This window comes from Zootermopsis nevadensis, unplaced genomic scaffold (genome assembly GCF_977971745.1).
Source record: "Zootermopsis nevadensis isolate Lab colony 2312 unplaced genomic scaffold, Znev_1.0 Znev_ptg000027l, whole genome shotgun sequence".
Classification (NCBI taxonomy): Eukaryota; Metazoa; Arthropoda; class Insecta; order Blattodea; family Termopsidae; genus Zootermopsis; species Zootermopsis nevadensis.
Window position 1 is genome coordinate 7,840,001 of NW_028259159.1, and position 102,500 is coordinate 7,942,500.

General features: G+C 40.0%; 6 protein-coding genes across 37 annotated transcripts; 4 read left to right on the plus strand and 2 right to left on the minus strand.

The window, feature by feature from the left end:
• Positions 1 to 13,644: 13,644 nt before the first annotated feature.
• LOC147872502 (transformation/transcription domain-associated protein-like) lies at positions 13,645 to 50,806 on the plus strand. 21 transcript variants are annotated; one of them, XM_087356657.1, is made up of 15 exons: positions 13,652 to 13,881; positions 13,977 to 14,695; positions 15,739 to 15,983; positions 16,407 to 17,317; positions 18,316 to 18,442; positions 18,635 to 19,339; positions 20,652 to 20,803; positions 21,276 to 21,373; positions 21,888 to 21,973; positions 25,600 to 25,694; positions 27,481 to 27,567; positions 28,064 to 28,178; positions 29,016 to 29,167; positions 29,640 to 30,322; positions 31,123 to 32,281. In XM_087356657.1, the coding sequence occupies exons 8-11, from the start codon at positions 21,361 to 21,363 to the stop codon at positions 27,539 to 27,541; spliced, it is 255 nt and encodes an 84-aa protein (XP_087212783.1). In that variant the 5' UTR covers positions 13,652 to 13,881; positions 13,977 to 14,695; positions 15,739 to 15,983; positions 16,407 to 17,317; positions 18,316 to 18,442; positions 18,635 to 19,339; positions 20,652 to 20,803; positions 21,276 to 21,360; the 3' UTR covers positions 27,542 to 27,567; positions 28,064 to 28,178; positions 29,016 to 29,167; positions 29,640 to 30,322; positions 31,123 to 32,281. The 21 variants fall into 21 exon arrangements, 19 of the variants coding, with proteins under 19 accessions (XP_087212772.1, XP_087212771.1, XP_087212783.1 ...); XM_087356648.1 differs by lacking the exons at positions 25,600 to 25,694; positions 27,481 to 27,567; positions 28,064 to 28,178; ... (1 more) ...; positions 29,640 to 30,322; positions 31,123 to 32,281 and adding exons at positions 22,244 to 22,792; positions 22,974 to 23,206; XM_087356652.1 differs by lacking the exons at positions 21,888 to 21,973; positions 28,064 to 28,178; positions 29,016 to 29,167; positions 29,640 to 30,322; positions 31,123 to 32,281 and adding an exon at positions 22,974 to 23,561 and having other exon boundaries at positions 13,653 to 13,881; positions 27,481 to 27,499.
• Positions 50,807 to 54,053: 3,247 nt separating this feature from the next.
• LOC147872503 (uncharacterized) lies at positions 54,054 to 59,819 on the minus strand. Its single transcript, XM_087356465.1, has 2 exons — positions 57,940 to 59,819; positions 54,054 to 54,753 (listed from the first exon to the last, which is right to left on the minus strand). Exon 2 carries the CDS (start codon positions 54,683 to 54,685, stop codon positions 54,257 to 54,259), a length of 429 nt encoding a protein of 142 aa, XP_087212591.1. The 5' UTR covers positions 54,686 to 54,753; positions 57,940 to 59,819; the 3' UTR covers positions 54,054 to 54,256.
• A 478-nt stretch (positions 59,820 to 60,297) lies between these two features.
• Positions 60,298 to 74,635, plus strand: LOC147872504 (peroxisomal multifunctional enzyme type 2-like). The gene is made up of 16 exons (XM_087356454.1): positions 60,298 to 60,375; positions 60,899 to 61,036; positions 61,887 to 62,031; positions 62,483 to 62,610; positions 62,839 to 62,955; positions 63,350 to 63,549; positions 63,983 to 64,043; positions 64,117 to 64,280; positions 65,594 to 65,717; positions 65,896 to 66,068; positions 66,467 to 66,643; positions 67,391 to 67,552; positions 69,999 to 70,140; positions 70,494 to 70,589; positions 71,017 to 71,179; positions 72,516 to 74,635. The coding sequence occupies exons 1-14, from the start codon at positions 60,321 to 60,323 to the stop codon at positions 70,553 to 70,555; spliced, it is 1,848 nt and encodes a 615-aa protein (XP_087212580.1). The 5' UTR covers positions 60,298 to 60,320; the 3' UTR covers positions 70,556 to 70,589; positions 71,017 to 71,179; positions 72,516 to 74,635.
• LOC147872505 (translocon-associated protein subunit beta-like) lies at positions 69,401 to 72,516 on the minus strand. Its single transcript, XM_087356455.1, has 2 exons — positions 70,907 to 72,516; positions 69,401 to 70,372 (listed from the first exon to the last, which is right to left on the minus strand). Exons 1-2 carry the CDS (start codon positions 71,477 to 71,479, stop codon positions 70,286 to 70,288), a joined length of 660 nt encoding a protein of 219 aa, XP_087212581.1. The 5' UTR covers positions 71,480 to 72,516; the 3' UTR covers positions 69,401 to 70,285.
• Positions 72,520 to 84,346, plus strand: LOC147872506 (uncharacterized). 7 transcript variants are annotated; one of them, XM_087356458.1, is made up of 8 exons: positions 72,520 to 72,623; positions 78,813 to 78,897; positions 78,999 to 79,137; positions 79,546 to 79,643; positions 80,157 to 80,244; positions 80,489 to 80,637; positions 81,078 to 81,289; positions 81,824 to 81,976. In XM_087356458.1, exons 4-7 carry the CDS (start codon positions 79,631 to 79,633, stop codon positions 81,260 to 81,262), a joined length of 435 nt encoding a protein of 144 aa, XP_087212584.1. In that variant the 5' UTR covers positions 72,520 to 72,623; positions 78,813 to 78,897; positions 78,999 to 79,137; positions 79,546 to 79,630; the 3' UTR covers positions 81,263 to 81,289; positions 81,824 to 81,976. The 7 variants fall into 7 exon arrangements, with proteins under 7 accessions (XP_087212584.1, XP_087212582.1, XP_087212586.1 ...); XM_087356457.1 differs by lacking the exon at positions 72,520 to 72,623 and adding an exon at positions 78,485 to 78,611; XM_087356456.1 differs by lacking the exons at positions 72,520 to 72,623; positions 78,813 to 78,897 and adding an exon at positions 77,411 to 77,617.
• A 6-nt stretch (positions 84,347 to 84,352) lies between these two features.
• LOC147872507 (transcription-associated protein 1-like) lies at positions 84,353 to 99,587 on the plus strand. Of its 6 annotated transcripts, none has more exons than XM_087356466.1 (9): positions 84,353 to 88,721; positions 89,527 to 89,956; positions 90,558 to 90,707; positions 91,192 to 91,307; positions 91,789 to 91,869; positions 92,121 to 92,341; positions 92,709 to 92,920; positions 93,455 to 93,666; positions 95,846 to 99,587. In XM_087356466.1, exons 4-7 carry the CDS (start codon positions 91,277 to 91,279, stop codon positions 92,769 to 92,771), a joined length of 396 nt encoding a protein of 131 aa, XP_087212592.1. In that variant the 5' UTR covers positions 84,353 to 88,721; positions 89,527 to 89,956; positions 90,558 to 90,707; positions 91,192 to 91,276; the 3' UTR covers positions 92,772 to 92,920; positions 93,455 to 93,666; positions 95,846 to 99,587. The 6 variants fall into 6 exon arrangements, with proteins under 6 accessions (XP_087212592.1, XP_087212595.1, XP_087212596.1 ...); XM_087356469.1 differs by having other exon boundaries at positions 92,712 to 92,920; XM_087356470.1 differs by having other exon boundaries at positions 91,192 to 91,289.
• Positions 99,588 to 102,500: the final 2,913 nt, after the last annotated feature.

The following is a 102,500-nucleotide window of genomic DNA, read 5'->3' on the forward strand; positions in this document are numbered from 1 at the left end:
CAATTTTTTCGAAAATTTTCTGAAATTTCGAAAAAAGGGAAATCGTCGAAAATGCTAGGTTAGGTTAGGTTAGGTTAGGTTAGGTAAGGTTAGGTAAGGTTAGGTTAGGATAGGTTAGGTTAGGTTAGGTTAGGTTAGGTTAGGTTAGGTTAGGTTAGGTTAGGTTAGGTTAGGTTAGGTTAGGTTAGGTTAGGTTAGGTTAGGTTAGGTTAGGTTAGGTTAGGTTAGGTTAGGTTAGGTTAGGTTAGGTTAGGTTAGGTTAGGTTAGGTTAGGTTAGGTATGGTTAGGTTAGGTTAGGTTAGGTTAGGTTAGGTTAGGTTAGGTTAGGTTAGGTTAGGTTAGGTTAGGTTATTTTTTTAAATTTTCAATTTTTCGAAAATTTTCGAAAAATCGAAAAACGTGGGAAATCGTCCAAAAAGCGCACAAAACCAAAAATTTTTGAAAAATTCTGAATTCAAAATTTTTTTCGAAAATTTCGAAAATATTTAGTTTTCATCGCGTTTCATGCCATTTACAGCCACTTTTAATTTTTTGAAAATTTCGAAAATTTTTGAAAATTTTAATTTTTTCGAAAATTTTCGAAAAATCGAAAAACTTGGGAAATCGTCCATAAAGCGCAGAAAACCAAAAAAATTTCAAAAATTCTGAATTCAAATTTCTTTTCGAAAATTTCGAAAATCTTTAGTTTTCTTCGCGTTTCATGCAATTTACAGCAACTTTTAATTTTTTGAAACTTTTTGAAAATTTTCGGAAATTTCGAAAAAGGGAAATCGTCGAAAATGGTAGGTTAGGTTAGGTTAGGTTAGGTTAGGTTAGGTTAGGTTAGGTTAGGTTAGGTTAGGTTAGGTTAGGTTACGTTAGGTTAGGTTAGGTTAGGTTAGGTTAGGTTAGGTTAGGTTAGGTTAGGTTAGGTTAGGTTAGGTTAGGTTAGGTTAGGTTAGGTTAGGTTAGGTTAGGTTATTTTTTTAAATTTTCAATTTTTCGAAAATTTTCGAAAAATCGAAAAACGTGGGAAATCGTCCAAAAAGCGCACAAAACCAAAAATTTTTGAAAATTTCTGAATTCAAAATTTTTTTCGAAAATTTCGAAAATATTTAGTTTTCTTCGCGTTTCATGCCATTTACAGCCACTTTTAATTTTTTGAAAATTTCGAAAAATTTTGAAAATTTTAATTTTTTCGAAAATTTTCGAAAAATCGAAAAACTTGGGAAATCGTCCATAAAGCGCAGAAAACCAAAAAATTTTCAAAAATTCTGAATTCAAATTTTTTTTCGAAAATTTCGAAAATCTTTAGTTTTCTTCGCGTTTCATGCAATTTACAGCAACTTTTAATTTTTTGAAACTTTTTGAAAATTTTCGGAAATTTCGAAAAATGGGAAATCGTCGAAAATGGTAGGTTAGGTTAGGTTAGGATAGGTTAGGTTAGGTTAGGTTAGGTTAGGTTAGGTTAGATTAGGTTAGGTTAGGTTAGGTTAGGTTAGGTTAGGTTAGGTTAGGTTAGGTTAGGTTAGGTTAGGTTAGGTTAGGTTAGGTTAGGTTAGGTTAGGTTATGTTAGGTTAGGTTAGGTTAGGTTAGGTTAGGTTAGGTTAGGTTAGGTTAGGTTAGGTTAGGTTAGGTTAGGTTAGGTTAGGTTAGGTTAGGTTAGGATAGGTTAGGTTAGGTTAGGTTAGGTTAGGTTAAGTTAGGTTAGGTTAGGTTAGGTTATTTTTTTAAATTTTCAATTTTTCGAAAATTTCTAAAAATCGAAAAACGTGGGAAATCGTCCAAAAAGCGCACAAAACCAAAAATTTTTGAAAAATTCTGAATTCAAAATTTTTTTCGAAAATTTCGAAAATATTTAGTTTTCTTCGCGTTTCATGCCATTTACAGCCACTTTTAATTTTTTGAAAATTTCGAAAATTTTTGAAAATTTTAATTTTTTCGAAAATTTTCGAAAAATCGAAAAACGTGGGAAATCGTCCATAAAGCGCAGAAAACCAAAAAATTTTCAAAAATTCTGAATTCATAATTTTTTTCGAAAATTTCGAAAATCTTTAGTTTTCTTCGTGTTTCATGCCATTTACAGCAACTTTTAATTTTTTGAAAATTTTTGAAAATTTTTGAAAATTTCAATTTTTTCGAAAATTTTCTGAAATTTCGAAAAAAGGGAAATCGTCGAAAATGCTAGGTTAGGTTAGGTTAGGTTAAGTAAGGTTAGGTTAGGTTAGGTTAGGATAGGTTAGGTTAGGTTAGGTTAGGTTAGGTTAGGTTAGGTTAGGTTAGGTTAGGTTAGGTTAGGTTAGGTTAGGTTAGGTTAGGTTAGGTTAGGTTAGGTTAGGTTAGGTTAGGTTAGGTTAGGTTAGGTTAGGTTAGGTTAGGTTAGGTTAGGTTAGGTTAGGTTAGGTTAGGTTAGGTATGGTTAGGTTAGGTTAGGTTAGGTTAGGTTAGGTTAGGTTAGGTTAGGTTAGGTTAGGTTAGGTTAGGTTAGGTTAGGTTATTTTTTTAAATTTTCAATTTTTCGAAAATTTTCGAAAAATCGAAAAACGTGGGAAATCGTCCAAAAAGCGCACAAAACCAAAAATTTTTGAAAAATTCTGAATTCAAAATTTTTTTCGAAAATTTCGAAAATATTTAGTTTTCTTCGCGTTTCATGCCATTTACAGCCACTTTTAATTTTTTGAAAATTTCGAAAATTTTTGAAAATTTTAATTTTTTCGAAAATTTTCGAAAAATCGAAAAACTTGGGAAATCGTCCATAAAGCGCAGAAAACCAAAAAAATTTCAAAAATTCTGAATTCAAATTTTTTTTCGAAAATTTCGAAAATCTTTAGTTTTCTTCGCGTTTCATGCAATTTACAGCAACTTTTAATTTTTTGAAACTTTTTGAAAATTTTCGGAAATTTCGAAAAAAGGGAAATCGTCGAAAATGGTAGGTTAGGTTAGGTTAGGTTAGGTTAGGTTAGGTTAGGTTAGGTTAGGTTAGGTTAGGTTAGGTTAGGTTAGGTTAGGTTAGGTTAGGTTAGGTTAGGTTAGGTTAGGTATGGTTAGGTTAGGTTAGGTTAGGTTAGGTTAGGTTAGGTTAGGTTAGGTTAGGTTAGGTTAGGTTAGGTTATTTTTTTAAATTTTCAATTTTTCGAAAATTTTCGAAAAATCGAAAAACGTGGGAAATCGTCCAAAAAGCGCACAAAACCAAAAATTTTTGAAAAATTCTGAATTCAAAATTTTTTTCGAAAATTTCGAAAATATTTAGTTTTCTTCGCGTTTCATGCCATTTACAGCCACTTTTAATTTTTTGAAAATTTCGAAAATTTTTGAAAATTTTAATTTTTTCGAAAATTTTCGAAAAATCGAAAAACTTGGGAAATCGTCCATAAAGCGCAGAAAACCAAAAAATTTTCAAAAATTCTGAATTCAAATTTTTTTTCGAAAATTTCGAAAATCTTTAGTTTTCTTCGCGTTTCATGCAATTTACAGCAACTTTTAATTTTTTGAAACTTTTTGAAAATTTTCGGAAATTTCGAAAAATGGGAAATCGTCGAAAATGGTAGGTTAGGTTAGGTTAGGATAGGTTAGGTTAGGTTAGGTTAGGTTAGGTTAGGTTAGGTTAGGTTAGGTTAGGTTAGGTTAGGTTAGGTTAGGTTAGGTTAGGTTAGGTTAGGTTAGGTTAGGTTAGGTTAGGTTAGGTTAGGTTAGGTTAGGTTAGGTTAGGTTAGGTTAGGTTAGGTTATTTTTTTAAATTTTCAATTTTTCGAAAATTTTCGAAAAATCGAAAAACGTGGGAAATCGTCCAAAAAGCGCACAAAACCAAAAATTTTTGAAAAATTCTGAATTCAAAATTTTTTTCGAAAATTTCGAAAATATTTAGTTTTCTTCGCGTTTCATGCCATTTACAGCCACTTTTAATTTTTTGAAAATTTCGAAAATTTTTGAAAATTTTAATTTTTTCGAAAATTTTCGAAAAATCGAAAAACTTGGGAAATCGTCCATAAAGCGCAGAAAACCAAAAAATTTTCAAAAATTCTGAATTCAAATTTTTTTTCGAAAATTTCGAAAATCTTTAGTTTTCTTCGCGTTTCATGCAATTTACAGCAACTTTTACTTTTTTGAAACTTTTTGAAAATTTTCGGAAATTTCGAAAAATGGGAAATCGTCGAAAATGGTAGGTTAGGTTAGGTTAGGTTAGGTTAGGTTAGGTTAGGTTAGGTTAGGTTAGGTTAGGTTAGGTTAGGTTAGGTTAGGTTAGGTTAGGTTAGGTTAGGTTAGGTTAGGTTAGGTATGGTTAGGTTAGGTTAGGTTAGGTTAGGTTAGGTTAGGTTAGGTTAGGTTAGGTTAGGTTAGGTTAGGTAAGGTTAGGTTAGGTTATTTTTTTAAATTTTCAATTTTTCGAAAATTTTCGAAAAATCGAAAAACGTGGGAAATCGTCCATAAAGCGCAGAAAACCAAAAAATTTTCAAAAATTCTGAATTCAAAATTTTTTTCGAAAATTTCGAAAATCTTTAGTTTTCTTCGCGTTTCATGCCATTTACAGCAACTTTTAATTTTTTGAAAATTTTTGAAAATTTTTGAAAATTTCAATTTTTTCGAAAATTTTCTGAAATTTCGAAAAAAGGGAAATCGTCGAAAATGCTAGGTTAGGTTAGGTTAGGTTAGGTTAGGTAAGGTTAGGTTAGGTTAGGTTAGGATAGGTTAGGTTAGGTTAGGTTAGGTTAGGTTAGGTTAGGTTAGGTTAGGTTAGGTTAGGTTAGGTTAGGTTAGGTTAGGTTAGGTTAGGTTAGGTTAGGTTAGGTTAGGTTAGGTTAGGTTAGGTTAGGTTAGGTTAGGTTAGGTTAGGTTAGGTTAGGTTAGGTTAGGTTAGGTTAGGTTAGGTATGGTATGGTTAGGTTAGGTTAGGTTAGGTTAGGTTAGGTTAGGTTAGGTTAGGTTAGGTTAGGTTAGGTTAGGTTATTTTTTTAAATTTTCAATTTTTCGAAAATTTTCGAAAAATCGAAAAACGTGGGAAATCGTCCAAAAAGCGCACAAAACCAAAAATTTTTGAAAAATTCTGAATTCAAAATTTTTTTCGAAAATTTCGAAAATATTTAGTTTTCTTCGCGTTTCATGCCATTTACAGCCACTTTTAATTTTTTGAAAATTTCGAAAATTTTTGAAAATTTTAATTTTTTCGAAAATTTTCGAAAAATCGAAAAACTTGGTAAATCGTCCATAAAGCGCAGAAAACCAAAAAAATTTCAAAAATTCTGAATTCAAATTTTTTTTCGAAAATTTCGAAAATCTTTAGTTTTCTTCGCGTTTCATGCAATTTACAGCAACTTTTAATTTTTTGAAACTTTTTGAAAATTTTCGGAAATTTCGAAAAAAGGGAAATCGTCGAAAATGGTAGGTTAGGTTAGGTTAGGTTAGGTTAGGTTAGGTTAGGTTAGGTTAGGTTAGGTTAGGTTAGGTTAGGTTAGGTTAGGTTAGGTTAGGTTAGGTTAGGTTAGGTTAGGTTAGGTTAGGTTAGGTTAGGTTAGGTTAGGTATGGTTAGGTTAGGTTAGGTTAGGTTAGGTTAGGTTAGGTTAGGTTAGGTTAGGTTAGGTTAGGTTAGGTTATTTTTTTAAATTTTCAATTTTTCGAAAATTTTCGAAAAATCGAAAAACGTGGGAAATCGTCCAAAAAGCGCACAAAACCAAAAATTTTTGAAAAATTCTGAATTCAAATTTTTTTTCGAAAATTTCGAAAATATTTAGTTTTCTTCGCGTTTCATGCCATTTACAGCCACTTTTAATTTTTTGAAAATTTCGAAAATTTTTGAAAATTTTAATTTTTTCGAAAATTTTCGAAAAATCGAAAAACTTGGGAAATCGTCCATAAAGCGCAGAAAACCAAAAAATTTTCAAAAATTCTGAATTCAAATTTTTTTCGAAAATTTCGAAAATCTTTAGTTTTCTTCGCGTTTCATGCAATTTACAGCAACTTTTAATTTTTTGAAACTTTTTGAAAATTTTCGGAAATTTCGAAAAATGGGAAATCGTCGAAAATGGTAGGTTAGGTTAGGTTAGGATAGGTTAGGTTAGGTTAGGTTAGGTTAGGTTAGGTTAGGTTAGGTTAGGTTAGGTTAGGTTAGGTTAGGTTAGGTTAGGTTAGGTTAGGTTAGGTTAGGTTAGGTTAGGTTAGGTTAGGTTAGGTTAGGTTAGGTTAGGTTAGGTTAGGTTAGGTTAGGTTAGGTTAGGTTAGGTTAGGTTAGGTTAGGTTATTTTTTTAAATTTTCAATTTTTCGAAAATTTTCGAAAAATCGAAAAACGTGGGAAATCGTCCAAAAAGCGCACAAAACCAAAAATTTTTGAAAAATTCTGAATTCAAAATTTTTTTCGAAAATTTCGAAAATATTTAGTTTTCTTCGCGTTTCATGCCATTTACAGCCACTTTTAATTTTTTGAAAATTTCGAAAATTTTTGAAAATTTTAATTTTTTCGAAAATTTTCGAAAAATCGAAAAACTTGGGAAATCGTCCATAAAGCGCAGAAAACCAAAAAATTTTCAAAAATTCTGAATTCAAATTTTTTTTCGAAAATTTCGAAAATCTTTAGTTTTCTTCGCGTTTCATGCAATTTACAGCAACTTTTAATTTTTTGAAACTTTTTGAAAATTTTCGGAAATTTCGAAAAATGGGAAATCGTCGAAAATGGTAGGTTAGGTTAGGTTAGGTTAGGTTAGGTTAGGTTAGGTTAGGTTAGGTTAGGTTAGGTTAGGTTAGGTTAGGTTAGGTTAGGTTAGGTTAGGTTAGGTTAGGTTAGGTTAGGTATGGTTAGGTTAGGTTAGGTTAGGTTAGGTTAGGTTAGGTTAGGTTAGGTTAGGTTAGGTAAGGTTAGGTTAGGTTATTTTTTTAAATTTTCAATTTTTCGAAAATTTTCGAAAAATCGAAAAACGTGGGAAATCGTCCAAAAAGCGCACAAAACCAAAAATTTTTGAAAAATTCTGAATTCAAAATTTTTTTCGAAAATTTCGAAAATATTTAGTTTTCTTCGCGTTTCATGCCATTTACAGCCACTTTTAATTTTTTGAAAATTTCGAAAATTTTTGAAAATTTTAATTTTTTCGAAAATTTTCGAAAAATCGAAAAACGTGGGAAATCGTCCATAAAGCGCAGAAAACCAAAAAATTTTCAAAAATTCTGAATTCAAAATTTTTTTCGAAAATTTCGAAAATCTTTAGTTTTCTTCGCGTTTCATGCCATTTACAGCAACTTTTAATTTTTTGAAAATTTTTGAAAATTTCAATTTTTTCGAAAATTTTCTGAAATTTCGAAAAAAGGGAAATCGTCGAAAATGCTAGGTTAGGTTAGGTTAGGTTAGGTAAGGTTAGGTTAGGTTAGGTTAGGATAGGTTAGGTTAGGTTAGGTTAGGTTAGGTTAGGTTAGGTTAGGTTAGGTTAGGTTAGGTTAGGTTAGGTTAGGTTAGGTTAGGTTAGGTTAGGTTAGGTTAGGTTAGGTTAGGTTAGGTTAGGTTAGGTTAGGTATGGTTAGGTAAGGTTAGGTTAGGTTAGGTTAGGTTAGGTTAGGTTAGGTTAGGTTAGGTTAGGTTAGGTTAGGTTATTTTTTTAAATTTTCAATTTTTCGAAAATTTTCGAAAAATCGAAAAACGTGGGAAATCGTCCAAAAAGCGCACAAAACCAAAAATTTTTGAAAAATTCTGAATTCAAAATTTTTTTCGAAAATTTCGAAAATATTTAGTTTTCTTCGCGTTTCATGCCATTTACAGCCACTTTTAATTTTTTGAAAATTTCGAAAATTTTTGAAAATTTTAATTTTTTCGAAAATTTTCGAAAAATCGAAAAACGTGGGAAATCGTCCATAAAGCGCAGAAAACCAAAAAATTTTCAAAAATTCTGAATTCAAATTTTTTTTCGAAAATTTCGAAAATCTTTAGTTTTCTTCGCGTTTCATGCCATTTAGAGCAACTTTTAATTTTTTGAAAATTTTTGAAAATTTTTGAAAATTTCAATTTTTTCGAAAATTTTCTGAAATTTCGAAAAAAGGGAAATCGTCGAAAATGCTAGGTTAGGTTAGGTTAGGTTAGGTTAGGTAAGGTTAGGTTAGGTTAGGTTAGGATAGGTTAGGTTAGGTTAGGTTAGGTTAGGTTAGGTTAGGTTAGGTTAGGTTAGGTTAGGTTAGGTTAGGTTAGGTTAGGTTAGGTTAGGTTAGGTTAGGTTAGGTTAGGTTAGGTTAGGTTAGGTTAGGTTAGGTTAGGTTAGGTTAGGTTAGGTTAGGTTAGGTTAGGTTAGGTTAGGTTAGGTTAGGTTAGGTTAGGTTAGGTATGGTTAGGTTAGGTTAGGTTAGGTTAGGTTAGGTTAGGTTAGGTTAGGTTAGGTTAGGTTAGGTTAGGTTAGGTTAGGTTAGGTTAGGTTATTTTTTTAAATTTTCAATTTTTCGAAAATTTTCGAAAAATCGAAAAACGTGGGAAATCGTCCAAAAAGCGCACAAAACCAAAAATTTTTGAAAAATTCTGAATTCAAATTTTTTTTCGAAAATTTCGAAAATATTTAGTTTTCTTCGCGTTTCATGCCATTTACAGCCACTTTTAATTTTTTGAAAATTTCGAAAATTTTTGAAAATTTTAATTTTTTCGAAAATTTTCGAAAAATCGAAAAACTTGGGAAATCGTCCATAAAGCGCAGAAAACCAAAAAATTTTCAAAAATTCTGAATTCAAATTTTTTTTCGAAAATTTCGAAAATCTTTAGTTTTCTTCGCGTTTCATGCAATTTACAGCAACTTTTAATTTTTTGAAAATTTTTGAAAATTTTCGGAAATTTCGAAAAATGGGAAATCGTCGAAAATGGTAGGTTAGGTTAGGTTAGGATAGGTTAGGTTAGGTTAGGTTAGGTTAGGTTAGGTTAGGTTAGGTTAGGTTAGGTTAGGTTAGGTTAGGTTAGGTTAGGTTAGGTTAGGTTAGGTTAGGTTAGGTTAGGTTAGGTTAGGTTAGGTTAGGTTAGGTTAGGTATGGTTAGGTTAGGTTATTTTAGGTTAGGTTAGGTTAGGTTAGGTTAGGTTAGGTTATTTTTTTAAATTTTCAATTTTTCGAAAATTTTCGAAAAATCGAAAAACGTGGGAAATCGTCCAAAAAGCGCACAAAACCAAAAATTTTTGAAAAATTCTGAATTCAAAATTTTTTTCGAAAATTTCGAAAATATTTAGTTTTCTTCGCGTTTCATGCCATTTACAGCCACTTTTAATTTTTTGAAAATTTCGAAAATTTTTGAAAATTTTAATTTTTTCGAAAATTTTCGAAAAATCGAAAAACTTGGGAAATCGTCCATAGAGCGCAGAAAACCAAAAAAATTTCAAAAATTCTGAATTCAAATTTTTTTTCGAAAATTTCGAAAATCTTTAGTTTTCTTCGCGTTTCATGCAATTTACAGCAACTTTTAATTTTTTGAAACTTTTTGAAAATTTTCGGAAATTTCGAAAAAAGGGAAATCGTCGAAAATGGTAGGTTAGGTTAGGTTAGGTTAGGTTAGGTTAGGTTAGGTTAGGTTAGGTTAGGTTAGGTTAGGTTAGGTTAGGTTAGGTTAGGTTAGGTTAGGTTAGGTTAGGTTAGGTTAGGTTAGGTTAGGTTAGGTTAGGTTAGGTATGGTTAGGTTAGGTTAGGTTAGGTTAGGTTAGGTTAGGTTAGGTTAGGTTAGGTTAGGTTAGGTTAGGTTAGGTTATTTTTTTAAATTTTCAATTTTTCGAAAATTTTCGAAAAATCGAAAAACGTGGGAAATCGTCCAAAAAGCGCACAAAACCAAAAATTTTTGAAAAATTCTGAATTCAAATTTTTTTTCGAAAATTTCGAAAATATTTAGTTTTCTTCGCGTTTCATGCCATTTACAGCCACTTTTAATTTTTTGAAAATTTCGAAAATTTTTGAAAATTTTAATTTTTTCGAAAATTTTCGAAAAATCGAAAAACTTGGGAAATCGTCCATAAAGCGCAGAAAACCAAAAATTTTTCAAAAATTCTGAATTCAAATTTTTTTTCGAAAATTTCGAAAATCTTTAGTTTTCTTCGCGTTTCATGCAATTTACAGCAACTTTTAATTTTTTGAAACTTTTTGAAAATTTTCGGAAATTTCGAAAAATGGGAAATCGTCGAAAATGGTAGGTTAGGTTAGGTTAGGATAGGTTAGGTTAGGTTAGGTTAGGTTAGGTTAGGTTAGGTTAGGTTAGGTTAGGTTAGGTTAGGTTAGGTTAGGTTAGGTTAGGTTAGGTTAGGTTAGGTTAGGTTAGGTTAGGTTAGGTTAGGTTAGGTTAGGTTAGGTTAGGTTAGGTTAGGTTAGGTTAGGTTAGGTTAGGTTAGGTATGGTTAGGTTAGGTTAGGTTAGGTTAGGTTAGGTTAGGTTAGGTTAGGTTAGGTTAGGTTAGGTTAGGTGTGGTTAGGTTATTTTTTTAAATTTTCAATTTTTCGAAAATTGTCGAAAAATCGAAAAACGTGGGAAATCGTCCAAAAAGCGCACAAAACCAAAAATTTTTGAAAAATTCTGAATTCAAAATTTTTTTCGAAAATTTCGAAAATATTTAGTTTTCTTCGCGTTTCATGCCATTTACAGCCACTTTTAATTTTTTGAAAATTTCGAAAATTTTTGAAAATTTTAATTTTTTCGAAAATTTTCGAAAAATCGAAAAACTTGGGAAATCGTCCATAAAGCGCAGAAAACCAAAAAATTTTCAAAAATTCTGAATTCAAATTTTTTTTCGAAAATTTCGAAAATCTTTAGTTTTCTTCGCGTTTCATGCAATTTACAGCAACTTTTAATTTTTTGAAACTTTTTGAAAATTTTCGGAAATTTCGAAAAAAGGGAAATCGTCGAAAATGGTAGGTTAGGTTAGGTTAGGTTAGGTTAGGTTAGGTTAGGTTAGGTTAGGTTAGGTTAGGTTAGGTTAGGTTAGGTTAGGTTAGGTTAGGTTAGGTTAGGTTAGGTTAAATTAGGTTAGGTTAGGTTAGGTTAGGTTAGGTATGGTTAGGTTAGGTTAGGTTAGGTTAGGTTAGGTTAGGTTAGGTTAGGTTAGGTTAGGTTAGGTTAGGTTAGGTTAGGTTAGGTTAGGTTATTTTTTTAAATTTACAATTTTTCGAAAATTTTCGAAAAATCGAAAAACGTGGGAAATTGTCCAAAAAGCGCACAAAACCAAAAATTTTTGAAAAATTCTGAATTCAAAATTTTTTTCGAAAATTTCGAAAATATTTAGTTTTCTTCGCGTTTCATGCCATTTACAGAAACTTTTAATTTTTTGAAAATTTCGAAAATTTTTGAAAATTTTAATTTTTTCGAAAATTTTCGAAAAATCGAAAAACTTGGGAAATCGTCCATAAAGCGCAGAAAACCAAAAAATTTTCAAAAATTCTGAATTCAAATTTTTTTTCGAAAATCTTTAGTTTTCTTCGCGTTTCATGCAATTTACAGCAACTTTTAATTTTTTGAAACTTTTTGAAAATTTTCGGAAATTTTGAAAAAAGGGAAATCGTCGAAAATGGTAGGTTAGGTTAGGTTAGGTTAGGTTAGGTTAGGTTAGGTTAGGTTAGGTTAGGTTAGGTTAGGTTAGGTTAGGTTAGGTTAGGTTAGGTTAGGTTAGGTTATGTTAGGTTAGGTTAGGTTAGGTTAGGTTAGGTTAGGTTAGGTTAGGTTTGGTTAGGTTAGGTTACGTTAGGTTAGGTTAGGTTAGGTTAGGTTACGTTAGGTTAGGTTAGGTTAGGTTAGGTTAGGTTATTTTTTTAAATTTTCAATTTTTCGAAAATTTTCGAAAAATCGAAAAACGTGGGAAATCGTCCAAAAAGCGCACAAAACCAAAAATTTTTGAAAAATTCTGAATTCAAAATTTTTTTCGAAAATTTCGAAAATATTTAGTTTTCTTCGCGTTTCATGCCATTTACAGCCACTTTTAATTTTTTGAAAATTTCGAAAAATTTTGAAAATTTTAATTTTTTCGAAAATTTTCGAAAAATCGAAAAACGTGGGAAATCGTCCATAAAGCGCAGAAAACCAAAAAATTTTCATAAAGTCTGAATTCAATTTTTTTTTCGAAAATTTCGAAAATCTTTAGTTTTCTTCGCGTTTCATGCCATATACAGCAACTTTTAATTTTTTGAAAATTTTTGAAAATTTCAATTTTTTCGGAAATTTTCGGAAATTTCGAAAAACGGGAAATCGTCGAATAAGCTAGGTTAGGTTAGGTTAATTTAGGTTAGGTAAGGTTAGGTTAGGTTAGGTTAGGTTAGGTTACGTTAGGTTAGGTTAGGTTAGGTTAGGTTAGGTTACGTTACGTTAGGTTAGGTTAGGTTAGTTTAGGTTAGGTTAGGTTAGGTTAGGTTACGTTAGGTTAGGTTAGGTTAGGTTAGGTTACGTTAGGTTAGGTTAGGTTAGGTTAGGTTAGGTTATTTTTTTAAATTTTCAATTTTTAGAAAATTTTCGAAAAATCGAAAAACGTGCGAAATCGTCCAAAAAGCGCACAAAGCAAAAAAATTTTGAAAAATTCTGAATTCAAATTTTTTTCGAAAATTTCGAAAATATTTAGTTTTCTTCGCGTTTCATGCCATTTGCAGCCACTTTTTTAAATTTTTTGAAAATTTCGAAAAAATTTTAAAATTTCAATTTTTTCGAAAATTTTCAAAAAATCGAAAATGTGGGAAATCGTCCAAAAAGCGCACAAAACCAAAAAAATTTCAAAAATTCTGAATTCAAATTTTTTTTCGAAAATTTCGAAAATCTTTAGTTGGGTGTCTTATAGATGCTCGTGAAGTACAACCTGGTGGCATAGGGGCTGTGTAGTGGCGACATATGCAATAATCGTTTATAGTGCTTCTTTCATTGAGCTGTAGTTTACGAAATCCCACCTGTTTTCATAAATGATGGAAGATATTTAGATTATGGAAATGTTTATTAGTTGGTGTCTTATAGGTGATGTTGGTCGGACTTTTCAAATGACTCAGGTCGCGAGACGTTTTCGCCCTTCTGCAAAATTACTTGTGAGAAATTATCGCGCAGGGAGAATGTCGGTGCTGAATTTGCGTGATGTCTTGAGTGCCAACATGAAATGTGAGGAGGATAAGTTCGTGTTGGAAACGACATGGACGATTTCACTGGGTGATTTATAGGTAGACGTGCAGGTATTCAAGAGTTGTGTCTGGTATCAATCTGAGCAGGGTGTCGAAGGTTGCTCTGTGCAGTAACATAACGGCGACCGACAGGTTATGTGACAAATGTGCCCTAGGATGTAGGCGATGTAGATGCAAATTGTGGGCTACTTGTTTCATAGTGCTTCGTGCGAAGTTGATTGAGCTGTAGTTTATTGGGTGTGGTTGGATTCATAAATTATTTTATGATTTTTGAGGTTATGGAAGTGATTGGTAGTTGGTTTCTTATAGGCGAAGTTGGTAGCTCGTTTCGCCTTAATTTTTTTCTTTACTTCCTCTCGTTTTTAAAGGAGAAGATGTGTCACTAATGGTAGTCACGGAATAAAGTTTGAGGTCTTCATAATTTTACAGTCTTTGGAGTGGTATTTCAGTCAGCATTTGGTTCGGCAGTGCCGTGTAGTGTTCGCGGACGTTCATGTACCTCAGGTGTATTGTCGGTAGATGACAGGACAGTTCGTCAGGGTGCGCACATATTGATCATTGAATATCCCTCATGCTCCGCCGGTGGCGGAATGTGTTCTCTGTTTTTCAGACGTTGCCGTCCCTGCGTGCGAGAAAATGGCGCAGCTCCTCTGCTGTTATTGTTTACTTCGGACGGCGTGATGGTAGGATGCATGCCCAGTCGAGTGCAGCTTTACTCTCTTATATTTCCAATGCTTGCAAGTTTATTTTAACTGATGTTTGTCATCTTTCTCCTGTGTGAAGTACGTAAAGTGGGAAATATTTTGGTTGCACGAAAGGCCGGATTAGTTGCCAGTAGGTTATTAATGTGGTGTAGAGTGCCTTCGTAGTAAGAATTAATACTGGTCTCTCAATGCGGATGTTTATTTCTGTACATGGTTTTGTTTCAGGTAGGCGTGAATGCAAGCATATGGGATACTTCAGCCGTTATGCAGTTTCGAGTCCATCATTACTACGGAGGTAGCAAGACTTTGCTCCGGTAGCTGACATGACCATTGTGCATGATGGACACAATTCATCAGTCGATGCGATTGGGATGACCCACAGACTCGTGGTGGCAGCCTCTGTTTTTGTGACTTGCATGTGGAAATTCAGTAGCTGTTGATTTAAATTTGTGCAAGAGCTTATCGCAGTGAAGAAGCTAGAAGTAAGCAGCTAGGGTTACAGGTTGTAATGTTGGTTATGTGGCCACCACACCACACCACACCACAGTTGCCCACTTTTGATTCCTAGTGACCAAGTATGGGGTGTTCGTAGCATGCCTCACAATGCCACAAGGAAGACCTCAGGCCCTCGTGCGATTATATACCTTGCTTTCCGAGGAGGTGTACTGTTATAGATTTAGTGGGAGTGCCTAGTCTGTCTCAAAGAGGAGTTTGAGATCAGGGCATGTGCTGAGTAGCAACTTTCATGTGAACTGTAGCTGTAGTGTGTGTTTACTGGCATCAACGAAGACATGGAGGACCAATTTGTCTGAATATCAGTGTTTCAGAAGATCAGTTGTGTGCGTGATGGGGAAGCAGCTTTTTTGGAGTTGGAGATGTGAAGAACGAAACAGAAGGAAGCACCTGGAGTGTTTGTTACTTGGATAAGGAATTGCATTATTCAGGTATGTTAGAGAGTAGAGTTTGTTTGCATTCCATAGATCCTTCTTAGGAGTAATCCAAAGGCTGCAGTACAAGTCATTTCATACAATAAACATAAACTTCAGGACTTCATTCAATATACGTAAACCTCGGTACTTTTGACACAATTACAAGAACGTGTTTCACATATGAATGTACATAACCTTCAGATTTTGCAATTCAAGTATGAAAGCTAATTTCAGTGCAGGCTTGAATACATTTATATCACAATTTAGAGTTTTAATTGTTGGTTGGTGATTATTAAATAACTTGACACGTGTAAAGTACACTCCTCTTTGACATTTAGCAGGGTTTACATCTTGTAATTAAATTATGTACATCTGTATTTCTTTTAAAATTATCCAACTTTTCCACCACAAATGATAGCAAGCAGAGTATAAATTCACTTGCAAGTGGAAGTATATTAAATTTACGAAATAATTCTCTACAAGGTAAGCTGCTTTTGACACCTGCCATTGTTGTGATTATTTTCTTTTGCATGTAAAAAGCCTTATTACTGTCTGTTGAATTCCCCCAAAATATTAATCCATAAGACACCACAGAGTGGAAATAAGCAAAGTAAACTAGCTTTATAGTATCTATTGTCATGGGTGGTATGACTGTTCTGATGGCAAGGCACGCAGAGCTTAATTAGGGAATAATATACTCAGTGTGCTTCTTCCAATCTGAGGTGTTGTCAACTTGTAAGCCAAGGAAATTGTTTGTTTCAACTTCCGCGATTAATTTCTCATCACCGTAACCTCTCCTTTTGCCTCTGTACGTAGGTACATGCACATTCACAACATTCCCTAGGGTGGAATGCTCACCTCGGGAGCTTACAGAGTTGTTCACGCCGACATTGTCGGTGCCCCGGCATATTCCTGCAGGCAGTCCACATCCCTTCTGTACTCACGTTTTCGGGCATATGTATTGTGCAGTGTTGATGGATGTCGTTCCGTGCGCCGTGATGTCCGCTCGCTTGCTCTGTGTTGGGGTACTGAAGTATGTATTTTCATTAATGTTCTAGGACACCGGCCATGCCGTCATCATGAAGTTACCTCCTTCAGTTCCCTCTGGGTGTTCTGTTTGACAAGGCTGGGGTGAAGAACCAGAACGATATTGGCCGCAGTTAGATGACCTGTTACTGGCGAGTAAAACCTCTGTGTTGTGCGCCAGACACAAGATAGGGCGTTGGACCAACATTTCTCAAAGAGAGAGCATATTAATTGGCTCACAAAGTGCAGCTTATGTATAGAGCTACAATAACTTGATGTGAGTGAGTGTGTGTGTGTGTGTGTCTGTCTGTCTGTTCATAAGAGGCACCAGTACAAGAAGTAGGACACTGTCTTCTGACTTCATATCACAAAGAATATTAACTGGATGAATATTCGGAATATGTACCAAGTTGGAAGAGGAATACTTTTTCTGCCAAGCAACGGTAATGCTCTGACAGAGGCTGACTGCATGTTGGATGTTTGTTCTTACGTGTCTAATCCCCTGTATGTCTATGAACGGCATTCCCCCCCGCCCCCATTTCAGATTAAGTATTTGAATAAGCAGGAGGCACCCATTAGATAAAATAAGTTGGCATGAGATTGTTCCATTTCGGACGACTTTGCCTCCAATGTCTGTGAAAGTGGCCCCTTGAGATTCTAGATTTCTTGTGTATCTTACACCTTTCCTGGTATATTGCAGGAGGAGTGCACCAACACTAGACAGACTGACATCCGAGAGAAGACCGCTTGTGTCCCCGATGGTTGGCCGTCCTGTTGCTGAGTGCGTACATGGAGAAGAGGACTGAATGCAGCATGTAAATTTTGTGTGCCTCTGGAGAGGTGGTGCAGTTTTCTGTTATTTAACCCATTGACAGGGGCTTGCTCTGTTGTGGTAATTGTGTTGCAAGTGTGATAGCAACTTAGATATGAATCATGTGAACGTGTAAGGTGTGGATGTCTAGTTATGTGTGTGGGGTGTTCTACGGAGTGTAGTAAAATAGTAGAAATGTCGGCCGCAATCACATTGCGTTGATAAGAGTCTGCTTCATAGTGTGGTGGCCAACACATCTCGGAATGAGAGAGAGTTTGTCATGTGTGACAGGCTGTAAGTTGCAGGTGCTCTTGGCTTTGGCCGCAGCTTGTCACCAAAGATGTGATTCCTCTTCCTGGAAAGAATATGTTATTTCGTTTTATCTGCTTCATCCCATTTCACATTCTCAGTTCAAGCTAATGCCACAGGAAGATCTTCAAAACGTCAGTCATTGTGAATCTGTTCGGAAGCAGATGGGGGGGGCTCTGCAGTTTCACTCGTTTAGGAAGTGCGGTGATGAAGATCTCTGGCATAGCTATACCGGACAGTCTTGATAATAGTGGGTGTCCGTTCTCTGACCCAGGAGGGCTTTAAAAGTGTGCTGACCACGCATTACTTAGTTTGTATTTTCTTCATGTAAATCTGTAAAGAGATGTCAAAGCGGGAGGTAACGGGAATACTTAGTGATCATCACCGAGAGGGAGTTTCCAAACAGTCGTTAACGGGAGATGCGCAATAGCAGTTGTCCTATGATCGAAAAGTGTGACTTGCCAGTGATGAGATTGCTTTTTGTAAGTCAGGTAAGTGCAATGAGTTTTATGGATTCTGTGTGATTTTCTGCAAGTGGTTTTCAGCGAATATTGCCGGCATTAATTTTGTTGGTAGTGTATTAAGTGTTGATTGCTGCATGTGCCAAAATGAAGTCTGACGAAGGGAAGTTGGAGTTGTTGAAGTACGGTCACCAGTGGGCTGGGTCGTTGGGTGTGTTATAGATGCTCGTGAAGTACAACCTGGTGGCAGAGGGGCTGTGTAGTGGCGACATATGCAATAATCGTTTATAGTGCTTCGTTCATTGAGCTGTAGTTTACGAAATCCCACAATTACTTGTGAGAAATTATCGCGCAGGGAGAATGTCGGTGCTGAATTTGCGTGATGTCTTGAGTGCCAACATGAAATGTGAGGAGGATAAGTTCGTGTTGGAAAGGACGTGGACGATTTCACTGGGTGATTTATAGGTAGACGTGCATGTATTCAAGATTTGTGTCTGGTATCAATCTGAGCAGGGTGTCGAAGGTTGCTCTGTGCAGTAACATTCCGGCGACCGAGAGGTTATGTGACAAATGTGCCCTAGGATGTAGGCGATGTAGATGCAAATTGTGGGCTACTTGTTTCATAGTGCTTCGTGCTAAGTTGATTGAGCTGTAGTTTATTGGGTGTGGTGGGATACATAAATTATATTATGATTTTTGAGGTTATGGAAGTGATTGGTAGTTGGTTTCTTATAGTTGGTAGCTCGTTTCGCCTTTTTTTTTCTTTACTTCCTGTCGTTTTTAAGGGAGAAGATGTGTCACTAATGGTAGTCACGGAATAAAGTTTGAGGTCTTCATAATTTTACAGTCTTTCGAGTGGTATTTCAGTCAGCATTTGGTTCGGCAGTGCCGTGTAGTGTTCGTGGACGGGCATGTACCTCAGGTGTATTGTCGGTAGATGACAGGACAGTTCGTCAGGGTGCGCACATATTGATCATTGAATATGCCTCATGCACCGCCGGTGACGGGATGTGTTCGCTGTTTTTCAGACGTTGCCGTCCCTGCGTGCGAGAAAATGGCGCAGCTCCTCTGCTGTTATTGTTTACTTCGGACGGCGTGATGGTAGGATGCATGGCCAGTCGAGTGCAGCTTTACTCTCATATATTGCCAGGGCTTGTAAGTTTATTTGAACTGATGTTTGTCATCTTTCTCCTGTGTGAAGTACGTAAAGTGGGAAATATTTTGGTTGCACGAAAGGCCGGATTAGTTGCCAGTAGGTTATTAATGTGGTGTAGAGTGCCTTCGTAGTAAGAATTAATACTGGTCTCTCAATGCGGATGTTTATTTCTGTACATGGTTTTGTTTCAGGTAGGCGTGAATGCAAGCATATGGGATACTTCAGCCGTTATGCAGTTTCGAGTCCATCATTACTACGGAGGTAGCAAGACTTTGCTCCGGTAGCTGACATGACCATTGTGCGTGATGGACACAATTCATCAGTCGATGCGGTTGGGATGACCCACAGACTCGTGGTGGCAGCCTCTGTTTTTGTGACTTGCATGTGGAAATTCAGTAGCTGTTGATTTAAATTTGTGCAAGAGCTTATCGCAGTGAAGAAGCTAGAAGTAAGCAGCTAGGGTTACAGGTTGTAATGTTGGTTACGTGGCCACTGCACCACAGTTGCCCACTTTTGATTCCTAGTGACCAAGTATGGGGTGTTCGTATGATGCCTCACAATGCCACAAGGAAGACCTCAGGCCCTCGTGCGATTACCTTGCTTTCCGAGGAGGTGTACTGTTATAGATTTAGTGGGAGTGCCTAGTCTGTCTCAAAGAGGAGTTTGAGATCAGGGGATGTGCTGAGTAGCAACTTTCATGTGAACTGTAGCTGTAGTGTGTGTGGACTGGTTTCAACGAAGACATGGCAGACCAATTTGTCTGAATATCAGCGTTTGAGAAGATCAGTTGTGTGCGTGATGGGGAAGCAGCTTATTTGGAGTTGGAGTTGTGAAGAACCAGACAGAACGAAGCACCTGGAGTGTTTGTGACTTGGATAAGGAATTGCATTATTCAGGTATGTTAGAGAGTAGAGTTTCTTTGCATTCCATAGATCCTTCTTAGGACTAAACCATGGGATGCAGAGCAAGTCATTTCATACAGTAAACATAAACTTCAGGACTTCATTCAATATACTTTTGACACAATTACAAGAACGTGTTTCACATATGAATGTACATAACCTTCAGATTTTGCAATTCAAGTATGAAAGCTAATTTCAGTGCAGGCTTGAATACATTTATATCACAATTTAGAGTTTTAATTGTTGGTTGGTGATTATTAAATAACTTGACACGTGTAAAGTACACTCCTCTTTGACATTTAGCAGGGTTTACATCTTGTAATTAAATTATGTACATCTGTATTTCTTTTAAAATTATCCAACTTTTCCACCACAAATGATAGCAAGCAGAGTATAAATTCACTTGCAAGTGGAAGTATATTAAATTTACGAAATTATTCTCTATAAGGTAAGCAGCTTTTGACACCTGCCATTGTTGTGATTATTTTCTTTTGCATGTAAAAAGCCTTATTAGTGTGTGTGATAAGGAATTGCATTATTGAGGTATGTTAGAGAGTAGAGTTTCTTTGCATTCCATAGATCCTTCTTAGGAGTAATCCAAAGGATGCAGTACAAGTCATTTCATACAATAAACATAAACTTCAGGACTTCATTCAATATATGTAAACCTCAGTACTTTTGACACAATGCAAGGACGTGTTTCACATGTGAATGTACATAACCTTCAGATTCTGCAATACAGGTATTAAAAAAAATTACAAATTAATATACATAAACCTCAGAATTTTAAATAGAAATGCAAAACCACTTTAAATATAGATTATAGATATACATAAAACTGAAGAAATTTCAGCAGAGGTGAAATAAACTGCAGAATGGAAAGTGTGAGTGATGAGGTGACCTCTCAATGCACGCTTGAACACCTTTAAATCATTTAGAGTTTAAATTGTTGGTGGAAGATTATTAAATAACTTGGTACGCGTATAGTACGTTCCTTTTTGACGTTTATTAGGGTTAGCATAGACTATACAAAAATTATATGCTTGTAGTTAATTTTTATTTCAATGTTGTTGAGATTTGTCAAACTTGTTTCCACTTGCAAAATAAAAGTCTAGGTGTCCATGAAACCCAAAGTTTCTGGAAATAAATATGACATGCGCCCTGATGTGGAGAAAAGGTGTTTAGAGTATTACAGTAAGTGCAGTACGTGAAAGTATTATAACAATGCCGCATGGAAGTTACTGTAACTAAAACATTTGACTTCCCTTACTCGTTATAACTTGAAACTGTTGGTTGTGTTTTCCAGTTCGTGGAGACAGCATCTAGTGCTCAGAAGTCAAGCACGACGGATCCGTTCTACCGTCGTCAGTGCTGGGAAATAATTTGCTGTTTCTTGGTGGCATCCCTGAATTTTAATGATGATGAGAATAGAGCGCAGCAGCTTTTCTCCTGTCCAAGGTATATAAGAGCAGTTGGAGGCAGAAGAATATTGTCAAACTAACCTCATTCTTGATATTAAAATAGTGTACAAAATAAAAGATGTTTTTCCAGCCTGATGGTACTAACATGACATAACAGATTGTTAATCACTGGCTTTTCTTCGCAGAATTGTAAGCGAGTCCCAAGGCAGTCTATGAGGCACTGATATAGATTTTTCTCTGAGCACCCAGAACTCATTATTTACTGGTACAGTGAGCCCGTTAGAGGCTGTATCACAATTAGTTTGGGTTTAGTATCCTGCCAGTACCAGGAGGCTTCTACAAGTAATGTGTTTCTTTGTCATATCATAAACCCAGATTTCCCATTTGCTCTGTGCCTCTTACATCAGTTGCTGATTTAGGAAGCAGCTACTGCATTGGCCACTGTTGTGACCATTGAACATTAGGATGTGAGTGTAATTATCTTTACTCATTGTGATTCGCTGTTGCAGTTTTGATGATCCACATGTGGAGATCTCCGCAGTCCATTGGATTCCGTACAGATTGCAGGACAAGCAAGCCAGAGCCACTCACCAGATGGCAGTCACAGGTAAGTTCATCCATTTGAGTAAATTGTTTAATAAACTTCTTTTCTGAATTATAATGCCATTATTGAAAGAAGAAGAAGAAAGTGTTGAAGACCTTTTTTCCTGAAAAGTAGCAAATGGTTTTAATGAAATGAAGAACTTGTCTATTTCTTCTATTGACACTACAAAGAAACAATGAAGAACGTGATTTTTCTTTGCCAGTTTAAGGAACCACATTTTGAGGCTGACCTCCACATAGTTCTATAATTGAGAATGCATGGAGTGTACCTCCATGCTCCCACTGCCTCATGGCATTGCGCTTAGTCACAAGGATAACTTCAGCTGATATAGCGAACCATTAAATGTTTAAAAATCATAATCGGTGTTGGTTTTCTGTAAGTCCAAGTGGTGTTAGAACCCAAAGACCACTGTGAGAACCTGAAATCTCTCTTAAAACCACATTTAGTATGTGAACTTGTTGAAAGCGTCTGCTTCATATCTGGAAAAGCCAGTAAGGCCTGTTGTGTATGTTGGTAGGAGTGTTTGTTGCTGCAGCCATGAAAGAGTTACGACGGTGTTCCTTGTGTGTCACTACACAATGGTGGCGATATCACAGGAAGCTGGTGAGTTCAGTTTTATAAATTTAGATTGTTCAACATTGAAACAATTTATATTACTGATGGTGAAGTTTCCACCTTTGCTTCCAGAAGGCATTATAAAGTGGCATTACTGATGGTGATATGGAAAATAAATCTAATTGATACGGCTACCTCTTGCCCCTTGTCGGTTGAATTCACCTTAGTAGTAGAAGTGCTACAGATGTTGGCTGTGTTGTAGTGGCTTGCCATTTCTTAATCTTTCATTTACGTCCTTTCTCCATGACATCAAAACAGGCGAACCTGAAGGGCATGGACCGACTGGTGTTTATAGACTCCCTTGCTGTCATAATGGGGCACGAGGAGAGGGAGCCGTGTAAGCCGGGACACCTCGGCTCCAAACAGACGGCAAGCGAACTGTTCGTTAAATATCCACTGAATCAGTGGCAAGGGAAGTTGCGTGGGTCTGACGTGATGTGTGTGAGTTGTAGAGTTTGTAGTTGCAGTATTATGACGTGTGGAAGCAACAAGTACCTCCGAGTCTTAAAGAGTGCTCGGGTGACCGCACGCCCACAAGTTTGTGCAGAGGCTACTCACTTCTTGATATACAGCGAGAACGTAGGCTCCCGGATTAAGTTGTTGTTGGGGGTGGCCCGCGAGGGGCCTTGGGACCCTTCCTGGAAGGACAGACCCAAAATGCCGTCAACTGGTGCTTGGTAAAAACCGTTCGCTGGCACGAACGCGAAGTCAGGGATGCGGATTCCTCCCACCTGTAACGCATGGATTGCGACTTGTATGCGCCCTGTGAGCTGTGTGAAACAGCTGAACAGCGTACATGTTTAAAATGTGGGTTTCTTGTGTATTTTTGTTTCGCTTTACATGTGGTCTTTCTTTCTCTCGAAGGCTTGTGCTTGCAGAAAATGTTTCTAGAATTACGTTTTTCAATAATATTGTCATGTCACATTCTCTTCCATGGTAAATTGAAACATTTTTGTGAACTAAATATGTTGGAAATTTGTCTTTCTAGATTGTGACGCCTTGTAGTCTTGTACCTGGTGACCAAGGTGGAATGCTGAGGCAATGCATTTCTCCGAAACCTGTTGGATTAGACGGCGTCACAACTCAGAAGACCGCAGTCCACATTATGGCCGCAGCGAAAACTTCTCACCTGCGTGAAATAGCTTATGACACTGATTATGCAGAGGAGAGCAATTTATTTATTTTTTTCGCAAAAAATAAATTGTCGTTTTCACCAGTGAACACTTTACTTGCAATGCAAACATGTTAACAACTGGAGCCTGGGTTTTCTGAACTGAGTACGAGGGTTGATGATTCATACTCACTGTCAGCGTATCCTTGGCAACAGGACCGTACACTTTTATCTCGGCGTACGACAGGGAGATGTTTCCGTACTGCTTCTCCAGGTGGTACGTGTCTGACAGGTTCGCCCTGAAGACGTCGTGGTACTCTGCAGCACAAGAGAAACGCACGCGGATTAACGAGAAACTTGGGCCTGTCACCTAGAGAGAGTCCGACTCTGGAGTCCTCGTCAGTTCTACGCACATCCTCACAATTTATTTCCCGAGAAAAATCGTGGTTCGTGTTTACGTTGTTCGTAAGTTTGCTTAGTTATTCCGGTCTAAATCTGGCAAAGAAACTTAAAATAGACCACGACCTCTTTCTTGTCTCTCTCTCTCTAATTCCGAAAAATCTAATAATTCATTTCATTGTTACATGACTCTTGTCGTTGATACAGCGTCTTTGAAACCGAATGAGCATGTACACAATATTATCTGCCAGTGTGTGTATTTACTCTGAATGTCCCCGCCTAAATCTCCCTTCATTTTATCGCAAGTACAAACGTACAATATTCGTTTGGTATGATTATTAATTCAAAATGGACCCTTGTAAGTGCCACAGCGTTCCGGAAGGGTTTCGCTCGAGTTCCTGGGGTTGAGAGAGAGGGTGGAGGTTCCCAGGCATTGCTCACTCGCCCTTCTTCAAAACTCATTGTGTCTGTGTATTCAGTTCCCACCCGGAAGATACACATGTTCATCGCAAAGATCAGTAATATCTTAAGCATTTACTGAGGCAACAGATTTGTCCGTGACAGAATGGGGCGTCACCTGCCGCTGAGCTGCGAAGATTGTGTTCGAAGTTTCATCGATTTTGGCTACGTACTGCAGTAATACGGCGTCGACTTGCACATCTCGACGGACCCGTGTCCATCAGCACCCTGAACCCTTGGGGAGGAGTCCCTAGGTAGATCTGCCCCAGAAGTCCGATCTGAAATAAAAGTCGAAGAGTAAGAACAAATGAATTGCTGCTAAATTCTTGCAATGTGTTCACATTTCGGTGTTTGTTAATTTCTCATTTCTGGATAAATTTTGTAAAGGATAATTGAATTTGGTGATCAGTTTTTACAAATGTTGCTAGGAGGGGGTTCCTTGGACCTCAGTCGAGCGGAAAAATTATTTGTGGCCTGAGGGCAGAGAAAAGTTTGACCACCCCGATTCAGTCTCGCGACAGGATTCCGTGGCGGCCTCTTGAAGACACGGGAACACGCCTTAGGGCTACATGACAGACGAGGCCACTCAAAAGACAGTCGTCTTCTCAGGAAGGGCTCTGCCCCGTGGATGCTACGCGTTTTATCTACTTACTTTGGGAGCCATTATCACTTCCTCGGTGGTGCCATCTGCTGCTATAATCTGGTGTTTTTCGGCGCCCCGAAAAACTACTTGTTGTAAAGGAACCCTGTTTAGACAGAAAACAAGAACACAAGAGTCAGAAGCTGCGCGTTTTTGTATTGCTATGTCCCGGTTTTCTGTGCGTTCTTTTCCACTCCATTAGACTATGGCATACCCGAGAAACACCCCTCGCTTTCTTTCTGAGTAAATTTTTGTAGCGGCCGGATTGCTGTAATCGTAGATTTTAACACTTTGCATTCTGCTTCTGTTAAAAACCTTTTTCTGTTTGTGTGTTTTCATGGTAACATGTACTTTACGCTATTGAAAAGCCCAAATAGTTAACTTTAATGTTGAGAGACGGCGATCACGTTTATTTTTCTGATCTTATTCACCTGACAAACCCAGATCGAAAAAGCCAGTACTTCTAACGATATTTGTCGTGCGTAACATGCAAAGACTTCCCTGCCCTCTCTTTGTGGAAGACCGTACTAAGTACCGACTGTCGAATCGCAGACAAGCAGTCGCCCTGACGATGGAAATAGTCAGAATTGTTGGACGGTTTAAATGATGAGATTTCTAGATCAATTCGTGATGTTTCACAGGATTACCTCTTTATATACATAGATTGATCTAAGCAATAATGCTGTTGAACTTTATGCGGGTAGGGGGGGGACTTGCGCTATTTGAATATCACCTCGTGCTCTGATTTTACCCGCAGGTGTTCATGTAATATCTCACTGTGTTCAGGTAAATATGTGTCGAAGTCCGCTGGGACTACGAACGGCAGCAACTGTCGCTGTGATCGCACATAGCGGATAGGGCGTGCTGGCGGCATAGTCGCCAGATACCCTCACCGTATTTAGTTCGTTCTGCACGTGTGTCTGAATGGCCTAGTGCCTTTCTTAACACGTGTTAATTGCTTAATTTCCCCAGTTTAAATTCTAACAGTATTTTCATTTCTTCTAGAACTCACCTTACTACGTCGTGGCAGGATGTGGCAACCACGAAGAGGACGACGACGAGCAGTTGAACAGCAGACATCTTGGTGGTGTTGCTTCCAGGTGAGAATGAGGCACACAGCTCCTCCGCTAGCTTATATACCAGCCCTCTCACGATTGCCTGACACCATACGTCTCCTTAGAGGCAGGTGATACTTAATGGCGCGCTCGTGCCTTCTCGAAGTTGGCACCAGCTGGTTGGTGTGTCACATAATTTAAATTTGAATTTGTCTGAAACAGGCATAAGTTATTAACCATTTGGTGTAAGCAATGCAAAATGAATAATTGACAGTCTTGTTAGTTTTGTAGCGACATTAAGAGAAGGCAGGCTGGTATAGTAATGAGTCTTACGAAAATTAGTCAGGAAAGTGTGTAGGAATGTAGAGTGAAGTCCTGGTGTGATCTTCCTTGTGCGTGTAGCGATAGTGCCGCAAAATTTAGAAGATTGTTTGCCAGAATTTTGTGTGGGGTATTGGTTTGACTTATTTGGCTGGATTCTTTCTTTTCGACTCCGGTGCTTTGAACATGTGGTTAAAGATTGTTGACCTGGAAATGATATGATGTAGGTTTAGTGTTTGTGGACCACCTTTGCTGCTCCCTCATAAATATATTTTTGCATAACTCCCTCCTTCTCTCATCTTAGGCTCCCATATCCCCTACCACTTAAACCCTCTGTAATTTTTTTTAGAGGGCAGAAATCAGTTAGGTAAAGCATAGAATACCAAACCCGTTTCTGCCCTCCTTTTATTTCTACAACTTAATACTACTGTAAGAATCCGCTGTGTCTCGAACTGCCGACGTCGTCCTCCGCAGTCTCGTACGTTGCCTCTTCGGCTACGAGGCGTGTGGTAGATTGGGATTCTGGTTGGATTACTTATGTCGATGCAGTACGTAGTTTATTCGTTCGCTACTAGATTTCGTTGTGGCCAAGTTCGCAGACAGAGAGAGAAAAAGGAAGATAGCAGTTGGTAAGATTTGTTGCGTGAATCTAGTCTTTGGAGGTGTGGTATGACTGGAGTATGTAGGTTGTGTGTAGCGAGTTGTTAGTGTTTCGCCTTGGGAGATGTTTGCGTGCTACATTTATTTCAGTTCATAATGGCAAATATTCAGTCTCTTAAAATGCCATAATGCAAGAATCATTGCTGTAAGTTTCTGTGTGCGAACAGTGATATTGGTGGGCTGTTATTAGGTTACGGAATAAGAGACAGCAGCTTGATGTAAGTACACGAGCAATATGATGTATTAGATGTGCTTGTCATGTGATAGAGTTAAGTCTGTCCAAGAATATGTGTCACTGTTCATCATTACAGTGCCATATTTAACTTGGTTGTTGTATTTCCTGGTGATCAGATTTTGAATATCACCATATTTGTGGAAAAAAGAAAGGCTTTAATGCTCAGCAAAACTAAAATATGTAGCAGTAACAAATCAGTGACAACCGAAGTTGCATGGGACTGATGTGATGTGTGTGTGGGAAGGAGATGTAGAGTTTTTAGTGACAGTATTATGAAGTGGTGTGGAATAATGTCAGCCCATACGGCTATTTTTTTAGGGGGGTGGTGGGGAAGAAGAGAAAGGTTGTAATATGAATCTGTAAGAGAGGGAGTTTAATTTTTGTCAGGTGGCTGGTTGTGTCACAGTCGTGACCCATATTTAAAGTGATAACTTGTGAATGGGTTTGTAGTGATCATGACAAAATTTGCCTTGTGAAAATGGAAGGTGCTTGTTCATTGGCTAAGATAGAAGTGTTATCTGTGTGGTGAAGTAAAACTGTGTGTTCTTAGAGGAGTGTGATGCATGTATGGAGGTATCTTGTTTTGTTGAATGTGAATGTATTTTCACTTTTTAGGAGTAGCGGAAATAGAGTGATCCTTCAGATTCTACTGAGCTGCATGCTGTGTGTCATCTGACCTGCGTACTGCTTGCCATAGAAGCAGTGAGTACAGATATGAAACTCCATTGTCAATAAATCACTTTACAAGTTACCAACTTGTTGGCGTAGTAAACAAAGAATAAGGACTAACATTTGTACCCTTTGGGGAAAGATTCCCCGTCATTAATGTCCGAAACTAGTGCATTAAGGACACCAACTTCATATAAAAAAAAATAATATCTGGATGAATATTCGGAATATGTACCAAGTTGGAAGAGGAATACTTCTTCTGTCAAGCAACGGTAATGCTCTGACAGAGGCTGACCGCATGTTGGATGTTTGATCTTACGTGTCTAATCCCCGGTAAGTCTATGAACAGCATTCACCCCCCACCCCCATTTCAGATTAAATATTTGAATAAGCAGGAGGCACCCATTAGAAAAATAAGTTGGCATGAGATTGTGCCATTTCAGACGACTTTGCCTCCAATGTCTGTGAAAGTGGCCCCTTGAGATTCTAGATTTCTTGTGTATCTTACACCTTTCCTGGTATATTACAGGAGGAGTGCACCAACACTAGACAGACTGACATCCGAGAGAAGACCGCTTGTGTCCCCGATGGTTGGCCGTCCTGTTGCTGAGTGCATACATGGAGAAGAGGACTGAATGCAGCATGTAAATTTTGTGTGCCTCTGGAGAGGTGGTGCAGTTTTCTGTTATTTAACCCATTGACAGGGGCTTGCTCTGTTGTGGTAATTGTGTTGCAAGTGTGATAGCAACTTAGATATGAATCATGTGAACGTGTAAGGTGTGGATGTCTAGTTATGTGTGTGGGGTGTTCTACGGAGTGTAGTAAAATAGTAGAAATGTCGGCCGCAATCACATTGCGTTGATAAGAGTCTGCTTCATAGTGTGGTGGCCAACACATCTTGGAATGAGAGAGAGTTTGTCCTGTGTGAAAGGCTGTAAGTTGCAGGTGCTCTTGGCTTTGGCCGCAGCTTGTCACCAAAGATGTGATTCCTCTTCCTGGAAAGAATGTGTTATTTCCTTTTATCTGCTTCATCCCATTTCACATTCTCAGTTCAAGCTAATGCCACAGGAATATCTTCAAAACGTCAGTCATTGTGAATCTGTTCGGAAGCAGATGGGGGGGCTCTGCAGTTTCACTCGTTTAGGAAGTGCGGTGATGAAGATCTCTGGCATAGCTATACCGGACAGTCTTGATAATAGTGGGTGTCCGTTCTCTGGCCCAGGAGGGCTTTAAAAGTGTGCTGACCACGCATTACTTAGTTTGTATTTTCTTCATGTAAATCTGTAAAGAGATGTCAAAGCGGGAGGTAACGGGAATACTTAGTGATCATCACCGAGAGGGAGTTTCCAAACAGTCGTTAACGGGAGATGCGCAATAGCAGTTGTCCTATGATCGAAAAGTGTGACTTGCCAGTTACTGTAACTAAAACATTTGACTTCCCTTACTCGTTATAACTTGAAACTGTTGCTTGTGTTTTCCAGGTCGTGGAGACAGCATCTAGTGCTCTGAAGTCGAGCACGGCGGATCCGTTCTACCGTCGTCAGTGCTGGGAAATAATTTGCTGTTTCTTGGTGGCATCCCTGAATTTTAATGATGATGAGAATAGAGTGCAGCAGCTGTTCTCCTGTCCAAGGTATATAAGAGCAGTTGGAGGCAGAAGAATATTGTCAAACTAACCTCATTCTTGATATTAAAAAAGTGTACAAAATAAAAGATGATTTTCCAGCCTGATGGTACTAACATGACATAACAGATTGTTAATCACTGGCTTTTCTTCGCAGAATTGTAAGCGAGTCCCAAGGCAGTCTATGAGGCACTGTTATAGATTTTTCTCTGAGCACCCAGAACTCATTATTTACTGGTACAGTGAGCCCGTTAGAGGCTGTATCACAATTAGTTTGGGTTTAGTATCCTGCCAGTACCAGGAGGCTTCTACAAGTAATGTATTTCTTTGTCATATCATAAACCCAGATTTCCCATTTGCTCTGTGCCTCTTACATCAGTTGCTGATTTAGGAAGCAGCTACTGCATTGGCCACTGTTGTGACCATTGAACATTAGGATGTGAGTGTAATTATCTGTACTCATTGTGATTCGCTGTTGCAGTTCTGATGATCCACATGTGGAGATCTCCGCAGTCCATGGGATTCCGTACAGATTGCAGGACAAGCAAGCCAGAGCCACTCACCAGATGGCAGTCACAGATAAGTTTATCCATTTGAGTAAATTGTTTAATAAACTTCTTTTCTGAATTACAATGCCATTATTGAAAGAAGAAGACCTTTTTTCCTGAAAGGTAGCAAATGGTTTTAATGAAATGAAGAACTTGTCTATTTCTTCTATTGACACTACAAAGAAACAATGAAGAACGTGATTTTTCTTTGCCAGTTTAAGGAACCACATTTTGAGGCTGACCTCCACATAGTTCTATAATTGAGAATGCATGGAGTTTACCTCCATGCTCCCACTGCCTCATGGCATTGCGCTTAGTCACAAGGATAACTTCAGCTGATATAGCGAACCATTAAATGTTTAAAAATCATAATCGGTGTTGGTTTTCTGTAAGTCCAAGTGGTGTTAGAACCCAAAGACCACTGTGAGAACCTGAAATCTCTCTTAAAACCACATTTAGTATGTGAACTTGTTGAAAGCGTCTGCTTCATATCTGGAAAAGCCAGTAAGGCCTGTTGTGTATGTTGGTAGGAGTGTTTGTTGCTGCAGCCATGAAAGAGTTACGACGGTGTTCCTTGTGTGTCACTACACAATGGTGGCGATATCACAGGAAGCTGGTGAGTTCAGTTTTATAAATTTAGATTGTTCAACATTGAAACAATTTATATTACTGATGGTGAAGTTTCCACCTTTGCTTCCAGAAGGCATTATAAAGTGGCATTACTGATGGTGATATGGAAAATAAATCTAATTGATACGGCTACCTCTTGCCCCTTGTCGGTTGAATTCACCTTAGTAGTAGAAGTGCTACAGATGTTGGCTGTGTTGTAGTGGCTTGCCATTTCTTAATCTTTCATTTACGTCCTTTCTTCATGACATCAAAACAGGCGAACCTGAAGAGCATGGACCCTTCTGGTGTTTATAGACTCCCTCGCTGTCATAACGGGGCATGAGGAGAGGGAGCCGTGTAAGCCGGGACACCTCGGCTCCAAACAGACGGCAAGCGAACTGTTCGTAAAATATCCACTGAATCAGTGGCAAGGGAAGTTGCGTGGGTCTGACGTGATGTGTGTGAGTTGTAGAGTTTGTAGTTGCAGTATTATGACGTGTGGAATAATGGCCCACTTGGCGAATGTTTTAAATTTGCTGGGGGGGAGGAAAAAAAGGCTCCAGTATGAATCTGTAAGCGAGGGAGTTCAGAATTTGTCAGGTCGCTGGTTGTGACCCGTATTTAAAGTTAACTTGTGAATGGGTTTGTAATGAACTTGACAGAATTTGTCTTCTGAAAATGGAAGGTGCTTGTTCATTGGCTAAGGTAGGAGTGTTAACTGCTTGGTGAAGTAAAACTGTGTGTTCTTAGAAGAGTGTGATGTCTTGATTTCTTGAATGTGAATGTATTTTCTCTTTCTGGGAGTAGCAGATTACGAGAAACAGAATGATCCTTCAGATTGTACTGAGCACCACGTGACCTGCGTACTGCTAGCCAGAGAAGCGTTGAAGTACGTGCGGCAACAGTTGGCAGACCGACTTGATGTCAGAAGATTAAACCTGCTGGGACAAAGAAGGAACCTCGTATCCGCAAGAAACTGATATCAGTCTGAACCAGGCATTCGTTGTGTGAGTACATGAGCATTAGAATGTATTTGATGCGGTTGTCATGTGAGAGAGATGAGTCTGTCCAATTTTATTAGGTACTTTAGATGTTGTGAACTTAAATGTGAGATTTGATATGTTGAAAGACCTATGTGCGGTGAGAGATTGGCATAATTGCAGTATCTGTGGTATGCTAGAGGCATTCATGATTCTCTAGTGAATATATTGTTCATAGGACATCAAAATTGGAGGTTAGGTGTAGCTTGTAGACGAGGGTGGTGACTATTTGTGATAAGGTTTTGTTACACGTGAGATGTGTGCAGTGCTGAGGAGCCTTTAATGTGGTCTGTTTACTAATTAATAAGTGAGCATTTGCCAGTGTAAGTAATTTAGTTTTGTGCACAGTGAGCGGAGCTGCCGGGATATTTTCTGTGTTTGTGCTTAATTTTAGAGTTTGCTGTGTTGAGCAAGGGGATCGGTTACAAAACTTGTAAGTTTGGGGTGTGGTGTTCGATATGAATTTGGATTTGCTTGCAAAAATGGAGATGACTGTCAGAGGTTCCATTTATTTGACACTTACCATATGTTGAGAGTTGTCAGGTGTCAGTCTCATGGACATGTGATGAGGCTCAGTATTACTTCTGGTATATTCCGTGGTTGTTGGTGGGGTAAGGGGATTTGCATTAGGATCGAGGAGTGGTGTGGTTGGTTGGAACCAAGTATAGAAAGGCAGTGCCACTTATGTGGGTCACAATGTACCAGTGGTGGTGTTCGTCAGGATTGTTATTTTATGTCTGTAAAATGGTTGTGAAGAGTTCTTGGCTTAGGAAAGACTAATTTGTTAGTGTTGTCAGTCAGAGTGTTCCTTAGGAAGAATGTAGAGATTGTGTTTTTGTGTGTGTGAGAGAGAGACAGGCTGAAGTTATTGACCATTTAGTTTGGTTAAAGATTGTTGACCTGGAAATGAAATGATATATGATGTCTGTTTGGTGTTCGTTGACCACCTTGGCTGCTCCCTCATAAATATATTTTTACATAACCCCTCCTTCCTCTTATCTTGGGCTCCCATATCGCACCCACGAAAACCCTCAGTTATTTTTTAGAGGGCAGAAATCAGGAAGGAAATGCATACAATACGAAACCCGTGTCTCCCCTCCATTCATTTCTAGAACTTATTACTACTGTAAGAATCCGTGCTGAAATGGAAGGGAGGGGACTTTAAGTGGTACAGCTCTTTTGCAGGATGTTTGTTAAAATATTAGATGTTCGAGCCGTCTGTGAGTGAAGATTCCTTTGCGTATGATTCTTGGAGGTAAAACGTAGCTTTGTTTGTTGCACGTTTTATTGATCTTGTTATTGGGTAGTCAATCAACATACGATTATGATGTTGAAGGGGTCCCGGGATCTTAATAAACATTGTGACCACAATCAGAAATTCTCGTGTAGACATGCTGGCAATTCCGTAATCAGCGTGCACTAAAACTCATCTCGTAAAACTGTTTATTGACGTAATGTCAGATACAAAATATTGTTTTGTAGAATTGCTTTCTTTATTTTGTTGTGTTTCTACTTGTTACATTGAGAGTGCTGCTGCTGGTGTCATGGAGAGATGTTTCCTCAAAGTAAGAAATTTTTGGTGGCTCCTTTACTTAGTGGGGAATCCCCACGTCCATATTACAGAATGTCTAAGTATTTGCGACCGGGTAGGTGGCCCCAGCACCCTGCCAGTTTCTTTAGCACTTACAGTCATCCTTCCATCATGTTATGTGAATTGGGTGTGGAGCGAGAGAGAGAAGGCAGGCAGTTGTCTTCTGGCAAACTGCTGCTTCTGTAATTGCTGGAAATGTGACCATACGAGTAACCAAGACTTTGAATAAAAATCTGCCCCAAGATGTGGGCGTAGGTGTGCGGATTGTTTTAAAAAGGGTAGCAGAAAAATTGAACGTAGTTTAGCGTAATGAATGGCGCGTTGCTTTGGTTAACAAGGAAATGATCATTTGTTTACCGTAACTGAAACAAATTATTTACGAACACACAGTCACGAAGGTCATATTGAACGGCTTTTCGCGTTTGCTTTACTTCATCGTTTTGTCGTCTGATTTGACTTCGTTTGTCCCCACCATTTTCCTACGTGATACGACCATAATTCGTTGCGTTGGATACGTTACTGGGCGGGGGAAAAGGGTCCCTTTGTAATTTATGAAAGTGACATTTGACAACTTGCCGAAGTGTAGCCTAGAACGTTTGTACATTGGCCGACAGAATTCGTGTATTTCTACATTGATTTGAGGTCTTGTTCGTCCTCGTAATCGTTAAAAAACAACTCGGCTCAATTTGAATACTAAGCAAAGTGTTAAAACTAGCTACTACGTGTTTGTCCAGGAAGGCACAGATGTTTTGTAGTTGGTAGTATAGCCAGTATGATCTGAGTTTTTATCCATTTTTGTTGTCTGGATTTGGAAACAGTTATTATTGAAATATGATATTGTGTAATATTACCAGTTAGGATTTCAGTGAGACAGATTAGATGTTTGGAAGAAGAAGATGACAATAATGATGACAGTAATTGCAGTAAACTTGTCTTCGCGATGTGTGTGTTACTTTTTTTTCAGAATTGTCACCTTTACTCAGAACACCTGATGTGATCTGGATATGCCATTCAGGTCGCTGTGGTGTGACAGCAGATAGGTTGCGGTGTTTAAATATCAGTGTTGTAATGCAGTTTGGAATAAGCAGGGTTCCTAATGACGTAGGATGTGGAAAGAGGCAACTCCATTCTGAATGAATCTGGTTACATGTGGAATGTCACGGCCATAGCACTTTGGAATTTCCTGGAAACTCGGCTATGCTGTCAGAGGAATTTATCTTCATCCAAGATTGTTTCCTTCCACACAAAAGACTGAGCTACGCCGCAGTTTAAAATATAAGGTGACATTTTCATTGATCTGTCTTTTACACGAACATTTGTCATTTCAGAGTTGGTGACCATGAAATAATGACTTTTTGTACAGACTGGATGCAGCGGCTTGTTATCGTTTAGGTTCAGCTGTAACAAGGTAAATGTTAGGTGGAAGGAATATGTTGTTTGTGGCAATTCTTACTAATATAGAATATCACAATTTCTTATCTTAAATAAGAATTATTAAGAAATCTGTCAAACTGCCCTCCACTCTTTCCATTTTAGTTTTGATTAGATCGATCATTGCTGGTGGACGTCGTGGTCTCTTACAATTGAACAAAGTTTGAGGTAAGGGATTCCTATTTATTATTATTGTTCATCACATTTAATGTTTTCATCTGCATTTTTGAACTCGTGTACGAGAATTAGACTTGTCTTCTTTTTAACACAATTTCAATTAACATTAGATTGACTTGTGTGTGTTCACGGCAACATTGATAATAAAAGAATATTCCAGTAGGCAATTAACTTTTTACAATTTTAAAGGAATTAAACGTGTTTCGTGGCCCAGAATCTTAATAAAAATATGTCGATGCTAAGAAGTGGGGTACATATTCTGAATAATAATTCTAACACTTTACAATTCCTGATACATCGACATTATTAAAGCGTTTTAGGGAACTCTGAAGAATTTTTATTTCGGATTTAGAAGCCTAATTATCGACGAATCTCCCTACATCAGCAGATTAAATCCAGGGAATGTTTGCTGTTATTGAGTGCAAAGTATTTATGGGTGCAAAACGTGGTCTTTCACTTTGAGGGAGGAACATAGACTGAGGGGCTCTGAGAACAGAGTGTTGAAGAAGATGTTTGGACCCAAAACGGGAGTGGGACAGATAAGAGAGAAAAATACTTGACGAGCAACTCACCCGATGTTGTTAGGGTGAGTTGAGTGTTTACAAGGCCTGAAGGGAGGAGACCTCGGCGTAGGTGGCAGGATAACATTAAGATGGATCTTAGGGAGACTCGATGTAGCGAATTGGCTTTCCGAACACGATAATGAATCTTCTGGTTCAGTAAAGGAAGTGGGATGTTCTTTGACAAGCCGAGAACCATAGAATATCTTGCTCATTGCAGGTTGAGAGTAGCGTGATGTAGGCCCGATCTGCGCATGCGTTAGAACGACTTTGAGATTTTGTGACTGTTCCCAACTGTAATTCTCGCGTTCATTTGATAAATTTAAATGACGTATTGTGCTCTTGGTTTATATAAACGTGTAACTTAGGCAGGAAAGTCCTTAATCATGTAAGCTCTTACGCACTTTTACTTCTACAGAGAGAGAAGAACTCGAAAATTTTATGCTTATGAAAAGGCGTAACCTTCTTTTTCCAAAATTTGTTTGTTAACTGCCCGGTTCTGCAACAAAGGTCGCATAATTTCTGTGGCATGTTTTTGTAAACCTTGACAAAGATGGCTTACTACATCGGCGAGCGGGAGGTCATTGCCCCGATCAGCTGGTAATGCCGCATGGGTTAGTAAATGACGTCATAGCCTCGCGTCACACCCAGGACAGAACAGGACTCTGAAGCCACGGATAGAGCGAGCGATACAATCCCATGTCAGCAGATGCGAGTCGAGAGACCGACGGAAACAAGGCCATGAGAATAAAGCCTCAGTGGGAGACCCGGAAGGGGCGAGGGAGCCATCTCAAGCGCCGTGGATCATAAAGCATCAAGGATTGGACTGCGAGACGCGGGATCAACATTTCTAGATCAACGATCACGCAGGTTATGAACTGGCCGTGACACCAAATGAGACTCGAGTCCATGCCTACCGATTCGCTAAGCTAATTAAGAATCCCTGAGACGACCCATCAAAACCCCGAAATATCCCACCAGCTACGTCGCTCTCTGGGATGGGACGCAGTGTGCGACCAGCCACGTCGTAGCGGACGCCGCGATGTACGCGACAGACATTAAGGAGGCTAATAAGTTTTTTGAAAGTGCGACAAAGTTCAAATACTTGGGAAAAACAATAACGATTCAAAATGATGCTCACGAGGAAGTTAGGAGGAGATTAAATTCCGGAAATGCTCGCTACTTCTCAGTTCAAAATATTTTGTCTTCCCGTCTGATTTCTAAGAACCTGAAGATTAAAGTATACAAAATACTAATTTTGCCTGTTGTGTGGTATGGGTGCGAAACATGGTCAATTTCGTTGACATTACTGTGTTGAATATTTCGGGCACAAACCTGGGTCCACATTTTCGCCTTCCGCTGTTATGTTATGGCAGTGAGCGTCAGTGTGGACCCGGCTTTAAGAGGCCGAGAAGTGAAAATGAAACTTAAAGATAAAAAGAAGAAGAAGAAGAAGGCAGAGCTAAGACTCGAGAACAAGTGTCCATATCCAGAAAATCATTCCGTACCGAGCATATTTTATTAGCCACGTGATCTAATTAGAGGTTTGTGGCGACTATTACCGATTGGGTACAAGAATACTTTGTGGGGTGGAGTTATTTTATCACGTGCTCGAGGCTGATTTTCAAAAGATGCGTAATTTAGAATTTAAAAAGAACCGGTTATGACGACAGGCGTTTTACTTCTGTACGCTGTCAGAACTTTCGTTCACTGTTTAACGTTCAAATGCGGCAGGCAAACTTTTTAAATTTTGGGACTTTACTGAGTTACGATGCAACTGACCATGAATGCAGAATGCAACGTGCGTGTTATTTCAACAATTTTAGCGTTCGTGAATTTCTTGTCACAGTGAACTTACTAAAACTGCAGCTGTGGTAGCTTGCTTGGTGACACACGCTATGCGACTCCACACCCTCGACCCCCCATTTAAAAGAAGGTTGAGCTGAAACAGGGTGTTTCATGTTAATTGTCGTTGAAATAAAATTTACTGTGCGTTAGATGTATAACACACCTCTTTCGATCTTTACTTTTTATGTATGAGGGGATGGTTATTCATGTAATAAATGTTTCGAACCCCCTCTGAGCTTAAGATTATGGCAGAGCAGATCTCTATCTATCTACCTGTCCGAAAGTCCATCCACCTGTCTTTATTATCCAGAGTTTCCGCATAAAACACAGTAACTAAGTACAACAGCAGAGCATACAGGCTTGGATTCAAACCAGTAACCTGCCGAGTACGAACCCCATTCCACAGCGCCCAGTTCCCAAGCCGCGCGTCGATGCCTGTTCGTTGCTTGGTTCTCAGCGTCAATAACAAATATAATGCTCCATGCGCTGTGATCTAATAGGGCAAACCACGGAAGTCAAGAATACTTTTCCAGAAGTCAGATTTCTTGAATAGCCCAGCGACTATTACATTGTCAAGAAGCATTCTGTTCTATAGTTTGTTTCGCAGTCAAATCTAGAGCTCATAACGTGACGAGAACAGTCCTAATGTATTTGAATACATTTATACAAAGACTGAATAATGGCTACAGATTTTCATGAAGCTAAACCTACGATGGCTCAATTTTGTGGGCCCTCAGATTTTAATTGGGAAACTTGGATGTTTCCAAGTTAATGTATGTTCAATAATTCTCTTGTGTTTGGATTATTTACGACGCGAAACTTGGTCAGTGGCATTTATGCAGTGTCACAAACGCCTACATTTTGCGTTTTGGGCGAATGCTTTGTGTTGAAAAGCTTGAAACATTGGGTACTTGGCTAGTAACAGCGGAGGGATACAGAGTGACATAGCGTGGGAACCGCGGCGCGCCATTTGCTTGTCTGGTCTCTAACGTCACTTACCCCAGGTTAAAATTTATATAATTTTATGTGTGTCGAACTTTAAAACCCAAATAATAGGCGTACTAAATATATTTAGTGACGTCTGCACTTATTATTTTGATCATTAAATGCCGTCCGTTTGTTAGATTTAGCTTGAACCGTCACAGGATGTCAGGTGGGGTGACATCTTACGGGCGAAATCGCTCTTCATTTTTTTAATCGCGTAGCATCAGAGAGCCATTAGCCTTCGTAAGGGTGAGACGTGAGCCTGCCTGCAGTCTATCTTGGCCTACATCGTACGAATCTGGTATTGTAGAATAAGCAACTAGTGTTCATAAGTTGTATTAAATAGTTTACGTGAAATTAATTGTGATTTCGTATTAATAGAGACAAATTAAATGTTCTCGGAAACGTCCAAAAGCTACTTCACTTTTCTTTGTATAGTTGGATAAAAAGTAGTTCGTGGTGTGTGCAAATCAGGTCGTGTGAAACAATGAAGAAGTGTTCACTAAAAACGTCGTAACAGTTTCGTGATTTGAAATAACTTCGACTTTGATTTCACGTTGCTCGGTCAACAATTGCAAAATCATTATTCACGATATTCATTCCAACATGGAAAATTACGTGCGAAGTTGGTAGCCATTATGGCGTCTTTTTGCGATGTAGAAATATTAAATATTCAAGTCATTCAGAAATGAAGAACTTTTCCAAAATATTAAATTTGTTTGCCGACTTTTGAGCACGTACACAAAATTACTGCTGACCAGTGGCTTTGTAATCCGCGTAGCCTATAGGAACTGTACCGAGTACACATTAATATGAATAATTAATTAGTTGCAAAAGTGGTAGACATTTTGATTTTTCCGACATGAATATTCAAGCTGATCTGAATTATATTACATATTAATAATGAATGAGTTTTGCAAAGTTTCTAGAAGTTTCTCTTCAAAATTCTGGCGAACGTTTGGGAATCAAATTACTGTAGGACATTAATTGTTGATTGTCATTCTTATGATTTAGTCTAAAAATTCAGTGGTCCCATTGTAAAGTTATTGTCGTAGTTTCATGAAAATAATTTTAAATGCACTTGAGGAGATACTTAAATAATTATTGTGATAATATTATGTCAGTTCGGTTTCATATAAATTGATGAGTACATTTCAGTCAAATAGGGTTACGATGCACTCAGATGTCATTGCTAATATTAAATAGTTTTGTTTTCATATTTATAATCAGCTATTTACATGTGACATTACCGTAAAATGACCTCGCTCGGCTCACTGCTTGTTGCATCCGGAAGGCTCTCGGATAGATTCCCGAGCTGGTACAGAAGGTTTCGTGTTTTTATCCAGTTTATCAGCGCATAACTAGTCACTGTGTCTTATATTATACTTTATTTTCGAAGCTGCAAAATGATGTGAGCACTAATGTACCAAAGTTAAGTCGTGGGCAATTCTTTTGCTGATCCTGGGATTTTGGATTCGTGCAATAGAATGACGGACAATTGTCTTCCTGTGATTAAATGAAAAAGTTAATTACACTTGAGAAATGTGAAATTCATTTCTTAGGATGTCTGCACCATTCCACCCCTTCAAACTACGTTACATTTTATCTTTACGTCGACACGTTAAATGATTTGTTACATCTTTGCAGCTTTTCCTGTACTCTCGCGTAAAATATTCCCATTATCCATAGAGTCAGGAATTCTTTCACTATTTCATCTTCCAGGATAGGAAACCATGAACACTTTTCATCTCCTCGTAAACTCCCGTCGTTTGTTCTACTTAGGCTACGAAGTCTAAACTGCAGTGCGTTTAAAAAGTTCGGTTCATTGTGTTCAGAATTTGTACAAAACTTGAAACATGTTCGCCTGCACCAACAAATTATTCCCCATTATAGCCAAGGTTCTGGGATTGTGACTGAGTAAGAGCAGTAACTGTCAAATCCGCTGACGTCACGTAAATTAAACATTGATATAAAATTATTTGATGGCAGACTCCACACACGAATCGTACAAATTATCATTCTTTCTGCATGACTAACTCACTAATAAACCTAATAATTCTTTCCTTCTGTGTGCATGGCCGGCGAACACTAACTTTTCATGATTTGTACGTTCTCGTGTGCCCCTGCCATCCGTTGCTTCTTTGAATGTAGACAAATTTTAAATTTCGTTTCGTGAAAGAGCTTAAGAATGAACTTCAGTCGAAATCACGACAGTAAATAAATGGGACCAAAGGCGTCCCCACTCACAAATTCAAGGAATATTATAAAGAGTAGTATGATAATATTAAAAATGTCGCTAAATATATTACGTGTGATGGGTAGTTGGACAGAACCTTCTATTTAATGTGTTTTGTTCTGAAGTTTCGGTCAGGATTACCACAGTGAAGTTTGCAAATGTTGAACACAGCTTCCATATCAGGTGTTATGTTATCCTGACATTTCAATAAGAGCTCTTAATTAATTTACACCTCGACGCTGAATCTCTTTGTCCCTGTTTCGACTTCTCGATTCTCTTCCACGTCTTCATACATTACAACGTTTTCGGGAAATTCACTGCCACAAAAGAACACGGAAGTTAATTCTCGTCACCAGAAAAACCGAAATTCTACTCCTAGTCCGAACCATTTACCTTAAATTCGGATCTTAACTCCGTTTTAATAATATTCTCCTCCACTCCGAGGCCCCTTAGCTCGTGTCACGCGTTTCCGTGTCAAAGTTTTCTGCTAGGTTTCAAATTCCTTGGGCGTGGCCTTCTTGATGTAATCACAGGAAGGAATGAAATAAATGAAACTCCTTTAACTGATACATCGTTGTTATATCATCATGCTTCGAGTCGAGAATAATTTCAGTTATTGTAGAGTATGAACTTATGTAGGCGTTGCCTTAGTTTTCTAATTTGTTCTGTGCTAGAAAAGATGATTCCATGGACCCGGAATCAAAACTTTAAATAATTCATTTTGACCAAACATCGGACGGCCGTCTTCGCTATGTGAAACTGAATAAAATCACGAAACCAAGCAAAGAGGAGGTTTTTGATCAGAGGAGCTTATGAATGCAACCAGTGGTGGACGGAGCACGGAAAACCAAAACTGTTTTGTTATTGTTAAATTGAGATTTGCAGACATCAGCAACAAATCTTTTTAAAATTGGTTGTCTGTCCATTGAAGAGCCTCCCCCCCCCCCCCACAGCTTATATTTTATACGCAACGTGTTATGTATGCTGTCTAAATGCCCAGCCAATCGTAACCATATTGATTTGTTTATGGCTGTGATGTTCTCACACTAAAAGGCCATGTTACACGATCATATAACTTGCCGAATTCGATGGCGCACGCATTCATCGCGAACTAACAGACATGTCGAAATTTCGTAGTTATATCGCGCGGTGTATTACAGGCAGGCAGGCTCTGGTCATTGCGGTAAGATTTTCGATAAACCAGGAAATATAAGAGAATATTTGCTCGTCAGGGATTTCGAAGTGTTTAGTGTTCAGTAAAGATTGGCTCAGAGTTTCGAAAGAGTGTAAAGTCTGTGTGTGAGTGAAGCGGCCCTCTGAGTATTTGTGGTTGTGTTGTGTTGTGTTGTGTTGTGCCAGCGAGAGACTTCGAACCAGGGACCATGGCAAGAGGAGCAACGCGCAAACAGTAAAGTTAAGAGAAAAAACCAGTGTCGGCCGAACCCCTAGTGGACGAGGACCCATCCGCTGGAGGATGGGCTGGGTGCTCGCGGCAGATCTTGTACGCCATAGCATCGGCACGGTCTTATCAGAGCGGCCAGGCCCCAGGTTGCCAACGATAACCACGTCGGTCCGTGCCAGGCAACTTGTATTTGACGCGGCGCCCGCCACGACTGAGGGCATGTTAGGTTAAGGTCAAGTTGGCAACCCTGTGCACTTTATCCTTTTTTTTATAGTTTGTAAGTGTCCTCCCTGCCCTCCCCGATAGGTGCCCAAGTTAGGTCGCGTGCACTTAGCTTTTGTGTCCATGGCAATGGACGTTCAGTCAGGAGGGTTTGATATTTCTGTGTGTTTTTTTTATCACAGGGTGCACAACTTGACAGGTTCGGTCGGCACGACCAATGAAATCAATGCGAGAAGGAGAGACAGACAAAAAGAACTTTTGCATTCTCTTCCTGTGAACAAATATCATTGCAAGGAAAAAGATTCAGTAAAGCCAAAATACGTAATTTGGTTCTTCAATCTTTCGCTTCAGTGCTGAAAGATTTGTCTGAATCTGTAAGGTTATTTATTGTCAGGAATTCTGAAGAGAAATATTATGTTTTGTTGTGTGTTTTATTCTGTGAACTGAATTACAGGTTATTCGACGTTAGAGAAAGACATCGATTGTGTTTTTTCTTAAGAAAGCGTAATTCAGCGTTATCGAACGCAGATCAGTTACACGAACATTTTGCGTTTCGTTTGTCCGCGAGAATCGCGGAATTGGCGCCGGAGTTAGGATTTTGCACGACGAAAACTTCGCCGACGTAATAACGCGCTTTGGTTTGAACAAATTAGGAGTTTCGTGTGTTGTTCCGGGCCGCGAATCCGTGTCGCTGTTATTTTTTTCAGGAAGGCGAACTCCTTGCACGGGCGTAAAGGTAAGTGACAGAATAAAGGTGGGTGAGAGGTTCGACGTTGTTTGGTCCTCGTTTCCGACGTTTCGTTCTTCGATTCAGTGAACCGTCATTCCAGCGCGACAAATCTGAATTTCGTGTTCTCGTTTCATTTCCGATCTTATTGCGACGTCGTAAAAGCTCGATAAATTTTAGTCCGCGTTTTCGTTCGCCGAAGTGGATGGCCTGCAGTCGTGTCGCTTCGAAGTTGCGCTTGTCAAAACGGACAACTGCAGTGAGCAATCAGAAATGGCTACTAAACTCTGCGCATGCGCACAGCAGAAGAGATGAGTCACGGAGTCAACGAACAGCACAGGTAAGTTTTCTGAGTTCGTGTTCTTACTTCCAATGTATGATTGTTGAGCCGTTCTTACAGAAGTCGTTTTGTTTGTTTGTTTGTTTGTTACAGTTCCCGCTCATTTCCTGTGCCTCAACGTGGCGAGCGGGTGAAACAAAGAACGATGCACGTCCGAAATTGGTTTTCGGTTTTACTTTGACGGAAATCCGTCCATTTTGGTCACACTGTTTCGTCTGTGCGCGGTTATGATTCGTGATTTGCCCAAGTTAATTGTCCTTTAACCGTTTTAATATTATTTCGCGTCGCCTATTGACACGTGTTCGTCTGTCTTATTTTCTCCAGGTTGTGAGGATTTGAATAGGAGAGTCGACTTATGCACATAAGTGACGTGGAAATTATAATGGAAATGTCCGGGCAGTATTTTACGAAGTTGTGATTCATCGATTTTGATTAACATGGTTCGGGTAATTTGGACAATTACTCGCGGACGGATACGATGAGACTAATGGGTGGTCTTTAAAAAACACAGACGAGGGGGATTGTTTTGGTTTCTTAATTGTGACACTCTGTGGCACTTATAAAAGTGTCAATTATTTGCTTTCATGAATGTACAGAATTGAAAAATTTGACAGGGTGACCAAAAATGCTCGGAATGATGAAAGAACGTTTTGATATTTTGGCCAAGCAACGGAAGTGTGATGATACAAACTTCTGTTAAACCTCTGTTGTGTGACCACAGAGTTGTATTCGTGAATCTGGTAATTTAGAAATTATGGGGATGCATCGTTCCTTGGCCAAACAGGATGAACCTGATAATTTTAAATAATTTCCTGGTCACCAAACCCTCGTTCACAGCTTCAAATGCATTCAGTTTTTAGCTTTTCAAGAAGTTCCCTCTTACAAATCCTGCCATTTCAGTCTGAACCTGTAACCTAGCAACCTTAAATTTATTTTCATGTTAGCGATGTCATGTGTTGAATGTTAACCGAAGAGATTTTCTGAATCTTTCCGAAATTATTCACGTGTCTGTAGTAATAGCAGTGCCTGGATCCAGTTTCTGAAATTTAATGTCTGAAATAGTCATTCTTATAAGAATTTCTCTAACTATACATGAGTCAATTAACTCGACTTTTATCACAAGAATAATTTTAACATTTGCCTTAACGTCACGTATAAGAATTGTGGAATGGAGGGCTTAATGTTCATCAAAAGGTTTCAGGTAACTCGTGTCATCCCTAGCTCAAGTTGAATTTTGACACTCTGTGAAAATGATGTACGTAAATCTGTGATTTATCGGAAGGTACTGCGCCTGCAGGTACTTGGAACAACTAACAAAAACCAGGACAGCTCATCCGCAGTCCAATTCTTGAGCACAGGACGTCCAGAACACAGAGCAGAGGGGCTACGCCTTCAACAATTCATCATCACGAAGTTTTGTTGTTAACTTGATGCATGTTTTTGGATATTTCCTGGGGATTGAATTAGTTTTTCTAGTGTTACAGGATAATGTAAGCAGAGCCAGCGTCTGAAATGTTGTTTTTTCAACAAAAATATATTTGTTTCGAAAGTGCAATTAGCCTCTTTACCGTCCAGTAAGATGTTAATTTTAACTTTGTCCAGTTAACACAGTTTATTCCAGCAGAATCAATACAAATCACATTAAAATTACGCAATTTATAATATTTCTCTTTAGAGTAAATTAAATGTAAAAATACCTTCACGGCGACTACCAAAAACACGTAAATAAAACCGAGCGCCTTACTCCAGACTCCTCCCAGTTCCACAAGAGGCGCCACCATCACCTCGTTTTCATCTCGTGCTACCAAGGTCTCCTACGTCGCACTCGCATAGCAAATTATGATGAGCATTGACTATTATATTAGGAGCAAACCTTCGTGTGTTTTTAAACATAATTCTCGTATGTTCTAATGGTGGTGCAATGTATTCAGTACAGCTGTTTCTCTGTCGTTCAATATCCTAGAAACAAAGCGAGCTCCTGAAACGCTGAGCGATGGATGAACACAAATCTTAGTACTTAGTACATCGTATTTGATTCTGTGTAAAAATGTTGTTTTGAAATTGATGTTGCTAAAACTTCTGTCATTATTTACGAGATAAATTGTTAGTATTAACGGAAATTATGAATTGTAAAATAGTATCAAAGATTCTGGACTGAGAGCTGTGTTTTAAGTCCACCTGACGTCATATTTTCAGGGGCTTAAAATGTCGCCTTTGATACATTTCATTGCCTCTTCTTTCTCAATTCCTCGTGGCGTCTGTTTCGTCTCTGTCTCTGAGAGTTTGTTTCTGTTTTGTGCGGTCGAAATTGGAACTCCATTACGACAACTGAATCATCCAAATTCGAAAGAGTTCAGAGAAAGTTTCGTGCTTTGTGCCACGGTAATTACGAATGCATTTTAGTTACAGTAAATATCTCAGGCGGCGTCTTGATGACTTCCCTTTTCAATTCGTTTAAGAACAAAATTAACTTTTTCCGTGTTTGATTTTGCCATTTTCCTAACCTCTGTACATTTACGGTTGGTCTCAATTTCAAGGTCAGAGGCGTACTGCGTGTTTTTGTGCAGTAATTAAAGTTAAGATTCATCCGCGAAAGACTTGCTCGTGTTGTGTTGGTGGACGTGTATTCGCGTTAATAGACTTCTATGTCACTTTTATTATATTCGATGTAAAACAGGGCAATTGATAGTACGAATTAAAATAAATGTATGCTTATAAAAAATCCGGACAATTTGTGACCGAATGTCAAAGTATCATAATAATTATACACTGTCGTCTTCGTTACTTCAATGCTACACGAATATTCAAAATAATAACGTGTAAAATTTACTGCGATGTAACTTAATGAAGCTTCTACAAAGTACAGTCAAATAATTAAATAACTTTAGAGCGTGATGGAGCACGTACACACAGACGTAGTGTTCCGTGACCGGAAAAACCTAAATGGAGAACAGCCCGTTAAATCGGAAAATGTTGTGGGAGATTTGTCGCCAGTTACGAGAAAAGGAGAAAAGCTTTGACCTTGGTAGTGCGCGCAGAGCATAAGGAAAATGTTTTCTCAGCTAGAATACGTTCTCACGGCGGGGAGTACGAAGACGCCCGTCTTCTGCGTTGTAGCGCCGCGAAGTCTGGTAGGAGGTCCCTCCTGCCTCCATCATCACGTCGTCTTATCGCCCTGACGATGGAGGCATCAAGCAGCGACCAGATATACTACGTCGGTTTGAAGCCGCAGATTTACAACCCTCAGACTTTTAGAGAGGTCAGAACTGCCGAGGTCAAATCTTTCGCCCTGAGTCAGGAATAATATGCATAGCAGATCGTTACAGATTGCACAGTCCTTTAATTACGAGTCGTAGTTCGTGAGTTTTTTTCTACGCACTTGTTAAGTAGCTGAGCGTTGCCACGTACAGCGCTGATTAGATCGCTTTAGCCTTTATGTCCGGATCCCTTGTTTTCAGCTGCACTTGTATCGTGTCTCGAGGTCCCCTCCCCGTCCTCCCCTGCGCCTCATCGTGGGAAATTGCAGGTGTCCGGAGTCTTTTTCTGTAACTTGTTTGTCAACTTGTTTTTCACCTGAAAATAAATAACTAAAGCCTCAGCTGAGGGATCTTTAATTAAACCCCGTAAACCCAGCAAAAGAGTCCCATAAATCCCTTCATCGAACCCAAACCCACCTTGGCAACAAAGCAAAGAAGAAAGCGAACGGTTACACAACCTCTTCAAATGCCATGCTTTCAGCTAACAGATGTATTTATTTATTCGCGGTATTTTGTAAGGTACTTTTAGGTATTTTAATGAATAAGCACAAAATATTACCACAAAATACACAAAACTAGGAACTTGATTTAAGTTAAGGCACATACGGAGTAATGGAAAAATGAGACAGCTCTAATCAAACGGGGAATTCGAAGTATCTTTAGGAGATAAAATCGAATACAGAATCAGCTTAACAGATGATAAGCCGGGCCTGAACGAAGACTACGCCTTCTAACTGCCTGGTACCTCGACAATACCTCACCAGAATGCGCCACTAACCAGGACGTGGTTAACATAACACATCATTTATTCCGGCCCGAGTCCATTGTGTTACAAGACAGAACAGTTTCATTTCTTCGAGGATACCAGCAGAATCTAAAGTTCTCACGGCGGTAAGAACGAAATTTCTTTCGTTCTGGATTGACCACTGATCGGCGCTGCAAACCAAGGACAAAGTCTTTCCTTCCTCAAGCGCAGAAAAATCAATAACGTCCCGAAGTTCCTCGTCCGACAGATGGCAGGAGAGTGTTGATGTAGACCGTGCACGCAGCTAGTTTCAGCTCGCAGACACAGATAGCGCGCGTGTCAACACTTCCACTTCCTGTTCGTACGGCGCATGTAATGATGACGTATATTGATTTGCACGTGTTTAACTATAAACATAATTCACTATGGCATGTAATTAGCAAATGGTCATTTTTGGTCCAACAACACAAAGTTTATTCGCGGGAAATCTGTTGTCTCGTCTCAGTAAATAAAGAAATAAATTAATGCCAGACTGCGTGACCAAATATCCAAAAGACAGTCGCCTTCCTTTGAATTTTAAGTTAATATTCATTAACGATGCCATTTTATAATGTCTCAACTTTTCGGTTCATAATTAATATATGATATAATGATTACCAGTCAATGGCCCATGAATATTGGTCATTTGGAGAGAAATTTTAACTGTGAAAGAGGCTTAGAGCCTGCCACTTCAAAACCATCGTCAGTATAGGCTTCTACTGCACATTCTTTACTTAACCGGAAATCTTCTAGAACTATCTAAACAAAAGACGGAGCCTAACGAAGGTTTATTGCGATTACATACGAAATTCTTTCGCACTAAAAGGGCTATAAGCTGTCTATTTCTTCTTCCTACTTTTTAATTTCTGTTTTGCATGGATCAGAGTCCTTCATCGGAATCACTCAAGAAATTCATTGAATCCAAAGGTTCATCACCGTGTTCACAAGATTATCCTTATTCAAATTCAACCCACTCTCTAACATTTAACTTCATTACAATCCATTTTAATATTATCCTTCAACTTACTCTTATGTTTCAGGGTAAATTTAAAGTGACATAGAAGATGCTGTAGAATCTATTTTTCTTACAATCTCCGATTGATTAATTAGGTTAATGGACGTTTAATAACTTCACCTAGATTCTAGGTTGTCCCCAGACATTGTGGAAAAGGGAAGGAAACCCCCGTCCTGCCAAGAATTGAAGCCCGAACGCCCAGTTCGTAGCTAGTAGCCTGAAAGAAACGTCGTGCCATTTCAGAGGCCCCAATCCGGATTGACGGAGGCGTTACTTATATACTTTGTATATCATCTTGGAAATTCAGCGGACGCCGACTTCCTTATGAGCTCGGCGTAAACCGTAGTCAGAAATGTGGGGCGAACGCGATGCCTTTTCTAATAAAGTAACTTTTCTTTTGAATTCGAATCGTTTCATTGGAAAACAGAGACAGACAACGGCGAACGAATAAAATGTACGGAGAAGAAACATGGATCTGAAACAAGAGGGAACACAATAATAATTGTGATGTTACCTCTCGTTCGATGTTTGTCTTTTCCACGGATCTGCGTTCTGGCATTCGACAACCGAAACCTCCCAATCGCAACCCACACCGAGGAGTCGCAATATATCGGTACAACCCCCCACGCCTCCACCCCAACCCGCGTTATTAGAGCCAAGGACTGGAAGGAGGGGAAGAATGGAGACAGAGCCCTTGGGCAAATCATCTCTTTTATTTTACCTCCTGTAGCAGAAATTTCTTTTCCGAAGTATCGCCGTTGTCATGCGAGCAGAACGACGCTGTAAACGTTGGATTTAAAATTTAAATGTTGACGAGTATACTCGTCACTACATTTAAGATTTATTTATAAACGAAGTTGTAACATTTGATTTTTTGTGTTTGTTTGTAACAAGATTTATGAAGCCAACGCTCATATTTGCGGTGTAGAACGGTCATCAGACACTGAGATCACTGGTTCGAATCCCGCTGACGACATTTTCGCCTTGCAGCTGCGCATTTTGCGACGAGCTCATTCCGCGTCTACCGTCAGAGGATTAAAAGGACGAGTTTCTCACACGCGAAAATATTTCCACACTACTTTCAAATCCTGTACACCATCTCGTGCATTTTGCAAGAGGACTTCAATGACTGTCGGCCATCTTCATAAACCGTTGTCATGTGGTCCACGGTTCACATAGAACAGGTCAGTAGGAATGACCTTTTATTCCTTGCATTGGGTTCAGACTCTGACCACTAAAAGGTCCACGGCCGTGTTCCTGGTTTTTGCGCCATGTAGAGTAGGCGACTAGCAGCGTCAAAGACAAATGTTTCGGAGACTAACTCTGTTTCCATCATCATGTTAAGTTAATGTAATTCACCGATGAGTCCGTGACACCGTTTCAACTTGCAACAACTGCCGACTCCTCTCAAAAGAAGTCTGCGTTTCAAATATATTAATTTCCCCCACTCATTCCGAAATCTGAGATTTTGTAACATCATTGGTTGGACTTCCCGCTTAGATTTGTGATTGGTGGAATATTTTAAATTCAAGTCTCTGATTGGTCGGTTCGATACCCGAGGCCAACTGTTACAGTTTACATCGCGTGGAGACGCTAGGTCACTTATGCCTACTTTTGCATTAACCCAATTAATAGGGGTCGGACCTCCCAGGGGCGAAATACTGCAATGGCCAGTTGAAAGAAGTTTCGAACTTCCTGGATGTGGATTTTTCGAAAGGACAGCTGACATTGCTTCGTCCTTGATGGGCGGTCATAGTCCGAGCTCGACCTCATGGCTAGACGATTACAGTTGGTTCTTCCTCAGGCACATGGCACAACTCGGCCAAATTTAATTTTGCAATTTTTTAAATAAGACACGTAGATCAGAAATCGATACAAAATTCACAGTCTGTTGCCTTCATAATGACGTTTTTGTAAACGATGTTCATGAAGCAAGAACATTTAATCATGACGGTTTCGTAACTCGAAACATGTCGCCACAAGTGGATTCATTTAATACAAGACGTAAAGAGAAACTGCTGTGTGTTGATGAATGGTAATTTTTTAGATAAAATTAAACGTTTTTAAAATAATTAATTTCAATAAAACTTCTTGAGCAGAAAATAACGAGAAGAAATAATTTTTCCTTCTTTGCTGCAAACAAAATTTCTCTTTATTTTATGTTTTTGTAGCTACTACACCAATTCCTAGTTTTCTACATTATTTTCAACAACAACAACAACTGTGTCGTGAAGAATTGCACCAGCTCAGTGACTTCGCTGCCCTCCCGCGAGCGCCGCTCCAATTAAGGCCTATCCGTGTATTCAATGAGAGTCGGAGATCCTCGCCCACCGACTGAATCTATGTCAAGGTATCCAGAGAAAACCTTGAACTCTTTCCACGCACCAAAGTAAGAAACGATGTAACCACACCAGGTTCAAACCCGTCGCTACATCAACAGAAGGAGTGTTACGTTTCTCCTTCAACATTTTTTTACGTTTCTCCTCCATTAATTTCTCTCTGTATTTGTAGGCGTAATCGCTTGCATTCGGTAGGTTCTCGATGACACAAGTCGACATCCCGGATCTACAAACATTCATGTCTGCCGCCTTGTCCCTGCAATTTGAAATATTAAAAGTGAAAACAAATTCTCTTTCATCGTCCATTAATATAATCTACACTCAATATAATTTTTATCACATTTCGCAGACACAGTTACAGAAAATATGTGTGTATATATACTTGTACTTTTGGGGTTTTAAAATATCAGAGATTTCGGTGTAGAATGTAGAGATTGTGTTTTTGTGTGTGTGTGAGAGAGAGAGAGACAGGCAGAAGTTATTGACCATTTAGTTTGGTTAAAGATTGTTGACCTGGAAATGAAATGATATGTCTGTTTGGTGTTCGTTGACCACCTTGGCTGCTCCCTCATAAATATATTTTTACATAACCCCTCCTTCCTCTCATTTTGGGCTCCCATATCGCACCCACGAAAACCCTCAGTTATTTTTTAGAGCGCAGAAATCAGGAAGGAAATGCATACAATACGAAACCCGTGTCTCCCCTCCTTTTATTTCTAGACCTTCTTACTACTGTAAGAATCCGTGCTGAAATGGAAGGGAGAGGACTTTAAGTGGTACAGCTCTTTTGCCAGATGTTTGTTAAAATATTAGATGTTCGAGCCGTCTGTGAGTGAAGATTCCTTTGCGTATGATTCTTGGAGGTAGAACGTAGCTTTGTTTGTTGCACGTTTTATTGATCTTGTTATTGGGTATTCAATCAGCATATGATCATCATGTTGAAGGGGTCCCGGGATCTTAATAAACATTGTGACCTCAATCAGAAATTGCTGGCAATTCAGTAATCAGCGTGCACTAAAACTCATCTCGTAAAACTGTTTAATGACGTAATGTCAGATACAAAAGAAATGTTTTTGTAGAATTGCTCTCTTTATTTTGTTGTTTCTACTTGTTACATTGAGATTGCTGCTGCTGGTGTCATGGAGAGATGTTTCCTCAAGGTAAAACATTTAGGTGGGCTCTCCTTTACTTAGTGGGGAATCCCCACGTCCACTCAAAGTATTTGCGACCAGGTTGGTGGCCCCAGCACCCTGCCAGTTTCTCATAATAACTAGCTCCTTAGCACCTACAGTCATCATTCCACCACTTCTAAATGATGTTCTGTCATTGCCCCAGATGCATTTCTCTCGTAATCATTGTCTGAGTTTCCTTGTGATGATCTCAAGGTCGTCCGTCACATGTCACGTGAGTTGGAAGGGGAGGGTGAGGTTGAGATAGAGACGCAGTTGTTCTCTAGCAATCTGCCGCCAGAGGCACGGGCAGCCTCCCCGTGACAGCGCACTAACACTTATATATATATATATATATATATTGTTATTTTTTATTCTTACCAAGTCGGTATCGGCGCCGTCTGACTTTGCCTCAGAACGCGACCGACCAAGTAGCATGCACCGCACTCGCGCGCACACACAGAAGCCACGGCGACGTACTTTGTGTGATTTCTTATTATATTATGTTTTTACTCTTTTTTGATTCTACCAAAATTTCTTATTCTCTCAAATATATATATATATATATGCATATTTATATACACATGCGTATATATATTCTTAATTTTATTCTTATGTAGTCGGTATCGCCGAGGGACTTGTGCTGTCAGGGAACGCGGAAAGTAGCACGCACCGAAGAAGTTAGCCTCAGAACGTGACCAGCCAGTATCACGCACCGTGTGACTTTGACTCAGAAAACAGGCAGCCAACTACCGCACACAAACGAGACACTTTAAGCTGCTTGTACGTGATGTTTATTTATTTTTAAGGCAAGTCCAACGGTGCGTCGTACATGGACGGTCGAGCTCTGCAGCAATGTCTACTTCAAATTTTTTTCGGAATATTTCAAGAATTTTTAGTTACTTTCGACTTTCACGCCATTTAGAACGATCTATCCAATTTTTTAGCGGGCAGAAATCGGGAAGGTAAAGCATACAAAACCAAACCCGTTTCTGCCCTCCTTTTATTTCTAGAACTTAATACTACCGTAAGAATCCGCTGGGTCTCGAACTGCCGACGTCGTCCTCCTACGTAACCCATTCGGCTACGAAGCGTGTGGTAGATTAGGATTCTGGATCGACCTGTTATTCCGATGCCCTTCTCCCGCTGAATACGTAGTTTATTGGGTTCGTTACTAGAATTCGTTGTGGCCAAGTTCGCAGAGAGAGAGAGAAAAAAGGAAGACAGAAGTGGGTAAAAATTGTTGCGTGATTGTAGTCTTTGGGTTTATGTAAAGAAATTCTCAGACACCAACTCCCGGTTAATGAGATGGTCTCTCAGATTAGCGGAGTTCGATTTCCGCCCAGGATAGTCTATCCAGCATGTAGACGCCCTAAGTCGACACATCGCGACCCTCGAAAACGACCCCTTGAGTCGGGAAAACATGGCTACAGCAGCAGAGCGACAGTTTTCGTCAGCGTCTGTAGAAATAACTTTGACAAAGGTCAGTTCTACCTTGACAAAGATGGCTAGAAACTGACCGACGTTTCAGAGGTGCTTACTTCCTGCATCATTGGGCACTCATCGCCCTGATGATGGTAGGTAATAAGCACCTCTGAAACGTCGGCCAGTTTCTACTAGATTACTTGCCGCTGTGAGAAGCTGAAATCTCACTTACAGCAAGGATGTTTCTGGCAAAGTGACAACTTGCAAGATCAAGAAAGAGATGGGGGATACCATTGAGGTACGTGGACTGGATCCGTGTGGCTTGGCACTAGGACAGACGGAGGATTCTGTTGATCCTCGGGGTTCTGTTAAAGGCCTGCTTCGTGTTCGGCAGGTCCCGGGTTAAAATCTCGGCTCAGAGCCCGGCTATCTCAGCCCCTTCAGGCAAATTCCGGGATGGTACCGTAAATTAGGCCACGACCGCTTCCTTCCACATCCTTTCTAATTCATTATTCATTGTCTTCCTCTCATTCGACGCTGTGTAATCCGTTGAATTGTAAAAAGATAATCACGTGTACGCGTCTCACGCACGGCTCTGCCTGATTTCCGCTGGCCGTGACCTAAGTAATTGGTTCACGCGGCGATTTCTTGCTTCAGGCAGGATCCGGTACGAGAGCTCGTGGCAGAATTTCCTGAAGAGGACGTCTGCATTTTATGGCTGTCGACACGATCACTGTGATGGAAAAGTTCTCTTATCACGGAATGTTAAACTGCAGGTTGTGTCTCAAATATTTTTAGATGCATTTAACTCTTTGAAGCACAGTGGTAACTATATGTACCACCTGCAGTTATATTTATGGGGTCTTCTTAAGGTACAATTTGGCTGCACGCGATAGAGACGGACTCATCGCAGCTTCCCGCCACTCACTTTTGAGGTGACGACCGAGACATGCGGCAAAGTGTTTGTTTTGTTGAGACGCGTGCACATATTCTGTGAAAAATGAGTATAAAAATGCTTCTAAAAAGGTTACTCGAAGAAGAAGAAGAAGATGTGTTGCTGTGTTATTTGTTGCGAAAGAAAGAAAGAAAGAAAACCTACGAGTTCAATATTCAAAACCAGACGCGAAGAAGGGTCTTTCTGTCTGTTAATAAAGAATCATTTATCATTAGAAGAAGAAAGTTTCAGGAGTTATTTCAGATTGAATCAAAAGCAGTTTGGTTACGCACTGAGTTTAATAGGAAAAACATACAAACAACAAAAACTGTCGCTCACGTTACGGTTAAGTTTCTTATATTGTATTATTACTAATTATGTCACAAATGTAATGACAATTGTCTTCATTCTGTGATGTTGGTTGGTTCGGGGGTCGAGGCAGTTCTTAAAGGAGAATACCTCAGATGAACTTGGGTTGGACATCCCATGTTGCTCCTCGCATATCCATCTGAATCACTTCATAGTGACTTAAAATGTTAGCTTGTATTTTCAAACGTGGAGCCTTTACGTGGTTCCCAAATGAAGCAATTTCGTCTTCAATTTCTGTATCAGTGTTGGCACTTAACTGTTGCACGAGATTATCAAGAATATCATCATGATTGTTGTTGCGTCTTTTTCGTCGTGGAGGCTGTGGTACAGAGGACTGCGATGCTTCATCTGGACAACCTTCGCTGTTTTCAGTCCGAGTCTCAAACTGTGCGTTTGCCGCTGAATCTGACTCAACATTAGATGCAGTAGGTCTTTCTGTTGAAACCGGTTCTAAGAATTGGAGTCTCTTGAAAAAATCCCACTTAGAATTTTTCGGTGGTGCAGCTGATCCGGTTGACATTTTTCTTTTGCGTTTAAATCGATTGTATGAATCCCGTATATACTTCCAGCGTTTTCTACAGTCTCCATCTGAAATGAGAAAATACGCCCATTTTCGTGTGCGTGTTCTTTGTGTACGATATCACTTATTGAGTGATTGACAATTTTTTCCCTTCAGATTTATGGCGACTGGCGAAAGTTACGCTTCACTATCGTTTGCTTACCGTATATCAGCGCGTCATATTTCACCAATCGTGAAAGAGGTTCTTAGGTGTCTAAGAAACAAGTTGGTACATCAACTCATGCCTGAACCTACGCAACGAGAGTTTCAACGCATTTCAAACGAATTTTGGATAAAATGGAATTTTCCGAACGCCGTTGGAGCCAATCTCTTTCAACTACAAAGCTTTCTTTTCTATCGTTCTTTTAGCCATCGTGGACGCTAATTACAAGTTTATTGCGGTCGACGTCGGTGCATATGGCAAAGAAGGTGATTATTGGAAATAACTTTAATCTTCCGGGTCCTGAGTGCCTTCCGGGAACCATTTCTAACTTTCAGGCGAAGCATCGGGTCTCGACGCGTATCTGATGAAGTTGCAAAGAATGACGTAACTGAACAGACATTCAATTATCGCCTTTGTCGTGCCGGAAGGGTATCGGAAAATGCATTTGGGTTGATTTGCCAAGTATTTTGAGTGTTTTATACACACATAAACATTTTGCCGGAGACATGTGATGATTTGATATTAGTCGCCTGTTACGCGATGGATTCCTAGTAAAAATCTGGAAAAACTTTCTATCACTTCAGTAATGACGTGGAAACAACGCCACCAAACACGCACTCCTTATCTCGAGCAGGAGGCGAGATAAGAGAAGAGTTGAGAAAATATCTCATGTCAGACGCTGGTGCAGTTTCTAGGGAAGTAGATCGCAAAAACCTGGTAATAATCCATTCATTGCATGACGTGTTTAAGTCTAGAAGACGTTATATTGTATTATAAAAACGCAAACAACTAACCACTTTTGTCTAATTAGGCGAGCTTCGGGATTTAGAGGGTTAAGTCTGGCATTTATGAAAGCGACAGTGAACTTATGAGTCCTGCAAATTTCGTGACTGTCAGGCATCGAGCAGGACCCCGTTCCTTGGCGTATAAAAATGTATTCTGTGAAAGTTAAGTTGCCACCACGCCCAGCAGTAAAGCTGACAACCGATTTCAGACTACGTTGCCGATAACTGGGTTACACCGAACGCCTATTGATTGCAGCATCCTTGGCGATGTAAAAGTCTGACCAGAACGAGCTGCATGGAGCAGAGTCCATCTTCAGCCCTCGGTCGGTCGGCTAGTCAAATTCTGAACGAAATTCTTATCTCCTTATAACGCAGTTTCCTCCTCGCTCTTGTCACTTCATCCGTCTCGGGTCCATATATTACCCTCAGCGCTCTCTTCTCAGACACCCCGAGTCTGTGTTTTCGCTTGAAGTGAAAGACCGGGTTTCACACCCATACAAAACAGTAGGAAACATTCGTTGTTAGAGAGGAGACGGGAAACAGAAGATTGTGAACTGCGGGCGGGAGAATGTGAAGGTGCGTCGTGCAGTTGTAATACGCTTGGAAGTGCCTGAGGTAAAGTTGGTAATCGGCTTCCTCAGACGTTGGTAGTATTTCGTAGGATTGGCGGGCAGATTGAAATAGCTGAAGATTGTCAGTTTGTAGATAATAATATGAAGAGTTTTATTCAGTCTCAAGACAAGATCAAGTTCACGCGCCCTGGGACCATGAAGTTTATGTATAATATCGAAGAAGGTGGCGTGATGTCATTCTCTTTATGAGTGCGACCTCACACGTGATCTCGTTACAGGCGATGACATCATAAGGAAACTGTTATCACAGGAGGCGTTGCGAGCTGTGAGGGCGCTCTCATATTACGAGGGTCGCTCATTAAGTAATGCCCCACATTTTTTTTCTCAGCCAATAATGAAGATAGAAAAGTGTACTTTTACATGCTTGAGATTTGATGTTTCCCGCGTTCGTGTACGGAGTTTCAAATGATTCCAACCGATAGCGGAGCTGTAGTGAACTGTTAAAATGGCGTCTGTGAACGACTCTCGTTACAAGCAACGAGCTGTAATTGAATTCCTTGTTGCTGAAAAAGAAACGGTGGTGAACATTCATAAACGTTTGTGTGCTGTGTATGGAAGCTGTGCAGTCGATAGGAGCACCGTTGGTCGCTGGGCTAAGAGAGTTAAAGCTTCAGGAAGTGAAGAAACCGAGCTCCGTGATCTGCCGCGCTCTGGGCGTCCTGCCACAGCCACCACTCCAGACATGTTGAACCGCGCGGATGCCATTATTCGTGAGGATCGGCGCATCACAACTCGACAATTGGCCCAACAGCTTTCAGTCAGCAATGGAAGTGTGATTGCAATTATCCAGGCTCTCGCATATTCGAAGGTGTGCGCAAGATGGGTTCCACGAAGTCTCACAGCAGACCACAGGATTCAAAGGAAAACGATTTCTTCTGAATTGTTGGAGCGTTTTGATGCTGAGGGAGAGGTCTTTCTGTCCCGGATCATTACAGGTGACGAAACCTGGATACACCACTTTGAGCCAGAGACAAAAAGGCAGTCAATGGAGTGGCATCATCCTCAATCACCGAGAAAGAAGAAATTCAAGACAACTTCCTCCGCCGGAAAAGTCATGATGACTGTCTTTTGGGACAGTGATGGGGTCATTCTTGTGGATGTGATGCCAAGAGGTGCGACCATCAATTCAGACGCGTACATTATGACCCTGGAAACCCTCAAGAAGCGTTTCCGACGAGTTCGGCCTCACAAGCATCCAGCAGAAATTTTGCTCCTGCATGACAATGCACGCCCTCACACAAGTCCGAGAACCCGGGAAGAAATCACCAAATTGGGTTGGACGGTGCTGCCCCATCCACCCTCCGACTTCCATCTCTTTGGGCCACTTAAAGATGCTATCCGCGGAACAAGATTTGAAGATGACGAGAGCGTGATTCAAGCAGTGAGGACATGGCTACGTGCACAGGACAAGAGCTGGTACCGGCAAGGCATGCATGCACTTGTTCCACGCTGGCGTAAAACCGTACAAGTTGATGGGGACTATGTGGAAAAATAGTATGTGTAAAGGAAACATTGATTTATATTGTCACTAAATTTGAGCCATCTTGAATAAATATGTTCTGAGGAAAAAAATGTGGGGCATTACTTAATGAGCGACCCTCGTACATCTGCTTAATCTCAATACGTGGAACTTACACAGTGTCTGAATTTAATTCGGATGGAGTTCGGACCTCAGCTTCTGGGGAATGCGGTGATGATCCTTCGCGGAAGTGTAGGCAACTGTCAGTTGCTCGAGAGACGTGCTAATTCCTTTCTTGTAGCTCCTGAGAAATGCCGCCAGTCGTTTTTCTGGGTCTCTCCGACTGTCGGTTGTTTCCATGGAGACGGTTCCCTGACCTTGACCGCTATTTGTGATCTGGCCTTCGGCGTTGTGCGAGGGCTGGGCCTGCCAAAGAATTACGGAATGTTGGTCGTTCGCTTAATAACTCGCCCTGCTCGATTAATCCAGACCCGGGGACTAACAGGAATCTTTACTCGAATTTACCGCGGGCCGGCGAGGGAAGTAGGTTGTGTGGATAAAGCTGGCTCAGGAGGAGAATGCCCCGCGTAGCGAACTTTCGGGTTGCTGCCCTCAACAGCGCTGAACGGATTTTGATGAAACTGAACGCGAACTGGCGTCGGTAGGCATCGCTTCGGGAAATTCTCCGCTCCACATTTAGCTCATCTCTGGTTTTCAGAGTTCACTTGGCAAATGTTCACATTCGCTGGCTTCATATTTTAGGGTAACAAGTTTGAATCCACGAAGTCATTGTCATTATCGGAGATAGAATTGAAGTTGCTCAAAATCTGCCACCACGCGAGATCCGACATACAGACAATTGTCTCAGTTCCTTGCCCACGTAAAACCGACGTTTCGGGAACAAACCCTGAAGATGGGGACAGAGTTTGTTCCCGAAACGTCGGTTTACTACGGTAACCAGTTGATTATGTGTAATAAAATTGTTTGTATCTTGTGAATCACACAAAACATCATAGTTGAATGGTTAGTACTCCTGCTACATGTTTGGCAGGTCCTGGGTTCAGATCTTGGCCTGCAGACTGGCTATCGTGACGAAGGCTTGTTGTGGTTTTCCTCAGTCCCTCCAGAAAATGCTTGGATAGTTCCTTAAATTAGGCCATGATCACTTCTGTCCACATGTTTTCCAATTCTCTGTTTACTATCATCCTCTCACTCGACATTATAAAGTCTCAGCTAGTGACAGCATCGTTAAATAAAGTATAAATAAATTGTGAGTCACATGAAGATGGCTGCCTTCTGGGTTGTAGCATTACAACACAGAAAACGAGTCATATTCGTACTCGCCACTGTGAGAACCTCAATTCTTACTGTGACTCGCATGCTTTTGTTATGCTGTAACTTTGTGTGCCTGAAACTCGGGACTGTCAGTGTGATGGTATGAGATAAGAAATTCATGAACATGTGTCTGCACGACCTTGAATTTTAAGACATCCCATCTTACTAGTGACATCTTATAAATTGATCTGAAGTTGTCACTGACATGAAATCCCACAGTCTTGGACTGGGGACATTAAAATATCATAGTAATTTATAAAAAATACATTTAACACTGCTTTAGCTTTATTCAGCTTTCAGTATCACATTTAATTTTCATTGTTGCAATTTGCATGCTCTTTCCTAATGTTCTTCAGTAAGACACATCCTAGTTGCTGATTTAACTTCCTTGTGTAGAGCAGATGCTCATGGGAAAAGAGTGTGAAGATGACAGCGTTGTGGGATATTGCGCAGTGTAGTGTAATATAAATTGACACCATTATTAGGCGATCTCTCTGGTGATGAAGGCAGTAAGCATATTCCCCTTGTTACTTCATGCTTTTAAGTTAGTCATGTTTCTTTTCTGTATTAATAACATAGGCAGGAAAACTGTGACATGAGTTAAGAAAAATAAAAGCAGTAAGTACAGTTTCTATGGGATATTATGATACAATGTATAAAATGTGAAAGTAGGGCAAGGAAATATCTCAATTTGGGAACTCTACATTCAGACAGGTAAAATGCCATTTGTTGCTTTCGAACATTTTCGCTAGATCTACTGATACTATTGGTAGCACTGCATTAATCTAAATATATCGATATGGGAAAGAATGACTAGCGAAATTGCGTCGATCACTTTCGTAACCTGTTTTGAAGTACAGTACATATTTCTTGTACAGAGGTTTTGCAGTTATGTCAGACAGCAGACTGGCCGTATCTGATGCGAAGGTCTGAAAAAACAAGCACACAAACTGTGATGATCTCGTGGTAGTGGATTGTGTCTTGGAGTCTACGACTAGACAGCGGCGGATTTATCGTACGTAGTAAGATTTAGCAATTTGTGCGTTGTATTATAATTTTAACGGTTACATTATTTCTTGACGATGACTTCGCAGTTATACACACGAAAGTAAACAAGGTACGAAGTACTGGTTAATCTTGCACTTGTACTACCTTATCCGTGTGTTTGGTCACGTAACTTCGTCTTGTTTCAGGTTCGGACTTCTGTAGGGCCCTATTAAGCATGACAGATCTGCGATTCGATGGCCGAGTGGTTGTAGTTACAGGAGCTGGTGCAGGTGATTATCGTACACGAAAATAATGTTTGTGCCTGATCGCTTTTCTAGTATGCAAGACTTTCTTTCGGAAATATTTAATTCTTGTCGAAATTATTTTAGGTTATCGTTCTTGTCTTCGCGGTTTCAGCTTCATTAATGACTATATTGTACAAAAAAAATATAGTTCTTTCCCTCATTTGTTAAGACAAAAATATGAAATTGAAGGGTGTGGGCTGCTACAACAGTATGTTTCCAGTTTTAATTGTACCAGTTTGTGTGTGTCCATTTCCATGGATAAAAGTTGTCATGATAATATTAAAGTATGATGAGACTCCACATGCCATGTGATGTGTGCACTGCAGAGGTGAGTTAATACCCTTCTCTTTTATCATTTGTCTGTTTCCATTGTCTCATAATCGTATTAATCATGGCATTTGCTTACAACTTCTTGTAATGAACAGTTCTGTGTGTCGTTTCACCCACTTATCATTTCTTGTGTGCCAGTTCCTCATAATTCTGACCAGCCATGACTTTTATGTTTCAGGCCTGGGTAAAGCATATGCCCTGCTGTTTGCGGAGCGTGGAGCATCAGTTGTGGTGAATGACCTTGGTGGTGGTCGCCATGGCGATGGGAAGAGTAGCAGTGCAGCAGACAGTGTTGTAGAAGAGATCCGGCACAAAGGTGGGTTTAGTGCATTATGATGCTTGTTGGCTGCTACTGCATTTGCATGTAAGTTTCTTGTTTGTCCTCTCACCTCTTCTCTTTCTCCTTCCTTCTTACAAACTGCTTCCTTGTGTCCCCCTCTACCACCTCCGTCTGATTCCCTTTCCTTTCCAACTTCTGTTTTACGGTGAAGTCGCAGCACCGCGGGATTGCATCTGTATCGTAGATTGTTTTGTTTCTGGTAGGTGGCAAGGCTGTAGCCAACTATGATTCTGTGGTGAATGGAGAGAAGATTATATAGACGGCTCTGGAAGAGTTTGGACGAGTAGATGTGGTAGTGAACAATGCTGGCATCCTGGACAAGTCATTCTCCAGGATTAGTGACGCAGACTGGAGTATGTTTGAGATTAAATCTTATTCTTGGCCATAATATCAGATTGTGGGGTACTTTCAGTGTATTTGGACTGCTACAGTCAGTCAGGCAGAAAACTAAGAGCGCCAGTGACTGGATATTATGTAGCTGTCCCAGGGGCCATTTTACCTTAAAGTCTGATAGTTCAGTGAAATTGGAATATCATTTTTCTGCAGAGACTAATTCTGAAAGAGTTAAAATTCACAAGCGTCTATTCTCATTGTGGTTCTGACCAGTTTCAAGAGACTGTCCATGGCATTTGCCTAGAGAGGCTGAGGAAAACCTTGACAAATACTGTCTGCTATGCTGAGCTGTTTTGACTGTTATTGATATTGTATAGGAGGCCAAAAGAAAAGGGACTATGGTAGATTTCTTGAGTTCAGGGATGGTTTTGCATGCTTTTTTGTCTAGTTACTAGTGCTGTTGAGGTTTAATGATCATTTGTTACTGTTGCAGGCTTAATTCAGGACGTACACCTAACAGGTGCTTTCAAGGCAACTCGAGCCGCGTGGCCTCACTTCCGTAAACAAAAGTATGGACGTGTCATTGTGACATCCTCCAATTCTGGTCTATATGGGAACTTTGGGCAGGCAAACTACAGGTCGGTGTTAGTGACACTTCAGTATATTTATCTTTCATAGGATTGATCATTTGTATAATGTGTGCGTGATATCTTGGACATTAATCTGTTCTGCTTTGAATATCTTTGGGATTTAAAAGTATTAATTACAATACACCCCTCCCCCCGCCTATGAAATATTGATTTAACATTCTGGTTATTTATAAAAATAAAAGTTTGTCTTTGGTTGCCAGAAATGGTAGAAACTGTTTTCCCCCACAGTTCCTCAAGACAGATGCTGGGATAGTGTGTTATATAACCGAGGGTCACTTCTACATCCTCTCCAGTTCGTCATTCACCATCGCTCTTCCTTTCAGGACTGTGTAATTCGTGCGGCTGAAAAGTTGTTCTCAAATAAGAAAGTTGGTGTGAGCGATGGCCGCTTTATGCATTTCTTGGGAAGAGTCCATGTATGTTTTTTTTATGGTTGCAGTGCTGCCAAGATGGGGCTGGTCGGTCTGAACAATACGTTAGCGATAGAGGGCAGGAAGGACAACATCCACTGCAATGTGATTGTGCCAACTGCGGCATCCCGGCTTACTGAAGACATCCTGCCACCTGGTGGGTGCTGCTGATACTAAAGCCTGACAGTGTGTCACTTCTGTTTACAATAAATGAACATCAAAGTGATGCAAACAGTGCATTTTGGAAGTATATTCACCCTTTTGTCATATTATCAGTTGTAATAAATAGTTCATGTTTTGGAGATCTGTTATCAGCAGTTTTTAATATTGTCTCATGATTATAAACACTAATGTGATACTGATAAGTCACTTGTTTGTTGCACAGATTTCTTTGCGCAGCTGCGCCCAGAGCTGATTGCGCCAGTCGTCACGTGGCTGTGTCACGAATCCTGTGAGGAGACTGGCTCCATCATCGAGTCTGCTGCTGGCTGGGCAGGAAAATGTAAGTGTCAGTGGCACCCCTGTTCGGAATATGCTCGATGCCTGTAACGACACCACTGGTTCTGAGTGATGTGATGCCGTCCAAAACAGGACTGCATTTCATTAGGGTCATGAAGGTTGGGTCTGTTGTTGCTCTTTCAGTGAAATGCAGAAATGATTTTTTCACTGCAAATCACAATCGTAGATAAGTCGCAGAATCTGCATGTGGACTTCCGTAGATGTGTCAACAGCGGTAGAATGACCGGATTCATGTTTCAAGGGTCCTGATTTCAGTGAGACAGCTTGGAATAGCCATGAAACGCAGTAATGATAGACAAGCAGAGAACCGTTTACCTCCCGTGCTGAGTGTCGGCAGAACTTTCCATCAGGATGCGTTCTTGTCTGACAACCTTCAGGTTATCTGGTGCGTTCACCGGGCGGCCTGCTGCGTGCACAGATGAATGAGCTGGTGACACCAGAGGCTGTTCGTGAGAACTGGGGCAAGGTGAAAGATATGTCTGCTGCCGTTAAATTGGAGTCCATCCAGGAGGCATCTGGTACCCTGATGACCGTTCTGGAGCAGATGAAGTCGAACTCTGGGCTTTCTTCTGATGGCGTGAGTTATGACTCGATGTAGTTTTTTACATATGCTTTCAGATAGTAATTATTCAAGTTACCCCTGTGTCTAAGCACCATCCAGTGGAGGTGTATAGAGGGAGTGTAGTATAAGACGTATGAATGAGCAGAATTAATTTTGTTTATTGTGTACAGGATTTTAGCCCGTCGCCATAATTGTAGTACGTGGTTTACGTTACTTCAGTTGTGTGTTTCTTGCGTATGGTGTTGGAAGAAGCTGACTGCTTCATTGTGGCTTACGCCACTGGAGGTCCATTATTTTGTTAAATGAGGTGTACATTAGTTTTGGCAATGGCTGGTGCTGCCATCCAAGTATTGATGGTGGCTAATGTTTGTGCAGACTTGAACTTATTTTGTCTTTTTGATGACACTTATTCTGTGAACATGGTTTAAGGTCCTGATTTCCTTTCCAGAAGAGTGTTGTGACAAAGTTCCAATACACTCCTCGTGACCTGATCCTGTATGCACTGGGAGGTGAGTAATGTGCCCTTATGTGCGTGTGTTTGTGACAGTGTGACAGACAAGTAATGTGTTTGTTTTATTGCAGTTGGTAGCACTGTGACCAACCCAAGTGACCTGAGATTCCTGTATGAAGGCCACGCAGACTTCTCTGCGTTGCCGACGTTCCTCGTGTTGCAAGGCGTGTCTGCCGTGATGGAGTCTAGTGTTACTGCTGAGGTGTTCAGTGGCAGGGATTTCAATCCTGCCAGGGTAAGTGAGGTTATGTCTTGATAAGCAGACTCTTTTGAGGATAACCGCAAGGTTCAGCATCGGTCATTTCGAAGCCTGCCTTCGGATGTAACCCTGAGCCACCTCACAATCTTCTTGCTGTGTTTTCATCTCTGTATGTGCATTTCTTGCCTTCGCAGCTGAACATGTCCATATATCTTAACGCAAGGCACATTTTACTGCCTGTGCTTTGTCTATTACGAATATAATAGCCAGTCTCCATCGCACTTGACTTGTTTAGTTCACTGTACATGCAGTGAGGAAGAAATTAAAAGTCTGCTGGTCCTCATGGAATGAAAGCAGATCCAGCTTCTGCAAAAATAATACTGCAGTGAGTTGTTTTTCTGTTCAGTGCAACGGAGGATCATTCAGGTCGTATTCTATGCTAGTGAAGTTGTAATTGAGCAGTGTGGTGTGGACTCGGGGAATGCTTGCTATCATTCAGTCCAAAATGTTTTGTCCTCTCATCTCACATCAAGAAAACTAAAGATACAAAAGTTGTGCTGTATGGGTGTTAAACTTGGTCTCCCACTTTGAGGGAGGAACATAGATTGAGGGTCTTTGAGAACAGAGTGTTTAGGATATTTCGACCTAAGAGGCAGGAAGAAAATTGCATTATGAGCTTCACGGACTGTACCCCTCACTTGATACCGTTAGGGCGATTAAATCGAGGAGGATAAGACGGGCGGGACATGCGGAACGCATTGTGGAGGGGTGGGGTGTTTACAAGATATTGGTTAGAAGGCCTGAAGGGAGGAGATTGTGGGTGAGACATTGGCGTAGGTGGGATGGCGTTAAGATGGACCTTTGGGAGATAGGAATCTATGGAGCAAACTGGATGCAGCTGGCTCAGGTTAGTCTTATGGCAGGCTTTTGTGAACTCAGTGATGAACCTTTGGCTTCTATAAAGAAAGTGTTCTATTTTTTGAGAAGCCAAGTATACAGTCAGTTTTTCAAAGAATATCCTGCACCATAGAGAGAGTGAGGATAGAATTCACACTGATTCAGTGAGCTGCACAGAGTGTAGATGCTTCCCACTGGCATGCCACTCGGTCATGTAAACAAATGACAGTATTCAGTTCTTTTTGCAGATATATCATAAAGTATTTCTTTCTTTCTTTCCACTAAATGGATTCGAGAAGTTCTGCTAACTTAAAGATAGTTCAGTGGTTTCGACGTAGAGACTGATTGGATTATGAACCTTAGGGTTGCTGATGAGGCACAAAGGAATGAGAAACGATTGAGTACATAATTGGAGTTGACTGAGGAGGATCGTGTTGCTGCTATGTTGCCAGATGTTGCATGGTGAGCAGTACTTGGAGGTTCTGCGTCCCATCAACAGTGAAGGGACTCTTGAGGTGCACTGCAAGGTGGTGGATATCTTGGACAAGGGATCTGGGACTGTTGTGCTGGTGGAAGGTGAGATAAAATTGTGCAGTATGATCATTCCATTTGTAACTTCTGTCAACTTGGTTCGTGCAGTTGTAACGTGTCTCTTTTTCTTTGATCTGTCTAGGCTAGGGGGAATATAAGTGGTTTAAAAGTCTAGTCTTCAAGGTGATACAAATTCAGTTGCTGTCTGTTGTCATTATTGCAGTGGAGACATTTGATGAAAGTGGTGAGAAGGTGGCACAGTCCCTGCTGACAACATTTGCTGTTGGAATGAAGGGTGTTACAGACAAGCGTACTTCACCCTATGATGTGCCAACAGCAGAACCACCAAAGCGGATTCCTGATTTGTCTGTTGAGCAACACACGTCTCTTGATCAGGTCAGAATAGAGGGAAGCATGTGTTACGTGTGAGGCTCTTTGGTTATTTTTGTTTGAGGGGGTGGGGGTGGGTGAATGTAACTTTTCTTATTCTGTGTATGTATTTTTAGTTTCTTCTGTCAGTAGTACTAACGTGTGAAATATGGAGAAGAAGCACAATCTAATTAAGATCTTGACATATTTGTGGTGATAGAGCTTTGTAAAATGTGCATCCTTAAGATTATTTGATGTAGACTGAAAATGCTGACTGCTTTGAATCTGCACTTATTGCTGTGTGTGAAAATTATGACTAATGAAACACTGCAGCTAAGTCTGTAGAATTTAGTATGGAGAGAGATCATAAACACACCTACAAATTAATTGTCAATGTTTCTTCACTTCAACATTATTTCCTGCAGGCTGCACTCTACCGACTGTCTGGAGACCGCAACCCACTTCACATTGACCCGAATGTGGCTGCATTTGGTGGATTTGATCGGCCCATCCTGCACGGTCAGTGTTCGCTGGGCTTCTCAGCCCGCCATGTCCTACAGCAGTATGCGGATAATGATCCAACCAAATTCAAAGCCATAAAGGTGTGTAATAGAAACATCTCTTTTTGGGGCTTTCCTATTTTCACATTCTCATGATAACATTCCAGCACCCTCTTTCTGTTGTTCTATGGATTGTTTGTGTTCACAGCATTTTTCACTTGCCTCTTCCGTGTCTGATGTACAGTTCAGTTGATGTCAGTCATTGTACTTTCTTATTCTTTCCACATGCTTTCCTATTTTCTCGCATCCCTGTTGGAATACTTCATAACCGTGACTCCCATTCACAGTGGATACGTTAAGGGAGGCCTATGGTAAGTAAAAAAATATTCATGTGAAGCATGGTGCAATGGTGTGGCTTGATAGTAGATTTCTAAGTTGTAATTCCGGAGGACTGTTCATAACATTTTACCATTTCAGTCTCTTTTTTTTAATTTTATCATCTTGTTGCTTTGTAAGTTCTTTGTACTTTTTTTCCATCAGAGAGATTGTTAAATATGATGTTATTTCATGAATGTGTTTCATTTTCAGAGGTTATATAGCATCAGATAGAATGAGAGGATAATGAATGGGTATGAATTTGGAAAGGGGCAGTAATATTAATTTTCATGTTACTATGCTGGAAGTTCTTTGGAGGGACTGAGGAGAACTCTGATTAGCCTGAGAAGGATAGTCAGAAACTGGACTGAGATGCAACCTGATATCCCCATTAATATGGTTTAGATCGTTGCACTACACAGGCCATCAGAGTGGGAGGGTATGAAGAAAATGATGACTGTCACTGGTTTACAGGCTCGGTTCAGCAAGCCGGTTATCCCTGGGCAGACACTACAGACTGACATGTGGCAACAGGGGAACCGTATCCACTTTCAGACCAAGGTGAAAGAGAAGGGGAGCGTGGTGATATCTGGCGCATATGTCGATCTCACCGAGGCATCCGTCCCGCAGCACAAGGTACGTTTTTGTGGCTGACTGATGGGCCAAGATCATCTTTGATGATGGTTGTTCTGCTGGTGAGAAATTTCGTTGCTGCTGGCCTTTCACCACGTTCACATAATTCTGCCCTTATGCTCTGTCATGAGCTGGTTGAGTCCTATCTATCTCTTCACATCATATTTCTCTAAGGTGCATTTTAGTAATGTCTGTGTGTGTGTAGATCTCCGAAGTACTGTTTTCCTTTCAGCTTTTCCAATGAAATTTTTGTGTTAAATTTCATGTCTACGCAGTGGAAATAAAAAGTCACACATATTGCAGGTTCCTCACAGAAAAATGCAATTTGATTATGCAGTACACTGCTACTAAACAAGACGAAGCATTTGAGCTGTGTTGTTTGCATGTAAAGCTTACTTAATATAAATGTACATTTTGATGTAAATTCTGTAATTGTGTTTTGGAGAATGTTTAATTTAGTGTGGGTTTAATGAGCCAAATATAAGATTTAATTCTGGATTTTTAGTAAAATGATAGGAAAGCTCTGATGGGCAGGGCATACAGCATGCATGAGCAAGACATGAAATGAGTACAGAATTTTGTGTGGAAAACCTGAGGGAAGAGATGGCTTCAGAGACCAACTCATAGATGGGAGTGTAATATTAAAATGGATCTTTAAAATACTGGGTGTTAGGTTGTGGATTGTGTTCAAGTGGTTCAAGATAAGTCCATGAGGCAGGCCTGAGCTGTGTGGTGTTTGTTCCTACAGATTGCAAGTTGTGTTTATAATCGATATAAAGTGTAACTGATATTCTGTTATCTTGTGATAACCTGCATTGTTCAGCCTAGCAATTTCTTACTCTCAGTGACAAGGTTATGTTACCTTTTTGTTAAGATCCCAAACATTACAGCATTGCTAGTATCACATCTTCAGTAAGATCCATTTTAACCCTTTAAAGCTGAGTTGTAACTGTATGTACCACCTGCTGTAACAGTCATTATCTCTGCATTTTGCCCACAGAATATATAATGTGGGTTTTATATTGATCTCAGAATAAACAGTAATTTATTTCTCTAAGCAGCATTAACTAGTTTAGTGTTGTCGTGGAGACGTGTTGTGTTTTCTTTGAGGTAACAATGGATTGATAGAATATTATGCACCTTCACTGTGGCTGAAGGGGTTAATTATTTTCTTTAATTTCCTAGTTGGTCTTCAGAGGTTACTCAAAAGCTCTATGGAATTTCTTTGTTTTCTCTTTCCTAGTTACATTTCCAGCTTATGGTAAATATCTGCAAATCAATTTCTCAGGATATTTGCATCTTCAGTGGGCAAAGTGAGGAAGAAACTTCACGATTTGTACAGTTCACTTAGTGCTTTGTGAATAGTGAACTGTGGGAGACAAAGAGAAGTTGTCACATGAATACATTGTTTCACTACACTTGTTTATGTAAAATGTCATTAGGTCAGAAATTGGCTTAGACTTGGAAAAAAATTTTGGCATGAAGCTGGGGGTGGAGCCGAGTCATGATATGGCCATTTGTGTGTGTTTTGTCTAACAGAATAATGAACCTTTGTTTTGTAAAAGCAGTAAGTTTTTTGACTAGCTGAGTCACTGTCAAGGAGGCAGGAAAGACTTTGCACTTTAGCCTACATGTAAGGTTGTCTTGATAACATGTACAGTACAGTACAGTACAGTAGCTGTGTTCAAGGTCATGGAAGAAACACAAGTGAGTAGCTCTGATGTATGCTGGTTGCATCAGTCAGTCACTATGCCTGCTGTGATGAGGTCCACCAAGGTGAGGGAAGTGAAAACTGGAATTTGTAGTTCAGAGGCATATCTCATGTCCTAACATAGAATGAAAATATGAACATGGTTTTGCATTTGTTTTTAAGCTAAAAATATAGTATTCATAAATATTTAACACGTTCAGGAAGTACTCATTATTGATTACAGAGTGTGTAACCATCGAAACTACTCTCAGTAATGCTAAAGATCAAGTTACATCATATCCATATTTTTCCACTTTTGTATGGTTGTAAAATATGGTTTCTTTCTTTGTGTGAAGAACCTAAATTGTGTTTGAAAACAACCAAATATTATTTGGGATCTTGAAGGATCAAATAAGTGGATTCTTAGGATAGTGAACTAAAGGACTAAATGTGTTCTTCATAAGATGAAAATAAGATTATGCATAGTTTGGTGGGAATCCTGTTAAAAAAATTGGACATAAGTAAGACTGAGAATTTAAGGGGAGGTAAATATTAAGCTGGATCTTAGACAAATACAGATGTGTTTGAACTGTGCCAAAGTGGCTTGGTCCTGCAGCTAGTGATACTGTTTGGTATTGGCAATGTTCGACCTTCGTTTTCTATCACCAGAGAGTTAACAGGTTCCTAGAGACATGCAGAAATGGTGTATGATGTTGGTGGCTTTGTAAACTGTAATGTGAGGTTGCATTGTTGGTGCAGGCATCCACATCAGCGCTGGATTCGGATGGTGTGTTTGACTTGCTGAAAAAGCGGGTTGCGGCAAACCCAGAGCGTGCCAAGAAGATCGGTGGTGTGTTCCAGTACAACATCACCAAAGATGGCAATACTGTTGCCACCTGGAGTATGTATCACACAGTTGTCATGGATTTACAGCACTGTTAGAGAGTAAATTTTATACAGACTAACTTAAAACTTTCATCTGTTAAATGTTTTGTCTGTGCGGTTAACTCTCCTACTTCATATCTGGCAGATCTTGGGTTTGTATCTCATTTGAGAGACAGGGTTTTCTTATCATAGTCACGGAAGGCAATGATGAGACCCTCGCCGGGTTCGCTTGTCACGGCCACTTGCAGCTGAAACGGAAAGACTTGTTATGCATTTCTGTTGCGTCCTACAGGAGCAGTGTGTGACGATGTTAACAGAAACCCAAAAAACAAAACAAGAGATAAACTTAGGAATTTTACATGATTACAGGCTTTGTGGCATATGTATTTGTCAAGAAGTTCTGGAAAAATGAAATGTATGCAGAAATTTGATGGTGAAACCTGAGGAACACCACTTGGAAGACTTGTAAGAAGTTTGGAGATTAATATTCAATTTTAGCTTTGATGTTAGCTATATTCAGTCCTCAGTTCATTTTAATTATGAGCTTTGAATATCAGAGAAGCAGACAGAAACAAGTATGGTGTCCATAGATGGATTTTCCAAGTAATATTTAAATGTTTCAAAATGAAAATCATTTTATCAATCTGAAGAATTTGTGTTTTATGCTCATTATTTTACAATGGCTTCCTGTACATTCTAAATATATAATTTAGGACCAGCACAATGGAAATTACAAACATTTCTATAAATTTTGACCACGGTCCATGCAAGTGATAACTCACTTCAGAGGCATCCTCTGTTGGTCTGTGGTTGACTTCTGCAGCTGTGAAGTTGAAGTATCCATATTTCCTTGGTCTGACAACTACTACATGAGATACATTTGTCCCTGCAGGGATCCTGTCAATCTTGATGTTGAGCTGACCACCCACCAAAGTGAAGGCCTCTTTGTGAAAGCTACTGTCACTCAGCTTAACACCAAGAGCAGTACTTGTGCCAACATTATATAGTGTGTACTGCAAAGAATGTTGTGTGTTATAATCAAACAAGTTTATGAGGTATGTTGGTATTATATGGGTACTAAATACAATATTATCATGAGATGCTCCATATTCTTTGGCTTGTAACATAAACGGCCTATGATATGTAAAAATTTCTATTCTGCAAAAACAACCGGACGATAATTTTTCTGAAACAATATGACATCTAAATATCCCAGCTACTATGTCCATGTCTTCAACCAGATATCTATTCAGTATCTGTTTCGAAATTAGCAATCTGGCACCCGTTTCTTCTTCCTCATTACCATCTACATAAGCAGCTAGGGCTGTGAGAACAAAAATACTTAGAAATTTCATTCTTTCAAGACTTTTAACGAAATATTAATTTATACACTCCCCAACGTGTTGTACGCACGAGTACTTCGAATCTTTCCCAACGGAATGGCACTTCTTTATCAAAACTTCCAACTCGTTGCCAACTCACAAGCAACAAAGCATGTAATTCGACTCCTACTGGCAATGACCGCACTTAAAAATTAGTTCCGGTTCCCTTCATTGTCACCAATTTAAAAGTTAATGACGATAAAATATACCGTTCCAGCCGTTGCCAATGTTAAAATGAAACTGTTTTGGCTTCACTGTTAAACACGGAAGTTTAGAAGTTCCATAGTTTGTAACATGCTTTGTAACTCAGAACTGTAGTTTGTTAATCGGCTGTACTTCGTATGCGATTATTTGGAATAATTATTAGGCACATATGGATGTGCTTTGTTATCGGTAATATAACGTAACTGTGTTGAGAATCGTGTCGATGTCTCTGTCATCAGACCCGGAATTGGAAATGAAAGTTAAAAAAGGTTTGAAAACGTGTCAAACATGGATTGAGTTGTTTATGTTGAACTTATATACATAACATTGCAAAGCACTGCCCCCTGATGGTGGAGAAGAGGGTAGAAGTTACCAGACTGCATCATGAGTTGCAGGGACGTTGCTACGATGTGGAGTATGCCGTTGGGTAAGGTTTAAAGGAAATTCTGTTAGTTCACTAGTATTCAAGAGGAACCTTGTTCCCAAGTGAATACTTTTCCACAGGCTTGTAGCAGCATCTTGCTCATTTCTAGTTGACATTTTGAATTATGTGAAGTGTAATTTCTTTATGTTACAAGGAAAGCTTATTATTTAATCAATTAACTTAGTGATTTTAGACCTTCATTCATTTGACATTTCTGCCTGGCAAAGGAATAAGATCCTGAGTCCTGACACAAAGTCGCCAAATATGGTGTGTGTGCGTGTGTCTATCTATCTATATATATATGATTTGGAAGAAAAGTGAGAATCACAAGACCTTCCCAGAACTTTGTGTAGTTTTTTCAGCAGTTGTATTGTTCTCCAGGGCAGTGAAGTCTATGGAGGGGGCAGAGGATAACCTTGGTAACATACGGGAACTGCTGAAGAATGCGGTGTTCTTGCGACAGCAGATTAAGTACGAAGAAGCTCGCAGGTGAGTGTTATTGTGAATGTTGTGGACGTGATTTCTGTGGTCTGTCTGTGCCTTCTCTCAGGGTTCTTCCCATTTTATTCATATGTGAACTGAATGTAAGATGAGCAAATGTGTTTCAGTTGGAAAAGAATGTACTATAGCAAGTACAGAATGCTAAATTTGTGGGTTACCTGTGTTTTAGAATACATGAAGGAAATAGGGTTTGGGGAATTTGGGACACAAACTTGTTTTATAGCAACAGGAAGGAAGTCTGTCACTAGTGTAAATCCCCCATAAATAAATATATCCTATGCGTAAGGAAGAAATGATCTGAATTGTTGTGTAGTACATGGACAAAACTATTCTGTGCAAATCCTCGTTTGGGAAGGAGTGATTCTACCAGTAAATTATAGCAGTGTGGTGTTAGCACTCCTGTTTCTCAAATGAATTACGTCCTATGCACAAGTCTCAGCAGGGGATTTGCTGTCCTGACTGAAGAGGTTTTTTTTTGTCAGTTTCCTCAGATCTTCCAGTTGAATCTGATCATAGTGTATCAGAATATGCCAGTTGATCCAGTGGTTTTTGAATGACTTATAAAGCAGTCTTATTAATTAAGTACGCTGCATGTGTATGTCCATCTAGCCTGATTCAGTTACACAGCAGTTGACTGGTTTTTGTGAAATTTGGTGTGAATATCTACCATTTCAGTTCTCTTGATCTTCTGTTCATTTTAACTTTGTCATCTGCCATTACTGAATTGAGTTTTGAGGTTCTTATGATAGTGAATATGGAGGTGGCTGTCTTGCAGGTTGTTGCACCATTTAATGTAAAAATCAGTGTGTGCAACGTCGCAGGCAACCATCTTTGTAATGAGTTGTTTTGTAGGACACTAAATTAATTTTATTGCTCTGTGGATCACTGTTTCATTCACAGTAGTGTAGAATACCGGTCAGACAGTGTGTTAGTGATTTTTCACCTTGCTGTGATTCTTCATGTGTGTTAGAATTGTGTTTTGTTCTTGTGTGCTGATCCAAGAACATTTGGATTGGCATGCGCATATGCGCAACGCATGTGATTTATGTTGCATGTCTTGTCTGTGTAGGCTCCCCCACTAATTCTGTGAGATGCCAGGTAATTGCTGCTTCCTGCTGTTTATTATGTTGGTAGTATATTATGGTAAGCAGTCACTACATGATCATGATGAAATTGGGGATATCACATGGCCTTAGAATTGTTACTGTGTAGGAGAAAGAGTGCATGGTCACATGGACATAATGTTTCATTGATACAGAGGACACTACAGAACAAGGGAACTGTGGTCCTATAAGTGGGAAATATTAACCTGTCAGTGTGGGCTGTGTCGAATGGACGTCTTTGCACGGTGTGATAGGTGCCATGTATGTTTCCAACATCAGAGTGAAAGAAATGACTATATTTATTCAATTGTGAGGTGATACTGAACTGTGCAATATCGTTATACTAAGAGACAGTATATTTAAGACATTTATTTCCTCTATTAGGTTGAAGGCCAGTTCATGCTTCATTGTTCAAAGTTCCTGCTTTTGGAAAAGTTCTTAATTACAGATAATAATGGCTACTTATTTCACCTGCTGTTTTGTGTGGGTGTTAAACTTGGTGTCTTGCACTGATGTCTGTGATGAGCAGAATACATGTAACTAAGAGAAACATACAGGCAGCGAGAGAAAATTACATAATGAGGAGCTTCATGAATTGTGCTGTTTTTTTGGGAAAGTGTTCAAATCAAGAAACCAGTGGGTGGTTGGTGTTGCCCAAGGAATGTAGTGGCACTTCAGTATTAGCAGTGGATAGTTATATAATCAATATTGTTTGTGCATGTTTTTTCCCCTTCAAATTAGCCATTTAATTACTATGTATTTGCATCGCTGTTTGTTTAATTTTGTTCAGATTACAATTTCATGTCTTGGATCCTCCATTCACAATAATCCTAATCCCATTTAGTATTAAGTAATTTGTACGGTTGAAATATAATTATTAAATAGCCTACGAATCAATTAGTCAGTTCATTCACCCTTTTAGCCACTTGATCTCTTAATCACAGTCAGGCGGCTAAGCAACCAGTGGATCAATCAACTGCTCATTCTGTTCAAAGATATTTGTTCGTACAGGAACAAGAAGGAGTCATACTAAATTAAGGGTTTGGTGCAGTCTTTACTGTATGATCTACTATTAGCTTCTCAAGGACTCTGCTTCATGAAAATTTTATTTACAATCACAAAATCATGTTTAGATCTTCAAGGACACTGGTTGACCACAGTTTGTTGGGAACAATACTGGTGATTCATGGTTAGGATCATTTTGGTTATATTTTGAGGATAAAATTCATATTTTGGGTATGAAATTCTTACTTGAAACTACATTTCTCGGGCATTTACAGTGAATCCTTCATTTAGTTCAGATGCCAAAAGTGGTGTTCTGAAAGTGCAAAGTTAAGAGCTTTCATTACAGATTTCGGTGAGGAATATTTTAGTTCTGATGGAACAATTCTGTTCTGTAAACTTTGTGAAGTTAATGTTACAGCTGGTAAGGGATTTAATGTGCAACAACATTGTGATATGGCAAAACAAAAATAAATTGAGCAAGCAGTAGGCAGGTCAGGTTTCTGTTGCGATATGAAGTGAGCCTGCCAAGTGTACTGAACATACTCCACTGATTTCCTGGCAAGCAGTAGGCTGGTCAGGTGACAGACAGCTTTTCCCCGAGTAAAATCCCAAGGATCAATTAAGCTTCTTCTCTCAGCTATTCCCAGAAAGACAAAATGCATTCACTTTTAACTAACACAAATGCAAAAATAAACAGCATTCTGATGACGCAGTTGATTGAACATGTACTTTTGTTCTTGGGGAGGGGGGCACACCACACACACTTCTGAGTATATAAATGTCACTTATCAATGCCGTAAACGCCTCATGGCGTTTATTTATTTGATTCCTCGGGAATCATCGACACACAACCTCAACCGTTAAACGAGAACACCCTATCATTCCGTAACCTGATGACAGCCCACCTAGATCGCTGTTCGCACACATAAACTTACAGCACCTCCAAGACTCCGAAGACTAGATTCACGCAACAAATTTTACCAACTCTCTCTCTATCTATCTCTGCGCGAACTTGACCACAGCGAATTCTAGTAGCGAACCCAGTAAACTACGTATTGAGCGGGAAACAGCAGGGCATCGATATATCAGGAAGATCCAGAATCGTAATCTTGTAGGAGCCTGGTAGCCGAATGGATAGCGTGCTGGCGTGCGGAGGACGACATCGGCGGTTCGAGACCCAGCGGATTCTTACAGTAGTATTAATTCTTACTTAAGTATTAAGTTCTAAATATAAAACGAGGGCAGGACTCAGGACTCAAAACGATTTCTGATTTCTGATTTCTGCCCTCTAAAAAATAATTGTGGGTTAACGGGAGGGTGGGGCGCCTAATATGATAGAATGAGGGGGGTTATGCACAAATATATAAAAGGGGGCTCAGTTGGGGGTATACCAACAACATACAGACATCAAAGCTGAATGACTTGATATCTGAACAGGAAACCTGATGGGACAATGAATGAAGTGTGTAATTACCTGACCTATAGGATGTACTTTAAATGTTGTGATTGTAAGTGTGAGATGATATGTTGACAGAAGTAAATGCAGTTTGGGATTGACATTATTGCTGTTTCCAGTTGGTATAGGTATCGTTTGTAGGCGTGGGTGGAGACTATTTGTGAAGTGATTTTGGTTTTTGTTATGTAGTGCTGTGACCAGAGCTGCAGGGGTATTTTCTGTGCTTGTGGTTAATTTTGAGTCTGCTGTGTTAAGCAAGGATAAAGGTTTTAAAACTTGTAAGTTTGGCGTGTGGTGTTTGTTATGAATTTGGATTTGCTTGCAAAAATCTCATGCGCAGTAGATGACAGATTTGTTGATTTATTTGGCTGGATTTTTTCTTTCGACTCAAGTGCTTTGAACATATTTTGGTTGTAGATTGTTGATTGATATGATGTCTGTTTGGACCACCTTTGGCTGCTCCCTCATAAATATATTTTTGCATAACCCCCTCATTCTCTCATCTTCGGCTCCCCACCCACCCGTTAACCCTCAATTATTTTTTTAGAGGGCAGCAATCGGTTCAGTCCTGCCCTCGTTTTATATTTAGAACTTAATACTACACTTAATACTACTGTAAGAATCCGCTGGGTCTCGAACTGCCGATGTCGTCTTCCGCACTCTAGCCATTCGGCTGCCCCTCTCTTTTCCGCTCAATACGTAGTTTACTTAGTTTACTGGGTTCGCTACTAGAATTCGCTGTTGTCAAGTTCGCGCAGAGAGAGAGAGTGAGTGGGAGAGAGAGAGTGTGTGAGTGAGAGAGAGAGTGAGAGAGTGAGAGAGAGTGAGAGAGTGAGAGAGAGAGTGTGAGAGAGAGAGAGAGAGAGAGAGAGAGAGAGAGAGAGAGAGAGAGAGAGTGTTGGTAAGCGTGAATCTAGTCTTCGGAGTCTTGGAGGTGCTGTAAGTTTATGTGTGCGAACAGCGATCTAGGTGGGCTGTTCTCGTTTAACGGTTGAGGTTATGTGTCGATGATTCCCGAGGAATCAAATAAATAAACGCCATGAGGCGTTTACGGCATTGATAAGTGACATTTATATACTCAGAAGTGTGTGTGGTGTGCCCCCCTCCCCAAGAACAAAAGTACATGTTCAATCAACTGCGTCATCAGAATGCTGTTTATTTTTGCATTTGTGTTAGTTAAAAGTGAATGCATTTTGTCTTTCTGGGAATAGCTGAGAGAAGAAGCTTAATTGATCCTTGGGATTTTACTCGGGGAAAAGCTGTCTGTCACCTGACCAGCCTACTGCTTGCCAGGAAATCAGTGGAGTATGTTCAGTACACTTGGCAGGCTCACTTCTTATCGCAACAGGAATTTGGCTGTGATCACGAAGGTCACTCCTGTCTGCTACAGATTTATCTGTCTCAACTTCACGTGCATTGTAAGTACATGAGCAATATGATGTATTAGATGTGCTTGTCATGTGATAGAGTTAAGTCTGTCCAAGAATATGTGTCATTGTTTATCATTACAGTGCCGTTTGCAAGATTGAACAGCTCTGTAATTGGTTGGTGTCATGATGGCAACCAGTGATATTAGTATCAAGAGTGAGGATAGTAGACTTACTTAGACTGAAAATGAATTTCTTGTAGATTATTGATGGGAAAGAGGGTAGGTAGAGGACCAACCGCGCTTCATGGTTTGTGTAATGTTCATGACCAATCTGGGATTTGAGGTTCACATGGTGGTGAGTTTAAAGATGACTCTTCTGGGTGGATGTACTTTGTAGTCTGGTAGAAATTTACGGACGTTTCAGATGTCCATTCTTCTGCCGTAAACTTGTACCTGACTACATGCTGCAACAACGCAGAAGACAGCCATGTTTGACGTGATGAATATTGCGTCTTAAGTAATGAAAGTGAAGATCGTAGATGTAACTTTTTTGGCACAAGTGTTTGTTTTTCCACATCCTGCGATTTGGAAACTGTGATAAAATCTCGTGAGCGAGAGTGTGTGTGAAGATGTAGGTAATTAAGTGGTGAGAATTTGAAAGTGTGTGCATATCCAGTAAATCCCAGTGTCACGTACAAGGGACTGTGCTCTACGATCGGCCGTTGTGCGTTACGAGGTTAATAGGTGACCTTGGAAGTTAGTGAGGCGAAGCCACATTTGTTGTTTTGCTGCGCTTGAGCGTGTTCTAGGGTCGTTGACTGCGTAGGAAGGGATGATGTCTCGCGCATGCGCAGGACTCTGCTATGACGTATTCGGTTGGTTGGATGGGTATAGCCGACGATTTACTCTCTCTTTGGATGCTAGTGGGGCAAGTTATGTGATGTTACTATACTGCCGCGTTTTCCGTTGGGAAGCTCTGCCTTCATTTTATGTGTTTGGCATTGGTATTTTAATTTGGCCAAGAAAGAGGCTTTCTAGGATAGGTAAGGTACCTGCCCTATCTCTCGGTGAGAGACTGAGGCCGAGTTTCTATTTTTGAGAGTGTGTTTTATTTATTTCTTGTGAGAGGTTGAGATATCGCTTGATTCTTCGTTGTCGTGGTTTTGAACTTTGTAAATGTTTGCTCATGTTTGATTCTTTTGAAATTGATATTGTATTTATATCTCCTTATCATTTACATCCAGTTTACATAAAATGGGATTGCCGGTGGATGTAATGACACCAAGAACCTCCCCCTTTTAACTTCAGAAAGGCCGATACTGTTAAAAGGTTTGTTTTCTTTCCATTTTATCGATCCACGTTCTGAGCATTGGCGATTGCTGGTTGGTATGTTTGACTTATAATCTGTGTTTGTGTTTCATGTACGCCAGTGCATCGGACACGTACGAGTGGATGCGGCCTGTTCTGGAGGGGACTCGAAGCGAAGGGCTCTTTGTGCGTGTGTTGCGGTATCGTTCATTAGCTTACTTTGAATGGCGTATGGTGCAGTACTTGGTGCAACGTGCAAAGGTAGTTGATTTTTCCGATCATGTAGAGTTATTATTGTCTCTAACGGAGTCCGACGAACGCAAAGGAATTTTGAAATTTTATTCTGATTTGAAATCAGACATTGACATGTGCCCTCTGTTGGCTGTTTAGCACCCAGAACTCATTATTTACTGGTACAGTGAGCCTGTTAGAGGCTGTATCACAATTAGTTTGTGTTTAGTATCCTGCCAGTACTAGGAGGCATCTGCACGTAATGTATTTCTTTCTCATATCATAAACCCAGATTTCCCATTTTCTCTGTCTCTTTTACATCAGTTGCTGATTTAGGAAGCAGCTACTGCATTGGCCACTGTTGTGACCAACATTTTGTACACTGAACATTAGGATGTGAGTGTAATTATCTGTACTCATTGTGATTCGCCGTTGCAGTTCTGATGATCCACATGTGGAGATCTCCGCAGTCCATGGGATTGCGTGCAGATTGCAGGACAAGCAAGCCAGAGCCACTCACCAGATGGCAGTCACAGGCAAGTTCATCCATTTGAGTAAATTGTTTAATAAACTTCTTTTCTGAATTGCAATGCCATTTTTGAAAGAAGAAGACCTTTTTTCCTGAAAAGTAGTAAATGGTTTTAATGAAATAAAGAACTTGTGTATTTCTTCTATTGAGACTACAAAGAAACAATGAAGAACGTGATTTTTCTTTGCCAGTGTAAGGAACCACATTTTGAGGCTGACCTCCACATTGTTCTATAATTGATAATGCATGGAGTGTACGTCCATGCTTCCACTGCCTCATGGCATTGCGCTTAGTCACAAGGATAACTTCAGCTGATATAGCGAACCATTAAATGTTTAAAAATCATAATCTGTGTTGGTTTTCTGTAAGTCCAAGTGGTGTTAGAACCCAAAGACCACTGTGAGAACCTGAAATCTCTCTTAAAACCACATTTAGTATGTGAACTGGTTGAAAGCGTCTGACATACTTATTTCTGCTTCATATCTGGAAAAACAGTAAGGCCTGTTGTGTATGTTGGTAGGAGTGTTTGTTGCTGCAGCCATGAAAGAGTTACGACGGTGTGTTCCTTGTTTGTCACTACACAATGGTGGCGATATCTCAGGTAGCTGGTGAGTTCAGTTTTATAAATTTAGATTGTTCAACATTGAAACAATTTATATTACTGATGGTGATGTTTCCACCTTTGCTTCCAGAAGGTATGATAAAGTGGCATTACTGATGGTGATATGGAACAAAAATGTAATTGCTACGGCTACCTCTTGCCCCTTGTCGGTTGAATTCACCTTAGTAGTAGAAGTGCTACAGATGTTGGCTGTGTTGTAGTGGCTTGCCATTTCTTAATCTTTCATTTAGGTCCTTTCTCCATGACATCAAAACAGGCGAACCTGAGGGGCATGGACCGACTGGTGTTTGTAGACTCCCTTGCTGTCATAATGGGGCACGAGGAGAGGGAGCCGTGTATCTTGGAGACAGCGATCAACATCCTCGGCTCCAAACAGACGGCAAGCGAACTGTTTGTTAAATATCCACTGAATCAGTGGCAACAGAAGTTGCGTGGGACTGACGTGATGTGTGTGAGTTGTAGAGTTTGTAGTTGCAGTATTATGACGTGTGGAATAGTGGCCCACTTGGCGAATGCTTTAAATTTGCTTGGGGGGGGGGGGTGGTAGGAAAGAAAGGCTCCAGTATGAATCTGTGAGTGAGGGAGTTCAGAATTTGTCAGGTCGCTGGTTGTGACACTGTCGTGACCCGTATTTAAAGTTAACTTGTGAATGGGTTTGTAATAAACTTGACAGAATTTGTCTTCTGAAAATGGAAGGTGCTTGTTCATTGGCTAAGGTAGGAGTGTTAACTGCTTGGTGAAGTAAAACTGTGTGCTCTTAGAAGAGTGTGATGTCTTGATTTCTTGAATGTGACTGTATTTTTCTCTTTCTGGGAGTAGCAGATTACGAGAAACAGAATGATCCTTCAGATTCTACTGAGCACCATGCTGTTTGTCACGTGACCTGCGTACTGCCAGCCAGACAAGCATTGAAGTACGTGCGGCAACAGTTGGCGGACCGACTTGATGTCAGAAGATTAAACCTGCTGGGACAAAGAAGGAACATGGTATCCGCAAGAAACTGATATCAGTCTGAACGAGGCATTCGTTGTGTGAGTACATGAGCATTAGAATGTATTTGATGTGGTTGTCGTGTGAGAGAGATGAGTCTGTCCAATTTTATTAGGTACTTCAGATGTTGTGAACTTAAATGTGAGATTTGATATGTTGAAAGACCTATGTGCGGTGAGAGATTGGCATAATTGCAGTATCTGTGGTATGCTAGAGGCATTCATGATTCTCTAGTGAATATATTGTTCATAGGACATCAAAATTGGGGGTTAGGTATAGCTTGTAGACGAGGGTGGTGACTATTTGTGATAAGGTTTAGTTAATGAGTGGTTTTGTTACATGTGTGATGTGTGTAGTGCTGTGGAGCCTTTAATGTGATGTGTTTACTAATTAATAAGTGAGTAATTGCCAAGGTAAGGAATTTAGTTTTGTTGACGTGTGAGTATTGTGCACAGTGACCGGAGCTGCTGGGATATTTTCTGTGCTTTTGGTTAATTTTGAGCAAGGGGATCGGTTATGAAACCTTTAAATTAGGTGATGTGTTGAATGTGATTGCATTTTTTTTCTGGTAATAGCTGCAGAGAAGAAGCTTGATTGATCCATGGGACTTTACTGAGGTTGAAGGATGCGTCACCTGACATGACTACTGCTTGCCAGGAAAAGAGTGGAGTATGTGCAGAAACACTATGCTGGCTCACTGATATGACGACAGGAAATCAATCGGCTGTTATCACGAAGGACCTCATGTCTGCGAGAGATTTATCTCTGTCAAGTTGACATGCATTGTGTAAGTATACGAGAAATATGATTATCAGATGTGCTAATTCATGATTCACACAATCAAATTCTTTGGCAAGATAGCGAAATATTCCACCAACATGCACTTCATTATTTAGTTCACTTAAGATTTTGTGTGTAAAATTCAATAGCACGTTGTTGCATGTCTTTTTGAAAATTTTTTAGAGAATGCCGTTGGTAATGAAACTGGTCTGTCAATTTAGGTAAAGATCTTGTTTATGTTTACAAGATGTTTTGATATCTGCATTGGAACAAGTTTCACAGTTTGAAGGACAGTATTAGGGTGTGGTGTGGAGTACTGGCAGACCTAATAATATAAGGTTGCTTCACTGTCTTAACCTAAAATAGACCCATGACAAAAAATGTCTTCTCAAAATGGAATGTGAATTTATTTGCTTTACATGAGGTGTAGGGGCCGTCAAAGACATGTATTTCTTTAATTATTTGATGTTAGTATTCTACCATACTGACTAAAAGACTAGAAAAGAAGAGTGATGGGAGACGACCAATTTGGATTCAGGAGAGGAACCAGAGATGCCATCGGAGTTATGAGAATAGTTTCAGAGAGAGTTCTCGATGTCAAGGAAGAAGTATGTGCCTGCTTCATCGACAGGAAGAAGGCTTTCGATCGAGTAAAATGGAAGAAATTAATGAGGATCCTACAGAGAATTGGAATTGATTGGAGAGATAGAAGACTAATCGAAAACCTGTACATGCAGCAGAAAGTCAACGTGAGACTGGACTCAGGAGACACCAACAGCGTTGAGGTAGGTAGAGGTGTAAGACAGGGATGCTGCGTATCACCACTTATTTTTAACCTGTACGGGGAATGGCTTGCCAAGGAAGCTCTGGAGACTTCAAAATTGGAGGAAGATCATAATGACTGTAAAGTATGCAGACGACTTGGTAGTATTGGCGAAGGAAGAGGAGGAATTACAGAACATGATGGACAAGTTAGTGGTAACAGGTAGAGAGTATGGAATGGAAATCAACATTGAAAAATCAAAGGTAATGAGGATGGCACCGAGAGCAGAACCATTGAACGTTGTAGTTGGAAACCAACGGCTGGAGAATGTGGAGAATTTCAAGTACTTGGGAAGCATAATCACGACGGACGCCCTATGCACCAAGGAAGTAAAAGCAAGGATAGCCATGGCCGAGGCAGTTTTCCGTCAAGAAGAGGATACTTCTCACTAGCAAGTTGGGATTGGAGATGATGAAGAAAGTAGTGAAGTGTTACGTATGGAGCAGAGACCTGGACACTCAGGATGAAGGAACAGAAATACCTGGAGAGTTTTGAAATGTGGTGTTGGAGAAGAATAGAGAAGATCAGGTGGACGGATCGAGTTACCAACGAAGAAGTATTGAGGAGAGTCGACGAGCAAAGAAACATTCTGCAGGCGATTACACGAAGGAAAGCTAACTGGCTCGGACATTATGAGAAGGAATGGGTTACTGAGTGACATCATCGAAGGTCAGGTTGAAGGAAAGCGAGGACTGGGAAGAAGACTGATACAGCTAACCGACGATCTGAAACAAGGAAAGAAGATGAAGTTCCAGGAATTAAAATGAGAAGCTGAGAATAGGGAAAACTGGAGAGCTCTTTTTGGGCAAAGCAATGGACCTGTTGTAAGACAGAACACTGAATAATAATAATAATAATAATATTATTCTACCATGTTTTCCATTGGAGGTAGCTCTGCCTTCATTTTATGAGTTTGGCATTGGTATTTTAATTTGGTCAAGAAAGGGGCTTTCTAGGATAGGTAAGATAGCTGCCCTATCTCTCGATGAGAGACTGAGGCCGAGTTTATCTTTTTTGAGAGAGTGTTTTATTTATTTCTTGTGAGAGGTTGAGATATCGTTTGAGTCTTCGTTGTCGTGGTTTTGAACTTTGTAAATGTTTGCTCATGTTTGATTCTTTTGAAATTGATATTGTATTTATATCTCCTTATCATTGTTCATTTACATCCAGTTTACTTAAAATGGGATTGCCGGTGGATGTAATGACACCAAGAACCTCCCCATTTTAACTTGAGAAAGGCCGATACTGTTAAAAGGTTTGTTTTCTTTCCATTTTATCGATGTCATTCCTGAGCATTGGCGATCGCTGGTTGGTATGTTTGACTTATATTCTGTGTTTGTGTTTCATGTACGCCAGCGCATCGGACACGTACCAGTTGACGCGGCGTGTTCTGGAGGGGACTCGAAGCGAAGGGCTCTTTGTGCGTGTGTTGCGGTATCGTTCATTAGCTTACTTTGAATGGCGTATGGTGCAGTACTTGGTGCAACGTGCAAAGGTAGTTGATTTTTTCGATCATGTAGAGTTATTATTGTCTCTAACGGAGTACGACGAACGCAAAGGAATTTTGAAATTTCATTCTGATTTGAAATCAGACATTGACATGTGCCCTCTGTTGGCTGTTTAGAACGGTCAAAGATGTAGGCAGATTGCGTGTAGCCCCATTAAATGTAGAGTATGACACACTCTGAGTAGGTAAAGTATTTGAGTTTGGTTGACCACGAGGCTCACAAGGCAGGTGTCAGCCTCAAGGAGAGACTGAGCCAGAGTGACTTATTTTTTAATTTATTTTAAGAAGCAGAGAAATGGATGGAAGCAAATTGGTTGCATTGTGCATTTCGCTCTGTTTACTTGCCCCCTGGACCACCACCATGAGGCACGTGGAAGATTGTGCTGTAAATTTTGTTTTTTGGCGAACACTTCTCAGACATTTCCTGCATAAGACATAGTTTACTACTACTCTACTATGACAAGGAGGTCGGAAGCGTAGGCGTGTATCCATCAGCCTTTAGTCTTTTCTGGTTGCGAAGAGGCACACCTACTATCTCACATGTCACGCCACCTGTACCGAAATGTTCACTAGCATATGTATGTTTTTATTGTGGATTCGTTTGAATCAGGCCACCCGAAAAGGGTCACTGTGTAGTTTGCGTATGCTGCGTCTTCGAGATTTTCAGCTCTTGGAGGATAGCTTGGATTTACTAGGAGTATGAGTAGCTGCGTTGGAATCAGGCTAAAAGAAAATAGGTTATAGAAACAGCAAGGTACGTGCTCTGCGTGAATAGGTAGCAGGATGCTGGCTCACTTGCATGAGTTGTTGAGGGTGCGCTGTGTCCGTAGTTGGCTGCGATCTCAGGTACACACTTTCGTTCGGCTATCCCGCATCTGCAGGGCTTAAGAAGTCTGGGTTAGAGTGCGTCAGTAGCTGGCCATCAGGCTAGTGGTCGACATGTATAGTTTTGTTGGGCGATGCTTCGTCCGTGCCAGGCGACTGGTTGACGTGAATATCTTGCTTAGCCTAGGCTGCGTCTGTAGCCGTGTGCCTTGTCAGTTGTATGGGTTTGTTTGGTAATGCTGCATGTGCAGTGCTGTACCAGTTAGGTTTATGTTTGCTTGCCTACTTTGTGTCTGAAATAGGCCACCACTGTAGAGGTTTGTTATTAATCCTAGGTTGCTGCGGTAGCAATAAATCTTTTCACGTGCTTAGTTTGGCCCAGCTGTGGCCGTAGAAGGCAACAAGACCACAGGCAAACATTGGTCAGTCTGGGTTGCGTACATAGATTTCTAGTGGCTGAATAAATCACAGGTTGGGTTGACAAGGCTCTGTCCGAAGAGATCGACTGTGTTGAAGGCCGCGTCCATAGCAGCTTACTGCCTTACTTGCATAGGTTTGTTGTGTCAGGCTTCGTCCAGAGGAGGATAATTTGTAACGTGGATATTACGATAGTACTAGGCAGTGTCCTTTGCTATGCTGCGTCCGTAGCTGGTAGGAAGTCTCTCACAAGAATGATTGAAAGAAAGTGATTTAAGAAGAACTGGAGTGCACGGAAGCACAGAAAAGAATGTTTAAGAGCACATGAAATTTTGAAATATATTAAATTGTTTCAAATACAGAAAAATTGAATTAAATTAATTCTTAACGTTTAATTTAGACAGAAGAAAAATAAAGAAATTTATTTAACTTGTTCACTTTACTATGGTAATCTTTAAGCGTTAAAACATTTCTGGCAAACACTTATTAAAGTTGAAGTAGTACATTATGTTCATGAGATGGGAAGCCATACATGCAACAGATGATGCTTACATACACATTAACAGATCACTCTTAAAGATATTGTGTGTCTATTAACTGACTAACAAAGTTCTAATTCTTCCTTCTACTGGTGATGGGTTCTTTCTGTTGCTTATGCATGGCCGGCGCACTGTAGCAGTAACATTAAGTGATCTGTAAATGTGTTTGTATTGTCATTGCTTCTTGTTTGTGCGAGGAAGCAGACTAGAGCAACGCGCTCCTTTTTGAGCACGTAACATTTTTTATTCTGTGATTTCAAATATTATAGATGTGACACTTTTAAATTTGTCGATAAAATTTCTAGATTTCATAATGTGATTATCGTCGAAGATAAGCCATTCATCGTTATAACGTCGCCATGCTTTAAATGTGTACAAATTCGACCGCACTTTGCAATTTCCAATATTTTTCATGCATAAATTGGTTGTCGTCTCATTCTCATTATTTCAAATGCGTAGTCCATTTCGAGTCTATTTATTTCCACAATCATGAACTTTTGAAGAACAATTTCGTCGTTCCACATACGTAGGGTTGTTGACATTCCGTACACGTCTGTTTGTGTTTGATAGTTCAGTAAGTCTCTGGAGTTTGTCGCGTTCGTTTGTGGTAGGTCCATTACCAATGTTTTTGTATTCAACACGTGGTATTTAAACAGGTTTTGCGTTTCAATAGGTAAATTCTCGAAAATGATGTAGATCGTTTCAGACACATTTTGGAAACCTATTCTCAAATCTGGTTTATGGTTTTGTCGTATTCAAAGGACATTACGTATGATTTGAGGCTGTCTGTATACGATTGAAATCTCGGAGATCAATTGTGCACCATTGGTTTCGCCGTTATAGATATTGAATATAATTTCTTTTAGATTTTCGAAAAACGTAGCAGCTGAACGCAACACGTTTATTGAGGAAATCAAAAAGCAGTCTGATCCATTGGCATTCTCGAGTTTCAAATTCTCGATAGTTGGTACAATTTCACGTGTAATCGTCGTTTCATTCCGCCTCACTCTCCGTATAGGTTGTTCATTCTCTTCATGAGTTATTGTTCTTTTTTCCCCTTCAACTTTGACATGTTCAACTGTTTCACTTTTAATTTCGTCAAGATTCATTTCAAGTTATCGCTTTCGTTCTCTTGTCTGTCAAGCTCTGTTCGTTCAATATTTCTGTATAGACAAAGTTTTAATGAGATTATTTTCTCGTCCTTTTTTAGATAAACAAATATACAATTGTCGCTTGGTGCATGTGCGAAAGCATCGTGTTCCAAATAAATGAACGTTTGGCCTTGAGCTTTGTTGACATTGATTACGAAGGCAAGCGTTACGCGGAATGGGTATTATTTTGTCGTTTGTAGATTGGATAACCGTCTTCGACGATTATTGTGCAAGGAGAAAAGTTTGGGAAAACCTTTACTACGCTCATTTCCCTTCATGCAACGCGGACTACATTGATGAATCACGTTACGCGTATCAATGTCGTAAAGATTTGGTTGTGTTTCGGTGTCTGGTGGTTCAGCGCAAATGAATTTGTCAACATCTTCATCTGTCTTCATCCTTCTTGGAGGATTAAAAGGATATGTGCATGCGGAAGTCCTAGCTTCTGAAACTCAACTGCGTACACGTAAGTGAGCGACTTTCCCATAACTTAATGTTTGGTCAGCAAATCCATCAAGTGATTGAGTTTCCACTTGAATGCTCTGTCAACGAAGTCGGGTCTGTCTAGTTGTGTTTCATGTGGTTCGAGATTTTCGCGAATTTCACGCCAATTAGGATTGGTCGTAATGGTGATGAACAAACATGGCGTGCCGAAAGCAGCGACCTTCTTCTTTTCTTTTGCAAGTTTGCTTTCAAACTGCTGCTCTTACGATCTACACGTTTACGTCGTTGGTGTTGGTACTTTTCACGTTTCAGTGTCAACGGAATATTGTTAGCTACACTTAATTAAAAGATTCGATATGTATTAAAGGAGGTATAATAGTTAGAGAGAGGTGTTCTGCCTAATGTAGGGAAGAAAATTAACTCAATTTGCCGAGTAAACAAATGACGCGAGTGGATTGCGCCTTTGTTTGTATAAATAAATGTTTGTAGAACCTAAACCGTTTGTGTTACGTAAAATCTGAAAACAGATATGGAAAGCTCAAAAGGTATTACGTATTTCGTCTGCAATATGTCCAGATCCGTGTCTTAGGTTTTCGAGAGGCGGGCGCCTAACGCGCCAGATGCATTGAAAATTGTAGGCATTGGTTTATTAAAGTTACAATAAATGTATAAACAATTATAATTACAATAAAATACATTACAGATTCTTAAAGATCCTTATTTACTGATCATTTTACATATAGGTTGCATTACACTTTTACCATTCCTGAGGAATGAACATTTAAAAGTGACTCAGCGCTGGATCTTACACGCTGTTTGATGACGTCATTGTTTGGCGACGCCCGGGAATTACGTATTTCGGTGTAAAGAATGATAACATAATCTGTGTTTGTGTTTCATGTACGCGAGTGCATCGGACACGTACCAGTGGACGCGGCCTGTTACGTTGAATGTGGTAGGGTGTAGGACTTGGTGCAACGTGCAAAGGTAGGTGATTTTTCCGATCATGTAGAATTACTGTTGTCTCTCACGGAGTCCGACGAACGCAAAGGAATTTTGAAATTTTATTGTGATTTGACATGTGCCCTCTGTTGGCTGTTTAGAACGGTCAGAGATGTAGGCAGTGTGGGCCGTTGGATATTGCGTCTAGCCCCATTAAATCTAGAGTATGACACACTCAGAGTAGGTAAGGTATTTGAGTTTGGTTGACCACGAGGATCACCACGGCAGGTGTCAGCCTCAAGGAGAGACTGAGGCCGAGAGTTCTTTTTTAATTTATTTTAAGAAGCAGAGATATGGATGGAGGCAAATTGGTTGCATTGTGCATTTCGCTCTGTTGACTTGCCCCCTGGACCACCACCACGAGGCACGTGGAAGATTGTTTTTTGTCCAACAGTTCTCAGACTTTTCCTGCGTAAGACGTAGTTTACTACTACTCTGCTATGACAAGGAGGTCGGATGAGTTCGCTGTTTTTCAGACGTTGCCGTCCCTGCCTATGATAAAATGGCGTGGGCGTTCTGCCCCTCTGTATTTCTTTGGTTGCTAGGATGCATTCTGAGTCCAGTGCAGATTTACTCTCATATATATTGCCAGGGCGTGGAAGTTAATTTGAATTGATGTGTGTCATCTTTCCCTTGTGTGAAGGACGTAATGTGTGAAATATTTTGGTTGCATGGAGGGTTGGTTTAGTTGGCCAGTTGATTATTGATGAGGTGTAGAGTGCATTCGTAGTAGCAGTTATGACTGGTGTCACAATGCGGATATTTATTTTGGTATTTGGTATTGTTTCAGGTAGGAGTGCCTGCAAGCATGTGGGATACTATAGCCGTTGCCCACTTTTGATTCCTAGTGACCAAGTATGGGGTGTTCGTAGCATGCCTCACAATGCCACAAGGAAGACCTCAGGCCCTCGTGCGATTACCTTGCTTTCCGAGGAGGTGTACTGTTATAGATTTAGTGGGAGTGCCTAGTCTGTCTCAAAGAGTAGTTTGAGATCAGGGGATGTACTGAGTAGCAACTTTCATGTGAACTGTAGCTGTAGTGTGTGTTTACTGGTATCAACGAAGACATGGAGGACTAATTTGTCTGAATATCAGCGTTTCAGAAGATCAGTTGTGTGCGTGATGGGGAAGCAGCTTTTTTGGAGTTGGAGATGTGAAGAACCAGACAGAACGAAGCACCTGTAGTGTTTGTGACTTGGATAAGGAATTGCATTGTTCAGGTATGTTAGAGAGTAGAGTTTATTTACATTCCATAGATCCTTCTTAGGACTAAACCAAAGGATGGAGAACAAATCATTTCATACAATACATATAAACTTCAGTACTTTTGACACAATTACAAGGATGTGTTTCACATGTGAATGTACATAACCTTCAGATTCTGCAATTCAAGTATGAAAAATAATTTAAATGCAGGCTTGAACACCTTTAAATCATTTAGAGTTTTAATTGTTGGTGGAAGATCATTAAATGACTTGATACGCGTATAATACGTTCCTTTTTGACGTTTATTACGGTTAGCATAGACTATAGAAAAATTATATACTGGTAATTAATTTTTATTTTATTGTTGAGATTTGTCAAACTTGTTTCCACTTACAAAATAAAAGTCTAGTCAATGATATGTTGGTGTCCATGAAACCCAAAGGTTCTGGAAATAAATATGACATGCGCCCTGATGTGGAGAAAAGGTGTTTAGAGTATTACAGTAAGTGCAGTACTTGAAAGTTACTGTAACTAAAACATTTGACTTCCCTTACCAGTGAATCTGGCCTGCGTTGTCACTCGTTATAACTTGAAACTGTTGCTTGTGTTTTCCAGGTCGTGGAGACAGCATATATTGCTCTGAAGTCAAGCACGACGGATCCGTTACCGTCGTCAGTGCTGGGAAATAATTTGCTGTTTCTTGGTGGCATCCCTGAATTTTAATGAAGATGAGAATACAGTGCAGCAGCTTTTCTCCTGTCCAAGGTATATAAGAGCAGTTGGAGGCAGAAGAATATTGTAAAACTAACCTCATTCTTGATATTAAAAAAGTGTACAAAATAAAAGATGTTTTTCCAGCCTGATGGTACTAACATGACATAACAGATTGTTAATCACTGGCTTTTCAACGCAGAATTGTAAGCGAGTCCCATGGCAGTCTATGAGGCACTGGTATAGATCTTTCTCTGAGCACCCAGAACTCATTATTTACTGGTACAGTGAGCCTGTTAGAGGCTGTAATACAATTAGTTTGTGTTTAGTATCCTGCCAGTACCAGGAGGCATCTGCACGTAATGTATTTCTTTCTCATATCATAAACCCAGATTTCCCATTTTCTCTGTCCCTTTTACATCAGTTGCTGATTTAGGAAGCAGCTACTGCATTGGCCACTGTTGTGACCAACATTTTGTACACTGAACATTAGGATGTGAGTGTAATTATCTGTACTCATTGTGATTCGCCGTTGCAGTTCTGATGATCCACATGTGGAGATCTCCGCAGTCCATGGGATTGCGTGCAGATTGCAGGACAAGCAAGCCAGAGCCACTCACCAGATGACAGTCACAGGCAAGTTCATCCATTTGAGTAAATTGTTTAATAAACTTATTTTCTGAATTGCAATGCCATTATTGAAAGAAGAAGACCTTTTTTCCTGAAAAGTAGTAAATGGTTTTAATGAAATAAAGAACTTGTCTATTTCTTCTATTGAGACTACAAAGAAACAATGAAGAACGTGATTTTTCTTTGCCAGTTTAAGGAACCACATTTTGAGGCTGACCTCCACATTGTTCTATAATTGAGAATGCATGGAGTGTACCTCCATGCTCCCACTGCCTCATGGCATTGCGCTTAGTCACAAGGATAACTGCAGCTGATATAGCGAACCATTAAATGTTTAAAAATCATAATCTGTGTTGGTTTTCTGTAAGTCCAAGTGGTGTTAGAACCCAAAGACCACTGTGAGAACCTGAAATCTCTCTTAAAACCACATTTAGTATGTGAACTTGTTGAAAGCGTCTGCTTCATATCTGGAAAAGCCATTAAGGCCTGTTGTGTATGTTGGTAGGAGTGTTTGTTGCTGCAGCCATGAAAGAGTTACGACGGTGTGTTCCTTGTTTGTCACTACACAATGGTGGCGATATCTCAGGTAGCTGGTGAGTTCAGTTTTATAAATTTAGATTGTTCAACATTGAAACAATTTATATTACTGATGGTGATGTTTCCACCTTTGCTTCCAGAAGGTATGATAAAGTGGCATTACTGATGGTGATATGGAACAAAAATGTAATTGCTACGGCTACCTCTTGCCCCTTGTCGGTTGAATTCACCTTAGTAGTAGAAGTGCTACAGATGTTGGCTGTGTTGTAGTGGCTTGCCATTTCTTAATCTTTCGTTTAGGTCCTTTCTCCATGACATCAAAACAGGCGAACCTGAGGGGCATGGACCGACTGGTGTTTGTAGACTCCCTTGCTGTCATAATGGGGCACGAGGAGAGGGAGCCGTGTATCTTGGAGACAGCGATCAACATCCTCGGCTCCAAACAGACGGCAAGCGAACTGTTCGTTAAATATCCACTGAATCAGTGGCAACAGAAGTTGCGTGGGACTGACGTGATGTGTGTGAGTTGTAGAGTTTGTAGTTGCAGTATTATGACGTGTGGAATAATGGCCCACTTGGCGAATGCTTTAAATTTGCTTGGGGGGGGGGGGGGGTAGGAAAGAAAGGCTCCAGTATGAATCTGTGAGTGAGGGAGTTCAGAATTTGTCAGGTCGCTGGTTGTGACACTGTCGTGACCCGTATTTAAAGTTAACTTGTGAATGGGTTTGTAATGAACTTGACAGAATTTGTCTTCTGAAAATGGAAGGTGCTTGTTCATTGGCTAAGGTAGGAGTGTTAACTGCTTGGTGAAGTAAAACTGTGTGCTCTTAGAAGAGTGTGATGTCTTGATTTCTTGAATGTGACTGTATTTTCTCTTTCTGGGAGTAGCAGATTACGAGAAACAGAATGATCCTTCAGATTCTACTGAGCACCATGCTGTTTGTCACGTGACCTGCGTACTGCCAGCCAGACAAGCATTGAAGTACGTGCGGCAACAGTTGGCGGACCGACTTGATGTCAGAAGATTAAACCTGCTGGGACAAAGAAGGAACATGGTATCCGCAAGAAACTGATATCAGTCTGAACGAGGCATTCGTTGTGTGAGTACATGAGCATTAGAATGTATTTGATGTGGTTGTCGTGTGAGAGAGATGAGTCTGTCCAATTTTATTAGGTACTTCAGATGTTGTGAACTTAAATGTGAGATTTGATATGTTGAAAGACCTATGTGCGGTGAGAGATTGGCATAATTGCAGTATCTGTGGTATGCTAGAGGCATTCATGATTCTCTAGTGAATATATTGTTCATAGGACATCAAAATTGGGGGTTAGGTATAGCTTGTAGACGAGGGTGGTGACTATTTGTGATAAGGTTTAGTTAATGAGTGGTTTTGTTACATGTGTGATGTGTGTAGTGCTGTGGAGCCTTTAATGTGATGTGTTTACTAATTAATAAGTGAGTAATTGCCAAGGTAAGGAATTTAGTTTTGTTGACGTGTGAGTATTGTGCACAGTGACCGGAGCTGCTGGGATATTTTCTGTGCTTTTGGTTAATTTTGAGCAAGGGGATCGGTTATGAAACCTTTAAATTAGGTGATGTGTTGAATGTGATTGCATTTTTTTTCTGGTAATAGCTGCAGAGAAGAAGCTTGATTGATCCATGGGACTTTACTGAGGTTGAAGGATGCGTCACCTGACATGACTACTGCTTGCCAGGAAAAGAGTGGAGTATGTGCAGAAACACTATGCTGGCTCACTGATATGACGACAGGAAATCAATCGGCTGTTATCACGAAGGACCTCATGTCTGCGAGAGATTTATCTCTGTCAAGTTGACATGCATTGTGTAAGTATACGAGAAATATGATTATCAGATGTGCTAATTCATGATTCACACAATCAAATTCTTTGGCAAGATAGCGAAATATTCCACCAACATGCACTTCATTATTTAGTTCACTTAAGATTTTGTGTGTAAAATTCAATAGCACGTTGTTGCATGTCTTTTTGAAAATTTTTTAGAGAATGCCGTTGGTAATGAAACTGGTCTGTCAATTTAGGTAAAGATCTTGTTTATGTTTACAAGATGTTTTGATATCTGCATTGGAACAAGTTTCACAGTTTGAAGGACAGTATTAGGGTGTGGTGTGGAGTACTGGCAGACCTAATAATATAAGGTTGCTTCACTGTCTTAACCTAAAATAGACCCATGACAAAAAATGTCTTCTCAAAATGGAATGTGAATTTATTTGCTTTACATGAGGTGTAGGGGCCGTCAAAGACATGTATTTCTTTAATTATTTGATGTTAGTATTCTACCATACTGACTAAAAGACTAGAAAAGAAGAGTGATGGGAGACGACCAATTTGGATTCAGGAGAGGAAGAGGAACCAGAGATGCCATCGGAGTTATGAGAATAATTTCAGAGAGAGTTCTCGATGTCAAGGAAGAAGTATGTGCCTGCTTCATCGACAGGAAGAAGGCTTTCGATCGAGTAAAATGGAAGAAATTAATGAGGATCCTACAGAGAATTGGAATTGATTGGAGAGATAGAAGACTAATGGAAAACCTATACATGCAGCAGAAAGTCAACGTGAGACTGGACTCAGGAGACACCAACAGCGTTGAGGTAGGTAGAGGTGTAAGACAGGGATGCTGCGTATCACCACTTATTTTTAACCTGTACGGGGAATGGCTTGCCAAGGAAGCTCTGGAGACTTCAAAATTGGAGGAAGATGATAATGACTGTAAAGTATGCAGACGACTTGGTAGTATTGGCGAAGGAAGAGGAGGAATTACAGAACATGATGGACAAGTTAGTGGTAACAGGTAGAGAGTATGGAATGGAAATCAACATTGAAAAATCAAAGGTAATGAGGATGGCACCGAGAGCAGAACCATTGAACGTTGTAGTTGGAAACCAACGGCTGGAGAATGTGGAGAATTTCAAGTACTTGGGAAGCATAATCACGACGGACGCCCTATGCACCAAGGAAGTAAAAGCAAGGATAGCCATGGCCGAGGCAGTTTTCCGTCAAGAAGAGGATACTTCTCACTAGCAAGTTGGGATTGGAGATGAAGAAGAAACTAGTGAAGTGTTACGTATGGAGCAGAGACCTGGACACTCAGGATGAAGGAACAGAAATACCTGGAGAGTTTTGAAATGTGGTGTTGGAGAAGAATAGAGAAGATCAGGTGGACGGATCGAGTTACCAACGAAGAAGTATTGAGGAGAGTCGACGAGCAAAGAAACATTCTGCAGGCGATTACACGAAGGAAAGCTAACTGGCTCGGACATTATGAGAAGGAATGGGTTACTGAGTGACATCATCGAAGGTCAGGTTGAAGGAAAGCGAGGACTGGGAAGAAGACTGATACAGCTAACCGACGATCTGAAACAAGGAAAGAAGATGAAGTTCCAGGAATTAAAATGAGAAGCTGAGAATAGGGAAAACTGGAGAGCTCTTTTTGGGCAAAGCAATGGACCTGTTGTAAGACAGAACACTGAATAATAATAATAATAATAATATTATTCTACCATGTTTTCCATTGGAGGTAGCTCTGCCTTCATTTTATGAGTTTGGCATTGGTATTTTAATTTGGTCAAGAAAGGGGCTTTCTAGGATAGGTAAGATAGCTGCCCTATCTCTCGATGAGAGACTGAGGCCGAGTTTATCTTTTTTGAGAGAGTGTTTTATTTATTTCTTGTGAGAGGTTGAGATATCGTTTGAGTCTTCGTTGTCGTGGTTTTGAACTTTGTAAATGTTTGCTCATGTTTGATTCTTTTGAAATTGATATTGTATTTATATCTCCTTATCATTGTTCATTTACATCCAGTTTACATAAAATGGGATTGCCGGTGGATGTAATGACACCAAGAACCTCCCCCTTTTAACTTCAGAAAGGCCGATACTGTTAAAAGGTTTTGTTTTCTTTCCATTTTATCGATCCAAGTTCTGAGCGTTGGCGATTTCTGGTTGGTATGTTTGACTTATATTCTGTGTTTGTGTTTCATGTACGCCAGCACATCGGACACGTACCAGTGGACGCGGCCTGTTCTGGAGGGGACTCGAAGCGAAGGGCTCTTTGTGCGTGTGTTGCGGTATCGTTCATTAGCTTACTTTGAATGGCGTATGGTGCAGTACTTGGTGCAACGTGCAAAGGTAGTTGATTTTTTCGATCACGTAGAGTTATTATTGTCTCTAACGGAGTCCGACGAACGCAAAGGAATTTTGAAATTTCATTCTGATTTGAAATCAGACATTGACATGTGCCCTCTGTTGGCTGTTTAGAACGGTCAAAGATGTAGGCAGATTGCGTGTAGCCCCATTAAATGTAGAGTATGACACACTCTGAGTAGGTAAAGTATTTGAGTTTGGTTGACCACGAGGCTCACCACGGCAAGTGTCAGCCTCAAGGAGAGACTGAGGCAGAGTGACTTATTTTTTAATTTATTTTAAGAAGCAGAGATATGGATGGAAGGAAATTGGTTGCATTGTGCATTTCGCTCTGTTTACTTGCCCCCTGGACCACCACCATGAGGCACGTGGAAGATTGTGCTGTCAATTTTGTTTTTTGGCGAACACTTCTCAGACATTTACTGCATAAGACATAGTTTACTACTACTCTACTATGACAAGGAGGTCGGAAGCGTAGGCATGTATCCATCTTTAGTCTTTAGTCCTTTAGTCTTTTCTGCTTGCGAAGAGGCACACCTACTTTCTCACATGTCACGCCACCTGTACCGAAATGTTCACTAGCATATGTATGTTTTTATTGTGGATTCGTTTGAATCAGGCCACCCGAAAAGGGTCACGGTGTAGTTTGCGTATGCTGCGTCTTCGAGATTTTCAGCTCTTGGAGGATAGCTTGGATTTACTAGGAGTATGAGTAGCTGCGTTGGAATCAGGCTAAAAGAAAATGGTGATACATCATGTTCTGTAGGTTATAGAAACAGCAAGGTACGTGCTCTGCGTGAATAGGTAGCTGCGTCCGAAGCAGGATGCTGGCTCACTTGCATGAATTGTTGAGGGTGCGCTGTGTGCGTAGTTGGCTACGATCTCAGGTACACACTTTCGTTCGGCTATCCCGCATCTGCAGGGCTTAATAAGTCTGGGTTAGAGTGCGTCAGTAGCTGGCCATCAGGCTAGTGGTCGACATGTATAGTTTTGTTGGGCGATGCTTCGTCCGTGCCAGGCGACTGGTTGACGTGAATATCTTGCTTAGTCTAGGCTGCGTCTGTAGCCGTGTGCCTTGTCAGTTGTATGGGTTTGTTTGGTAATGCTGCATGTGCAGTGCTGTACCAGTTAGGTTTATGTTTGCTTGCCTACTTTGTGTCTGAAATAGGCCACCAATGTAGAGGTTTGTTATTAATCGTAGGTTGCTGCGGTAGCAATAAATCTTTTCACGTGCTTAGTTTGGCCCAGCTGTGGCCGTAGAAGGCAACAAGACCACAGGCAAACATTGGTCAGTCTGGGTTGCGTACATAGATTCCTAGTGGCTGAATAAATCACAGGTTGGGTTGACAAGGCTCTGTCCGAAGAGATCGACTGTGTTGAAGGCCTCGTCCATAGCAGCTTACTGCCTTACTTGCATAGGTTTGTTGTGTCAGGCTTCGTCCAGAGGAGGATAATTTGTAACGTGGATATTACGATAGTACTAGGCAGTGTCCTTTGCTATGGTGCGTCCGTAGCTGGCTAATTGCTCACTATAATTGATATCTTAGGAAGTCTATCACAAGAATGATTGAAAGAAAGTGATTTAAGAAGAACTGGAGTGCACGGAAGCACAGAAAAGAATGTTTAAGAGCACATGAAATTTTGAAATCTAATAAATTGTTTCAAATACAGAAAAAGTTGAATTAAATTAATTCTTAACGTTTAATTTAGACAGAAGAAAAATAAAGAAATTTATTTAACTTGTTCACTTTACTATGGTAATCTTTAAGCGTTAAAACATTTCTGGCAAACACTTATTAAAGTTGAAGTAGTACATTATGTTCATGAGATGGGAAGCCATAAATGCAACAGATGATGCTTACATACACATTAACAGATCACCCTTATAGATATTGTGTGTCTATTAACCGACTAACAAAGTTCTAATTCTTCCTTCTACTGGTGATGGGTTCCTTCTGTTGCTTATGCATGGCCGGCGCACTGTAGCAGTAACATTAAGTGATCTGTAAATGTGTTTGTATTGTCATTGCTTTTTGTTTGTGCGAGGAAGCAGACAGGCAACTTATTTAAGAAGATACAAGATGATTTATAGTACAATACAACTGATAAAGATACAGAAGGAAAGATGCAATTAAGTAAAACTGAATTTAAAATTGTAGTATCATACAGTTGATATGTAGTTATGATAAAGTGAGGTCTGATGACAACTCCCTAAAATGCTACATTCTTAGAGGCATAGGTTGGTGTGGCTAGGCTACGTCCACAGCAAGGTACTTTCTCGAGTGTATTAGGTGATTGGGCTATGCTTTGTCTAAAACAGGCTACCACCTGATTGGCATAGGTTGTTTACTTTAGTGTGCGTCCAAAGCGTGAATAGGTTATTTAGCCGAGGCTGCATCAAGTACCTGGGAGCCGTATGTTGGTCAAGGCTGCATCTGAAGCAGGTTTAGGCTATCGGTAATTTTTGCGAGGCAAGCGAGCTACATCCTAGCGTGTTTAATTTTCTGATAGTTGGCTTCGTTCTAAGTAGGATACAGGCCGAATTGCATAGATTGGTTGGAGTAGGCTACGTCCGTCGCAGGTTACGTGCTCAGTTCCAGATATGTTTGGCCATACTTTTTGACGTGAAAACGTTCGAACATTCGAACTAGAATATAATAGTGACGAAAATTTAGAACTGTGATGTGCGTACCTTCAGAAATTCTTTAAACTTGAACTAGTGAATAATTTTGACAAACCAACCACGCAAGGGAAAACTTGTATAGATTTGACATTTGCAAGAGGTATTCAAATAATTTCAAAGCCATATGTATCCTACTTCTCATACCACTACCCTGTATTCAATAAATGTAAGTTGCAAATGAATTAAACGATTCAAAACAAAAATTTTGTTTAATTTCAATATACACGATTGACGTTTCCACGAAAATAACTGCCGCAGTGTCCGACACTTCCTATCAATTTTTTCTGGAGCGATCTGATCTGTTATGGGCATAATTTAGTTTGGCTGTGCTCTATGCTCAGGAGGCTTCTTACACATACTTCACAGGTCACCACCATTCACCGACCTCACTACGAACACATGTTGGTTAGGCAAGGCTTTGCTCGAAGCAGAGTTATTTTCCGTAAACCGCGTACGAAACAGGCTACAAGATTGTGTGTGTGTAGATTACTGGGAGATGGCTGCGTCCGAAACGGGATACTACTGCATACGCTTTATTTAGTCGGGCTAGGCTGCGTCCACAGTTCTCTTCATTCGTTCGTCTAATCCGCTTCAGGTTGGTTGGGCTAGGCTGTGTCCGTAACAGCATACGTCCTTAGTAACTTTGGTTTGTTGGGTTTGGTTGCGTCCAAAGCAGGGTACTTTCTCATGTGGATGAGTTGATTTGGCTTGTCTGTGTTCTTAGCTAGCTACCAGTTCAGTGGCATAGATATTGTTTGACTAGGGTGCAGCTGTAGGTGGCTACTTGCTCACTGAATTTAATATCTCAGGTGGTTTATCACAAAATGATGGATAGAAAATGATTGCCATCGATTACTAGCTAAGACTCTGTATATTTGTTGTGCTAAATAAAAGCCATATATCCATTTCGTTACTTTTATTTCATTCCCATATCGCAAAGGAAATTTTACCCGCAAACGCAGACACATTCATGTGAAAACCCATGGGTGTGTCCCTGACACAGCTACACCCTGACTTTCCCCTTCACTTTGGATGTGTTACCTTTATTTTCTGCCTCGGACATTGATGTTCATAATGCTATAAAGCGTTGCACTTGATGGTGTACCAAGTGTTATTATTAAGGGTTCTGAAATCCTTGCTACTATTGTTAAATTTATTTTAAATTTTAGCTTCTCTCAGCAACAATTTCCCCACTTTGTGGAAACAAGCAGCTATTGTTCCAGTTTTCAAAAAGAAGACAAAACTGCTTCTGTTATAAAGTATAGACCTACTACCATAATTAATAATGTTTCCAAAGTATTTGAAATTATTGTACATACCATGTTTCTTATCATTTTAATTCTAAATGAATCCCTTGTCAACATGGTTTTAGTAAATCCACCACTTCTAATCTGGTTACGTTTTTGGATTTATTTACCCCTTTCGCTTGTTCCCAGTCTCAAGGTGATGCCTTTTATGTTGATTTTATCAGTGTTGTTTCGCATGTCTTACGTTTGCACAAACTTGGTGACTATGAACTGTCTGCTGGTTATATGATTGATAATAATAATGATAATAATACACAAAACAACACGACGTTTATTGATACAAGAAACCACGCAATCAAAAATACGTACTTTTATAAGTACAATTATTATTACTCAAGTGGGAAGTTAGTGTGATGTTTGGTACTGCATTTCAGCGGCCAGTTTTTCAAATTTGGGAGAGTAGGATGATGTTGCTGCTCGCAATCGTCAAGATGGGCATTGGTACGTAGAGAACTGTGCTTTGATTTTATAATGTTCATGGTTGAACGGCCTTTATTTTTCAGTATAACCTCTTTCCGTATCAACGCGGGCACCGCGTTGGGCACCACTGTTGTACATTATTTCGCCCTCACATCTTCATCAGTTATCAGAGTGATTATTCTCTTGTAACATTGATGTCACTGTTAGGTGAAGGTCATGACAAAGTCAAGACAAGATCGCAACAATAGTTTGCCAGATAGAGGTCTTTAAAATTCTCAAGGTCATAAGTTTCACGCGTATTTATGCCAAACGGTAAATACCTGATTGACCATACTCATGTCAAAATGAGGTCACGTATTGGTCAGAAAACTATGAAGGCGTAATTTATAACAGTTATAATTACTCTTCGCTAATAAAAATTGCAGTTTTGTGGACTTTCAGTTTATTCTGTGTATAGTAATATAAAATATCGTCAAATTGAGTACCTGATCTATTTTCCTAATCAATGAAATTCCTCTGTTATGGAAACTGAAGGCAGGGGTTTGTTTTAGCAATGACGTACGAGATTTACCACAGACACTACCACTTCCAAGACAAGGCAGGGGTTTCTTTTAGCAATGACGTGCGTGATTCAACCGAGACACTACCACTTTTAATACAAGGCAGAGGTTTGTTTTGGCAATTACGTACAAGATTCACACACGAGATTACCTCTTCCAAGATAAGGCAGGGGTTTCTTTTAGGAATGACGTGCGTGATTCACACAAGACACTACTACCACTTTTAATAGAAGGCAAAGGTTTCTTTTGGCAATTACGTACGAGATTCACACATGATACTACCATTTTTAATTCAAGGCAGAGGTTTCTTTTAGCAATGACGTACGTGATTCACACAAGACACTACCACTTTTAATACAAGGCAAAGGTTTCTTTTGGCAATGACGTACGAGATTCACACACGAGACTACCTCTTCCAAGTTTATGCAGGGGTTTCTTTTAGGAATGACGTGCGTGATTCACACGAGACACTACCACTTCTAATACAAGGCAGAGGTTTCTTTTGGCAATGACGTGCGTGATTCACACAAGACACTACCACTTTTAATACAAGGCAAAGGTTTCTTTTGGGAATTACGTACGAGATTCACACACACGACTACCACTTCCATGATAATGCAGGGGTTTGTTTTAGCAATGACGTACGAGATTTACCACAGACACTACCACTTCCAAGACAAGGCAGGGGTTTCTTTTAGCAATGACGTGCGTGCTTCGCACGAGACACTACCACTTTTAATACAAGGCAGAGGTTTCTTTTGGCAATGACGTACGAGATTCACACACGAGACTGCCACTTCGAAGATAATGCAGGGGTTTCTTTTAGCAATGACGAGCGTGATTAACACACGAGAGCAATTACCTACTAGACTGACACAAGACACTACGACTTCGAAAGCAAGGTAGGGATGCATTTCTGTATTAATTACGAGATTCACAGAAAACACTACCACTTGGAAGAGAATTGATTGGTACATTTAGATAATGTCGTGCGTGGTTGACACAAGATACTATGACGTTCAAGTCAAGGCAGGGGTGTCTTTAGCAATGACGTACGAGATTCATCCCCCCAGACTGTGTACTACTACTACTACTTCGAAGACAGTGAGTGTGTACTTAAGCAATGACTTGCGTGATTTACACACATACATTGACGGTTCGGCTGCGTGAGCAGGAACCGGGTACGTGGACCATGGCGCCCGAGGAGCCAGCGTGTGTCCAGTGGGGGTGTTACGGGCCGACGTGTAGGAGAAGAGTGTGAAGAGCGAAGCTCGGGGACCAGATAGACTCGATGGGCATTGCGAGAGAATGTGTGTGTGTTTGTGCGCGCGTGCACAGATACTCGAGTGTGTTGTAGAGAGTTGACTGATGTGCAGAACTCTGTAACTGATTTAATTTGACGTGAATAATCAGGGTTGACAATCCAGGTCGCAACGCCGATCCAGGCTACAATATATGAATATATATAATGTAAAAAGAGTGTATGCTACATGGACGTGAGAATAAAATATATGTATATATTTTATGTATG

Bases quoted from the DNA above. Each gene is read 5' to 3' on its own strand.
- LOC147872502 (XM_087356646.1), top strand. From the start codon at position 20,761: ATGATGATGAGAATAGAGCGCAGCAGCTTTTCTCCTGTCCAAG. The intron at 20,804-21,275 runs GTATATAAGAGC...TCGCTGTTGCAG, and splicing joins CAGCTTTTCTCCTGTCCAAG to TTTTGATGATCCACATGTGG. The intron at 21,374-22,243 runs GTAAGTTCATCC...ACATCAAAACAG, and splicing joins TCACCAGATGGCAGTCACAG to GCGAACCTGAAGGGCATGGA.
- LOC147872503 (XM_087356465.1), bottom strand. From the start codon at position 54,685: ATGTCAACCGGATCAGCTGCACCACCGAAAAATTCTAAGTGGGATTTT.
- LOC147872504 (XM_087356454.1), top strand. From the start codon at position 60,321: ATGACAGATCTGCGATTCGATGGCCGAGTGGTTGTAGTTACAGGAGCT. The intron at 61,037-61,886 runs GTGGGTTTAGTG...TTACTGTTGCAG, and splicing joins AGAAGAGATCCGGCACAAAG to GCTTAATTCAGGACGTACAC. The intron at 64,044-64,116 runs GTGAGTAATGTG...GTTTTATTGCAG, and splicing joins GATCCTGTATGCACTGGGAG to TTGGTAGCACTGTGACCAAC.
- LOC147872505 (XM_087356455.1), bottom strand. From the start codon at position 71,479: ATGAAATTTCTAAGTATTTTTGTTCTCACAGCCCTAGCTGCTTATGTA. The intron at 70,373-70,906 runs GTGAGTTATCAC...TTTCCGTTTCAG, and splicing joins CAACAGAGGATGCCTCTGAA to CTGCAAGTGGCCGTGACAAG.
- LOC147872506 (XM_087356458.1), top strand. The intron at 80,245-80,488 runs GTGAGTTCAGTT...TCTTTCATTTAG, and splicing joins GGCGATATCTCAGGTAGCTG to GTCCTTTCTCCATGACATCA. The intron at 80,638-81,077 runs GCAAGCGAACTG...TTCTGGGAGTAG, and splicing joins TCCTCGGCTCCAAACAGACG to CAGATTACGAGAAACAGAAT.
- LOC147872507 (XM_087356466.1), top strand. From the start codon at position 91,277: ATGACAGTCACAGGCAAGTTCATCCATTTGA. The intron at 91,308-91,788 runs GTAAATTGTTTA...GTATGTTGGTAG, and splicing joins AGGCAAGTTCATCCATTTGA to GAGTGTTTGTTGCTGCAGCC. The intron at 92,342-92,708 runs GTGAGTTGTAGA...TTCTGGGAGTAG, and splicing joins GTGGGACTGACGTGATGTGT to CAGATTACGAGAAACAGAAT.